The sequence below is a fragment of the Sphaeramia orbicularis genome, chromosome 7 (genome assembly GCF_902148855.1).
Source record: "Sphaeramia orbicularis chromosome 7, fSphaOr1.1, whole genome shotgun sequence".
Lineage (NCBI taxonomy): Eukaryota > Metazoa > Chordata > Actinopteri > Kurtiformes > Apogonidae > Sphaeramia > Sphaeramia orbicularis.
Genome location: NC_043963.1, coordinates 39,449,286 through 39,593,464, shown reverse-complemented (window position 1 = coordinate 39,593,464; position 144,179 = coordinate 39,449,286). Strand labels below are relative to the sequence as shown.

Here is a 144,179-nt window from a genome sequence, read left to right as displayed (position 1 = left end):
TTGCAATTGATATGTTCTGTTGACACCTCACACTGGCACTGCAGATAAATCAGCACAAATGGAGAAAAGCTCTTCCTTCCACCACCTGTTCCTGACAGCAACTCCTCCACGACCAGTTATCAAAGCCGAGTGAATACTCCTGAATTATATAATGGCATGATTGGCAGAAAATTGACCACAGAAAATCTTAGTCAAACAATTGTTCCAGTCTAATTCTCTCCTCAAACATTATGTTATGAAAGGCAACCTCTACAGAAGTATACCGAATATGGGCAAAAATAAGCCTGTTCACCACCTTTTCAGAGGTAATTTTCTGTTCTGATGACGTCTTTTTACCAAGTCCTGTCAGTAGTTTAGCTCTGGTATAAGGTATTAGTTAATTGGACTCCAAATCTTATGCAAGCGTTATCATATTTTATAACAGGAACTGCTCTCTTACAGGTTTTTTTGCTAAAACTTCTCAATAAATACTCTATTATTAGTATGAATAATGGGGTGAGTGAGAAAGGCACAAGCAAGGAAGTAAAGTTTTATTACAGGGTGGGGAAGCAAAATTTACAATATTTTGAGGCAGGGATTGAAAGACAGTGTATGACCAATTAGTTTATTGAAAGTCATGAGAATTTATTTGCCACAAGAAAATTGACATAATAGAAAATGTTTTTATTCTATGTGTCCTCCTTCTTTCTCAATAACTGCCTTCACACGCTTCCTGAAACTTGCGCAAGTGTTCCTCAAATATTCGGGTGACAACTTCTCCCATTCTTCTTTAATAGTATCTTCCAGACCTTCTCGTAATAGTTTTGCTCATAGTCATTCTGTTCTTTCCATTATAAACAGTCTTTATGGACACTCCAACTATTTTTGAAATCTCCTTTGGTGTGACGAGTGCATTCAGCAAATCACACACTCTTTGACGTTTGCTTTCCTGATTACTCATATGGGCAAAAGTTTCTGAAAAGGTATGGATAATAGTGTTAGGTATGATTATGACAACAATATATGTTTGGTTTCAAAACAATTGATGTAGTACCTGCTGAGAAAAAACAACTAAATGTTCATTGTAAATTTTGCTTCCCCACCCTGTATGCGTCTTTTTTTAAACTTTCTCATTGTGAATTCTACCTGACACTTTTCTTTTTGGGCCAAGCTGTTTGACTGAAGGGAAGGTGCTTAATTTCTTTTAGACTGACCAAACCCCCAAGCGACTAATCGAATGTAATGTCTATAAAAGACAGGACTCCTTGCAGCCAAGAAAATGCTGGCATTGAGATGGCATCCGCCTCATTCTTTATCACAGCAACAATGGATCAATTATTTTCTAGCTATAGTTATGATGGAGAGGTCAGTGGCCTGGATGCATGCAGCCAATTGAAAAACCCTCAGTCCAGTGGTTCCCAACCTTTTTTGGCTCATGACCCCATTAACCCCTTGACATCACAAATTTCTGGAGACCCCAGACATTTAAAACAGAGACATGTTTTTGCTAAAATTAATTTGTTTTTGATCATGTCATAGTTTGCTATACTGTGTTGCAAATAAACGTTAATTTTAGACGACATTTAGTCTATATAATGTATATTATTATGGACGGAGGCAGAAAAGCCAGGTGCAGATTACTGCACAAAGTGAGAATGTTATTTTCCTTGGTCAGGATATGTACAGTCAGTCCAGCTTGTGTTTACAAGGCTGACAATTAATACTGAACAAACAAGAACTCAAACTATGAATTATGAAAGAGCTGCAGCATCTGAAACTGACCACAATGAACATTTGACAGATAAACAGTACCACAGTGCTTCAGTTTCAGCTTCAGTTTGTCATGACTTTTATGTATTGGGATTGTCTCTGTCAACTCACCATATATTTTTTATTAATAGGTTTTTCTTGTTTTGTTTTGTTTTTTATCAATTTCTAGAAATTTTTTAGTCTGTGGGATGTTGTTTACATTATGGTTAAAGAAAGAGTGCAACATAATTGTCTATAACTATCCTGACCATCTATCTGTTTATATCTGTAAATTATATTAATTTTCAACTATATATGTGTATTTGTTTTCATTAGTGGTTTTCGCATTTTGAGATTCAGTTTGGGTTGGTATGGGAGTCGCCATTGGTTCTGTGTGGGGAATTTTACTTTCTGTGTCACAAAATCTTATTTCATAATTGTGAATTTCTTTCTGTTTTTTGGATTAGACTTTTGGAGATGCACAATGAAAATAAATTTAAAAAATGGTTAAAAAAAAAAAAAAAAAAGATAGGGCTTCTCTGTCTTTGTCAGCCAATCTTCTTTTATTCCTTCAGCTATCACACTTTTGAACTCTGACTGCAGCCATTTTAGTCATTTTAGTTGTTTTATATGAGATTTTTTGTTGGTTTTTTTTAATGTTAGCAGAACCAATAGGGTCTTTTAGTCTTTTAATCTGCATTGGTATTTATTGATTATTTATTGTTGATTATTTAAATGCATTTATTTATAGTTGCTTTCAGTGATCTTGTATTCATGCACTGATTTATTTATGTTTGTCACATTTGCACTTTGGATGTGTGCTGATGTCTGTGGTAAGCTGCAAATGAATTGTATCTGTATGCAATAAATAAAGTTTTCTGAATCTGAATCTGAGTCTGAATCTTTTTTGTGATGTGCTACAAAACAAAAATAGAAATAACAAAACCTTGTTCTGAGTAGGATTTATTTGTGGATCAAGCTACTATTTGAAAAGTAAAGTATATAAGAACGTTTTCTCAACATATGTTAGAAACCCACTTATGGGTTTCTTCCATAAAACGGCTGTACGACTATAAGCTAAAATACCTCTGTTAATCTGGACAGGATAAGCTCGCTGTATCTTACGCTCCTCTGCTTCCTAAAAGCTCTGGGGAAATGATGAGTTGTATAATGTCTCTCTAAACCTCTCATGTCAGGGTTTATTCTACACAGGAGAGGCAGGAGAATGAGGAAATAGCCAAAGACATTCCCTTTCATTACATCTGTATGGCCTGTCTGTTCCAGTATGACCACTATAGACAACTAACCAGGTGACCATGACCGAGTGAACGTCCCTCTTAGACCAGAGCTGGAGTTTTAAAATCCTTGGAGATCCAACACGTTCACTTCCTGCTACCGTAGACGAAAAACTGCCTGCTCTTAAGTGGGCTGATAAACCTTTCCCATATGTCAGTGTATGATATATTGAATGTCCTTATCATTTTCACAACCACTTTATGTCTTTGAAGAGATGCAGCCGACACAGGGGGGTGTTTAATGCCATCCAACTGTTTACTGAAGGGAAAGTTATTATGAGGACAGATCTGCTCAGGCTCAAAGAGGAAATGTGTTTGTTCATGTTAAGTGGGCTGAAGTTGTTTTTTTTTTTTTAAATAAATTGTACCATGTACAAATTTGTCCTTGCATTTAGGGTGGTTTTGATGGACATGCGAGATGCTTTTAACTTTTAATTTTCCTTTTTCTTTAAAAATGTATTATTTATTTATTTATTTATTTTCTTTTTTATGGGCTCAGCTGGCTGACAGGCAGCTGTCTGTACCAACAAGGCAGCAGCCGACACCAACTCTACTCCCAGTCATCATTGCCCATTTTTCTGACACCTTTGCTTGTGTATCCTCTTTTATTTGGACATTTTACTAGGGAGTATCTCACACTAATTTTTTATTTTTTTTTTCCTACTTGTCTTGTCCAGCATCCTAACAACAGAATGGTAGTCTGGTTCCTCCCGGTGCTGAACAAATTTGCTTTGCCAAGGGTAACTTCATAAAGTATATGAAGCGCCCTTTGATATTCTACTGTGTCTATTATGAGTTTTGTTGAACCACATTTCGATGCCGGACCTGACATGGGGGGTAGGGGGGGTAGAAGAAGGGGAGAGAACAAGAGAGAAGAAGGTGGCGAAGACCCTCACAAGAAAGTATCAACAATACAAACAGCAACAACCATGGAGACAATTATAATGGTGGCAATAACTACAACCAGAACTGAGTAAACTGGGCAGAAGAGAGAGAAAAAAACAAAACAAAAAAAAACATGACAATGAGATACATATGACCTATGAAATGAAGAATATAAGCAAGCATGAACAAAATGTTGTATACCACATTCGCACAAATAATACCCATAACAAATAATACCAGAAACAAATCCATACAACATCAGTTGTTCACATTCATCTGCTGTGACAGAGTGAACCAGGCAAACAGACTGAGGTGAAGAACACAGACATGCAACCACAACTGCACTCCCTCCAAGGATCAGGGACCGACCAAGAGGGCCCCAAGACCCGGCCATCCAGCAGACACCACAGAGAGGTAATTTTCCAGTGAGTTTTTCAGTTTGCTGTTTTGTAAGAGGTCAGCAGCTTATTTGTTTGAACAAAATAAAAGAAAAAAAGTGATGCACTACAATACTACCTATAGCAAAAGTCGCAAACATGCCAAATCTGGCCCAAAAAAGGGTCCAGTCTGGCCTGTGGAATAAATCTGTAAAATGTGTAGTGGAAAGTTACATGTGTTCTATATATCTTTGCATGCATTCCATATGTCACATAGGCTTTTACATCTATTTCATATATCTTTGCACAGATCACATAAGATTGGATGACTTTGTTTGTAGTTTATGGCACCTGTAAACTTCTTAACCTTTTCTGACCTTTCCTGTCTGTTGTGTTGAAAGTCGAAGGCCAGCTGGCACTTGGAGGGAATAAAATTGAGTTCTCACAGACTCTCAGAGAGCCTTTATCTCTGGGTTCTGGGACTCTCTGGCTCTAGCGTGACAAGTCACACAACATAATTCTTTTCTTTCTCACCCTATAAGACACAGTAAACTCAGTTGATTCTTTGTATTCTCACACAGACAGCGTCAGCTCTCTATTTGATTTTGTATCTTTGTTGGAGCTCCAATAAACTTATAAAGACACTGATCGCCTGAAAAGACCTTTTATTATTTTAAGGACGAATAAGGAGAGTATTATTTTTTTCCATAACAAATGCAAAAATTACACTAAAGATATTAATCATTTAAGTTCAGGTTCCACATACAAATCAATTCAATCTCAAGTGGGTCAGTAAAATACTATCATAATAATCTATAAATACTTACAACTCCAATTTTTTCTCTTTGTAGATGTACACATCTTCATGTCATTTTATTGTATTTACACTAAAACAAACTATCATTTCACAAAAACATGGATAACCTGAACAAATATGAATATTTTGAAATGTCTGAAGTGCAAGTTTACCAATATTCTGCCTGTTATTAAACGTTTTGTGTATTTGTTGATCCTCTGTGATCTGTAAGTTGTAATTTACATGTGCAAATGATAAACTGAGGCAAAATATTGTTAAAATTGCACTTAGTTTTCTTAAATATCAGTTTGTTCATGTTATTCACATTGTTTAAAAAGGATAGTTGGTAGATGTAAACATTTTCATCACATAATTTTACTTTTTTCACTCTGAAACATAGAAGAAAGTTTAGAGCTGACATTATTTATATATTATTATGTTATTATTTCTCTGGCCTGGCCCACTTCAGATCAAATTTGGCTTCATGTGGCCCCTGAGCTAAAATGAATTTGACACCCCTGACCTAGAGTCTAAAGAAGGTGCTTGTTTGGGTTGTAATTACCTTGTTTTCAGTGCTTTGAAAAACTACTGGATATATTTTTAGCAAGCATGACTAAAGAGCATGGTCCATTTAAAGGCTATGTGCTAATGCTAATTGCAAATGCTATGCACTTTGTGTGTATTAGATAGATAGATAGATAGATAGATAGATAGATAGATAGATAGATAGATAGATAGATAGATAGATAGATAGATAGATAGATAGATAGATAGATAGATTTTTTATTCAAATTCTTTATTAATATAAATATTTCTATAAATACATTTTTTTCTATTATATTTTTAATTTTCACTCATGTGATTTTTCTACCTATCTTTTGTCTCAGTGATTGCCTGTTATATGTTGCTGCTGTTAGCTGTGAAATTTCCCCATGGAGGGATAAATAAAGTCTTATCTTATCTTATCTTATCTTATCTTATCTTATCTTATCTTATCTTATCTTATCTTATCTTATCTTATCTTATCTTATCTTATCTTATCTTATCCAGACAGGCAGACAGACAGACAGACAGGCAGGCAGACAGGCAGATAGATAGATAGACTTTATTGATCCCAAAGTGGGTAATTGTAGAAGGATGGATAAAATGCCAAGACTGAATTTCCCTAGGGGGATAACACAAGTTCATCTAACCTTTACTTAACCTTTAAGTCAAATGGAAAAGTCATCATTGAACTTAATCATTAATTACAATTGTTCTACTCATATCTATGATTTGTGAACATTATATTGACATAGATTATTTGCTAAACTGATTAACTGGTCTGTGTCTAGTTTTTACAGAGTGAAGCTGTTTTAGGAGACAGCCTGCATGAGCAGACTGAAAATTATTGCACTGATATAAAATTCTAAAATTGCATATTTAATAGTGGTGTCACATTTAAAAGTCTTAGAGGTGTCATATAAATCAATCTGGCTCTTGATAAAATGACCTTTTGTGCTGTCTGTATCTACTATAATGCAGAAAGAAAAAAAAAAAAGACGTTTCAGATCAGGTCAGTAGAAAGTACCATTCTTTCACAAGTCGATTTCAATTACTGTACCCTGCCTTATGCTCCTGCCTCACAGAAACCTGCTATTGAACCTGCAAACGCAGGGTGACAGGTTGAAAATATCATTCAAGCTCAAAGTTTTATGGATTGTTACTTGAATAGATGGGTCTGTCTAAGCCACAGGTGTCAAACATGCAGCCCGGGGGCCAAATCTGGCCCGCCAAAGGTTCCAATCTGGCCCGTGGGATGAATTTGTGAAATGCAAAAATTACACTGAAGATATTAACACTCAAGCATGTTAGAATCATTTTAGATCAATTCAATCTAAAGTGGGTCAGACCAGTAAAATACTAACATAATAACCTATAAATAATGAAAACTACAATTTTTTCTCTTTGTTATAGTGTAAAAAAAAGGAAAATTACACAAAAATGTTTACATTTACAGACTAGTCTTTTACAAAAAATGTGAATAACCTGAAATTTCATAAGAGACGCATGTGGAATTGTACCAATATTCTGTGTGTATTTGTAGCTCCACTGTGATCTGTAAGTTGTGATGCACATGTATAAATGATAAACTAAGGCGTAATATTGTTCAAATTGCACTTATTTTTCTTAAGAATTTTCAGGTTCATATTTGCTCATGTTATGTTCAAGTACGGTTCGTATGGTGGCCCAGAGGTGCAACAGGCCAAAAAATTATCCACTAGATGAAAAAAATTATCTACTACAAGAAAAAAAAGAGAACAGCCCAAAAAAATTATCCACTAAAAGGAAAAAAAAAAGAGAGAACAGCCTAAAAAAATTATGCACTAGACAAAAAAATTATCTACTGCAAGAAAAAAAGAGAACAGCCTACAAAAATTATCCACTAGATGAAAAAAAAAAATCCCCTATAAGAAAGAAAAGAGACCAGCCAAAAAAAATTATCCACTAAAAAAAAAAAAGAGAACAGGCAAAAAAAATATCTACTAGCCCAAAAAATTATTCACTATAAGAAAAAAAAAGAACAGGTGAAAAAAATTATCTACTATGAGAAAAAAAAAGAGAGCAGCCCAAAAAAATATCCACTATAAGAAAAAAAAAACATCATCCACCTTTTCAATTACGGGGGCGCTGTTTACTCGAAAGGTGCCTTGCTTTAAAATTAAGACCACCACAAAAAATAAAAGGATAGGCTGAAAAATTTTAAGGCTTTCGGCTAATGTGGCTAATGCTAAGGAAGTACCCCACCGGAAGTGGAGGTCGTGCGCTAAAAAATAAAGTTATTTTAAAATATAGATATTTACATTAATATAGTTTGCAAAGCAGTTAAATGATTAAATACGGTTCCAGTGTCTGCTCAAGGTTAGGCATGGGCGTTAAATGGTTAAGGTTAGGGTTAGGGTATGGTTGGGGTTAGTTTTCAGTGGTAAATGGCCCTTGTGTGCACTGTGTGAAGGTTCGTTGCTAAGCTAATGCTAACGCGAAAAGTTGACGCAACTTTGTGAACTACCAGTGCGAGTAAACAATTGTGTGATTACGGTGTTGAATTGTTCAACTGCCTGACATTCAATATCATTTTTGATGAATATTCGCTACGAGAAGTTCTAAAATTATTTTATTTTGAGAGGAGGAGAAGAGGAGCTTCCTGTGGAGCTCCACTATCATGGCATCGCCCATTTGTTGAGAGACAGCGAGTGCATATTGCGGCACCAACACCTGGTGCCGTGGCACCTTGGCTGGTGCCGCGACGTACCGCGGTACCACGGCTCGGTGCCAACCACTTGCCGTGGCACCGCGGTGCCGCAGCTCGGTGCCAGGTACCCCAGCACGGCACCGCGTACCATGGCTCGGTACCACAGCTCAGCTCGTTGCCAGGTGCCAAGGCACTGCGGTACCACGGCACACATCTTTATCTCCACAAAATGTCCTTCTTGATCTAGTGTTAGTGAAGACACTCCGTTTGAGTTGAGGAGGAGAGGTCTACCTGCAAACAAATGGGCAATGCCATGATAGTGGAGCTCCACAGGAAGCTCCTCTTCTCCTCCTCTCAAAATAAAATAACACAAAGTTGCCGTCAACTTTTCGCTTTAGCATTAGCTTAGCAACGAACCTTCACACAGTGCACACAAGGGCCATTTACCACTGAAAACTAACCCCAACCATACCCTAACCCTAACCTTAACCATTTAACGCCCATGCCTAACCTTGAGCAGACACTGGAACCGTATTTAATCATTTAACTGCTTTGCAAACTATATTAATGTAAATATCTATATTTTAAAATAACTTTATTTTTTAGCGCACGACCTCCACTTCCGGTGGGGTACTTCCTTAGCATTAGCCACATTAGCTGAAAGCCTTAAAATTTTTCAGCCTATCCTTTTATTTTTTGTGGTGGTCTTAATTTTAAAGCAAGGCACCTTTCGGGTAAACAGCGCCCCCGTAATTGAAAAGGTGGATGATGTTTTTTTTTTCTTATAGTGGATATTTTTTTGGGCTGCTCTCTTTTTTTTCTCATAGTAGATAATTTTTTCACCTGTTCTTTTTTTTTTTTTCTTATGTTGAATAATTTTTTGGGCTAGTAGATAATTTTTTTTGCCTGTTCTCTTTTTTTTCTTTCAGTGGATAATTTTTTTGGCTGGTCTCTTTTTTTCTTATAGGGGATTTTTTTTCATCTAGTGGATAATTTTTTTTTAGGCTGTTCTCTTTTTTTTCTTACAGTGGATAATTTTTTTTGGGCTGTTCTCTTTTTTTTCTTACAGTGGATAATTTTTTTAGGCTGTCCTCTTTTTTTTTCTTGTAGTAGATAATTTTTTTCATCTAGTGGATAATTTTTTTTAGGCTGTTCTCTTTTTTTTTCTTATAGTGGATAATTTTTTTGGGCTGTTCTCTTTTTTTTCTTGTAGTAGATAATTTTTTTCATCTAGTGGATAATTTTTTTAGGCTGTTCTCTTTTTTTTTCTTGTAGTAGATAATTTTTTTTGTCTAGTGGATAATTTTTTGGCCTGTTGCACCTCTGGGCCACCGTAGGTTCGTAGATGTAAACATTTTTGTGACGGAATTTGACTTTTTTTCACTCAAAAACATAGAAAAAAACTTTGGAGTTGACATTATTTATAGGTTCTTATCCTATTATTTATATTATTTCACTGCTCCGGCCCACTTTAGATCATATTAGGCTGAATGCGGCCCCTGAACTGAAATGAGTTTGACACCCCTGGTCTAAGCTATAGGAATGTAATCCATTATTATTATTATTATTATTATTATTATTATTATTATTATTATTATTATTATTATTATTATTATTATTAATTCAAAGTTTTGCAAGGTTATTTATTTCTAAACACGGACAAATGATAGTTTTTAACTTGTAAAGTGTTTAGATTTGGTGACTGCATGACTGTGGTGAATTTTTATGAGCTGAACTTGGACAGAAGTAAGCGTTATTTCTTTCAACACTCCTCACCTGTGGACATTGAGATTCAAGGCTGGTCTCAGAGCTTTGTGCAAAACTCATTAAGTTGCTCTGTTTTACAGGTACCAAGAAGGCTATAGCGAGTCAGTGTGAGCTCACTCTGCTCCTTGAACATGTAGTAGGTGCATGTTGTACTTCATAAATCCATTTTATAGGATTTGCATGACATTATCCTGTTGAGAAGTGACTTTATTCAGTATTTTTATTCAATATTCCTGACGTGACCTTCTATAATACAACACTGAGCTGCAGAGGGTAACAAGGATTATATTATTCATTATTCCTCAGGTCTGAAAAATGTGAACTATATCGTTTTTAATTTTGAAAATGCTTATCTACTATCAACTGCAAAATGATCTCAATTATTTTAGAACACTGGGTACAAATAATTGATATATGTCATAAAGTGTCAGAGCTGCTGTTGAAAGTCCTCTGTATCACTCGCTCACTAAATCCAAAAGTTCAACCTTCAGACTTTCAGACTTCCATCATACCCTTGACTGGACAGACATGAGTCATATACACTCTCTGGTGTTCATTGTTATTGTGTCGGTGTGTCTGCCTTGGCTCTGAATGCACACCATCAGATGGTACCTGACTGACCCACTTACTTTCAAAGTGATGAAGAGAAACCATCACACACTACTTTTCTGAGATGTTACAAGGGGTAGTGATTGTATTTTATGCAGATAAACTCAACATCTGAATACTTACATTACCCATAAAGACCCAAACATCCACCACTGACCAAAATATCTACTGATCTAAACTGTTTAATACCTGTTGATCCACTTATTATGTCAATATATGCAAATAATTGGTGTAAAATAAAGTTTGTCGTCTTTTTATGGTCATCAGATATGAATCATTTGGACATTCAGAGGCTCCGTAGTGAACGTGGAAACACAGTCATCTTCTACAACACTGATTCATCAGTAAAACCAATAGAGTTGGATCAATGACAGTGGATGGACACACTTGTTTTTATGTTAAGTTATTAATATAGTTGCTGAAAATGTCACTTTTTATTCAGTTTATTCTATTTCTGATTTAATAACCCTCAACTTTACTCAATTTAATCTTTAATCATCAATGAATTCAATATATTTTGACTGAAAAAATGCAAAATAAAGAAGACAATATTACAATAAATGGTAATAAATCAATTAAGAAAGGTTAAATTGAGAGAAAAGTTCATTTGTGAACTGCCACAAAAGTAACACTGGGTCTTTATGGGATAAAATACAAAAGCACTAAAATAAGTATATGATTGTACTTTTAGTTTTTATTATTCATTTCTTTCTCATCTTCTCATACTGCTATGAACTATGGGTACTAGACTGGATTCAACCATAGTCACAGAATGCATCAGGATGTTTTTGTCAGACTTGCAGGATGCTGTCTGTTCTTATGGACTCTGATCTGCAGCTGCAGGGCACCCTTAGGCTGTGAGCAGCTGCTTCAGTGGCAGACTGTTACACCCACAGAGTAGGAGAGAATGTTACTGCACGTTTGCTGTGTCCTCATTTATGCCATACAATGTTTGTGTAATGTCATAATAAACATCCCAGCATTGATTAAAATTGACAGTTGCATTGATGTCAGGCCAAGAGAGTCAGACCACTGCTTTAAGTCTTCTCCATCAATCCCAAAGATTCTCCATGGGGTTCAGGTCTGGACTCTGTGGAGGTCAGTCCATGTGTGAAAGTCCTGTCTTAAACAACCTGAACCACTCGTTCACAATCTGTGCCTGATGAATTCTGATGTTGTCGTCTTTAAAAAACCAACCCCAGATCAGAACACTGCCCCCACAGACTTGTACTATAGGCACTAGGCATGATGGGTAATGTCTTCATCTGCCTCTCTTCTCTGGTCTGGACTCATCAGACCACAGGACCTCTTTCCATTGAAACAGTCCAGTCTTTTTGGTCTTTATCAAACTGATGGTTGTTTAAGTAATGAGAAGCTAGTCACTGCATCAGTTAAAGGGCTAAAGAACTTGTTGCAGCTTATTCCATAAAGACCCAGTGCTACTTTTGTATCAGTACCCAAATGAATTTCTTTCCATTAACTTTTCTTAAGGGATTTATAATCATTTATTATAATATCATCATCTGTATGCTTTTTTTTTTTTAGCTCAGATTAAAGTTGAGGGTTATTATATGAGAAACACAGAAAACTGAAGAAAAAATGTCTTTTCCAGCAAAGATATGAACAAGTGGTTCCAGGCATAACAAACCCCGCCCCTCACATGTATTGTAGCTTATTTTGGCATTGATCCAGCTGATGTTATCATGTCTATGCATGTGCTGATGTCAGCATATCAATTGCCTCTATATATGTGCCAAGTTTGAAGTAAATTGAAATAAAATTGGTGTTTTTATAGACATGTGAAATTTCAGCCATCACAAGTAAATTACAGGTGGGAGAAAAAAAAGATTGATTAAAGAAACTTTGACCTACTTTTCCCAAAATGTAATGACAGCTTTTCCAGGTCACTGGCAATCTGTAAACTCAGTTTTGTATGAGTTCAGCCAACAGTTTTGCTGCTAGAGTGTTAACAAACAAATCAAACCAAAAACAATATCCCTTGCCTCCCTTTTGAGGGGTGGAGTAATAAAAGTCACAGGAAAAAACATAACTATAATTTTCTGGTCATGACATAAATTATCCAAGAGGGATTATACCAGTCTGTTAAATTGAATCCAGGTAAGGACTTTTTTAAAGGGGTCATATTTTGTTAAACCCACTTTTATTTGTCTCTGGTTCATTTATTTGTGTATTTGGACCCTAGTAGTTCATAAAGTTTGAATTTGAACCCTCCAGGTGTTGCAAAGCTATCTTTGTATTCATTTTATATTAAAAAATCAAGTGGATTTCTACAACCTGTTTTAATTCCTGCTTAATTTGTTACATCTATAACTAGTAAACAACATGACATTTGCACACATAAGGTCAAGACTTCCAATGAATATTTCTGAGAGTACGACATAATTGTTCGTCAGCAGCAGCGGTTGTAGTCCATACTGAAAATATGTCCAAACTTCGAGCTGATTACCTAAAATGTTCAGTTGTTGGTTGAATGGAACAGAGCAGCAGAGCCAACAACTTGAAGGGGGTGGGGCCTGAAGTGGCTCATTTGCATTTAAAGGGCCAGCGCTCAAAATGACCTTTCTGGTGTCATTACTCAGAAATAAGGTTGAAGATGGACCTGTGGAGTTGAATTAGGGAAGGATTCAGACCCAAGCAGAGCATTTACAGTTTATGTAGACCACAGGGAAATGTTTTAAATGCAGAATCCCATTTAAAAATCACTCCTTTAAAATTTGTATAATTTTACACTGGGGCCACAACTTTCTCAGGTGATCTGTCCAGTGAGGCTGGTACCTCCCTAAAATAAGGCAATTATCTTGTTTATCCTTCGTGGCTGACAGGAGACACTTTCCAAACAATGATTTTTAACATTTATTATGCATGTAGTGCTGTTGTTGAAGCTATAGTGTATCAATGTACTTAAGAGAAATATGCATTTAATTTCATTTGGAGGGATTTTTTTTAAACAGTTTGTTATCAAATGATTGAAACCCTGTGAGCAAAACAGAATGCAATTAAAAAGTGTCACACAATCAAAGGAAAAGAAATAGAAACAGACAGTTAGGAATGAGTGTTTTTTGTGACCTGATTATTCTGTCCGACTGCTTTCGTTCCTCTGTCCAACTGCAACTAATGAGAGCGACGGCTCCCCTGTGAAAACCTGTGGGAAAACCATCGCTAAGCTCCTGTTTTGGCTCCGAAAACAATTTAGTGCGCAGATTCCCGGAGATTGGATTTGGATACCTCCTGTGTTGGTTTGCCTTCGTCTGGTGAGTGGTCAGTAGCATGATGTTCATACACCTGAACAAATCCCTCTCTCTCACTGTGTCTGTCTTGTTATTTTCTGTCTGGTTTCCTTCTTTTTCTTATTCTCCCTTTGATTTTCTGCAGACATTCCATTATTTAAGTCAGCCATCAGTGTTTATCCAACTACCGTGCACATGCTTTCTGTTTTTCTGCATGAATTATCGTCTCTTTCCGATGATGGAGGAAGCAAGAGAACCATGGTTTGTTCACCCAGCTATGAAGGAACAAGAAAATGTGGCTGGCTTAGACCCATAATTATGCTGTTCTAAGTAATTTACTGGGGTCGTTTATATACCCTCGGCTGTGCTGCATCCTGCATTGTAAATAAAGCCTTTAAATTCTTTGTTTTGTTCTGATCCTGAGACCAAAAATGCATTATTTAACCCATAAAGACCCAGTGCTACTTTTGTGTCAGTTCCCAAATGATTTTCTCTCAATATTTCAAGGTCAAGGTTACTTTATTTATACTCGTAGGTAGATTTGTTTTGCAGTCTAGGTGATTGCCTTGGCGTTACAACAACACATACATTGAACATTCAAGACAGGCACTTGATCAAGCCTACAGACAGGACAAAAAGACAGGACAAAAAGTGCTCAGTGTTCCACCATTCATCTGTATAGCAGCATGGATAAGTAAAAGAATAAAACAAGATCAAATAAATAAAAACAAGATGCAGTGAAACACAATAAAAACCAGAAAAGATAAAATAAAAACAATCTGGGATAAAAACCAGGATAAGAACATAAAATTTAAAAAATTAAAAATTTGAAGTCACAATAATAATAAATAGAGCAAAGAAATGGAATAAATAACTAAAAAAGTTTGTAAAGTACAATGTCACTGTTTCTTATTGAGCTCAGTGACGGTGACAGGAACAAAGCTATTTAAAGCTATTTAAAGCTAGCTATTTAAAATTTCCTAAGCGATTTGTCATCATTTATTATAAAATAATCCTCTGTATTTTGCTTTTTTTCTGGAAAAATCCAGTCTTTTCCTGTATTTAATTTACTGATCATATAGATGTTCATAAAAGCTCAGATTAAAATTGGGGGTTATTATATCAAATAATAACAAAACATATATTGGAGGTGCTTTTCAGTGCACTATGTTAATAAATTCCATTTTACTTTGGAATTGCTATCCTACACTTAACCCATAAAGACTCAGTGCTACTTTTGTGGCAGTTTCCAAATGAATTTTTCCTCTATATTTAACCTTTCTGAAGTGATTTATCACCATTTATTAAATATTATCCTCTGTATTTTGCTTGCTTTTCAGTGAAAATCATGTAGTTTCCTGTATTTAATTCACTGATCATGTGCATGTTCATAAAACCTCAGATTAAAGTTGTGGGTTATATCAGAAACTGGTAACTTTTTCAGTAAAATATATTATTAATAATATGAAAGAAGTGTCTCCATCCACTGTCGCTGGTCCAACTCCATGGATTTTACTGGTGAATCAATGCTGTAGAAGATGACGGTGTTTCCACGTTCACTACAGAGCCTCTGAACGTCCAAATGGATCATATCTGATGACCATGAAAAGATAAATAACTGTATTTTACACCAATTATTAACATGGATTGTTAGGATTAGTGGATCAGAAGTTATTAAACAGTTTAGATCAGTAGATGGTTTTGGTCGCCGGTGGATGTTTTGGTTTTTATGGGTTAATAGCAATAAGAACATTTAAATAATAAGATATCATAGTCATTTTCTTTCATCTTATTGTCACCTTCTTCTTTGTTGTACTTGTCTCTTCCTCCATCGTAGACTGGGAACTGCCAACCTGTCCTGGAATGTTCTGTCCCTGTAAATAGACAGGTTCAAGTGCAATAGAGCAGAATAGTGGGTTTTATAATAAACTCTGGTGAATAATAAATTATCATTGCATGTTGCTGCTCCTGTGAATGGGTTGTGTGACATGATTAATAATGATTAACAATGTTATCGCAGGTGGAGCCCGTGGGTATAAAAAAGAGATGGATGTGGTGTCCTGTACTGACAGACGGAGACAGTTTCTATTCCTGCCCAGGGCTCTTGACAAGATGTCAAAGTGCTTTTATGTTTTTTCCCTTTGGTTATTTTTTCTGTATTCAGATGGTTTTGTTTCTTTTGAGGTATTTTTTTTTCCCTCTCTTTTGTAAATGTTAACGCAGGACTCCGCTGTGGCATAAATAAATCCACTTGGACTCCTCAGCATTGCGTGCAGCTCCTCCTTCTCTGCAGTTATTCACCTCTATTACCTCCTTCTAACTTATTATTTCATGCAGTCGGTGTGCCAGTCTTCCTGTTGATCTCATCATTTGGAAAACAATCAATTATTTCCACCCAAACTGGCTCCACTTTCTCAGATACAGTATGTGTTGAAGTGATTCCTTTTGCTCTTCTGCCTGTTGTCTATCTGCCATCATTTGATCTTCAGCTGTCATGGCATGTACGCTTTCTGTATATGTTATTGATTGATTCTGAAATATTTAAGTCCTCTGCAGTCAGTGTGAAAAGTTCAAGGAACTAAGCTAACACCAGTAACAACTCTCAACAACTTTTTAAAATTTTGTTGGTGCCAGAGGGTTTTGACATTCTCCGACAGCTCTGGTTATAGACAGTGTTTATTATTTATTGTCTGATCTGGGCTTTTTAGTTAAAGGAGTCATATTCTGCAAAACCCACTTTTATCAGTCTTTGGTACATTTATATGTGTATTTGGACCCTAATAGTTCAAAAAGTTTGAATTTGAACCCTCTAGGTGCTGCAAAGCTATCTATATCCTCCTGAGACCCAGCAATGCATTTTTGTCCTCTGCAGGGGACAAGAGTTTCAGAGCTTTACTCAGAAAAAAAAAAAAAAAAAAAAAAAAAAAAAAAAAGTCCACTGCAAAGGACTTTCCATTAAAAAAAATTTTTTTTTTAAAATTTAAAAAAAATTTTTAAAAAATTAAAACTAAAAAGAGGTATCTGACAAACTGTTGCCTCATGTTTTTTTTTTTCCAACCAAGACAATTATTTGATGTAAAAAAAAAAAAAAAAAAAAAAAAAAAAAAAAAAAAAAAAAAGCCAAAACATTTACTTTCCTGGGTCTCTGGAGGTTATATTCATTTTGGCAAAAATCTTGTGAATTTCTACAACCTGTTTTAATTCCTTTTTAATTTGTTACGTCTATAACTAGTTATGTCACGACATTTGCACATATAAAGTCAAGACTTCTGATGAACATTTCTCCGAGTACAACATGATTGTTTGTCAGCAACAGCGTTTGTACTAAAAACTGAAAATAAATCCAAACTTCAAGCTGATTACCTAAAATGTTCAGTGGTTGGTTGAACAGGACAGAGCAGCACAGCCAACAACCTGGAGGGGGTGGGGCATGAAGTGGCTCATTTGCATTTAAAGGGCCAGCGCTCAAAACCACCTTTCTGGTGTCATTACTCAGAAATAGGGTTGAAGATGGACCTGTGGAGTTTAATTAATGAAGAATTCAGACCCAAGCATAACATTTACAGTTTATGTAGACCACAGGGAAATGGTTTGAAATATATAATTCCATTTAAAAAAGCAAAATATCACTCCTTTAAGAGGATATTAACTCTGGCCCAGAGTTAAACACAGTAGATTGTAGAAATGCACCCCGCTGCTGGATGCCACACATTATATGGCAGAAAATGTACTCATATAGTGGATTTTCTGCACTACATACAGTATATCATAGAGAATGGCTCATTCTAAGGCATTCTAATTTAGATATTCATGTGAATGTATGTTAATAGCAACATAATTATGAATATTATGTCACCTCTCTATTGTTAGATCATATTAAATCTAACATATTTGACTTTTAATGGGATAGTTACCAAATAGAGGAACAAATCAAAGACAGGTGAACACCAGTTTAATGTTGTTTTGAACTATCCCATGTGTTTTCAAACTCCACCTTCTTCTCTTTAGGCTGTGTTTTGATGCTGCAGGACATCTAGCCTGCTCATAAAAAGAAGTCACCAAATAATGCATGGTGTAATGATTTATAAAAGAAGAAGAATGCTGAATCGACAGGTACCAACTGAGAAGAAGCTCAGCAAAGGCTTTGATTACATTATGAAATCAATCTTGATGTTGGAGAGAAACAAAGCATTCAATCTGTAAGCATTTTTGTGTATAAATATTTTAGGAATTACAAAAACAGTGTTTAAAAAGAATAAAAGGAACCCTATTGATCAACAGCCAAAATTGAATTAAAGTAGAGGAGTGACCACCTCTGCTCCAGTTTTCTTTTAATGTGAATACTGTGCGGCACATAGATTAGTTTCTCAGTGCGTCACACTGCCCTGCAGGCTGCGATCCTTCATCATGAGCATGCCTCAGCGTCCGCAGGACTACAAATGGCAGCACATCACTGATCCCTGTTGGCAAAGCTGATTTGTAAACGGTTGTGACATTCAGTCTGAACAACAGGCCTGTTCTGAGCAGGAATGTGCTACGGTGTTCCCCATGTTCAGGAATAAAGGGATTATGGTTTGTCTGAGCTAAGGGCACAGCTGAGGAGAATATTATTGGAGGATTTCTTCAGTTTCCATTTCATGGGCTGAAAACAATACAAAAGAATAATGAAACTGTCGATGTGTGTGGATTTTATGCAGGCTTTTACACCTAGACCTGTGAGTGGGTGAATGGAAGGGGGGACAGCTGTAGTCCCGTGTGTGTTACCATGGTAATGCTACGTGACACTTGTAATATACACATTCTACACATCCATGTAACCTGTGGAACATTAGCAAAAAGCAAAGTAATTTTTGGAAAACAGAGTATGATTAAAACAAGAAGCATTTGTAATGGCAAAAACAAGTGAACAGTCTGAGACCAGCGTTGTCATGAAGAATTTCATCAAACAACAAACCATTGAGACAAATGTTGTGTCATTAAGATAATGCTAAACATATTCAGCAGTACAAGTGTTATTTCACTACAGCTAAAACTCACTGAATGAGACAAAAAAAAAAAGAGCAAAAATAAAAGTTGCATTATGAAGCAGTAATTAAAAATTTTGTTTCACCTTTTGGTTTTTCTGATCAGAAATTGGCTTTATAGATTTATATATTAGTTTAGATTAGATTAGACTATAGATTAGATTAGTTTAGATTAGATTAGACTCGATTAATTTACTTTAGATTAGATTAGATTAGTTTATATTAGATTAAATTAGTTTATCTTAAATTAGACTAGATTAATTTAGATTCGATTAAATTAGTTTAGATTAGTTTAGATTGGATTCGACTAGATTAGATTTGTTTTGATTAGTTTAGATTAGATTAGACTTTATTGGTCCAATAACTGGGAAATTCAATGGTCAAGGCAGCAGCAGAATAAAGTGCAGAAAAAAAGTGTGCATGCATAGGGATAGTGCAAAGAAAAAAACCCCATAAACCTATACAGACGATACACATATTTACAAATTACAATTTACAAGAGTTAATTGCAAAATATCAGATAGTACAGATGAGGGATGAAGCCTCTGGTATCAGACAGACCATTGTTTTGTGTTACATTGAAAGGATTCAGACTAAAAACAAATGGCCAAGGGTTTAACAGATTAACACAGCATGTAAGTATTTGTGGTAGATATGCTTTTCTTTTTTCTTTTTTTTTTTTTTTTTTTTAACAGAATAACTTTTCTGCCTTCTTTAAATTTTGTTTGATGAATAATAAGAATTTATGTTACAAAAAAGGCCAAACCTATTACAGAAACTAATAAAAACTAACGAATACTAAAACAGAAATAACCTGGAAAATCTGCTTTTCAACCTGATGTGAAATATAAAAATATTTGTGAAAAAAAAAAAAATCTGAAATAAACTTAAGAACTATGTAAAATGAAAAATGATTACACCCTTGTTTTGAGCTGTTGTTTATAAAGACCCAAGAGACATTTGTTGAGAAGGTCAAAAGCTGGTTAGTATGAGTGCCAGGGGATTGTCAAACAAATGTTATGAATCTAAATCCTACTTGGCCATCGCGTTGAACTACTCTGTAGATGCTTGTGAAACCAAGCGTTTTATATTCAGAAGGACAGAGATGAACACAGGCTCTTGTGGTGAATATTTCTGCAGAGTGAGATTCATGTTGAATGTAAAACAAACCCACAGGACACAATTAACTCAGTGGTATCCAGTCTGTTTATGAAAAAAGTGGTAATGAAGGAATGGGTGGCCTGTAGTTGGAAAGCAAAAGACAGAGATAAAATGAGTGAAAGGTGGACCAAATGGATAAATGACTATTCCTGTCTGGATGCATCAATATGAAAGCTTCCAAAGATGTATTATACAGGGGTGTGAGTATGAAATGGAGCAGGTCAGTGCAGTCATTTACACCAGAGGTGACAAACTCATTTAGTTCAGGGGCCACATTCAGCCCAGTTTGATCTCAAGTGACACGGACCAGTAAAATATTAGCATAAATAAAACTATAAATAACGACAATATCGTTATCAGGTATCGTCGTCAACATGTCTGTCTGTCTTTCTGTCCATCCGTCCGTCCATCTGTCCGTCTGTCTGTCCGTCCGTCTGTCTCAAAACTCTGGGAAAAAAACAGCTGAAACCTTAAAATTTGTCCCATACATAAATTATGTATAGAGTTTGGACAAGTTCCGAAATGGGTGACCTAGACTCTGGGGCACCGTAAAGGGGGGTAAACATGACAAATTCATAGGGCCTAACATTTTTGGGGGGTCTATAGACCAGTGGAGGGGGTCCAGTGGATATAGTTTAGAAGTTGTGAAAATGTTGTGTAAGATCCGCTGTATAATAGAGGCATGGAAGTCAGGAGTCGGACGTTGAAAGCATGCTAAGCTTCACTTTCGTTTCACGCTCATGTAAGTTACGTTAGTTGTGGACCCCCCCCCCCCCCCCCCCCCCCCAATGCTCTGACAGGTTGCAGGAGAATTTTATGAAGGGTCTATAACGTTTGCCTTTCATAGGGTCCACAATTGGTTGCCGCACCCCAGCCTACACCTATTTTGTGACCAACTTTTACGAGGTCAAATGTCTGAAAACAACATAACTCCTGTTATGTCCTCCTGTGCAGGAGGGGGCGCTCCACTGTGCGATCCAGCAGTCTACCCAGAGGTTAGGTGTGGATTTTGAGAAATAGGAGAATCTTGTCTCCTGGCGTTCAGGTAGTCCTGGCTCAGCAAATCACATCACAACAAGACCCTGTCAGTAAGTGGGTTTGGGACCCTGATCCATCTGGACCAGTCACCTGAAACCAGCGAGAAAAGCTGAGGAGGAGGGGGATGCTTTTTAGTGATGGGTCGGTCATGAACGATCCGGCTCTTTGAAGTGAACGATGAGAGCCGGCTCTTTTTCCTGTTAGAGCAACACGTGATTAGTCAAGATGTGTGGTGGTGTTTGTGTGTCCGACCCAAAGGAACCAGCTCTCCAAAAAGAGCTGGGATTCCCATCACTAATGCTTTTATGTCGGTGACAGGTCTTGAAAACTGTAAAGAGAGAAAGAATCTGCGCTGCAATTTCAAGATTTTTTCAGGCTGAGGGGGATCTGGCTTTGCTCTGGTTTCTTTTTGTTTCAATGCAATAAAATGAAATTACATTATGAAAATGTTTATATTTACAAACTATCTTTTCACAAAAAATGTGAGTAACTTGAACAACCAAGAACAACCTGAGATTTCTTAAGAAAAATAAATATATTTTAACAATAGTATGCCTCAGGTTTCAGGCCCTATGCTCCACATGTAGGGATGAGGACTAAACAAGTAAGCACGCCTCAGTTTATCATTTAACTCACAGATCACAGTGGATCTACAAAGGCAAAACCATCTAGTAACAGGCAGAATATTGGTAAAATGTAACAAATTTTCTTTAAAAATTTCAGGTTGTTTATGTGTGTTCAGTTTGGTTCAGAAATGTAAACATTTTCATTGTTTTTTTCCCCTTTTTTGCACCAAAACAAAGAAGAATCTGGCTATGTTAATATTAATAAGTTTTTTTTATTTTACTGGTTCAACCCACTTGAGATCCACTTGGGCTTTATGTGGCGCCTGAAGTGAAATTAATTTGATTGTTAATATCTTCAGTGTAATTTTTGCACTTTGTAAATTCAACCCTGTGGATATGGAGAAGAATGGAAAAGATCAGTTGGATGGAGAGAGTGAGAAATGAAGAAGTGTTGAGAAAGAAGAGTAGGAGAAAGAAGAACATTACTAGACACCATCTGGAACAGAAAAGCCCGTTGGATTGGACATATTTTCACCGCAATCACCGCTGAGAATGATGACTGAAGGAAGGGCAGAAGGGAAGAGATCAAGAGGGAGGAAGAGAATGATGATGCAGGATGACATCAGGCAGGGACAAATGTACCACGCAATGAAAGACACTGCGCTGGACAGAAATGAATGGAAACCATTAGCATGTGTAGGACCTGCCCAAGGACAGACCACCTAGAGAGAGAGAGAGAGAGAGAAATTCAACCTATGGGCCGGATTGGACCCTTTGACAGGCTGGTGTAACAGGATAACTTAGGCAGATATTACATCGAAATTATATTATACTGATTACAACGTATATTACAAACATAAAGATATGTACCCCCTAAAGCAGTGTTTTTCCACCTTTGCTGTCGGGACCCCACGTGGGGTCACCTGAAATTTCTAGTAATTGATTAAAAAAAGACAAAAAAAAAAAGAAACTTACTAAAGTGGCAAGGTTTCCCTGTAAAAGAATCAGATGTTTGTGGTGCAAGATTTTATCAGTTTGAGAAAGAACAGACTGTACCACACAACCTACAAAGGGGATTGGGCGCAGTGAATGCAGTGTTTTTTAACCTTAGGGTCGGGACCCCACGTAGGATTGCCTAGAATTCAAATGGGATCACTTGAAATTTCTAGTAATTGATAAAAAAAAATTAAAAATTAAAACTTACTAATGAACATTTACATTATATAACCTAAATGTTGTGTAAAATTAATGTTTATTTGCAACATATTATATTATTACATGATCAAAAACAAATTAATTTTAGCAAAAAAAAGATGTCTCCATTTTGAATGTGTGGGGTTGCCTGAAATTTGTGACGTTAAAATGGGGTCAGGAGCCAAAAAAGGTTGGGAACCACTGCCCTAAAGAAATAATAAATAAAAGGCGCTTTTGGTCCATTGGCGTATGATTCTGACGACAAGCAGTTGTGTACTTCCTGAATCTTCTCAGAGAAAGACAGTGCACTACGGCACAGCACCATGGTGGTGGTGGGGGGGACTTGTCCAGGGGGGGGGGGAGTTATTCTGTTACACCCGTTTTGGCCCACGGGCCATATGTTTAACACCCCTGACTTACACTCTGCATATATATTCTCTCATGGTATTGTGTACTTAATTTGTATTTTGGATAGAAAAAACACAATTTATTTTTACATTTTTGGAGCAAAAATGTCTTTGAAACAGAAGATGTGTTTACATTATGATAGTATTCATACTGTGTCCTACATTTAATGTAATTATTTACTGGAGTTGTTTTTAACTGTATTTAGTTCATTTCTGTATGAATATGTTCCTTTCCTGGTCACAGGCCACCAGACATATAAGTGTGTATTCAGAGGTTTTTGGAAACACATACACATACACTTAAAGCTTCATCCAGGGTGTCTGTAGGTTCTCGTTTGCCCAGGTCACCATTCTTCTTGGTAGTTCTTCTAGGTTCAACTGGACTGGGTCAGCTCTTTTGAAAACCTTTCGTCTCTCATCCAAGAGACTTCTTGTCAGAACTGAAGAAGTCTCTTGGATGAGAGACGAAACATTTTCAAAAGAGCTAAACTAGTCCAGTTAAACCAAGAACTACCAAGAATCCCAGGGTGTAATTTCTGTGCCTTGTATCCAGAAGCAGATGGTGAAGCTTTTCCAAATGTCACACTGTTCAGACCATTTCAGCTCACTTAAGTCTCCACCACCTCAGTTTAGCAGAATATGAGGCCAAACACCACTTGGCTATTTGACTCCATAGGTAGTAAAGGACTGTGTAATAGCAGCACACTGGGAGTCAAGTCGTTAGGTTAGTTTTATTTCTCAAAAAAAAAAGAAAGAAGAAAAAAACACTCAAATGGTGGCAGATTTCAGTCAAGCATTAAAATCAGAGGCTTAAAACAGTCTTGACTCTGCACATGAACCTTGTTTAGCATCATCTATCTCTGAATTAAATAGTGGTTTATATGTTCTCAATGTAAACACAGCCTTTTACAGACCCTCTCAATTGGACACTTTAATGTTTTTGAGGTAAATTCCATATCTAACTGCCAAATGAACTTAAAAGTTTTATGGTTTTAGTTCAGCTCATTTAGGAGAAATAAAAGTTATGACAAATAAGAGTGGGAGCACTGGAAAACTCCCAACAAGGACCTAAACAAAAGCTACATATTAATCACATTAAATGGGATGGGTGTGAAAACGACTGCAGGTATTATTTCTTTGCTGTGACTTTCTGGAGTTTGGATCAGGTACTCAGTTGCCAGGAATCCCCCAGAAACTTTCAGGAAGTTACTCAGGAAGTTTGTTTTCATTCTTGTATTGTCCCAAATGTCAGCGTTTCCATGGAATTATCTAAATATTGTGGATTCCTCCAAAGCCAGCCTACGAGTCAACTGTGGTTGAAATAAACAAAGTTATAATAATTTACTTTTAGCTCTGACGTAGCCTGTAATGGATGTTTCATTGTTAATAAAAGTGTAGCTGCAGCTGACCAGACTGAGGCAGTTTTGGAGTTTTAGTTTATCAAAAATAAACACTGCAAGGAGGCTATAGTTTTTTGTTGGTCTACAAAAGTCAACATAAAGGCCTGGCATTCTTTACTGTCCCATCATCTTTTCATGTAAAAACACACAGCTGGCTTTCTAAGACCTCTGCCTTGTGGGGAATGCATGTTTTTTTTTTTGAGTGACATTTCTTTTTTCAGCTCGACAGCTATTAATTGTCATGAGTGTACCTTAGAAAAGGTCAAACACTCCTCTGCAAAGTGCTGTGTGTGTGTGTGTGTGTGTGTGTGTGTGTGTGTGTGTGTGTGTGTGTGTGTGTGTGAGCACCACATGCTGTTTACTCTGATATATACTTGTATACCTGAGAGGCCATCATCACAGTGTGAAGAAGAAAAGAGGCACATTTCTAAAAGCATGGTCACTACAGCACTGTTTAATATAGCTTTACTCTTTTCTTTATTTCATAATGAAATAGAATGACATTCTGCTGGATAAATGTGTGATATACAGGTAAACATGATCTGGAAAGATGAGATCTGGAGCACATGGCAGTCGTGAGAGCCTTCAATAAAGTGCAGCACAACTGTCACAACTATTGTAACAGCTGCTCCAGTTTACAAACCTAATTTTGACCCATTTGGAGCATTTCGTCCAGAAATAAATTGGTTTGGAAACCAGAACATTGGTTCCCAGCTGGAACTAAAAAAAAAAGGAGTTTTTGCCTTAACCTGAAGAGCAAACCATTGTAAACTGTGGATGAGGATGACAACGTTTTTACAAAGAATGTGCTGCTGTCCTGTTGGCTAAACCAAGACCATGAGGTAATTTAATATCTACTAATACTGAGAGAGGTGGATTCACTTGACCATGATAATAATTTAGAGGTGAGGTCCCGCTCCTTTCCATTGTGCCTAATGAGACCTTGAAAAATTGTTCTATTGTGCGAAGAGACAATTTCTTAATCCATTTTGATTCATGCCATCATTTTTACTTATGGAGTTTGTCAAGAAAGTTACAGTTTGCTGTAAAACAGAAGTTCAAGTATCGGACTTTGAAAACATGTAATTAGATTACATACCCAAAAGTATGTGCAGACGTAGTGAATATTACTTCTTTAATATTTCTTCACATCCTTTTCTAAAACCAAGGTAATATAAGCTGAGGTAACAGCTGTTTTGGTGTTGGTGACTTGTATCATGTACAGTGGCAGATGCTTTAACTCCAATAGGTATTACATTATATCTGTATCTTTACCATAAACTCGACTTGTAAAATTAAATTGACAAATTTCATACATGAAAATGATGGCACAATTCAATCAAGATTGAAAAAATTATATGTGTATCACTGTTGATCACTGTTAACATTTCTTAAGTCAGGTTCCATGGAAGCGTCTGGAAGGGGCGGGGCTTCAAATCTACTGTATTAACAAACTAAAAGAAGAACACCTGAGGATTACCAAGACTGAAGTGGAGCTTCAGTGGACCTATGACCCACTGTGGATTGTGCAGTGAACTGTTACTGATGCACCCTTGATTAATCCATAAAGACCCAAACAGCTACTATTGACCAAAACCATCTACAGATCAAAACTGTTTAATACCTGTTGATCCACTGATTCTATCAATACATGTAAATATTCAATGGAAAATACAGTTTGTCATCTTTTCATGGTCATCAGATATGACCCATTTGGACGTTCAGAGGCTCCGTAGTGAACGTGGAAACACCGTCATCTTCTACAACATTGATTCACCAGTAAAGCCAATGGAGTTGGATCAGTGACAGTGGATGGACACCCTTCTTTTATGTTGTTAATGATATGTTTTGCTGAAAAAAAATCACTTTTTCTTCAGTTTTCTCTGTTTCTGATATAATAACCCTCAATTTTAATATGAGCTTTTATGAATATCTATATGATCAGTAAATTAAATATGGGAAAAGACCGAATTTTCCCTGGAAATAGCAAAATACAGAGGATTATTTTATAATAAATAGTGACAAATCACTTAGGAAATTTTAAATATAGAGAGAAAATCATTTGGGACACTTGGTTTATGTTCAGTTATTTATATTTTTGAAGAAAAAGTTACTTTTTCTTCATTTTTTCTATTTCTAATATAACAAACCTCAATTTTAATCTGAGATTTTGTAAACACCTACATGATCAGTGAAGTAAATACAGGAAAATACATGATTTTCACTGGAAAAACACAAAATAAGAGGATAATATTTCAATAAAGGGCCATAAATCACATCAGAAAGGATAAATATGAATACAATTCATTTGGGAATTGCCAGAAAAATAGCACTGGGTCTTTATGAGTTAAAATGGATCCACTCATAACTTATGGAAACATGGGCTCCTGAACGAAACAGCTACAAAAACTAGACCTAATGTAATGGAAAAGACTTATGTGAGCTCCAAATCCCATCCTTCCAAAACCTGCCTCATTTTTCTCATCTGCTGATTCATTTTTGTGAGTCTAGGTTGACTGATGAGTAAAACCTCCTTCATATTTAATGTATTTAAACATGTATGAATCAATAAAATAAACAAAATATTCTCTTGGTTTAAATACAGTGAATGACATTCATATTATGATACACATATGTACAGGATGTCCTGCAAAGTTCAGAGTCACAGGTTTGAGTGTAAAAAGTTTAACATTAAAGGGTCATACAGTCTATTTCATATATTCATTCATAATGGCTGTCTGGTGAATGGTATTTGGTTGAATTCAATCAAATCAAGTCGACAATTTTCAGCGACAACACAGGCACCTCAACGTTATCAACGAGAACAGAAACCAGTACGAAGCACAGCAAGGAACTGTCACCAAATAACAAGTAAGGTCCTATTAAAAATGAAATACATGACAGTTAAAAGCAAAACACGCATGTTGAGTTTCCTGTGATAAGCGGTGTCAAGTATGACTTACAGTACAATGGTGGTGTAGCACAGTGAAGGTTTCTGCAGCAGTACTAACAAATCAAACATGTACAACGAAGACTGGCAAACTGCCTATATCACTAAAAAGATCAAAATAAAGTTAACATTCGCAGTGCATTAAGTGAATGATTAATGATTCACTTCCTGTAACTGTAGTTGTGTATCATTACTACTAAACAGTGTCTTTTAATGAATGGTTTAAAATCTCAGTTTCAACACCTGATTTAATATCGTTTAGTTTTTGTTTTTGTTTTTTTTTACCAAACACTTAAAAACAGTAAACATTACAGCAGAGGCACATTACATTTACAGCTAATATTTTATGTACATGCAAGGTGTGTTCATCATCATCATCATCATCATCATCATCATCATCACTCTGTACTAGGGATGTAACGATGACCGGTATAACGATAAACCACGGTAAAACTGCAGACAGTTAGTATTACTGTTTTAATTCTAATTATCATAATAACCGTGTTTGATTGCCACACTTTTCCGGAGAAAACGCCTATGTAAAGATATTGTTTTATGTCAAATATTTGAGTATAGTTGTAATTTATTCCAATTTTAATTTTATATACCTAATATTTGGAACCAATATTCACTTTTAAAGTCTTTGAAAATGTTCATTAAGCATCTTTGTGTTATTTATGCAATAAATTATATACATTTTTCAAATCGGATTTTATATATTTTTGTATTTTCTGGCCTTTTATTTTAATATCGTTGATTAAAGTGAAAAAAATAATAGGCAGATGATATAGATGAAGTTGTGCTGAAAAAACAGATCCCAAACATGGGTATAGTAAACATTTGTTTATATAGTATATAAAGGCAAAATCAAAAGTACTGAAAAATAGGCCAAATAGGCTCAGACCACTAAAGGTTTATACTTGAATGTTTATGCCACGAGAAAGTGCATTTTGCCAAATATTATTATTATTTTTTTATTTATTTATTTTTTTCAAAATACTACTTGGTTAAACTATTTCAGTGTGTGTTTAGGTACTTTTTGAACATTTTGAGCACAATTTCAACAATACCGCAAAAATAATGATAACCGTGATAATTTTGGTCCCAATAACCGTGATATGAAATTTTCATATCGTTACATCCCTACTCTGTACAAACTCTGAAAGTAGTCATTTCCCACGAATGTAATATATTTAGCTACTCAGGACTTTTATTTCAGAAAATACCTGAAATGTTCTCCTGGGATTGGTAACTATAATATTTCAAAAATTAGTTTTTTTAAAGAATACAATTACCTTGATAAGTCCATGATGCTTTGATATAAGAGATATTTTGTTTGACTCTTAAACAATCATTCCACCTCAGTAAAAAAGAGTAGCTTGTAATAGAAGTGAAAGAGGTGAAATGATGCAAATATACTATTATTATACAGCTTTCCGTGCTTGGATTCCTTCCCTTTCATATCAAATACACAAAAATGCTCACGTCCAACAACATAACATGTTGTTACATCAGAATCAGTGTAGTGGTAAAAGTACTGTCAGAGGCTTTGTTTTTAGAGAAAGAACGTAAAGGTTTTTGAAACACTAAAACACAAAACAGCAATACACTCTGAGCACCAGGCATGGTTGTACACTTATAAACTTATACAGGATTATATATTGATTTCCATTTTAGAAAACCTCCATTTTTTCCTCTTTCCTTAATTTATTCTTCCATCATCTAATTTCATTGTATTTTGAATCCACAAACTCACATTATACCAAACTACACATAACACATAATAATCTTAAAAGCACATTCAGTGGAGAGCACATCCCCAGAGCCTCACAGTCTCCTAATTCAATTGCTCTTTCTCCTTGCAATAATAGAAAAAAAAAAAAAAAAAAAATCCAAGTTCTGACTCTTCTTACTGGATTCCAGAAATGAATGGATTTGTCCTTGGCCCATGTTCAACTTCCATGAAAAGCAGTGCAGTAGTTTTCTTTGTATTTCTGCTGACAGACAAAAACAAAACAAAAAACACAAACACACTTGAGCGAAAGCATAACTGTTGGCAGAAGTAAAGTGAAATGAAGTCACAGTGGTCTCTCCCTGGCTATGATGGTGTCCCCTATCCCCCAGCCTGTGCCAAATGGACCCCAGCCTCTGATCCAATAACTCATGTCCTTGATGAAGTACGCAGTGGATGATTTCACGACTTCATTCTGATCCGGTCCGGTCAGTACGCCGTCTCTTTGATGATGTGGGAGGACAGGGTGTGGTTGCTGGAAATGGAGATGGAGTGGCGGGTCAGGGCGTGGGGCAGCCGCTTTGGACTTCGACGGCAGGGCATGAAGAAGTAGGTCAGGGTAGAGAAGAAGATCTGGCGGTAGTTGGCCGACACCAGGTTGTAGAGGATGGGGTTGATGGCTGAACTCACGTAAAACAGGACGTTGGTCACCATGTAGAAATAGTGGTAGAAGTCATACAGGCCGCTGTGGAGAGGCAAAGGACAGAAGTGTTTATGAGTGGAAGAGTCACACTCCAGCCACGTTACATTCACACTAAAAATGTGATCGTTATCTGATTTATGAAGTTAAAGGATTGTTCAAGTGATCATGGAAACAGAAGAATGTGACTTCGTTCATGTCAGGCATTTATCTGATTACACTGCTCTACAATCCGTGCGTTTACATGACAACTTTTATTCCTCGTTTAAATTGATTAAAGGTTAGATCCTATTTCAGATGCCCATGTAAACACCTTATTCCAGTTGAAAAAGAAAAGTTCAGATTAAATTTAAACCCGATTAAAGTCACTGGTTTAATCCACTTTTTATTCCGAACTAAATTATTCCTCGGACATGTAAACCCTTTATTCTGTTTGGACTTTATTCCTGCCATTCTGCACATGCTCGTTGTCTTGTCCTGTCACGATGACGCACACGTTCTGCGCTGGCGGAAGAATATGCAATGCAGTCTAGTCAACCCAAACCGTTCCAGTGGGCTATTCTGATGGGATCTACCAGCCTGGAAAACCCAGAGGGAAGAGTTCATCACCTGTTTTTTATTCATTCATTTGTCATGCACTAATGAGTTCGATAATTGGGCAAATCAGTTTGCACTGCAGTGCACCGATTGCCTTGTTCTCGCAGCCCTTCCATTAGCTTAGCTTAGCCTAGCTTAGCATAAAAGCTTCATTCCTATGGTCAGACATAGCCAGACTTTTATAGGTGATTTGTAGTATTTTATGAGTGATTTTGTGAAATTCAGTTCTCCCTAATCATTACTTTAGTCCGGTGGGGTCAATATGATCACAAATTGAGGCTCAAATCATGGCCATGTGACTTACTGCAGTAAGAAAATCTTGGGAAATAAAAACTAATGCAAAGCTAAAACGGTAAAGCAAAGCTAATTTAGCGCATGCATCCCTTTCAACAAAAAGATTTTCCAACAACACAATAGTCCCAAGATTGTATGAGTGCAGTAAGTCACAGATCTAAAGAAATAATTAGGGAGAATCGGATTTCACAAAATCACTTACAAAAGACAACAAATCACCTTTAAAAAAACTGGCTATGTGTGACCATGGAAATGCAGTGACTATGCTAAGCTAAGCTAACAGAAGGGCTGCGAAAACCGAATAAATGTTTCTCATGTAAACGTTTATTCGGGTTTAACATTTCCATGTAAACAGAAGAGAAAGTACTTTAGTTCCAATTAATTTCTTCTGGAAAAATAAATCAAATTTAAAAAAACATCATGTAACTGTACTCAATGTCTTAGAAAATATCTGTTTTGGACATTAAATGTGCTAAATCTGGTGATAAGGGGGGGTAAATGTGACAAATTCATGGGGCCCAGTATTTGTAGGGGGCCCAGTGGATATAGAAGTGGTGAAATTTTTGTGTAAGAGAGGTGTAGAAGTTGGGAGGTGAACGTTGAAAGTATGTTAAGTTTTGTTTTTGTTTTCATGGTTTTATAAGTGACATTGTTTATGGACCACACTTGGACCCCCGACACACACACACACACACACACACACACACACACACACACACAGTCTGACAGATTGAGAAGACAGTAAATTTTTGTAGGGTCAACAACGATGATGCTTTCATGTGGCCCATAACTGGTAGCGCTGCCCCTGGCTAAATCTTACATACTTTAATAAAATGAATCAGAAAACAAATGACAAAAGTGCTGGTTAACTCATGTTTTCAATATATATGATGGTGTGTTATTACTAGAGGTCGACCGATATGGGTTTTTCTAAGGCCGATACTGATTTTTAAAAATTTGGTGAGTTGATGGCTGATATCTACAGCTGATTTTTGAAGCCGATATTTAAGGCTGTTTTTTTTCTTTCTTAAAGCACATTGACTGTTAAATACAATTGAAACACTCAGATAATTGAGATTTTTATGCAGCACTATGAATGAAATAAGTAATACATGTACACATAGTATTCTTTTAACATTTATTGAATTTCAAGTGCTGCCCGCACAGGTGCCTGATCAAATGAGCTATAACATTTTTTACTACTGATCAAATATCATCTTGCAAAAAAAAAAAATAAAAAAAAAAATAAGGCCAATGGCTGATATTGGAAAAAATCTATATATCGGCCCAATATATCAGTCTACCTTTAGTTTTTACACATATATGTTGGTTTATGTACATTTATACATTGGATTTATAAATATTCCACTAGAAAGAACCTGTAAAGTGAATGTATTGTGATGCGCAGACACTATTTTGAGGTAGATCTGGTAGCTCTGAGACAAACATTCCTTTTGAATAAAACCCATTCTCCTATTAATTCTCAGTATTTCACATTTTGGTCCAAGACTGTATCTTAGAAACTACAACCCACTAGCACTTTTGACAGTTTTTCTTTATTAGTGACTCAAATTTGGTGAAGTTTAACTTTTTTATTCTGGAAGCATTTTACTTGTAGATCAGTGTTATGAGAAGTGGGATCAACACACCTGTATTTCTCTTTTTTAGCTTGTTCTTGTCACAAAGGGGAAATGAGAGGACTCAAATGCACAGTACTGAAGGGAAAAAATAACAAGTTTATTTAACAAAATATGAAAACAACGCAACGAAAACCTAACACAAAAGCTAAATCAGTAACAGAGTCCAAAAAAACCCCACACAAAACCTGGGTCAGAGTCCGTAGATGAGCTGAATAAATGTCCGGGTTATGGAGAGGATATGGAGAAATGGACCAGCGCTGCATGGCTGCAAACCAAAGCCTTAAATAGGCTGAAGGTAATTGGCTGCAGCCATGCAGCGCCAGCAGGTGAATCTGATGATGATAATGAAAAGGTGGAGCTGAGGGTCGCACAGGCACAGGTCCATGACCAAAAGGGAGGAGCAAAGAGTCACAAGCACAGATCCTGACAGGACCCCCCCCTCAAGGGACGGCATCCTGACGTCCCCAGAGAAGCGAAAAAGCCCCCACGAAGACCAGGGCATCCTGGAATATAGAAGGGATCCTGGCAAAGGGGCACGAAGAACCACAGGGCAGACGGGCTGAAGCACCTCCCGGTGGGATGGCGTGAAGAGCCTCCGGGCAGACTGGCTGAAGAACCTCAGGGCGAACAGGCTGACGCACCTCCCGGTGAAACGGCGTGAAGAGCCTCCGGGCGAAGAGGGTGAAGCACCTCCCAGTGAAACGGCGTGAAGAGCCTCCGGGCGGACTGGCTGCAGAACCTCAGGGCGAACAGGCTGAAGCACCTCCCGGTGAAGCGGCATGAAGCGCCTCCGGGAAGACTGCTGAAGCACCTCAGGGCAGACCTCCGGACCAGGACGTGGAAAACCTCCAGACCAGGACGTGAGAAACCCTCCGAAACAGGTCAGAAAAATCCCCTGGTTCGTGGATCTCCAGGGCTGTGGCAGACAGGACTCTAGCTGGATTTAGGACATTGACTGGAACTGAATATGACTGGACTAGGGACTCTAACAGAGACAAGACTGACCGGACAAAGACTGGACTACAGACATCGACTGGAATTGGACTATGGCTGGACCCATGACTCTGGCTGACTGAGACTGGACAGACAGGACTATGGACTCTGAGACTGGACTGACAGGACTATGGACTCTGAGACTGGACAGACAGGACTATGGACTCTGAGACTGGACAGACAGGACTATGGACTCTGAGACTGGACTGACAGGGGAACGAAGAGGGAGACCGAGACGGGGAGACACAAAGAGCGAGGCCGAGACGGGGAAACAGGAACGCTGCGCGGACGGACGGAACCGGACTTCAGGAACAGACTTTAAAAAACGCTGCGCAAACAGACAGAAACAGATTGCAGGAACGCTGCATGGACAAACTGAATCAGGCTTCAAAAAACGCTGCGCGGCCGGGACCGGACTTCAAGGAGGGGAAACTACCAGACGGCGTACTAGCCTCCAGGTAGTACTGAGGAAAAGGGAACTGGGCCAAGCAGAGAGACACGGACAGACAGACACAAAAACACGGACAGGCAGAAGGACAATCTACAGAACTGAACTGATGAGAACGATAAAATGGAACTGAAGAACATGAGCTGCAAGAAACAGACCTAAAGGACAAACAGGGAAAGAACTGAACTAAGGAGAAACTGATGAAACTGCAGATAGAAAATAAAAAGACTAAAGACAGACTGAAAAAAAGAACAAAACACGGGGAACATATAACGCACATGGACTGCAGTAACACACATTGACAAAAAAAAAATTCACACCCACTGAGAAATACACACACACAGAAACTAGGAAATTCACACAGACTAAGAAACAGACTGAAAAATACACAGAAAGACAAACACACAGAAACACGCACACAGAAATATACAGAAAACGGCACACACGGACAAAGAGAAACAGGGAGGAACGAACAAACCAACATGGACAGATAGATCAAAACTAATGAACTTCACTGAAACCATTAGACACACGAAGGAAAAGACACAAGAGAAGAACCGAGACCCCACGAAGACCCAGGTCCCCACATGGAACAGGACACCGGAAATACGAGGCAGAAAACAGACGAGAGATAGAAACGCACCGGAAAAAAACAACACGGGAGGACAGAATAAAAAATTCAAACACGGAGAAACGAGAAAAAAAAAAAAAAACGGGTCCCTTCAATACCGGCTGAGTCAAGGTATGGCTGGTCCATTCTCTGTCACAAAGGGGAAATGAGAGGACTCAAATGCTTGGTACTGAAGGGAAAAAATAACAAGTTTATTTAACAAAATATGAAAACAACGCAACGAAAACCTAACACAAAAGCTAAATCAGTAACAGAGTCCAAAAAAAAACCACACAAAACCTGGGTCAGAGTCCGTAGATGAGCTGAATAAATGTCCGGGTTATGGAGAGGATATGGAGAAATGGACCAGCGCTGCATGGCTGCAAACCAAAGCCTTAAATAGGCTGAAGGTAATTGGCTGCAGCCATGCAGCGCCAGCAGGTGAATCTGATGATGATAATGAAAAGGTGGAGCTGAGGGTCGCACAGGCACAGGTCCATGACCAAAAGGGAGGAGCAAAGAGTCACAAGCACAGATCCTGACAGTTCTTTTATATCTGTGTGCATGTGTGTAAAAAAATAAAAATAAATAAGGCCGTTTGAGTCTACCATGACTATGTACATACTCTGAAAAAAAGTGCAGTGAACAGTTTCATTTTGTTGCCACTGTACTATTATTTTTATTTCATCGCTTCCTTCAGAGGTGACTTCTGTGGAATAATATCAAACTGGTGGCAATATTTGACAATGGGATGTGACATTATTCAGGTGGCATTGCTTTCCTGTCCCCTCATATCTCCTCTCAGTAAAAAGCATTAAACATTGACAGGCTGACATTTTAGTTTTATAACTTGCTATTGCTTTGTTGGACTCCATTTCTATAAACAATTTCTCCTCTTTGTCTCCTCCTCATGTTTTTCTAATTCTTTTATTTGCTGGCAGACGACATCCTGCGATGACTTCCTGTAATCTGTCTAAGCCATTGTTCACTTTGATCTGGCCACACACTAGTACTAGGATGAACTCTGATGAGGTTCCAAATGAGCCAAAATAATATTTTAGTCATGCAAATCCCAGTCAGATCCATCCAGAATCATTGTTACCTCATTACGTGTATTTGTCGTCCTGTGGCACAACAAACTAAACAAATACTGGAGGTGCTTTTTAATGTATTATGTTGATAAATTCCATTTTACTTTGGAATTGGTATCCTACACTTGACCCATGAAGACCCAGTGTTACTTTTGTGGCAGTTCCCAAATTAATTTTTCTCTATATTTAACATTTCTTAAGTGATTTATCACCATTTATTAAATATTATGCTCTGTATTTTGCTTGTTTTTGAATGAAAATCATGTATTTTCCTGTATTTAATTCACTGATCATGTACATGTTCATAAAAGCTCAGATTAAAGTTGAGGGCTATTATATCAGAAACTGATAACTTTTTCAGTAAAATATATCAATAACTGAACATGAACCAAGTATCTCCATCCACTGTCATTGATCAAACTCCATGGGTTTTACTGGTGAATCAATGTTATAGATGACAGTGTTTCCATGGTAACTACAGAATGTCTGTCTCTGAATGTCCAAATGGGTCATATCTGATGACCATGAAAAGATGACAAACTGCATTTTACACCAATTATTTACCTGTATTTATAGGATTAGTGGATCAACAGGTATTAAACAGTTTGGATCTGTAGGTGATTTTGGTCGACACACTGCAAAAATCAAAATCATACCAACTGTATTTTTCTCGTTTCTAGTCAAAATATCTCATCCCACTTAAAATAAGACATAATCACCTAAAGATGTCAGGATCTGTGCTTGTGACTCTTTGCTCCTCCCTTTTGGTCATGGACCTGTGCCTGTGCGACCCTCAGCTCCACCTTTTCATTATCATTATCATCATCAGATTCACCTGCTGGCGCTGCATGGCTGCAGCCAATTACCTTCAGCCTATTTAAGGCTTTGGTTTGCTGCCATGCAGCGCTGGTCCATTTCTCCTCATTCCTTTCCATAGCCCGGACAATTATCCATATTCATCCACGGACTCTGACCCAGGTGTTGTATGTTTTTTATGGACTCTGTTTCTGATTTAGCTTTTGTGTTAGGTTTTCGTTGCGTTGTTTTCATATTTTGTTAAATAAATTTGTTATTTTTTTTCCCTTCAGTACCGAGCATTTGAGTCCTCTCTTTTCCCCTTGTGACAGAATGGACCAGCCATACCTTGACTCAGCCGGTATTGAAGGGACCCGTTTTTTTTTTTTTTTTTCTCGTTTCTCCGTGTTTGAATTTTTTATTCCTGGTTTCGTTCGTCTTGCCTAATTCTCCCTCTGTACCGTCGCTCCGCGCTTCCCTGCCCTATATCCGGCTTTTCTGAGACTTACCCTTGTCCTCAGCTCCGGCGGTTCGGTCTCCTCCGTGCCGGTTGGTTCGGGAGGTCCCGGATCCGTCGGGTGCTCACCCCGGTTTGTTCTCCCGGTGTATCTGCCCCCTGTCTGATTCCTGTCTTGTATTACCGGCGTTCCCATGTCATGTGGGGTCCCGGTCCATGTTGAGTCCGGGCTCTCCTCCCGTGTTGTTTTTTTCCGGTGCGTTTCTATCTCTGGTCTGTTTTCTGCCTCGTATTTCCGGTGTCCTGTTCCATGTGGGGACCTGGGTCTTCGTGGGGTCCGGGTTCTTCTCTTGTGTCTTTTCCTTCGTGTGTCTAATGGTTTCAGTGAAGTTCATTAGTTTTGATCTATCTGTCCATGTTGGTTTGTTCGTTCCTCCCTGTTTCTCTTTGTCCGTGTGTGCCGTTTTCTGTATATTTCTGTGTGCGTGTTTCTGTGTGTTTGTCTTTCTGTGTATTTTTCAGTCTGTTTCTTAGTCTGTGTGAATTTCCTAGTTTCTGTGTGTGTGTATTTCTCAGTGGGTGTGAATTTTTTTTTTGTCAATGTGTGTTACTGCAGTCCATGTGCGTTATATGTTCCCCGTGTTTTGTTCTTTTTTTCAGTCTGTCTTTAGTCTTTTTATTTTCTATCTGCAGTTTCATCAGTTTCTCCTTAGTTCAGTTCTTTCCCTGTTTGTCCTTTAGGTCTGTTTCTTGCAGCTCATGTTCTTCAGTTCCATTTTATCGTTCTCATCAGTTCAGTTCTGTAGATTGTCCTTCTGCCTGTCCGTGTTTTTGTGTCTGTCTGTCCGTGTCTCTCTGCTTGGCCCAGTTCCCTTTTCCTCAGTACTACCTGGAGGCTAGTACGCTGTCTGGTAGTTTCTCCTCCTTGAAGTCCGGTTCCGGCCGCGCAGCGTTTTTTGAAGCCTGATTCAGTTTGTCCATGCAGCGTTCCTGCAATCTGTTTCTGTCTGTTCGCGCAGCGTTTTTTAAAGCCTGTTCCTGAAGTCCGGTTCCGTCCGGCAGCGTTCCTGAAGTCCGATTCCATCCGTCCGCGCAGCGTTCCTGTTTCCCCGTCTCAGCCTCGCTCTTTGTGTCTCCCCGTCTCGGTCTCCCTCTTAGTTCCCCTGTCAGTCCAGTCTCAGAGTCCATAGTCCTGTCAGTCCAGTCTCAGAGTCCATAGTCCTGTCAGTCCAGTCACAGAGTCCATAGTCCTGTCAGTCCAGTCTCAGAGTCCATAGTCCTGGGTCCAGCCATAGTCCAATTCCAGTCGATGTCTGTAGTCCAGTCTTTGTCCGGTCAGTCTTGTCTCTGTTAGAGTCACTACTCCAGTCATATTCAGTTCCAGTCAATGTCCTAAATCCAGCTAGAGTCCTGTCTGCCACAGCCCTGGAGATCCACGAACCAGGGGATTTTTCTGACCTGTTTCGGAGGGTTTCTCACGTCCTGGTCTGGAGGTTTTCCACATCCTGGTCCGGAGGTCTGCCCTGAGGTGCTTCGGCAGTCTTCCCGGAGGCTCTTCACGCCGTTTCACCGGGAGGTGCTTCACCCTCTTCGCCCGGAGGCTCTTCACGCCGTTTCACCGGGAGGTGCGTCAGCCTGTTCGCCCTGAGGTTCTTCAGCCAGTCTGCCCGGAGGCTCTTCACGCCATCCCACCGGGAGGTGCTTCAGCCCGTCTGCCCTGTGGTTCTTCGTGCCCCTTTGCCAGGATCCCTTCTATATTCCAGGATGCCCTGGTCTTCGTGGGGGCTTTTTCGCTTCTCTGGGGACGTCAGGATGCCGTCCCTTGAGGGGGGGTCCTGTCAGGATCTGTGCTTGTGACTCTTTGCTCCTCCCTTTTGGTCATGGACCTGTGCCTGTGCGACCCTCAGCTCCACCTTTTCATTATCATTATCATCATCAGATTCACCTGCTGGCGCTGCATGGCTGCAGCCAATTACCTTCAGCCTATTTAAGGCTTTGGTTTGCTGCCATGCAGCGCTGGTCCATTTCTCCTCATTCCTTTCCATAGCCCGGACAATTATCCATATTCATCCACGGACTCTGACCCAGGTGTTGTATGTTTTTTATGGACTCTGTTTCTGATTTAGCTTTTGTGTTAGGTTTTCGTTGCGTTGTTTTCATATTTTGTTAAATAAATTTGTTATTTTTTTTCCCTTCAGTACCGAGCATTTGAGTCCTTTCTTTTCCCCTTGTGACAAAAGAGTAACTCTTCAGTGAGATATAAGAACTTATTTTTAGACAGTAAATCTCTAAAAATCTTATTTCAAGAAATCTTACCAAGATAATTTTCACTTGTTCCATTGGCAGATTTTTTTTGCTTGAATTAAGCAAAAAAAAAATCTTGAATTGAGCAAAAAACAAAATCTGCCAATGGAGCAAGTGAAAATTATCTTGGTAAGATTTCTTGAAATAAGATTTTCAGAGACTTACTGTCTAAAAATAAGTTCTTATATCTCACTGAAGAGTTACTCTTTAGGTCTTATTTTAAGTGCGATGAGATATTTTGACTAGAAATAAGAAAAATACACTTGGTAAGATTTAAATTTTTGCAGTGCAGTAGCTGTTTGGGTCTTTCTGGGTGAAGTTACTCTTCTGCCACTGTTACTTTGCTTGTAAGTGAAGATGACAATATGAGTACAACATCTGCAGTGGCAATGTATCATGCTGATGCAAAAACTGAGTGGAGTTGAGTAAAGGTGTGTTGAGCCAATACTGTCAGTGGAGGTGAAGTTATAACGACACAAAAGGTGCAGCAACAGCTACTGAAGTCCTGTGTGTCTGTGGTGATTCACCTTGTGTGCATAAAAACAGATGAAACCTGACCTTGACGCCTAAATTTATTCTTTGAATTGTGCTTTAAACTAGTTTTTACTATCATGTTGTCATCCATTTTCAGAACCGCTTAGTTGTAGTGAGGGTCACTGGGGTGCAGAGCCTGAGCCTGTCCTGGCCACCAGTGAGTGAAGGTGGGGTACACCCTGGACGTGTCATGTCCTCACAGGGCTGACACACACACATAAACAGATGTACGACCACTCACTCATACTCACGTCCATGGGTGATTTAAATTGACCAGTTAGCATATTATATTGCATGTATTTGGACGGTGGGAGGAAGCTGAAGTACCCAAACCACCTTTATAATAGATTCAAGACCTTTATTTGTCCCCAGGGGTCAACTGTTCTTGTTTCAGTAACAAATAAAACAACAGAATATCAATGATTGTCACTTTATTTGCACTGTGCACTTTAACTAGGTATGAATGTGTGAATATGTGACTTGACAGAATGGGAGAGAGGCAGAGTGTAGGTATGGGAATCGAGAACCGGTTCTTTCAGAGAACCGATTCCCAGTAGCTCAATTCCTTGGAATCGTTTGCCTGCCTGCTTAACGATTCTGCTTATGGATTCTGCCTTAGTTGTGCATGCGTGATGACATCACACGTATGCTGCATGGCGTCGAGGCAGAAATGCTCGAAAGTATGGCTATATTTCAAGCGAAAAGATGACACCAGGGCCACTGGTAACACTTGCAAAGCTTCCATTCCTTCAAAGGGGAAAATCCCTCCAATATGCTAAAACATTTGTCCGCACAGCATGAAATTCATTTGCAGGAATGTTACGGGTTTGATACACTATTTAGCAACACTAGTGAATCTAGTGGCAGAGCAACACCAGGGCATCATCTGGGCCTGGTTCTACGGGGGGTGGGTAACAAACATCCTCCTGCCCCTTATAATATAAAGTTTCTCAAGGTAGCTGAACCAAGTCCGGCGTCATCTGTTATTATTATTTGTGCATACTGTATGTGTTATATTTTCTGTGCAGAGATGGAAATATAAAAGACAGTTAATGCAGAATTGATAAGGAATCGGACTGATAAGCAAAATTGAGAATGGACTTGGAATCGTTAAATTAAATCGTTAAATATCAATTCCCATCCCTAGTAGAGTGTGTGTCTTTTTTGTACTGTTTTTACTGCTTTCACTATTTTTTTTTTTTTTATCACTGTATATTTTCTTTTTTTTTGTTTTACTGAAGAAGTACCATTTTTTACAAGCGCATCAAGATTTCGTTGTGTATGCTTTGTGTATACAATGACAATAAAAGGAGTCTTGAACCCTGAATCTTGAATGATTTTACTGCTGACTTTAATTATTCTGGTAAATAAGTTTTTTTTCGTTTCAGATTGATAGATGCAAACCAGCAAATGAAAGAGAGCGTGATAATGGACTTAATAGACATAGAGAAACCTTGTCATTATAAAAATAAAAATAAATCCTTACTGAAGTCACTACGGACCATTACATAGTTTCAAGTCTTTGGCAGCCAAGCCTAGAAAACCATTAGAAACACTTAGATGTAATGTGGCCTACACTAATAAACTTTTGTACAAATGCAACTGCTGGGCCTTAAAGTAAAATGTCAAGTAAGCCTCCAATTAGGACCAACCAGCCCATTTTATGTTTAAAGAATGAACAGTACAAGAAGAGTAGACTTAATGTCTTGTTTATTCTAAAGGGCAGATGCTTTAAGAGTTTATATGTTGAAAAAGGACAAACTAAGCAGATTTGTCCAGCAGACCACAGTGAGTGACGCCTGGTGTTTACCAATGACTGCCAAGCATGTATTACACCAAACCACTAATCCACTCTTTGGATGTCATTGCTCATTTTAGGCCTAGTCCTCTTCCCAAAATCTCTCCAACATCATTAACAGGTCAGCTGCTGGGGAAGTGTCTCCCTGTTTGGACTTCAGGATCCTCGCCAGCTTCGCTTTATATTAATGTCGTCACATAATAAGATCAGTTTATGAAATACACTATAGCAGCTCAACGTAAAGCTTTTATAATAGGAGCACATTACATTTACTTTGCAAATCAGTCAAAGTTAATTTAATATGCTATATATATTTATATGATATGTGGGTTTTTAACTGATGCTTTTAAAACCGTTCCGATATCACTGGGGTGAAGATGAAGGAAAGGGGAGATTAAGCCACACAGCAGGAGAGGGACACGACTGGCATAAAGATTATATAAGGCAGAGCAGGACATCAGCCAGTAATGAACGGCATTAAAGAAGAAAAAGACGATGACATAAGATAAGAAGATTGAGCAAAACTTGGAAGTCATGCAGAAGTTGCTTGGAAACCAGCATGCAGGCCTATCCTACAGTTACGTAGGCTATAGAAAGGCTACAGTCGTGGAAAAAAATATTAGACCACCAAAAGTCATCAAAAACAATGGTTATGCAATCAAGTACTAACTCCTGTGTGTATCATGTGACTAAAACAGACAGAAAAATAGAACATGGAATACCTAAAAGCACTGTTTTTGGCAGTAGTAGTAGCAGTAGTAGTTTATTCGGTTGTTAATTACATTAAACAAACAAAAACAACATACCCTTTGTTCCATATACAATGCGACCAAAAGGGCTCAGGCTGAAGTTAAGTCTTATTTTGCCCAACATTATTTACAATCAACACAATATTTACATATGAAAACAAACAAACAAACCAAAAAATGTTCAATGTAATCATTGCTAAATATACAACAGAAGAGAACACATATTTAATTTAATTCAGGTAAATCATGTCCTTATCTCAATTATCAGTGGTGAACCTAGTCTTTTAAACAAGTATTTTCTTTAGTCAATCCTAAACTCTATTTTTGAATAATAGTTCATTTGTGCATCTTTTTAAAAGTTTTAATTGTTTTAGACTGTTTGAATCGATCTTCCAGGCCATTCCAAAGACTAACCCCTCTAACGGAAATGTATACAATGCCATAGCTATTGATATAAGAACTTAAGTGATTTTGGTTATTACCAAGAAAACATGGAAAATGGATAGATATCAGCTCTTAAATTAAACTCTTATGAGCTATTTTTGTTGTTATCATTATATTTGTCCAAACGAATGTACCTTTAGTTGTACCAGGCATTAAAATGAACACGAAATTGAAGAAAACAAGGGGTGGTCTAATAATTTTTTTCCACAACTATATGTGCAAAAATATGCACTCAGTCAAACTAACAGAACTTACTCAAAAATGTTTGTTTTTTTTTCTTTTTTTTGGAATGACTGGTAAATGTGTGAGTCTGTGTAATAGTGACACTGTAGATACTGAATGGGAATCAGTGCTAATATTAGCAAGTTTGCTGGCATCTACATTCCCAGTGTAATTTGTAGAGCAGTAATTCGAATGAGATGACTGCGAATGTTTTTAAGAAAAAATGCAGAAAAATGATCATAAGAGAAACAACTATCTATAACTAAAAAACTCTACCTGTAGTGCTTAATTTCTACAGAAAAACCGTCGAACACAATAATAACAAATGCATAAATGGATTTGCTATTTGCTCCATTATGGTCCCCAAAATCTGGACATTGGCATTTTTTTATGTGTGTGTTAATAAAAGTAGTGAATTGCTTAGAATGATTTAAGTCTCGTGCAGCATAGACTTAAAGCCTGTAAAATCTGACCCATGAAAAACCAGCCACAATTTTTTTTTTTTTTTTGAATTTAAATATTTCTGAGCCTTTTTAACATATTCCAAAGAAAAATTTTTGTCTTATCATTTTGTTTATTATATATTTTTTGTATCATATTTGATACATTGGGCATTTTTGGCAACTTTTTGTTCATAACAACATTAACTTTATTAGTAACATTTTGAAAATATAGAACATTACAGATATACAGGGTGGGGAAGCAAAATTTACAATGAACATTTAGTTGTTTTTTCTCAGCAGGCACTACGTCAATTGTTTTGAAACCAAACATATATTGATGTCATAATCATACCTAACACTATTATCCATACCTTTTCAGAAACTTCTGCCCATATGAGTAATCAGGAAAGCAAACGTCAAAGAGTGTGTGATTTGCTGAATGCACTCGTCACACCAAAGGAGATTTTAAAAATAGTTGGAGTGTCCATAAAGACTGTTTATAATGGAAAGAAGAGAATGACTATGAGCAAAACTATTACGAGAAAGTCTGGAAGATACTATTAAAGAAGAATGGGAGAAGTTGTCACCCGAATATTTGAGGAACACTTGCGCAAGTTTCAGGAAGCGTGTGAAGGCAGTTATTGAGAAAGAAGGAGGACACATAGAATAAAAACATTTTCTATCATGTCAATTTTCTTGTGGCAAATAAATTCTCATGACTTTCAATAAACTAATTAGTCATACACTGTCTTTCAATCCCTGCCTCAAAATATTGTAAATTTTGCTTCCCCACCCTGTATATATATATATATATATATATATATATATATATATATATATATATATAGGTTTGTTTTTCTTTTTTTACATAAACGTTTTACAGCCTCTTAATGTCCCTTGAATTTCCCCACATTTTCAATATTTTTCAATTTTTAACTAAATAGCAATATAAATATTTTGCTTAATGTAACTTTTTGAAAATTACTAAATACTTTTCTACAAAATATGTGTTGGATGATTTATCATTAGTGGCCATATTGAAAAGGCCCCCCAAAATAAACCTTTCTACTGGCTGTAGTGGGATGATAATCCACCAGGGGACAGAAAGCACGTATCAGGTATTATACACCAAGTTTTTAAGGAAAGTATTGATCTTTTTGATAAAATAAAGGTGACATGTGACATGAATGGTTTTATAGGGTTAATACCAAGATCACATGCATTTCCCTGCGGTGCCCATACGTACATGTGTGTCCATCTACATTAATGTTGCTAGATCATAACTGTGTTCTGCAATGGACTCTATGCACAGCCCCACTACTTCCTGAACTTCAGGTGGGTCCTTTACTTTCTATCTTTTATTACTGGACAAACTGATAAATCCAGGTGTGTCTGCGACATATTGTTGTGGCTACTGATTAATTTGGCTCATCTGGATTAATCAGTGTGTCCAATAATGAAAGACAGGAAATAAAGGACCCATCTGAAGTTCAGGAAGTAGTGGGGCTGTGCATAGAGCCCATTCCGTGTGTTGTCAGGCAGGACACATTTTCATTCAACTCAATCTGTTGTAGAATTTTTCTCCCACCATCCAATCAACTCACCCTCACTCCGACAGAATGATGGACAAGGTCTTTTGTGACTCCCCAAATGACATAATTGTGTTTGCATATTTACTGGTTGGGTCTGGGATGTTGGGGTGGTACCCTGACAACAAAACAAATTTCACACAATGATGGATGACAGGCATGGAGGACAAAAGACATAAAATACCACAGATATTTGAAATGTGGAAAAATATCTGCTGCATTCAGGCTGTGATGATTTAGATTTTGGTGCAAAGATAATTTGGTTAGGGCTAAAATAGGAATGTTATATATTCACTTTATTGTGTATATTTTTATTTAATTCTATGTTTTTAATTCCAGTTTTTGTGTTCTTAATAAAGGTTGAATGAATGAACTGTTGTCATGGTATTGATGAACACATGGACACAGCTTAAATGTGACAAGTTATAAATTTGGTTTTAAATAAGACACAAATACTGGTTTCCAGTCTGGTTTGGTATCATCCACATAAATTACTTTATTTTGCTGCAAAAAGACTGACTGTCTCGAAGATGCATTAAAAACATTTATTTTAACCAATAAAGACCCAGTGCTACTTTTGTGGCATATTGTTTTTTGTATATTTCACTTTTTTAAAGTGATTTATCGCCATTTATTTTAACATTATCCTCTGTATTTTGTCTTTTTTCAGTGTAAATCATGTATTTTCCTATATTTAATTCAGTGATAATATAGATGTTCGTAAAAGCTTAGATTAAAGTTGAGGGTTATTATATCAAAAACAGAGAAAACTGAAGAAAAAGCATCTTTTTCAGTAACATATATCATTAACAGACCATAAACCAAGTGTGTCCATCCACTGTCACTGATCAAACTCCATAGGTTTTACTGGTGGTAGATTAACTCACAAAGACCCAGTGTGACTTTTGTGTCAGTTTCCAAATGAATTTTTCTCTAAATTCAACCTTTAAGTGATTTATTATCATTTATTACCTCCGCCAAGGAGGTTATGTTTTTGCCAGGGTTTGTTTGTTTGTCTGTCCGTTAGTGTGCAACATAACTCAAAAAGTTATGGACAGATTTGAATGAAATTTTCAGGGTTTGTTGGAAATGGGATAAGGAAGAAATGATTAAATTCTGGTGGTGATCGGGGGTGGGGGGGCCCATGGGGGGGGCCACTGATCAGCCTTGGCGAAGGTCTGCGCTCTCCGAGTGCTTCTAGTTCTAATATTATCCTCTGTCTTTTATGGGGGGGGGTTTCTGTGAAAATCGTGTATTTTCTTATATTTAATTTACTGATCATGTACATGTTCATAAAAGCTCACATTAAAGTTGAAAGTTATTATACCAGAAAGAGAAAACTGAAGAAAAGATGACTTTTTCAGTAAAATATATCATTAACTGAACATAAACCAAGTGTGTCCATCCACTATCATTGATCCAACTCCATGGGTTTTATTGGTGAATCAATGCTGTAGAGGATCACAGTGTTTCCATGGTAACTACAGAGCCTCTGAATGTCCAAATGGGTCATATCTGATGACCATGAAAATACGACAAACTACATTTTACACCAATTATTTACATGTATTGATAGAATTAGTGGATCAACAGGTATTACACAGTTTAGATCAGTAGATGGCTTTGGTTGCCAGTGGATGTTTGGGTTTTTATGACTTAAAATACTTCAGTACTAATAACTGAATGCAATGCTGCTGCCAAAAAGAACACTCCTGTATTGTATTTGGAAAATGAATTCATGTATCATACCATTATTATTATGTATTTTACCAAGACAGTAAAAACAGAGTCACTATTCATTTTGGATCATCACCTACAACTTTGGTAAAGGCAACACTAAGACTGAACAAAAATATATTGTTAAAGGGGTCATATTTTGCTAAACCCACTTTTATTAGTCTGTGGTTCATTGATTTGTGTATTTGGACCCTAATAGTTCATGAAGTTTGACTTTGAACCCTCCAGGTGCTGCAAAACTATCTTCATATTAATTCCAGGCAAAAACCAAGTGGACTTCTACCACCTGTTTTAATTCCTTTTTAATTTGTTACGTTTTATATCTAGTTAAGTCACGACATTTGCACATATAAGGTCAAGACTTCCAACGAACATTTCTCCGAGTACGACATAATTGTTTGTCAGCAACAGCGGTTGTAGTCCATACTGAAAATATGTCCAAACTTCAAGCCGATTACCTAAAATGTTCAGCTGATGGTTGAACAGGACAGAGCAGCACAGTCAACAACCTGGAGGGGGTGGGGCATGAAGTGGCTCATTTGCATTTAAAGGGCAAAACGACCTTTCTGGTGTCATTACTCAGAAATAAGGTTGAAGATGGACCTGTGGAGTTGAATTAATGAAGAGTTCAGACCCAAGCATAACATTTACAGTTTATGTAGACCACAGGGAAATATTTTAAAATGCATAATTCCATTTAAAAAAGCAAAATTTTACTCCTTTAACCCTTTATCAGGCAAGTGACTATTTTTTGGTAATTTTCTCAAACATTAAACATGGGGCCAATCTTGTGCTTCAGTGAGGTCCAGAAGCATATTGGTTTTTATAAAAATGTATAGTGATTCATAGAGATTTTACAGACATTTTGAAGCTGTAAATAGTGAATATGAGTGATTTTTGTCAGTTTATGACCTTATAACAGTTGTTTTATTGCATGTGTTTACTTTTTATCAACTGCAGCTTGAATGTTTTATGGCAAGAGGAGATAGATAACGATGTCCACTAACATACTAAGGTTGACATTTTGACTTTAAGAGTGTTTCACTGAGAACAGATGTAGCAGAAAGTAGAAACCTAGATAACACATCTGTAATTAAACAGGTAACACTGAAGTAGAAAGTAAAAGCTTATGCTGCAGATCATTACAGACAGCATCCATCACTGCTGCGCTGTGTAGATACTTCTGTAGATACTCCCAAGTGCCATCTCAGTTATCAGAATCTGGCGTATTGATCTGTCCCCGCTCTTTGAATTTAAACCAATGGACAAGGGTCCCTGAAGTGGGCAGGCGGTCAATGCTGTGTGTCTGAGTCTGCATACGAGGACACCATTATAGATGAAGGAAAACGGGATCGAAAAGGACAACACGCATCGTACTGAACGTGACCTTTTCATTATATATACTGAAGTCATTCTGTGGACCACGTTTATGTCAGGGTGGATGGCACATGATCCATGAACCAGTGGCTGAAGTGGTTGAATTTTGACATTGATAGAAATCCCTAAAGGAGAACAGATCGTTGCTTGTAATTACACATGATGTCTGGGAAACTCTGGACCAAAGATGCAGCCTCTTCCATCCAGCACAAGGACATCAGTCAGTCTCCTCTTGGGGCAAATTCATTCAGGACCAATCTCCCTGGCATCAAGTCTGAGGTTTGAGAAAAATATGAAGAAAAAGGAGCAAAATATTTGACTGGTTGTGAGTGAAGCCAGCATCCTTTTTGTATTCCCAACCCACATCTACCTGCACTGGATTCATGAAACTGGCAAAATTCAGTAAACATGTTCTGAGTAAACACAAAGTGCATCGTTTCTGCGGTTTTCTTATTGTGCCACTGATTCAGGAAAGTTTAAGTCAGTGTTTTTCAACCCTGGGGTCAGGACCCCAAGTTGTCACCTGGAATTTAAATGGGGTCACCTCAAATTTGTAGCAATTGATAAAAATAAAAACTTACAAATAAAAAATATATAGTGAGTTGACAGAGACAATCCCAATCCATAAAAGTCATGACAAACTGTGAGGCTGAAACTGAAGCACTGTGGTTCTGTTTATCTGTCAAATGTTCATTGTGGTCGGTTTCAGATGCTGCAGCTCTTTCATAATTCATAGTTTGAGTTCTTGTTTGTTCAGTATTAATTGTCAGCCTTGTAAATCCAGGCTGGACTGACTGTACATATCCTGACCAAGGAAAATAAAATTCTCACTTTGTGCAGTAATCTACACCTGGCTTTTCTGCCTCTGTCCATAATACTATACATTTCATAGACTAATGTTTAAAGTCTGTTTAAAGACTAAAGTGTTTCCTCGCCACTGTCACCAGTTACAAGTGGTTGCTCCTGTAGGATTCTGTTAGGTTTCTGTAAATTTGATTTGATTTTGATTTGATAAAGCACTTTGTGACTGTCTGTGAAAAGTGCTCTATAAATAAACTTACTTACTTACTTAATGTCGTCTAAAATTAAATTTTAATTGTAACATAGTGTAGCAAACTATTACATGATCAGAAAACAAATGAATTTTAGCAAAAAAAAAAAAGTCTCCGTTTTGAATGTCTGAGGTCGCCAGAAATTTGTGATGTTAAAATGGGGTCATGAGTCAAAAAAGGTTGGGAACCACTGGTTTAAGTGCTTTGTGTGCCTATAGAAATAGAAATCTAATCCATTATTATTATTATTATTATTATTATTATTATTATTATTGTTATTAATATTATTATTATTATTATTATTATTATTATTATTATTATTATTATTATTATTATTATTATTATTATTATCTTTGGTTTGTCATTGTCTCACATACGCCTGCATATTCGTCTAATATCCGCCAGCTCATACATACATGTGCACAATGGATGATAAATGAGCCTGCAGTTGAGCTTCAGTCAGACTTATCTGTCAGTATCCAGAAATCAGGGTGACACTGTGTACTTTTTAGTAGGTTTTCCCTAGCATACAAAATAAATATGAGAAAAGAATGAGTGGAAGAAAATAGAAATCTTAAGAATTTCCAAGTGACTTTGACTGATTGACCTCATTTTACGGAAGCCTTCTTTCTGCCAAACAGAGCAAAATATTACAAAAATAATTTTCTTTTCCATCTGAAATGCAGCAGAACCAAAGATGATCCTTTTATAATGCCTGAGAAGTGACTCATGCTGTTTTTATAACTGACGTACTGATGCTGTACCCTGTGGTCTTTTAGGTGCCCATGCCAAATCCCACTGAGAGAGTAATAACAGTCGCAGCTTCTCAATCAATCCTCCTCTGCAGGCATGAAAATACACAATAGTGTCCAAACTCATAATTTGCAGAATGAATACTTCACACACAAATGGACGCTCACACATTTATAATCAGTGGCAACTAGATGCTTTGAGATGTGATACAACTGTAACACAAATGTCCCATGCTTTGCTATAATAATTTTGTGTAAGTAATAATACGGTTTTATTGCTGCGCTGTTAAGTTGTTAATCAAAGCCCAAAGTAAGAGTTTTTTTCTAGCCTGTGGAAGTATTTACAGGCTCTGCTTCGCATAGTAAAAACATGATGTTTGATGTACATGGGTAAATAGAGACATGGAAAGCAAATCACAAACAGATTTAATCTAGCAGGCAGATAACAGGACGCAGTATCTATTTTCCCAACGGAGGCTGATAGAATAAACACTGAAAATAAGAACCAGAGCATGAACAGATGTGAGTGAGATGAAACAACCTGTAACGGTGTTCAGATGTCTTTGATCAATAAAGTAAATAAATGTGAATGACAGTTTTATTCGACTTAATACCTCTGCAACTGGGCAGTGCATCTCTCGGTCTGTCTGTGACTTACTTTGTGGACTATGTGAGAAACTCAGAGTGGAATACAACTATTTTTTAAGTGTGATAAATGACAACAAGCTGCAGAGTCAGTGTGGGCAGCTTCAGGGCAGGTAGGCGGGCCCTTCAGCAGTGTTTTGCTTCAGGAGGTGAAGACTCTGCTCACAGCACAAATCCATTTTGGAGTTATTTTTGAGGCAAGTTATTTTTTTTTTTTTCTGTACTACAGCGCTACACCTGATCTAATGGGGGTCTTCCACCTGCCGAATCCCCTGTGTGTGTCTTGAGTACATCTGGGGAAGATACTTTTACAAGTTCTCTTATATCATTTCAGTTAAAGCTTAAAATGACATTTGCCAAGAAAAAAAAAACATTTGCAGTCATTTAGTACTTTGAACACTGTTAATCCTCTGTTGCTCATCTGTAATGGAACTTTTGTCTACTTTAGTTTCCCAAAAGTAACAGTAAAAGCCAAAATGAAATTGTGAGTATGAGAAAACTTGTGATAAATCACCTCTTCTACTGCATTATGAACATAACGTGCTGTTCACTTTTAATAAAACCCTGGCCAAATATAGTGGAAGATTCTGTTGAAAGTTACTCCCTATAATTTAGATGAGATTGTCTTTGTATAAAACTGATTACATGCATATTTAGATTTGAAAGTACTCAGATATTATAACTGGACAAGGCCATTTGACCTTGAAAAAGTAGGTCAAGGTCAACTATTTTCAATGGGCTTCTGCTCCATGCCAAGATGCATCCACAGTATAAATGTGGTGCAGATATGTCAATGCATTCTTCAGATAATGTGATTATGTTGTTGAATGGACAGACAGACAGACAGACAGACAGGCCGACAGACAGACGGACAGAAGACAAAATGATTACCATACCCTGCGGGTGAGGGGTAAAAACTCTGTATTTACACTGCAAAAAAGTGTGTCTAAAAGCAAGATAAAAACACTAAATCTGAGGAAAAAGGTACTCAAAACAAGTGAAATTATCTGTCCATGCAGCAAGATAATTTCACTTGACAAGATTTCTTGAATTTAGATAATAAAATCTAGAAATAAGCATGTCTATGGATGCATTTAGAGGGCTTAAAATAAGCATAAAATGCTGGTTTTAAGATGAAATCACTTAAAATGTTACTTTTTACAGCCTCAAAATAAATGAACCATACTAAATATAAGATGACTGAGCTGGCTATAAGAATTTAAGTCTTAAAATAAAAGTAAGAAGGAGAAAAAATTCTTAAAATAAGCATTTGATTCAGCTGAAAATAACCATTTTAACCAGAAATTGAACCTAGGTCTACCACAATTGGATTCTAATACCTTCCCTACTGAGCTAAACAGCCACTGTACTGTCAGGGAACCAATTAGCTCCACCTTATGGAGGAGACATGGGTGTCCATGTTAAAATAAATAAAAACAAACTCTGAAACAAACTACTATTAATCCATAACTGTATATCCCATCTCAAAAATTCTCACAGGTGAGACTTGTAGTGAGTCTTCTGAACGCATCGATGTATAATATGTGGAAAAAGGTCAGAAGTGAATAAGCAGTGATTGTGGGAGCGAGGAGTTTGCCAAATATGTTAGTGACAGAAATTTAACATGGAAGTGAATGAGAGAAAAAATGTGGCTTTGGTTTCATGTCTATGACATTCCTACTAGCCGTAGGAATTTCTGAGCCATTTTTTAACTTAGTCAAGGGTCATGCTGAACTGTGACATCATTTTTGTCATGTTTAAAGCCTGTAAATAACAATAAAATGGTTAAAAAAAAGTTAGTTGCTGTCATTTCTTCAGATTCATTTCTTGCAGTGCATGTTGGAAGTCAGAACGATAATAAACTCTGTTTCCTTCAGATGCTTTTTGTGTGATTTGAATCTAGCAACTTGACTTTGTTACTGAATCTTAAAACAAGATATATATTGATGAGACTTTGGGAGAGAGATGTAATATGTCTTATTTTAACAGTTATTTGCCTCATTTTAAGATTTCCCTCCTACTTGAGACAAAAAAGACAAGGCTGTGCTTGATTTCAGATTATAGTGTAAAGCTGAACACTTAAAATAAGAAATTAACCCTTAAAACAAGATAAATTAATTAACACTTCTAAATCTAAATTGTTTTTTTTTTTTTATATGTTTTTCTTTTTCTTTGCAAGAACAAAATAATTTTCAGTGTGGGGCAAGGAAAGACAAATGACTGTCTTTAATGTTTAATTTTAAGCCTTACACAAACCAAATGTGTTAAAGTCAGGGTGGGACATTGTGTCAGACTGTGTACACACACACACACACATCATGTGGTTTGTGTGTTTGATTTGCTTTTACACAGCGGGTTTGCTGAGGTTGATGATACTCAACATGTGTGACCATCTTTCAGTGAGCAGCAGAAGCTTTCTCAGCGGTAACATCCATTTTACTGAAACTGTGTCGGTTTGATTTAATTAGGGAAAGAATATATAGTTTGAAAGAGATGATCATTAGAGGAGAGAGAGCGAGAGAATAAGAGATAGAGTGAGCATGTGAATCTTCAATGAAGTCAATCTAATCAGGAAGATGTATCTGCATGGCTCCTCTTTGTCAGAGCCTCTTAACTGATGACCTAATAAACGATGGCTGTGGCCAACAGTTGTGTGTGTTTGCGTATGTGCATTAAAATGTGTGTAAATGATCACGCATGTGCGATCTGGAGTCTGGTCCACACATGCTACATCAGTGTCTGTATGTGATCTTGTGTGCAGCCAACTCTTCCCTTGCAGGAAAAGGCGAATAGAATTGGTACTTACTCAGGCCAGTCAGATATGTAGCAGAACATGAGGCGGCGAGTGTGATAGGGCAGCCAGCAGACCACGAAGGCAATGACCACCGCTCCTACACAGCAGGGATAAAACACACAGCAACACAAGCACTGAGTACAGACAGAATAGAATAGAATAGAATAGAATAGAATAGAATAGAATAGAATAGAATAGAATAGAATAGAATAGATCTTTATTGTCACTGTCACAGGAACAATGAAAATTCATTTATCAGCAAAAACAATTAGTGCAAAAAAAGACTGTGCAAAACACAGGTGTCAAACATGCGGCCTGGGGTCCAAAACCGGCCTGCCAAACTGTCCAATCTGGCCCTTGGGATGAATTTGTGAAATGCAAAAATTACACTGAACAAATTAACAGTCAAGGATTTGTTTTAGTTTTTAAAAAAAAGTAAAATTACACCAAAATGTTTACATTTACAGACTAGCCTTTTACAAAAAATGTGAATAACCTGAAGTGTCATATGAGAAGTATGTGGAATTGCGCCAATATTCTGCCTGTTGTTAAATGTTGTGTGCATTTTTAGATCCACTGTGATCTGTAAGTTGTGATGCACATGTATAAATGATAAAGTAAGGTGTAATATTGTTAAAACTGCCCTTATTTTTTAAAAGAATTTTCAAGTTGTTCATATTTGTTCATGTTATGTTCAAGTACAGTTCGTAGATGTAAATATTTTCATTATGAAATGTTAGTTTTTTTACTCAAAAACATAGAGAAAACTTTGGCGTTGACATTATTTATCAGTTCTTATCCTATTATTTATATTATTTTACTGGTCCGGCCCACTTTAGATCATATTAGGCTGAATGTGGCCCCTGAACTAAAATGAGTTTGACACCCCGGTGTAAAAAATATCACACAAAGTACTGAAAAATGTAAGCAATGTACGAAGGCTACAAAATACAATGTTAAATACACATATACTACTAAAGTACTACACAAACTACTGAAATATACAAAAAAACAAACTCTATACTACAGATGGGAAATATGTAGAACAAATTAGAATACATAAAGACAATATGGGATATTTACAAGGTAAGATTAAGAAAAAAGGTGCATGGGTTGTGAGTACTGCACTGAGGTAGGGTAAGTATTACACTGTCTATTAGACTGGGGATGATGGTTCTTCAGTCAGTGTATGTGTGTATGTGTGTGTATGTGTGTATGTGTGTGTGTGTGTGTGGGGGGGGGCACATTGTACATTACTACATTACTACAAAACTTTTGACAGTTTCAAGTTAACACACTAATAACAATAGCACCTGTTTTCATTGTTTCAGAGTGGAACTGGTCATGGTAAACCGACCACAGGCTTAAGATATAAATCAATAATCCATTCAAGAGTTTAATTCAGTTTTTTTCTCTTTCTCAGTCTTTCTTTTGAAACTACATGTAATCTAACAAACTGACTGTAAGGGTGAACAGTTAAATAAATGATATAACATCAATGGCTTTTACTCTCAAAGCTCAACCCTAGAATGGCTTTATAGTGTTTGTCTTTTAAGTTTGTCTCTTGAGCAATGTCTCTAACTTCTATAGAAGAAGCACAGAGTGGAGCAGGAACAGGCAGGAAGACTAAGAAGAAACAGTGCTGCACACTTAATCCTCCACGCCCGAATATAGTGTAAAATTCTGTTGAAAGTTACAGCCCTATTATTTACATTAGATCAGTGGTTCCCAACCTTTTTTGGCTCGTGACCCGATTTTAACATCACACATTTCTGGCGACCCCAGACATTAAAAACTGAGAAATTTTTTTGCTAAAATTTATTTGTTTTTGATCATGTAATAGTTTGCTATACTATGTTGCAAATAAACGTTAATTTTAGATGACATTTAGTCTATATAATGTATATTATTATGGACGGAGGCAGAAAAGCCAGGTGTAGATTACTGCACAAAGTGAGAATTTTATTTTCTTTGGTCAGAGTATGTACAGTCAGTCCATCTTGGATTTACAAGGCTGACAATTAATACTGAACAAACAAGAACTCAAACTATGAATTATGAAAGAGCTGCAGCATCTGAAACCGACCACAATGAACATTTGAAAGGTAAACAGTACCACAGTGCTTCAGTTTCAGCTTCACAGTTTGTCATGTCTTTTATGGTTTGGGATTGTCTCTGTCAACTCACCATATATTTTTCATTAGTAATTTTATTTTTATCAATTACTAGAAATTTCAGGTGACCCCATTTAAATTCCAGGTGACCCCACGTGGGGTCCTGACCCCAAGGTTGAAAAACACTGCATTAGATTGTCTTTGGTGCGGAAATCTCAATGCGTTCTTCAGATAATGCGATGACGTCGTTGAAAAGACATGTTGCCATTTGACCTTGAAAATTATGTCAAGGTCATCAATTTTCAATAGGCTTCTGCTCCATGCCAAGATGCATCCATGGTATAAATTTGCTGCAGATATATCAATGCATTCTTCACATAATGCGATTACGTTGTTGAATGGACAGACAGACGGACAGATGAACGGATGGACGAACAGACAACAAAACGATATCTTACCCCTTTGGTCCAAAGTTGGCCGAGGGGTAAAAACTGTAAAACATATCTTTCTGCAAAAGTAAATAAGTCCAGGTTGCCTGCTGTTTAGGATTAAATCTGACACTTGTCAAATTTAATGAAGACTAACAGAAGTTTGAATTAATAAACTGCTTCCTGGCCAAAGCCATGCTGCCGGGAGGAACGTTTCTACAGGCGATCAATGATTTTGAGAACGAAATCTGTCTTCGTCAAAGGTCTAATCAATGTAAGTTTAAATAAGAGATTTAAGTTTAGTTCGGAGGGAATTCTCCACGGCACAGAGGTGGAGGGAGACGGAGACAGCGCTAATTACATCATGATCGAACATCTGTTTCTTCTGTTTGTAGTGTGACATCCTGTACAGGTGGTAAATTAGTACTTAATTAATCTATAAGGAAGTATTTGTGTCCAGAGAAGAACAGCATTACAAACAATTAGCTTAGATTCTTAAGAGTAGCCATATTAATTTGTGCTGTTTGTAGAAATGACAGCAAAGGAAAACTGTCAGATTTCTTTCATTCTTTTCTTTTCTTTTTTTTTTTTTTTTTTTAAATTTTTAAATTTTTAAATTTTAAATTTTATCACTATCATTCTTTTTACCTTTTTCACTACAAAAAATAGAAAATACAGTTGCATGTATTGAACAAAACATGTCAAAACAAGCCCCAACCTCCAATTTATTACAGTTCAAGGCTGGTAATTGGTTGGAGATCAATTTTAGTCTATTTTGTAGATAAAAAAGAACATTTTTGTTGAACTGGTCACCACAAAGGGCTATTGTTTACAGCTGGTCTTGATGTGTTTTCCCATTTGATTTCTACTGTGATCTCTTGAAGTACATTGTCAGGTACAGTACACAAAGAAATAAAATAAAATAAAATAAAATAAGTGGCAGCATGGATCCTTTATCTGTTGACTGCATTATATGAGGACCACCCTCCGTCCACCAGTGGGTCCATTTCAGACAGGGTTTCTGTCCTCAGCTCTCTATCAATCACTCTTTGTCACAACCGATCAGTCCCAGTTGGCTCCCTGAGTGTCGTCTCACACACATACACACACTCAAACTCATCCACTTAGAAGACAGAGTCATTATGGGGGTATCCCACAGTAGTCTGGGGGCGGTGATCATCAGCTGCAGCGTTATGGCCATGATTCACACTTGGCTGACATTTGTTTCGTGATGTTCCCTTTGTTCTCTGCTCCTGTTTCCTGTCTCCTGTTTCCATTCCAGTTTAATAAAGACACAAAAATGTTCAGAAATAGGGTTTTCACACTGGAAATAGTCATTCTGTCAATATTAACCCTCCCTCTACTGTTAAAGCATTGAAAATATACAGCAGTTTTGCACATCTTACAGTATTTGGTTTGCGATTTCACTGTAATGTACACAACTACACATAAATTGTACATTCTACATATCATAACTGGTAAGAAAAATAAATTTAATGGAGTGATATTTTGCTTTTTTCAAAATGGAATTATGTATTTTAAAATATTTCCCTGTGGTCTACATAAACTGTAAATGCTATGTTTGGGTCTGAATTCTTCATTAATTCAACTCCACAGGTCCATCTTCAACCCTATTCCTGAGTAATGACACCAGAAAGGTCGTTTTGAGCGCTGGCCCTTTAAATGCAAATGAGCCACTTCACGCCCCACCCCCTCCAGGTTATTGACCATGCTTTCTGTCCCATTCAGCCACTTGTGTTCGTTAATACAACCAACAGCTGAACATTTTAGGTAATTGGCTCAAAGTTTGAACATATTTTCAGTATGGACTACAACCACTGCTGCTGACAAACAATTATGTCGCACTCTGAGAAATGTTCGTCGGAAGTCTTGACCTTATACAGTATGTGCAAATGTTGTGACGTAACTAGTTATAAAATGTAACAAATTAAGCAGGAATTAAAACGGGTTGTAGAAATCCACTCAATTTTTGCCAAAATGAATTTAAAGATAGCTTTGCAGCACCTGGAGGATTCAAATTCAAACTTTTTGAACTATTAGGGTCCAAATACACAAATAAATGTACCAAAGACTAATAAAAGTGGGTTTAGAAAAATATGACCCCTTTTAAACAAATGCAACTACAATACAGTGTACCATAGCACGTGCTAAGGATAGAAATGTTGAAGAATGTTGAAAAAAAATGTGGAGATTGTTGTGAAATGGACAGAGTGTATTTAAATGTGAAATGCTGCTGCAAAACGGACAGTCTATCCTTGATATGTACAGCAATTTTGCGTTTTGTGCATAGTCAGAATTCAGTCTGATATGTGTAGGATTTTTGAGTTACTTATGGAATCTGACATAGGAATTTAAGGTAGGCGAAGGATGGTGTAAGGGGGTGGGAGATTATAAATTAAACTTCATCCTGCTCCTTTTGTTGTTTGATTTGAATGCAATATTTGCAGTAAATAAATAAAAAAACCAACAAATTATCAAAAGCTTATTCTGATCACCATCTACTCAGCATCAGCATCACTAATAAACCCTTTAAGGGAGAAATTTCCCGTAAAATTCCATGTTTATATACTATTTATTCATCCCTCCAATCATTCTGCGACACATCCAGACACCTCACCCACTGGTACCTGGGATAGGCTCCAGCACTCCCATGAGCCTTTAAAGGACTAAGTGGTTCAGAAAATGAATGAGTGAATGAACGAATTAACCCTGTAACACTAAACATATCATATTTGATACATGAGTTTTGAAGTCCTCTACATGATCAATGTGATATTTTTTTTTCTTGAAAAACCTGATGTATACAGTACAATAAGATACATGCAATACACAGATAATCCACTAGGGGGGAGGAATTCGTTCACCAGAGGCCTTTCCAGTGACACTCCAAGACTGTCATTAATGTGGAAGGAGGCAGAACTTTGCCAATTTTGAAAAGGAATTACCAATTCGTTAGACATGTTGGTGTTACATACCAGTCAAAAGTTTGGACTCACCTGGTTTTTAGCTTACTGGCCGACAGACTGTAAGCTATTGTCATCATGCGGCGTCCGTCGTCGTCGTCTGTCGTCAGTTACAAAAATTTCAATCGTCGTCTTCTCCGAAATTACAACTCCAATTGACTTCAAACTTGGTATACAGCTTCTTTATGATGATGTCAACAAAAGTTAGTGAAATTATTTCAATCCGGATCTGATTCTGGATTTGGTGCGACTTTGACAAATTTTCCCATTATAAGAGATAGGAAGTGGATTGATACAATAAATCAGTATCAATGATATCAAGTAGGAATTTGAATTTTTTACATATCTGATTGGAATATGACCAAAACTTGGGCTATTTCTGTAATATCATAAATACACATAACTGGGTGATAATAAATGGCATCTGGATACATTTCCCAAAGCTTTTAATTTGGCCGGTAAGCTACAGGGGCATTGGTCCTATTTTTCTTTATTTTCATGACTATTTACATTGTAGATTCTCACTGAAGGCCTGAAAACTATGAATGAGCACACATGGAATTGTGTAGTTAAAAAAGTGTGACCTAACTCAAAGCATGTTTTATATTTTAGATTCTTCAAAATAGCCACATTTTGCTTCTATTACTGCTTTGCACATTCTTGGCATTCTCTCGGTGAGCTTCATGAGGTAGTCACCTGAAATGTTTTCCAACAGTCTTGAAGGAGTTCCCAGTGATGCTGAGCACTTGTTGGGCATCTGCTGTCCGTCTCATGCCATTTAAATGAGAAAGTGAGTCCAAACTTTTGACTGGTAGTCTATATTATGTTTTTGTTTGTTCAAACATAATGATATTTGAGCATTGAGACGCGATGTATTAAATGCGATACAAAATTGAAACTCACGCATGGAAATTGATTGAAAAAAAAAATAATTGGGTTGTTCAGAAGGACCAATAAAGGCTCCAGTTTCAAAGAACTGGGATTTTCTGTCAATGATTTAATGGTTCAGGATTTACAGAGTTAATATACTATTTAAAACTCTTGCTCAACAGCTCAAAAACTCGTATGAGACATTTGTGATATAAAAATAGATTCCAAACAATGATCAAATGATTAAATTTCAGCTCAATGAATGAATGAATTAATGAAAACGTAAGTGAGCGAAACAGGTCTTATAAGAGACAGAAACAGGGACGATATGAAGAACAGCAGGCATTAATCTGTGCTCTATTCTGGTCAGCGTCTCAGTTTGCTTTCATAATTGATGAGTATAGAGCGCGAGGGCACATTACAGCCAGGATTAGTCTGCCCCTATATTACATCAGTGTGATAAAGATGGCAATAACAGTCAGAGAAATCATTATAAAATCCTATTTCATAATTGAAACTGCCTGACACTATCAAAGCAATTGAATTGCCACTAAACTGCAACATTAGGTGAGACTATAATTGATAGTATTGAAGACAAAACCGGACTCACATGGACACTACGCTCACTTTGGTTGAATACAGAATTAATTTCATTCAGTCTGTGATATGATGACACAAGTCTGACTGATGAAAGCTGAATCCCCATATTTAGATGCTGCGAATATTATGAAGCCAGTAATGAAAAACATAATGTACAGACTGGTTGGATGATAAGTGTCTCCGAGATTAAATGAGACTCTTTATTGTCATAATTATGGTTTAGCTGTAAAATAATTCTAAACTGAAGTTGGTGAATGATAATCTATGTTGTGAAATAGCATCTTATGATCGAATACTGCAAGTTGTTTTTGATCCTTGTTTGAGGTTCCTCTAAATCACTGACTAGATAACAGTGATGGATACTGTGGGTTTAGAGCATTTGTTTTGTTGGATTGAATGAACTGCACTTTGACAGTTTGATGGATAAAGAAAATGGATGTGTAAAGTTTGCACCATGTTCATACCACAACTTTACTGCTGCACTCTTTATATAGTCTAGATGAGACCACCTCTTCCAAATAGTCTTGTACTGACACAATGTCAAGGGGATAAAATAGCTATCTAAAGTAGCCGAATAGGAAAAAAAAAAACAAAAGCACTTGTTAAAACGACAGCCATCACCGACCAAAACCATCTACTGATCTAAACTGTTTAATACCTGTTAATACATTAATCCTATCAATGCATGTAAATAATTTACCATAGTTACCGTGGAAACACCATTCCCTTCTACAACATTGATTCACTGGTAAAACCCATGGAGTTGGATCAATGACAGTGGATGGAGACACTGGGTTTATGCTCAGTTAATGATAGATTTGACTAAAAAAGTCACTTTTTCTTCAGTTTCCTCTATTTTTGATATAATAACTTTCAACTTTTATCTGAGCTTTTATGAACATCTGCATGATCAGTGAATTAAATATAGGAAATGCATGATGTTCACTGAAAAAATACAAAAAAACAGAGGATAATGTTAGAATAAACGGTGATGAATCACTTCTGAAAGGTTAAATAGAGAGAAAAATTAATTTGGGAAGTGCCATAAAAGCAGCACTGGGTGTTTAGGGGTTAAAAACCAAATGAAATAACAGGCAGGTTGTGACTGAGTTGTCTTACATGTATAGCCTACACTGCTGGCACTAACTTCCACCTGAACCGAACTATCGGCAGTCTCAGAATTCGCAAACATCCCCATGCACATAAATACATTGTATACCTTACCTATCTCTCTGTGTGTCAAAACACAGTATTTGAAATCTCTTTGGCGGGACATTTTAGAGACAATTTGACAGCTTAGTGTTGCTAAATGACCCACATTTTTACTTTTAAATTCCTTTTTGCTTTAGTTGGACCATAAGGGATTATCCAAAATAAGGAGCAACTCTATTTACTGAAATAAATGTTGGAATGGCAATCAATTAAAGTTCACTCTCTGTGTTTTGACCCCTCTGTCTCAGTGTCTCTCTCTCTCTCTCTCAAATGTCACTCAGTATGCGTGAGTTACACACAACAGACCCTGTAAACTACTGTTTACTTAGTCTAATTAGCTGAATTATTTTGACATGATGAGAAATCTTAATTGATTAGGTTTTGTGTTACGTTTTACAGTCTGATTGAGTTGCTCGTTCGCCATAAATCCTCTACCATGTTGGTGTGATCAGCCCTTATCCATGGTCCTGAAACTTAATTAGACCATATCGCAGCTGTGGCTGTTGCAGAAAATTAAATATGTCATGTATTTTTAGTTTGTATTAAAGATGAATGTTCAACTGTTCCACATGTACTGTTAACATAAAAAATAATTAGGCCTGTTGATTACTTGTTTTTTCATGATTAAAAATAAATAAATAAAAAAACATCCCCCTCTCTGTTTTTTTGGCAAATCACACCCTGAAATGGCCATCTTTGTTCAAGGAGAATGAACACATGGAGAGTGAGCACAGTGGCTCAACACTCAGGTTGAACTGAGAAAATAATAAGTAAATTCTAACAGCACTACGACTCTAAATGACCTGCTGTGTGTAGAAAAGGAAGGTGTCCACTTACTGAGAACAAGGACTCCGTGGCGAAGTGATTGAGCGCGGTTGGGCTCCACAGTGACATTCAGCGTGGTGGGATTGCCTCCAACGATGCAGACACGGTTGTCTTGCTCAGCCTCTCGGAACATTCGCAGCAGCTGATTGGCTATGACCCCATTCAGCACCGATATGGCCACCATGGGCACCACAAAGGACAGGAATGCATTAACCTGTTCAGGGACAAAAGAGAGAAGTTGAGTGAACAGAGATCAGCTGTCAGAGCTGCCAATCCGGTGAAGGTCAGAGGTCAACATACAGTGCAGTGAGGTAAGCTTCTCATTTCTGAAACAACCATCAGTTTGATAAAGACTGGACTGGGTTTCAATTGAAAAAAAAAGTCATGTGGTGTGAGGAGTCCAGATTGACCCTGTTCCAGAGTGATGGGTGCATCAGGGTGAGAAGAGATAGCGATGAAGTGATTACCCATCATGCCCAGTAGCAACAGTTCAAGCCTCTGGGGGCAGTGATGTGGGGTTGGTTCAGTCGGTCTGGTCTGGGTTCAGTAAATGTACGTGTCCATGAAATAAGCTCAGCTGAACCTGGATATACTGAATGACCAGGTCGGAATGTCAGTGAATTATTTTTTCCCTTATGACACAGGCACGTTCTAAGATTCTTTATTTTTTTCTTCTGCCAAGGAGGTTATGTTTTTGCCGGCATTGGTTTGTCTGTCTGTGTGCAAGATAACTCAAAAAGTTATAGATGGATTTGGATGAAAACTTCAGGAAATGTTGATACTGGCACAAGGAACAAATGATTAAATTTTGGTGGTGATTAGGGCGGGGTGGGGGTGGGGGGGCGACACTGATCTGCCTTGGCAGAGGTCTGTGCTCTCCGAGTGCTTCTAGTTACCTCCGCCAAGGAGGTTTTGTTTTTGCCAGGGTTTGTTTGTTTGTTTGTCTGTCTGTTTGTTTGTCTGTCTGTTTGTCTGTCCGTTAGTGTGCAACATAACTCAAAAAGTTATGGACAGATTTTGATGAAATTTTCAGGGTTTGTTGGAAATGGGATAAGGAAGAAATGATTAAATTTTGGTGGTGATCGGGGGTGGGGGGGCCCATTTCCAGCAAACCCTGAAAATTTCAGCAAAATCTGTCCATAACTTTTTGAGTTATGTTGCACACTAACGGACAGACAAACAGGCAGACAAACAAACAAACAAACAAACAAACAAACAAACCCTGGCAAAAACATAACCTCCTTGGCGTGGGGGGGGCCCACTGGGGGGGCCACTGATCAGCCTTGGCGGAGGTCTGTGCTCTCTGAGTGCTTGTAGTTATTACTATTATTTTTTATTTTAGATTGTTTGCTTTTGCACTATCTTTTTTTGTGCTATCCTTATGCATGTACACTTTTATTCTTGCACTTTATTTTGTTGCTTCCTTGACCATTGAATTTCCCCATTGTGGGATCAATAAAGTTTAATCTAATCCAATCTAATCCAATCCAATCTAATCTAATCTAATCTAATCTAATCTAATCTAATACGACAACATTGGGATTCATCAGGATCAGATTGTTAGAGAGTGGTTTAGGAACATGACACATCATTTTCACTCATTGATTGGCCACCACAGAATCCAGACCTGAACCGCGTGGAGAATCTTTGGGGTGTGACTTTACACAGTGGTCGGACTTTCCAAAATCAATACAAGATCTTGGCCAAAAATCAACGTCACTCTCAACTTAAATCAATGCTGTGATCTTCATTGTGATCTGACTCTCCCATCATTAATATGAGATCTTGGCTAGAAAGAAATGCATTCTGGACAGAAGCAGAAGATGCAACATTTTTTGTGGCATTACATAAGCATTATGTAACATAAATGATGCCCAGACAATGTGTCCTGTAATCTAAAGTAAAGGTGAAAACATAAAATATTGTGTGGTGTGCAACTTTCTTTGGCCCAGACAGTGTATTACCACTTTTAACTTCAAAGAATTCTTTCTACAAATAAACCTCAACAAGCTGTAATAGTAAGGAGGCTTTTTTTGAACAGGGAATATAGAATATGTCATAATATATATGACACAGAGTTAAAGCTATTTACATCCAAACGTAAAGGATAAATGCAAAAAAAAAATGACACTCTTGCTCTAAGCCATTCCAAAATTAATGAATTTATACTAAAGTACTGGAGCCAAAAACAGGACCAAAATTAGGACATGAAAATCTACTTAGGTATACTGCTATAAATAAAGATACTGTGTTAAATTTGACAATCCTAGTGGTTTTTCTAATCCAGACATGTGAGGTTTCATGAACTGGCAGTCTCATTCCATGTTTCGTGCATAACTCATCGTGTCCACTGACGTTACATGCAGAACCTGCCCATTTAAACACATATAAATTGTGACTGATTTAGCAACAGCGATCATTTTTGTCAAACACTCTGCCTTACATAAGTAGTCTGAGTTCCAAAATGTACCTATGAGAGAATAAAAAGATATTTAAAAAAAAAAAAAATAGTAGTGCATAATTTTCGTGTCCTTTTGACGTGACCCAAAGTGCTTCCAAACTTGCTTCATAACATTAGTCTACATCTAGTTTGAATTTTTAGCCCCTCAGTCCTGTTTTTAGGGACCAGTTTCATAGAAGCACCCATATATACATATATATATATATATATATATACACACACACACACACACACACACACACACATATATATATATATATATATATATATATATATATATATATATATATATATATATATATATACACACACACACACACACATATATATATATATATATATATATATATATATATATATATATATGGTTTGATGTAAATCTATTGGCTTAGTTGCTCCATGGGTGAATAGATCTGTTGCTGGAGTGTCATGCAGGAAACCAGGGTTGGATTTCACCAGATAGTAGAGCTTAGAATCTTTCAGTTGCCTTTTTTTGGCACCAAAAGTATTTTACCTCAGGGTATAAAAGTAAGATTTCAAAGAATTCAAAGAACCTTCAATCACATGTTAGAAACCCTTCCAGCTAAAAGGCTTTTCACCTGCACTGTTTTGTGTTGTTCAAACATCATACAACGATAGACATATGGAAATAGTATGTTTGGCAGGTTGAAGCAGCTTTTATCAGTGGTGGCTCGTTTACCCAGATGGAAAACAAAATCCCAATACTTTTAAAAATCTGTTTGAGTTTTGAAGTTCTTCCTGTCTTTCACATCCTAAAAGCGTGCGATGAATCATAGAGAATCACACGTAGGGCAAAAGTAGACAACTAGGAGACAGAGTTAAGAAGTTGAGGTGAAAAATGTAGAGAGAAGGGCTGAGGCTGTTCAAGTGAAGGTGAACTGGGATAAGATGAATTGAATGACAGGAGGATGAATCACCTGCACACACTGAAGAGGAAAAAACACAGGAGCATGAACCTTTTTAAAAACCCATCTGCTGCAGTCCTTTCATTTAATTCATTTATCAAGCATACAGAATGAAGCCATGGTTTTGGGTTTCTCCATTTATTTCCCTTGGAATGATGAAAATATATCGACATGTCAGTTATTTTTAAGCAATTCAAAAGTCCCATAGAGAAACACTCAGAAGAAGTCAATAAAATGACATTTTAGGAGTGCCAACTCTGATCATATTCAAAGTAGAAAGTTATTTTCTTCACACTGTGGTGCCTCTCTGTTGATCACTTAAATGAGGAAAATAAAGTGAGCAGAAAAGCTTAATGACAGAGATGAAAGGGGGTGTGAACGGAAAAGAAACCAGCAAAGGAGAGGAGGTGGTGTGAGTCGTCAGCTATGACAGCTCATGATTGTACCAGAGAGCGACTGGATGCTTCATGAATGAATATGTGAAGCCTGTTTGTGAACTATAAGAAGCTTGTGCAGAAAGGAAATGAATGCTGTTCATTTGTTGAGATGTTTGTTTTATTTATGTAACTGTACTGTAGCAGCGTTCCCTTCCCACTTTCTTCTTCAACGCACGAATGCAGCACTGTTGTTTTTCTAGGGGATAATCATGGATGAAAAATGTTAATGGGTTTAATGAACAGGCTGGCTGACTTCTCAGGGTCCCCTGCCTTCTAGACATTGATGACTGATTAAAGCTGAAAAGGAAAGCAGCAAAGGCAAACCTCTGCTTTGGTGTGTGATGAAACACAAGCTAAGGTGGAAAACAGAAATAACGAAAAGCAGCCAAAATACTGACAGCGTTAATGTGGATGATTAGGAGTGAAGTGCAAGGAAATTAAGATATTACACAAAAATGATTGGGGGGCGGAAAGGATGACACGGCCAGCCATGTTGACATTAGATGCATAAAGAAGGGAGATGTGCATCAGAGGCAGGTCCAGAGAAAATGGAGGAGGGGTGAACAGGAGAATGGTGGGGTCCAGAGTCAGAGCCCTGGTGGGGGAAGAAAATTAACATTATAAATGTTTCAAATCACATAAAACTGTATTTTTTTAATCATCATACACTAAAATAACTACAGTTCAATCTCACTAATGGGACCACTTCTGGAACCAGAACAAAGAGGTGTCTTTTATAAGGTTGTCCTCAGTTGTAGCATTGAATTCCATTGTATTCCAAATACTTTAAAATTAGAAACAACAACAAACAGTAGAGCTATAGGTCTATGCTTGACAACTTTGTTTGATTCACTCAATCACTGGCTGTGTTCCACGGCAACTCACAGATATTTAATATTCAGCCCATGCAGTTCTATAGCTCCCACTGTGTACTAACAGATTATATACCTTCTGTGGCTGCCTGTTTGTTTTTCATGCAGACCCAAATGCTACTTGAATAGACAGTTGTCTCTTCATGATTAAACTTTAGTTTACATGTCACTCCATTTATCATATAGAATCACATCATAAATGTACACACACTGGAAAAAATCAAAATCTTATCAAGTGTATTTTTGTCTTTTCCAGTCAAAATATCTTATCACACTTAAAATAAGACATAATCACCTAGAGCACAGGTGTCAAACATGCAGCCCGGGGTCCAAAACCAGCCCACCGAAGTTTCCAATCCTGGGATGAAATGGCAAAGAGCAAGTTAGGGCATCAAACTCAAAAATAATATCATAATAACCTATAAATAATGACAACACCATTTTTTCCTCTTTGATTTAGTGCAAAAAAAATTAAATTATGAAAATGTTTACATTAACAAACTATCCTGTAACAATAAAATGTGAATAACCTGAACAAATATGAACAAACCTGAAATTTCTAAAGAAAATGAAGTGCAATTTTAACAATATTCTGTCTGTTACTAAATGTTTTGTGCCTTCATAGATCTGATCTGTACTGCACATGTAGCCTATAAATGATAAGTCGAGGCATAATATTGATAAAATTGTACTTACATTCCTTAACAAATGTAATTTTTTTCAGGTTATTCACATCCTTTTGTTTGGATAGTTTGTAAATGTAAATGCTGGAATAATTGCATGTTATTTTTAGCACTAAAACAATTTGGAGTTGTCATTATTTTTTGGCTATCATGCTATTATTTTACTGGTCCGGCCCACTTCGGATTAAATTGGGCCAAATGTGGCCCCCGGAAGAAAATGAGTTTGACACCCCTGACCTAAAGTAACTTTTCAGTGAGATATAAGAGCTTATTTTTAGACAATAGATCTTGAAAATCTTATTTCGAGAAATCTTACCAAGATAATTTTCACGTGCTCCATTGGCAGATTTTTTTTTGCTTGAATTAAGCAAAACAAATCTTGAATTAAGCAAAAAATCTGCCAATGGAACAAATAAAAATGGTCTTGGAAAGATTTCTTGAAATAATATTTTTAAGATCTATTGTCTAAAAATAAGCTCTTGTATCTCATTGAAAAGTTACTCTTTAGGTGATTATGTCTTATTTTAAGTGTGATGAGATATTTTGACTAGAAATGAGAAAAATACACTTGGTAAGATTTAGATTTTTGCAGTGCAGTAGACCCTCTCCAATACAGGAGATGGAGAGGCTTTGGGTGCCTACATTCACCCAGATTTACATGTGGACGGATAGTTCAGTTAATGACAATACAGACGAAGATGTAGGAGACTGTGGTGAATCCTGACAAGAACACTTACATTACTTTCAACATTTTACACGTTCAAATGCGGGGGGGCACCGGTAGGTAAATCTGCCGTTATATATGTAAGGTTTCTTAGACATAGTACAAGTCTCCAATGTATCCGTTGTCTGCCCAGACTTTAACTGCCTACAATATATAACTCTTATCAAAAGAAGCGTTTTTTCTAATTTACCATCTTGTCACAGAAGATTTACGAGTAACTGCTGTAGCACTTGTTTTTCCACCAGACATGACTAGAAGTGCATCCTGAGTCCATTTTCTAGCGGCTTCCCACTTTGATAAGAGAGCCAATATATTCTGACTTAAACTTTCATTTGCAAGTTTAGTTGAAAATGAAAAAAGAAAGAAAAGAGCATGACAAATGAATGAATCTTGTGTTTGTTGGACAGAGCTGCTGTAGAACATGGGGGGTGGGGGTGGGGGTCACAGCACATGCTGGGAATGTTGATGTGTGTATGGACATGCTGAGCCTGGTGTGGGGATACCGGTGTGTTTACAGGATGTATTTATTTCATTCCATTCCATTCCATGTATTTTCAGATGGTAAGAGAAACAGAAATTGCCATGTGGAAAGAAATGGAAGAGAATAATGGTGTAAAATCACTGGAGTGAGCTACATTTGTGGAACTATTATTTTTTTCTGCAATGAAATTACTATCTTGTGATGATTACCAGGAAATATATTGCACTAAAGAGCTTGTTTTTGGAGAAGGACTTAATTAACCCATAAAGACCCAGTGCTACTTCCAAAATAATTGTTCTCTCTGTTTAACCTTTCTTAAGCAATTTATCACTATTTATTATTATATTATCCTCTGAATTTTTGTGCACTTTTTCAGTGAAAATCTGGTATTTTCCTATATTTATTTCACTGATCATGTAGATGTTCATAAAAGCTCAGATTAAAATTGAGGGTTATTACCCCGCCCCCAAAGGAGAGGCTAGAGGTATTGTTTTTGGTTCAGTTTGTTCATTTCAAAGTCAACACGACAAGAGACTGCAGTTATAAAAGGTATAAAATACAGGTTGGAATATCTTTATTTTTTAGAACACATTTTTCAAATACATGTAATGTAGTCTAAATATTTAATATAACTAAAGATGAATGAAGATTTATTACCCCGCCCCCCAAAAGGGGAAGCAAGGGGTATTGTTTTTGGTTCGGTTTGTTTGTTTCTTTGTATAAGTTAACACTTTAGCAGCAAAACTATTGGTTGAATTCATACCAAATTGGGGTTATAGATTGTCAGTGACCCAGAATATATGTCATTACATTTTGAGAAAGGTAGGTCGAAGTTCAAATTTTGTCAAATTTTTTCAATCTTCCTATTTACTAATAATGAGCCAAATATGTGTGAGGGCGGGGTTTGTTGTGCCTGGCACCACTTGTTATATCGAAAATAGAGAAATCTGAAGAAAATGTGATTTTTTTCAGCAAAGATATCAAAAACTGATCATAAACCAAGTGTTTCCATCCAGTGTCATTGCAGAAATGTAGACTATACGTGTAAGAAAACTCAGTCACAATCTGCCTGTTATTAGGGACCGAGCCGAAAGGTAAGGCCCTCTCACACAGTGAGAGGCCTTGCCTGCAAGCAAGGCCCTATTGTTATTCGTTCGTTTTTTTTTTTTTTTCCTGACGTCACTTTGAACTGGATTTTGACCCCCTAAACGTGCTCAAAAACTCACCAAATTTGGCACACATGTCAGGCCTGGCGAAAAATTTGATAAAATGAAAAAATTAACCCCATAGGTGCCAAAATGAGCTCTCTAGCGCCCCCTATAAACACAAAATCGGCCCTAGCGCCCAGTAGGAATGTCGTAGAAACATGAAACCAACGCCAAAATTTTCGTCTCATCGAGCCCGACAAATTTCGTGCGGGTACTCATGACCTAACTCCAACAGGAAGTTCAGAATTTGCCTTTCAAAATAAAATGCTCAAATTGCTAACTTCCAGTAGGAATGTCGTAGACACACGAACCCAACGCCAAAACCTTCGTTTAATCGAGCCCAACAAATCACGTGCTGACACCTATAAGCTATCTCCAACAGGAAGTTCGCAATATGCCTTTCAAAATAAAATTTTTAAAACTAACTCCGATTACACCGTTTGTCGTATTGACTTCTGAATAGCACCAAAACATAGAGTGAACCCTCCTCAAAAAAGTTACTTTGCACACTTTTTCCATAACTGTCTTAGTTGTTTTTTTAGAAGCCCGCAAAGTTGCGATGTTTGGAACTCATTTTTCACTTTGGAGTTTTTCCTCACATGTGACATATCTACATGTTCACGGGACTCAGCGCAATGCTCACATGCAAAAAATTTTTAGATACGATGTACGGTTATTGATTTATAACAATTTGTTTCTTTTCATACTTTTTCCACTTTAGACTGCCATTTGACCCCCTTAACATGCTCCAAAACTCACCAAATTTACCATGTATGTCATGGCTGGTGAACACTTTGATTCAATATCAAAATTAACCCCTTGGGTGCCAAAATGGACTCTGTAGCGCCACCTTTGTACTAAAAAACACACAAAATCTGCTCTAGCGGCCAGTAGGAATGTCACAGAAACATGAAACAAATGCCAAAATGTTGGTCTGATTGAGCCCGACAAATCATACACTGACACTCATGAGCTAACTCCAACAGGAAGTTGGCAATCTGCCTTTGAAAGTTACTCTACGTTTCTGCAATTACTGCTTATTCATTTCAGGCCTTTGACACAAAAGTTATAGCTCATTAAATTCCCACAAGTCTGCAGAATCCAAAAGTGAAAGAATTTTTCACATACGACCAACGGTTATGGAATTTTGGCGATTTTTTGAAGACTATGTTTAGTTTCACTTTTCACAATGACAAAATCCCTATATAACACATTGTAGCAAAAGTGAGTTTGTGTCTGAGAATGGCCCTGTGGCAAGGGCTGTGGCCTATGGGCCAGGAGTCATGGGTTCAAACCCTATATGAAACATAAATTTTATTTTATTTTTTTCTTCCTTCTTCCCCCTCACATTTTAAAACGGGTTTTGCTGCATTATATTGTGGATATTGGACATTTTGCACACATTACATGTATGTTTAGTTTCACTTTTCACAATGACAAAATCCCTATAAAATTCTTCCTGGTGCACACTGTCACATGTCTGTCTATAGTGCAGTGGTTGGTATTGCTGTCTATTGAACAAAAGGACCCTGGTTCAAGTCCCAGACAATCCAAGATTTTATTTATTTTTTTTTTAAATTTTAAAACAGGTTTTACTGCATTGTATTGTGGATATTGGAAATTTGGCATGCATTCAAAGTACACGGAGTACATTTTTTCAAAATAAAACCCCAATTAAGAATAATACATAATGTCTATTACATAACTTCTTTTCATTTTTAGGACCAAACGCTCAACTGTTTGTACAATGTTTCTTCATTCAAAAGTACTCTTTCTCACAGACACACATGCTCACACAATAGGGTTTTTCCAAAATAAAAGCCTTAAATGTGACAAATCATCACTTTCATGCTCTATTATTCATACAATTTCAATTCATTTTTCAAACTGATTCTTTCTCTCACATACAAAATAAATGCACATACACACAGTAGGGTTTCCAAAATAAAAGTCTCATTTAAAGGTGATGGTGGTTTCAGCAGAGGGTCGCTGGTGTTCTGTACAGATGTAAGGAGGACAGACACTAAAGGGTGGGAACTGGTATCGGGACGGAGAGGTGTGAGTGGAGCTGAGGTGTTGACGGTCACGGGAGGCGGATCGCGGGGGAGGCGGATCGCGGGGGAGGTGGAACGCCCGGTGCGAGGTCCCGCCCAATGCTGCTTGCAGCTTTAATTTCAATTGGTTTTTAACCCATAAAGACCCAGTGCTACTTCTATTGCACCTCCCAAATGAATTTTTGAATGAATGACTGAATGAATGAATGAATGTTTATTTCAGTTAAATACAAAATACAAAACATATACATATTAAAAAAAAACAACAACAAAACAAAACACATACATATTAAAAAACAAGCAAACATAAAATTAACACATTTTGTAACTGAAAAAGGCAGAAGCTGAAGCCGGAGGCTTATTTCTGCTTCTCCTATTCACATCCTTAATTCACGTCTACACCCGTAATTGCAGCAGGTAAATACTTATACACAAATTATACTACATTCAGTGTTATAAATCATTTTATAATCATATTACTTTCATAGCCCTTCAGAATTTGACAAATTAAATTCTTTTTGAAACTCAACAGTGAGCTACACAATTTCACTTCATCCTTCAGTTCGTTCCATAGCTTGACACCAATAACTGAAACACTGTGATATTTAACGTTTGTTCTTACTTTACCTTTTTCAAACACAAACATCCCTCTTAAATTATAATGTCCTTCTCTTAACTTAAAAATTTTCTGAATAGAAAAAGGAAGGTTTTTACTTTTAACGCGAAACATAAATTCCATTGTTTTTAAATATACAATATCAAAAAATTTTAGTAAACCAGATTCTACAAAAAGTGGATTACTTGACTGGAGATAACCAGCTTTGTTTATGACTCTAATAGCTTTTTTTTGGAGTTTAATTATTGGGTCTAAATTAGTTTTATACACATTGCCCCATATTTCCACACAGTATGACATATATGGCATTACAAGTGAACAGTACAACATATGCAAACATTTTTTGCTTAACAAGTTGCAAGTTTTATAAAGAATCGCAACAGCCTTGGACATTTTGCGTTTCCAACAGAGTTTATGGTCAATAATCACTCCCAAAAATTTTGTTTCATACACCCTTTCAATTTCAATTTCATTAATTTTCAGTTTTATATCATAATTTCCCCTAGTACCACCAAAAACCATAAATTTTGTTTTATCTTCATTAAGTGATAACTTATTTACATCAAACCATTTTTTTTAACTTCATCAATTCCTTTTCCACAGTTTCTAATATTTGTTTCATATTTGCTCCCGAATAAAGCAAATTAGTATCATCTGCAAATATTGTAAATTTTAACTCACTAGATGCCATAAAAATATAATTTAAATAAAGTATAAATAAGTTGGGTCCCAGAATTGAACCTTTTAATTTTTCTCTCTATTTAACCTTTCATAAGTGATTCATCACCATTTATTCTAACATTATCCTCTTTATTTTGTGTTTTTTCAGTGAACATCATGTATTTTCCTATATTTAATTTACTGATCATGTAGTTGTTCATAAAAGCTCAGATTAAAGTTGAGGGTTATTAAATCAAAAATAGAGGAATCTGAAGAAAAATTGACTTTTTTAGTCAACTCTATCATTAACTGAAGATAAAACAAGTGTCTCCATCTACTGTTACTGATCAAATTCCATGGGTTTTACTGGTGAACCAATGTTGTATAAGATGACGGTGTTTCAACGTTCACCTCGGAACCTCTGCACATCCAAATGGGTCATATCTGATGACCATGAAAAGATGACAAACTGTATTTTACACCAGTTATTTACATGTATTGATAGGATTAATGGATCAGCAGGTATTAAACATTTTAGATCAGTAGATGGTTTTGGTCATCAGTGGCTGTTTGGGTCTATATGGCTTAAGAGTGTAGTGTCAGAGAGTATGCTGCTAGAGAAACCATTAGCATTAGCATTAGCTTCTTAATGCACGAGGTGCAGTTGACTGTGCTGTCTATAACGACCCAAGAAGCCGCAGCTCCCTTGAGTTTTACAACATTTACTGTTTTACAAGGATCTACTTCCCTAAGCCTGCAGTCTCCAGCCACTTCAGTTCCAGTGCACTCCTTTAACAGCCAACAACTTCTTCAATATTTATATATTCATATATATACACACACTGAAGATGTAAAAATATGTAGGCCACAGGGTGACATTTATTAAAAGCTATGTCAGTGTTGCATCGACAGTGGCTGGATGTGTGGGCACGGTGGAAGTTATTTCTAGATTATTCTCCCCTCCTTTGTGTGGTATTTTGGCAAAAAAAAAAAAAAACAAAAAAAATCACATTTGCTTTCTTGTCAGTTGAGTTTTTGGCCCAATATGTCCAACTAAATAAAGCAGTACTTTGTACACATAGAAAAGTAATATTAGAAAAGGCACTATTGGTTTTTACAATCTTACTCCCAAACCCAGACTGTCAGATTGTAACTCACTGTTTAGATACCAACCCACAGGCTTCTGCCTCAAAGAGTGGAGTGACAGTGGAACAGTTTAAGTTACACAGACAGCAGTCAAAGACGGGCTGAATGATACAATTATATAATATGATTATTGTGGTATTTATGTTGCAAATAAATAAAAGAATAAATATTATTCATGGTGTTCATATTTCTTTTGTCCTTAGGTTTTGAATAGCTTATTTTGACATCTAAAACATAAAAAAAATTACATTTTTGTTGCTTGGGTTATTATTATTATTTTTATTATTATTATTTTTAATATATGGCTACTGTAGTGTATTTTATCATGATAGTTATTTTGAATGTTCTACAATAGAGAGTTGAAACCACAAATAACCCATGTCATTCTACATCTATTTGTTCTGTCATTGACTAAGAACTGAGTATGCACTAATCTTAAAAAAACAAAGTCAATAAAATATCACTCAGTCATGAAATCACACTACAGCAAAATCTTCAAAATCCAATCAAGAAAGGGTTGAGTCTCAAACATTAATTGAAAACCACAAATTGCTCTTAAGTTTCAGTCAGGATCAGCCTTTAAACCTGAAATAATAAGATACTAATTTGACTCGTCAACTGATACGAAAAGTTCTATTGACTATAAAATGATGAATGAATATAAAACAGCTGAGTAGTGTTTACAAAAATATGAAAATACACATCTTCTTTTCCAATTTTCTTCTTTCTTTCCAAATCAGACGACGGAGCATAAATTTAGATGAACATAATGTTGTTTCATGCTGTTATGGAAAAGTGGAGCCATTTTTTCCCCCGAAGTATCCATGGTGAGATATGGATGAGAGCAGTAGTCACATCCAGGTCGAGTTTCTGTCAGTCATGTATTTAACCCTCCAACCCTGTCTGAAAACACCTGTGATTGGACAAACTCTGTGTCCTGGAGTAGACTTTCTACAGCAGAAGAAAACAAATAATACCCTGCAGTACCCTGATGTCCTCGTCGACAACATTTTCTCTGACAAAACTACCGGTCAGATTCTTTTCAAATTTTATATGGAGCTTCCTTAGGACAGTGTCTACAAAGTATGTCCACAGTTTTGAAATATTTAGATTGTTTAATATTTGACATTTGCCTTTACTTATAATGGACCAAATTTTAATGGTTTATAACATGGAAATGGTTATAGATATAAATATAGTTACTATTGAGCACTGATAGGAAGTCATATATGGACTTCCATTTGGGTCCATGACCTTTGACCTCAAGTGACCTTGAAGGGTCAAACTCAGCGTCACCAATGTCTACATTTCAACAATCTTCTCCAAAACTATTGATCAGATGAATTTCACATTTTTTTTATGTAGCTTCTTTGGGACAGTGTCTACAAAGTTTGCTCACAGTTTTGAAAAATTACAATTCTTGAATTTTTGACCAATTTTTGAAATACTAATGCTACTTTCCAGGCCACCCATAACTTGTGTTTTTCCAGCCTTCTACTGGTGAAAATGCACTGGAATGGCAGTTAAACCCTTGACTTCCCACCTGTGAACTCGTACTAGATCGATGTACTCCCAGTTCCGACCTCTGATGTCACGTAGCCTGTGAAACAACAATGGCGGCCCCCATGGAGGCAGTGTTTATGCAAATTGTCTATTAAAACAAGGTATTGCTCTAACATAATTTATCCGCAAATGTTCTGCATCATCAGAAGCTACTGTAGCATTAACTAGTTTTCATTCCATTGAGGACAAGAATAAATGAATTCCAAATACGTATCCAAAAGTACAAATAACACAAGAAAAGCACTCAGAGAGTGCAGACCTCCGCCAAGATAGATATCCCCCCCCGATCACCACCAAAATTTAATCATTTCTTCCTTGTGCCAGTATCAACATTTCCTGAAAATTTCATGAAAATCCGTCCATAACTTTTTGACTTATCTTGCTAACAAACAAACACGCAAACAAACAAACATGCACGCAAACACACAAAGCAAAGCAATCACAATACCTCCTGGTGGAGGTAATAAATAAACAATAAAAGAATTATATAAAAGAAAGTCCAATATTCAAAAAGGAGCAGGATGAAGTTTAATTTATAATCTCCCACCCCCTTACCCCATCCTTCTACCTACCCTAAATTCCTACACAAAGCACAATATTACTATGCATATCAAGGATAGATTTTCCATTTTGCAGCAGCATTTCACATTAAAATAAACTCTGTCCTTTTTGTAGAAGTAATAGTGCACATATCAAAACAAGAAAAGCACTCGGAGAGCACAGACTTCCGCCAAAACAGATCTGCCCCCTCCCGATCACCACCAAAATGTAATAATTTCTTCCTTGTACCAGTATCAACATTTCCTGAAAATTTCATGAAAATACGTCCATAACTTTTGGAGCTATCCTGCTAACAAACAACCACGCAAACACACAAAGCAAAGCGATCACAATACCACCTGGCGGAGGTAATAATATAAAAGGTATAACAGTTTCTCTGGCCTTATGCACCATTTTTCCTCTGTTTCCCTCAAATAAGCAAAGACCAAGCATCTCTGGGATAGAAATGATTGTAAATGAGCATAAGCCCCGTGTCACAATTCCTTGCGCTCAGGCAGTTTGGCGTGACTTGCCTGGAACAATACAAAGTCATGGTTTGAAGTCGTGACTTACAGTCTCAACACCCTGCCTGGAACACAACATAAAATATGTCTTCACTTATAATGGGCCATTTAATGGTTTATAACATGGGAATGGTTAGAGATATCAATACAGTTACTACTGAGCAATTGATTCAATTCATTTTATTTCAGTTTTATTTGTAGAGCCCTATATCACAACAACGTTGCCTCACAGGTCTTTACAGAATTAGTTGGACATGAAAATAAACAACAGTCAAATAAACAGTAGATGAAGGAAATGGATTAAACTGATAGGAAGTCATATATGGACTTTCATTTAATTAGTTGAGTTCTCCAGTGAAAGTACCACCCACGTCTATTGGGAGATTGATCTAATGCATCAAGACCACAGGACTCTAACATAGCGCCAGAACCTGACACCCTCGCACATTCAACTTGTTATTGATTCTTGGTAGAACATGCTGGTGAAAAACCTTTCAAACACTACTGAAACCAAACACTGTAAAAAAACAAAAAAGTCAGAAAATATGAAGTATAGGATTACATGATTGTTATTCACGTTTATACTGAAGCATGTACATGGAGCAATACCCACATATGAATACATATCTCCCTAAAAGTAAAATAAGTGAAACCAAAAACAGTCTTTTATACAGACACTGTGGGCTAAGCAGACAGGAGGAAATGTGATTTAGCTGTATTCTTCTCCAACCGTCCCTGATTGTTTCACAGCGGTAACCTGTGAAACAATCATGTCATTTCTCGATTTCACAGCTTTTTTCTCACCAATGTCGCTCGCTTGACTGCTCTCTCCATCTTCTGTGAGTGGAGAGGAGGGGTGAAGTTGTGATGTGAAGTGTGTTTACAAGCAGGAAATGTTGCATATTTTACTTTAAAGGAGAGACTGGATGGCAAACAGCAGGACACTCCTGTGGCAGCTCTGAAGCACATCTCCACTGTGAGTTCACAGAAAGGCAGTCGCTCAAACTGATTAATGGATGCCAGAGGGAGTGGAACGTACCAGAGGAAAAGTAGATTTTTTCCCCCCCAATTTGTAGAGCACATTAGATAACTAACAATTAGATGGTGAGGGTACTACAGGTAGGATTTTAGTGACAGCTGCATATCATTTAGAGGGTGAAGGATATTACATTGGTTTCAGTATTTATTGTGATGTTGTCGTGTACTGATATTCGAAACAGTGGTGGCTGCTCGTCTTTCAGACAGGGGAAGCTCATTGTCGGCTTACATTAAAAAAAAATGGTCAAGTTATTTAAACATAAATTCAGCCCTCCGTTCCTTTTTAAGAAAATGGTCAGTGACCTTATCGTACCAAGTCGGCGTCTTTTCCAGGGACTGGACCAGTGTCCTTCTCAGTGGCCAGCAGAGCTAGGCTGCTCAGATTGCCTTGGCCCATTGTGTTGTGGGTGTAAGACTTCAGCCTTTTTAAACAAGAGATGCTCCTTTCACTCCGACCTAGCCGACAGTTTGATTGATTTAACTATCTACAAAACGAAATTAAACTCAAACAAGAAATGATTAAATTATGTAACTGAAACAAGAAAACGCTGAAATTATGTTAAATTGAAACAACGAAGTACAATGAGTGTGTTTTATTTACAGTGCAAGAAATGAACGAGTAATTTCGTAGTGGTTTCTCTCTTGATTTCACAGCAGAATGCGCGACGGTATTAAACTGAACTGTGTCAGTGAAGGAGTAGATCTCAAAGTAGCTGTCAATCAAACGGGATTCAGCCTTTCGACTGATCCTCCAATCAGCATGTGGAATTCTGGCGTCCAGTCCGACCGAGCTCCGCCCACAGCTCCATTCACCCCCAGAGACGCCCGGTGTCCGGGGGCGGGACAACATCGTGGCATTTATCCAATTACCGTCCAGTTTTGAGGCAATGAAAAAAACTGTTCCACTCAGTCCCATTGAAGCCCAGAGACGCCTGGCGTTTACGGGCAAACGCACTGAGCAGAGATCGAATGAGGAAACAGAGACACGGGAATGGATGAGAAGTGAACAACATCGAGTCCATTGATTTGTGATAAAGCTGATTCTGAACGAACTCATCTGTGAGATGAACGTGTTCTAACACATTTGTAGTCAATGAAATGTCAACACAACCGTACATATTTAACCATTTAATTTTCGTAATTTTAGGGGAAGCCGGGCTTCCCTTGCAGTCTATGAGGAATCGCCACTGATTCTAAAATACTTATGTGAGGAAACAGTGGCATTTGTATCTGCATAACTTAAAGCTGTGTATGACTTTCTTCACCAATTTTTCATCAAATCTGTAAAACCCGAGTCATAGCCTAAGTATCACGAATCTCTCTAAGTCTCTCTGTGATTACGCACCTGAATCTCTTCCCTCATGGTGACCAATTTCGAAGTGTACTCCACAGAAAACAATGCATTTGTTTACAGAGCCGGTAGGTATTTTCTGAAATTCGTCACAACTTGCACTGTGGGAAGCAGAGCTCCACACAGCTGCAGTAGCAAGAGGCAATGAAGCCATTTTCATGTTGGTTCCCACTGCGGCCATAATGTGGCTGCATGGCAGACTATCATGAGGCCTAACATGGTCAGAACACTTATTGGTCCTCAAGAACGTGACATGATAAAATCATGTCAAAGGGAGGAACTGAAATATTATTAGGGACCGAGCCGAAAGGTAAGGCCCTCTCACACAGTGAGAGGCCTTGCCTGCAAGCAAGGCCCTATTGTTATTCGTTCGTTTTTATATTATTATTCACACACCACTTTGACCTGGATTTTGACCCCTAAACATGCTCAAAAACTCACCAAATTTGGCACACATGTCAGGTCTGGCGAAAAATTTGATAAAATGTAAAAATTAACCCCACAGGTGCCAAAACGAGCTCTCTAGCACCCCCTAGAAATATAAAAACGGCCCTAGCGGCCAGTAGGAATGTCGTAGAAACATGAAACCAACACCAAAATTTTCGTCTCATCGAGCCCGACAAATCACGTGCGGGTACTCATGACCTAACTTCAACAGGAAGTTCAGAAATTGCCTTTCAAAATAAAATGCTCAAATTGCTAACTTCCAGTAGGAATGTCGTAGACACACGAAACCAACGCCAAAACCTTAGTTTAATCGAGCCCAACAAATCATGTGCTGACACCTATGAGCTATCTCCAACAGGAAGTTCGCAATATGCCTTTCAAAATAAAATTTTTAAAACTAACTCAGATTACACCGTTTGTCGTATTGACTTCTAAATAGCACCAAAACATAGAGTGAACCCTCCTCAAAAAAGTTACTTCACACTTTTTCCATAACTGTCTTAGTTTTTTTTTTTTAGAAGCCCACAAATTTGCGATGTTTGGAACTCATTTTTCACTTTGGAGTTTTTCCCCACATGTGACATATCTACGCGTTCAGGGGACTCAGCACAACGCTCACATGCAAAAAAATTTTGAGATAGGATGTACGGTTATTGATTTATATCAATTTGTTTATTTTCATACTTTTTCCACTTTAGACTGCCATTTGACCCCTTTAACATGCTCCAAAACTCACCAAATTTACCATGTATGTCATGGCTGGTGAACACTTTGATTCAATATAAAAAAAAAAAAAACCCTTGGGTGCCAAAATGGACTCTGTAGTGCCACCTTTGTACTAAAAAACACACAAAATCTGCCCTAGCGGCCAGTAGGAATGTCACAGAAACATGAAACAAATGCCAAAATGTTGGTCTGATTGAGCCGACAAATCATACACTGACACTCATGAGCTAACTCCAACAGGAAGTTGGCAATCTACCTTTGAAAGTTTCTCTACGTTTCTGCAATTACTGCTTATTCATTTCAGACTTTTGAATAAAAAGTTATACCTCATTAAATTTCCACAAGTCTGCAGAATCCAAAAGTGAAAGAATTTTTCAGATACGACCTACGGTTATGGAATAATGGCGATTTTTTGAAGAGTATGTTTACTTTCATGTTTCACAATGACAAAATCCCTATTAAACTCTTGCTGGTACACACTTGTAAGTGTCTGTCTATAGTGCAGTGGTTAGTGTGGCTACCTAGTGAACAAGAGTGCCCTGGTTCAAACCCCAGGCAATCCAATTTTTTTTTTTTTTTTTTAATTTTAAAACAGGTTTTACTGCATTGTATTGTGGATATTGGAAATTTTGCACACATTCAAAAGTACACGGAGTACATTTTTTCAAAATAAAACCCCAATTAAGAATAATACAAAATGTCTATTACATAACTTCTTTTCATTTTTAGGACCAAATGCTCAACTGTTTGTACAATGTTTCTTAATTCAAAAGTACTCTTTCTCACAGACACACATGCTCACACAATAGGGTTTTTCCAAAATAAAAGCCTTAAATGTGATAAATCATCACTTTAATTCTCAATTATTCATACAATTTCAATTCATTTTTCAAACTGATTCTTTCTCTCACATACAAAACAAATGCACATACACACAGTAGGGTTTCCAAAATAAAAGTCTCATTTTAAAGGTGATGGTGGTTTCAGCAGAGGGTTGCTGGTGTTCTGTACAGATGTAAGGAGGATAGACACTAAAGGGTGTGAACTGGTATGGGGACGGAGAGGTGTGAGTGGAGCTGAGGCATCGACGGTCACGGGAGGCAGATCGCAGGGGAGGCGGAACGCCCGGTGCGAGGTCCCGCCCAATGCTGTTTGCAGCTTTAATTTTAATTGGGATGGTTGAATTCTTGGGTTTAATCACATGCTAGTCAGTATTGGTCAGGATTCTTTTGTGTCACTTGATTTTCTTTGTTTCACTGGTCAGTTGTAAAGTTTTTAGGATAGGTCACATCTTGGTCACATACTAAACTGACAGATATATGATCACAGGACTTTACCGTAGGTACACTTTTAAATACGCATGCCCACAGATGATCGTAAACAACAAGAGATAAGAGGTAAACACGGTCGTCATGGGGTTTTGCATTGAGTTGAGGAATTTCATCTGCTTGACTTTAGAGTAAGATGACTCCAGTCCATTTTCTGTGATCCAACCCACCTAGCACAGGGGTTCAGCCCATAGTTTGAAGATCAGTTTACAAGGATTATAAAAGTGATGTGCATTGCAATGTTCGGGGTCCATTTCCCTGTTTGGGGTGTGGATCCTCAGCTGAGTTATATTTTGTTTGTGATCAGATCAAGACAATAATAAATTTATAAAAATAAGACCAAAAAGAATCCGGACTTATTCTTGGAGCTGCCAACAAAAGAACAGACTAACAAACGCCTTCTACAAGACCATCCTATAAGGCCAGTTCCATATGCATAAACTAAATAAACTTGACCTTGTGTTTGTTTGTTGACAGTAAAGCTAGAGCCGTACTAGTGATTACTTTCCATTCTGCTGTTTATTGACTTCCCTTGATGCAGCTTTTCATATAAACTGATTCATCTGGACATTATATTTTCTATTTTGAGGTCAGACAACATTCTCTTCTTGGCTCCATGAGGCAGGAGCATAATAAAAAGGGATGTGAAATATTAATGACAATTGTTTTCAGCTGCTACATTTTTCACCTCCAGATGATTCGTTTCATGTGAGTGTTGTAAAATCATTTCTAGTCATGAATAGGCCTATACAGTGAGCCTGTTTACATGACCACTAAAGTTGGATAACTGGGAGTAATCAGATTTTACTTAAAATTACTTGGAGAAGATGAGCTGTTTAAAAGTAATATTAAACATGTTAAACTTAGCAAAAAATGTCTTTGAAGTAAAATATGTCTAAATTATTATAATACTTGTCCTGTGTCTTCATTTAATTAGGTGATTTCTGTATTCTGTGTTAGGGTGGCCATTGCTGAGGTTGAAGAGTGGCTCGTCCAATAACCGAAGGGTTGGTGGTTCGAATCCCACTCTGTCCTAGTCAATTCGTAGTGTCCTTGGGCAAGATATTTCACCCACCTTGCCCCCAGTGTCACTCACACTGGTGTATGAATACATATGAATGTTCAGTGGTGGTTGGAGGGGCCTTTTGGCATTAATTGGCAGCCATGTTTCCATCAGCCTTCCCCAGTGCAGCTGTGGCTACAAATGTAGTTTACCACCACTAGAGTGTGAATGTGTGAACGAATGAATAATGCATCAATAATGTAAAGCGCTGTGGGTGCCTTGATAAGCACTATAGAAATATAATCCATCATTATTATTATTATTATTATTATTATAATTATTATTATTATTATTATTATTATTATTATTATTATTATTATTAATATTATTATCACTAGATAAATGAGTGTCCATGTGGCTCCTAAAATGAGGCTGTGCTCTCAAATGAAATACGATTATGTGATTGACTATTTTTTTCTGTGTTGCTTCGTGGCCTTGAGTGAAATACAGATGCTTTAAGAAGCCCAGAATGAACTTAATGTAGATATTTGGCTACATACAGTCAAAACAGTAAATAGATTTTTTTATATGAAGGTTAACTCACTTTATTATCCCTGTAGGAAAATTCAGTTTCTTGATTTAACCCATAATACACATAGGACCTAGCATTAGCATGAGCATGAGCACATTAGGAGCAGTGAGCAGCCATTGAAGGTTTTTGGGAACCATTTCCAGATCTTCATCAGTACATTGGTTAAGGACACTGACAGGAAAAAGAACCTATGTGTTCCTATTGTTCATGGTATCTGAAGGAAACCCACAAATTCAGCACAGAGAGGCCTCAAATAGCACAGCGAGCTAACCTCTGTGCTACTGTACCATCCATTACAGACAATGCACCTGAAAAACTAATATGAAATTATATAATGACCCAAGTGAAACTAGACAAAATCTCAAAAATAATAATAAAAAACTTACTAATTAAATTAACAACTAAATAGAATTTTTGTTTAAAAATGACGGAGCTCATTTATAAATCTTGTGAGGTACATGAAGCCTACATGTCTTTTTCTTTCTGCCACTAAATGCAGGCAGACTGTAGTCATACATTAAAGTCAGAGGCTTACGACAGCCCACCCCACACATTATCAGCTGACTGACACAGTAGAAATTTGGCTTCCCACAAATCCACAACTGCTGTGTTCATATTCTCCTTTTTTTTTCCCCTGAATCCCTTTTTATACAATTTCCACCCACTATGCCCTGTGGAGAGTGAAATATGAGGTTAACTGAATGAAACAGTTGCAGTGAGTTACTGGAGTGCACCTTGAATACCGAGGTATCTCACTGGATCTTACCATATGAACATTAGCACTACTTGTCTCCATCATCATTACCCATAATGATTGCGGTTGTCTTTCACAGTGGTGTGCATCTGAATGAGCACACCTCCATCCAGCCCTAGAAAAGCTATTCTGATAATACAAGAGAAATATCAATTCTAATCATCAGCATTAATAAATGAGGCACAAAAAAAACAGGCTGTTTATGTTTCCTGTTTTGAGAGTCATTAACAGTCATTTTCTGTTGGTGTTCAGGATTACAGCTGTTCATCATCATACACTGAACAATACAGACGGTTGTTTTTTCCAGAGCGCCGTCCATCTCTGAACAGCTGAAGGTCATAAATAACTGAAGAGATACTTGACAACAATGCAGTGTCACTGGCTGTGTTAAAGGTTGAGTCCACACACACACACACCGTAAATAACAAATATATACATGAAAAAAAATAAAACAATCTCTCCACTGTTGAACAAACACCCATTTAAGAAGATAAAAAAAACAAGTTAAAAAGGGACCATGAAACATTTGGCATTGCAGTGATGCATTTTGGGAACATAGTTTCTGGACATATTCTACATTTTTGGATACTGTTATAACTTACACCTGATTTTGAATTTCTTAGTGACTTGCTCAGTTGTATTTAAGTTCTTTTCTGTCAGCTGTTAGAAGTGAAAAATATTGAATTAATACATAAAATTAATAAATCCAGTATATACTGAAATAGACAAAATAGTTTCACAAAATACTGCAATGAACTGAATATTTGAATATGTATATGATATTTATATGATATATGATTTATGTCAAATATATCTTATTAATCTGAAAGGTACTCATTTCAGTCATTTAGAATTTCCCACCTGTTTCTTCAATATTTGGGAAGAAATTTTGCTGTGATAATGCACTGATGATTAAATTGTGGTTACTGTAAAAAAAAAAAAAAAGTCTAGCATTTGTGCCACCTCAACTATGTGCATCTTGTGAACAGTGAAGGATGTTATTGAATGGAGTTGAAATGAAGGAACTGTGGCAACAAAATGCCATCTAATATTACAATGAATATTATAAAATGTCTTCAAAAATAACTGAGTAAAATAATAGATAATAATAATACAAATATTAAAATATTTCTGTACTATAGATATGTCAATTTTACCTATAGTATTGGTACATCTATAGTCTCAATTATTTTGTGAAATATTTTGATAAATTTATCAAAATTATATAAAACCAGGAACAACAAACCCCGCCCCTCGCACATATTGTAGCTTATTTTGGCATCGATCCGGCTGATGTCATCATGTCTATGCATGTGCTGACGTCAGATGATGTGCCAAATTTGAAGTAAATTGAAATAAAATTGATGCTTTTATAGATATTTGGAATTCTGCCTATTGTAAGTACATGGGAAAAAAAAAAAAAATTAAAATTCATAAAAAAATTTAAACTTTGACCCACTTTTCCCAAAATGTAATCAGATCTGTTCTGAGTCACTGGCAATCTATAAATCCAAGTTGGTAAGAATTCAACCAATAGTTTTGCTGCTAACGTGTTAAATTACATAGAAACAAACCAACCGAACCAAAAACAATAGCCCTTGCCTCTTCTTTGGGGGGCGGGGTAATAAATCTTCATTCATCTTTAATTAAATTAAATATTTAAACTCCATTACATGTATCTGAATGACATGTTCTAAAAAATAAAGATATTCCAACCTGTATTTTGTACCTCATCATATCTTTTATAACTGCAGCTCTTGTCATGTTGACTCTTCTGTGTTAACACCATGAATACAGAATCCTTGAGACATTGTGTGTTGTTCATAAACTGTATTAAAATGCAGCCTTCACAGATAGCACACGATCTAGGACGAGAACAGCATGTGATGATAAAAATTATAATTCAGATGTGTAGGATTTGATAAGAAATTAGACTGTTCAGTTCCAAATCGAAGATGATTACCTATGCAAAGGTGAAACACTACTGTCCATTTCAGCCAACAGCTGTCCAGTTCACAGCTCTGGGATGTTTTAACACAATGTGAACAGTCACTCACATGTCACTATAGCAACCAAAGCACCATGTGTTTATTGTGTAAAATGTGGCATGATTCTTCTGATTTCATTATTGTTACATAAACCGACCAAGTTGGAGTTTGTATTATTAAGAAGTCAATGAAATATAAACTATATGTACAGTGCTTAAAACATGTATTAGACCACCACCCAATGTAAGGTTTCTGCCACAGATGACAGAGAGCAGTAGACATTTACTGTCTCTGCTCAGTGGGACTGTACACTTCTGTGGTGCAATATTGTCGTTATACTTTCTAATATACAACTTCCCATTTTTTAATATTTTTTTTTTTACAAAATTTTATAGCTATTGTTCCTATTTTCTTTCCTTTTTGTCTTGTAATATATATATTTGTAACTTAGTATATTATAATAAGTTACATACTTCTGTTTTTACTTTATTATCTATCTATCTATCTATCTATCTATCTATCTATCTATCTATCTATCTATCTATCTATCTATCTATCTATCTATCTATCTATCTATCTATCTATCTATCTATCTATCTATCTAATACACACAAAGTGCCTAGCATTAGCAATTAGCATTAGCACATAGCCTTCAAATGGACCATGCCCTTTTGTCGCGCTTAATAAAAATCTATCCAGTAGTCTTCTATCTATCTGTGTGTGTGTGTGTGTGTGTGTGTAATAAATTACAATTTTTTTAAAGTAAATTTTGTGTGAAGAAAAATGAATAAATTGGTCATTAATTAATAAATGAACCTTTCATCAACAAAAAATAATCACTTAGCAACTCAAACAAACTCATTTTGAATAATATAAAAAAGAAATCTGTCTGTCTGTCTGTCTGTCTGTCTGTGTCTGTCTGTCTGTCTGTCTGTCTGTCTGTCTATCTATCTATCTATCTATCTATCTATCTATCTATCTATCTATCTATCTATCTATCTATCTATCTATCTATCTATCTATCTATCTATCCTAATTTGTATACATTCAGTGTTGTGCTGCTATTACAACATTAATTTCCTGAAGGGTCTTCCCAGGGGATCAATAAAGTTCTATCAATCAAATCTAAGTTACTAGCACTGGTAATTACCAACATCATTTTTTAATGTTTTTGTAATGGTTAATACACCACTATGTAGAAGGTCTTCAACCAAAATGGCGTTTAATGCTAAAATATAACAATTATTATTGCTAACCATGTTTAGAAAATAGTAAAACATATTATTAATTCTTGATTAAAATGTCAAATTATAGTTATTTACTCTCATTCCCCTGGAGACAAATTAGTTTTAGTGGTTGAATGTTATGCTTGGTTAATTCGTGTCTTCTCAGAGAACCCCAGTGAGCTCAAATTTGGGAATAAAAAAGTAAATTTTGCCTGAAATTCCTCATTCTTGTTCAAAATGGTAAAACGCAGAGATCTCACTGGAAATGACAGCGTTCATTATAAAGCACTTCATGATGCTGGATAGACTCAAGTTGTCAAGTACTCGAATAGGGAAAGGTGGTCTAATAAATTCACTAAGCATCGTATGTCAGGATGATGTTCAGATGTAAAAAATCACAAATATGTGTAAACAGTGTCATTTAGCAGCAGATGGGATATATTGTACCCTACCTCAGTGCAATACTCACAACCCACACATCTTTTTCCTAATCTTACCTTGTATATCTCCTATATTGCCTGTATATATTCTTAGTTGTTGTACATATTTCCCATCTGTAGTATACACTTACTTTTTTGTATATATTAGTAGTTTGTGTAGTACTTTAGTAGTATATGTGTATTTAATATTTTACTGTGTAGCTTTCATATATTGCTTACATTTTTCAGTATTTGTGTTATTTTTTTATACAGTCCTTTTTTGCATTAATTGTTTTTGCAGCTAAATTAATTTTCACTGTTCCTGTGACAGTGACAATAAAGATCTATTCTATTCTATTCTATTCTATTCTGCTCTATTCTCTTTTCTTCTATTCTATTCTATTCTATTCTCTTTTCTTCTTTTCCTTTCTATTCTATTGTATTCGGTTTTATTCTCTTCTATTCTATTCCGTTCAGTTCTATTCTGTTCTATTCTATTCTATTCCGTTCGGTTCTATTCTATTCTATTCTGCTCTGTTCTATTCTGTTCTATTCTACTTGGTTCTATTCTGTTCCATTCTATTCTATTCTGCTCTATTCTCTTTTCTTCTATTCTATTCTGTTCTATTCTATTCTGCTCTATTCTATTCTGTTTGGTTCTATTCTATTCTATTCTATTCTATTCTATTCTATTCTGCTCTGTTCTATTCTATTCTATTCTATTCTATTCTATTCTATTCTCTTCTCTTCTATTCTATTCTGCTCTGTTCTCTTCTCTTCTATTCGGTTCTATTCTATTCTGTTCTATTCTATTCTATTCTATTCTGCTCTCTCCTCTCCTCTCCTCTCCCCCCTCTCCCCCCCCCCCCCCCCCCCTTCCTCTCCTCTCCTCTCCTCTCCTCTCCTCTCCCCTCCTCTCCCCTCCTCTCCTCTTCTGTATACTTCCACTCTGATATATGTGTGTTTAATTCAGACTTGCTGCTGCTCCACTCTCACATCAGTGCTGAGGTGGTGGGAGGGAGATGAGGTCAGGGACAGACTAACAACCACATCCTACTCTGTATGCATTTTTGTAAAAATGTTCACTTGGAGTCATTCTTCCATTAAACTGTGTAATTGGAAAAGCTTTTATTCCATATATATAGAGTAACACTGTTCAGCCAATTCAAACGCTGACACTGGTGAAATGTCCTCATATCCTGTTTTGTTTTTGTTTAGCAACCTGGACGACCCTGAACTCAACACAAATATGCACATATACACAAATAACCACACGGCTAACGGCTACGGTATTCTGACTAACCTTTTAACATCCTATCTTTTCATGAGTCCCTGACACTAAAGGTAAACCTATAAAGACCCAAACAGCCACTGACGACCAAAACCATCCACAGAAATAAACTGTTTAATTCCTGTCGATCCATTAATCATATTAATATATGTCAATTATTGGTGTAAAATACAGTTTGTCATCTTTTTATGGTCATCAGATATGACCCATCTGGATGTTCAGAGACTCCGTAGTTACCATGGAAACACCGTCATCTTCAACAACATTGATTCACCAGTAAAATCCATGGAGTTGGATCAATGACAGTGGATGGACACACTGGGTTTGATAGATTTGACTGAAAAAGTCACTTTTTCTTCAGTTTTTCTCTGAGCTTTGATAAACATCTACATGATCAGTAAATTAAATATGGGAAAATACATGATTTACACTGAAAAACCACAAAATACAGAGAATAATATTATATTAAACTTCAGTTAAAAACCTCAGACCAGGCCAGGAATCTGGGAGTTGTCATGGATTCAGACCTGAATTTTAAAAACCACATACAAACAATTACAAAGTCAGCTTACTGTCACCTCAAGAATATTTCTAGGATTAAAGGACTGATGTCGCAGCAGGACCTTGAAAAACTTGTCCATGCATTTATCTTTAGTCGAGTTGACTACTGTAACAGTATCTTCTCTGGCCTGCCTAATATCAGAGGACTGCAGCTGATCCAGAATGCTGCTGCTCGAGTCCTCCCTAAGACCAAGAGAGTGGACCACATCAGTCCAGTTCTGAGGTCTCGACACTGGCTCCCTGTCTCTCAGAGAATAGACATTTATAATTCTCTTGCTAGCATATAAAGCACTGAATGGTTTAGGCCCAAAATCCATCAGAGACCTTCTAGTCCAGTATGAACCATCCAGACCACTCAGGTGGTCTGGTGCAGGTCTGCTCTGTGTTCCAAAAGTCAGAACTAAACATGGAGAATCAGCGTTCAGTTTCTATGCTCTGTATATCTGGAACAAACTACCAGAAAATATCAGGTCTGCTGAGAGTCTGAGTTCTTTTAAGTCAAGGTTAAAGACTCACCTGTTCACTGCTGCCTTTGACTAAAAGGCTTTTGACTTTTTAAATTTTATATTCTTTTTCGAAACTCTGCTCTGCAACTCTTACTTTAACATGTGTGTTTTTATATTTTTGGATTTTATGTGTTGTTTTCTTACTTGCTGTTTTTAATCACCTTTTACATGTTTCTTTCATAATGTTTTAAATGTGTTTCTTCTTCCCTGTTGTTGTATTTCAATGTCCTGTGTGAAGTACCTTGAATTGCCTTGTTGCTGAAATGTGCTATATAAATAAATTTGCCTTGCCTTGCCTAATAAATGGTGATGAATAACATAAGAATGATTAGATAGATAGAAAAAATTATTTGGGAAACACCACAGAAACAGCACTGGGTCTTTCTGGGTTAAGGTAACTCTGTTAGTACAAAGTACATTTATGAGGCTGCATCTGCACACATATGTATCTGTTCAGTTTAACATCCACCATGGACCAAAAGCATCGACTGATCTAAAATGTTTAATACCTGTTGATCCACTATCAATACATGTAAATAATTGGTGTAAAATACAGTTTGTCATCTTTTCATGGTCATCAGACATGACCTATTTGGACATTCAGAGGCTCTGAAGTGAACATGGAACCACTGTTATCTTCTACAACATTGATTCACCAGTAAAACCCATGGAGTTGGATAAATGACAGTGGATGGAGACATTTGGTTTATGTTCAGTTAATGATATATCTGCTGAAAAAGTCATTTTTCTCTGTTTCTGATATAATAAGCTTTAGATTTACAGTGAGTTTTCATGAACATTTAAATTAAATATAGGAAATTAAATATAGGGACATACATGATTTATAGCAACATACAGAGGGTAATATTATAATAAATGGTGATAAATCACCTAGGAAAGGTTAAATAGAGACAAAAATTCATTTGGGAACGGCCAAAAAAGTAGCATTGGGTCTTTATGGATTAAAGTGAAAACAATCTCTGACTACATTAGTATTTTAACAAATGTAAAACACATATCACATGATCAGGGGAGATGATAACATCGCAGGAGAAAGGAACTGTTTCTCACCTAACAGCGTTCCTGCTGTGAATGACATTAGTAGAATTGTAATAAAAGAAGAGTATAACCGCAGAAATAGACAAAACCAAACAGAGAATCACATGTAATTCAGAGTCTGAGCCAGTGATGTGTTATTTTCTTGTGAAACAAATCATCTTAACCCTTTCATGCATAAGTCACTCCAGTGGACAGTCATTCTCCAGCTGTTCTTTTATATATTAATGGGTTTAGTTGTTTTAGTTCCATATCAGCCAACACAGTGGACACTTACGCATCATCTCATATCCTGACATTCATACAATTAGTGTAACTTTGTTGTTCTTGATAAACCTGATCTGCACTAACATGTTTGAGTATAAATCAATTGTTATTTGTTAGACAAGAAAGGGTTTTTTTTGCACATTATCTCGATGAAGTGAGGAATTAATAGCATTAGAATATGTTAAAATGTGAGAAGACATCAGATTAGTAGCATTAAACATGTTTTTATTTCATTGTTTTCATATCCCTCTCTGATACTGGGTTTTAAACACGTTTCTTTACTTCAAAAATTAAATGCATGGATATTTTTGTAACTCCACAGAAAAAAAAAAAAACTCGATTGCATTGTTTGTTTGTTTTTCATGCCTAAGGAGGAATAAAAACACTGAAGAAAAAAATCTTGACTAAGGTTCTCACAATTAATGCATGAAAGGGTTAAAGGCAGCAAATCAGGTTAAGGATACACAGTAACTGATGAGACCCAATCAGACGCCCAGTGTGGGTGTCTGGAGCACTGGCTCTGAAAGTTTCCCTGATTCATTATAACACAGCATCAGAGTTTCCAAACTAAAACAAGGTTCAATGCATTGGCAAAAGTTGTGGTTTCTGTAGTTGGTAGTTAAAGACCATATTTAGGAAGCTCAGGTTTGTGCTTTAGCCACATACACACAGACACTAGTAGATGTTCCCGCTCAAATCAAAGCTAGTTCAACACTAATGGGCAGATTTTTCTAAACGTTTTCTAAGGTCTGTTCACATGAGCCATTGTTTTTGTTGGACTTTAAAGTGTGGATCCTGTGGACCTTCGAATGATACCGGATCCATCAGATTCTATAGACTCAGATCTGTCATAAAGTGAAGCAGAAATGACATGTTACAAAACCAAAAATGAGTTGGTTTGGATTTTTGAAGTGCATTATTTATATCAACGCAATGGCTACTGTTCTAAATACTCTATATCAGGGGTGTCAAACTCATTATAGTTCAGGGGCCACATTCAGCTAAATTTGATCAGAAGTGGGCCAAACCAGTAAAATAATAACATAATAATATATAAATAATGTCAACTCCAAACTTTCCTCTATGTGTTACTGTAAAAAGTAAACTTACATTATGAAAATGTTTACATCTACAAACTATCCTTTAAAACAATGTGAATAACATGAACAAACTGAAAAAAATAAGTGTAATTTTAACAATATTATGCCTCAGTTTATCATTTTCACATGTACATTATAACTTACAGATTGTAGTGGATCTACAAATACACAAAACACTTAGTAACAGGCAGAATTTTGTTAAAATTGTATTTACTTCTCTTAAGACATTCCAAGTTGTTCATATTTGTTTCAGGTTATTCACATTTTTTGCGAAATTGTACTTTGTTTTAGTGTAAATACATGAAAATATTTACATTTACAAAAGAGAAAAATTCGGAGTTTATGATAGTATTTTACTGGTCCTGCCCACTTGAGATTGAATTAGTCTGAATGTGGAACCTGAACTAAAATGACTGTTAATATCTTAGTGTAATTTTTGCATTTCACAAATTCATCCAAAGGGCCGGACTGGACTCTTTGGCAGGCTGGATTTGGTTGGCTTTGGAGGCTGGAGAAGGTGGGCGGAGCTACAGTATGTGTTAGACGAGGCAGTATGTTGTGTGATTTCTCAGTTCAGTGTCAGTTAAATGTGTTGAGTGCTGTGGTCCAACGTCTGCACTCTGAGTGTTGTCCCAGTGGCTGATTTACATCAGTGTGCTGCCCCCCCACCCCCACCCCCCGCGCTTGAAAATCTTCCGGAAAAAAAAAACACTGCTTGAACCAGGAATTGAGCCTAAGTCCTCCACATTGCACTCTGATACATGACTGAGTGAGCTAAATCTCTGCTGATTCTAAATTACACCTGTTTGCTGTCTGATTGCCTTGGTATTTTTCGGGACTTAACAAGTTACCAGTCTAGACATGATATAACGAGGGCGCTGATTGGCCCTGTGGTAATAGACAAACCAATATTTCATACCATAGTAGCCACTTCGTTATAGGAAATAGATTTCATCACACCACTGTTACATGTGTCAGTAATGGCCATGATCTCCTACAGGTAAAATATACTGACTTATACAGTTATATGAAGTTTTTTTTTATCACTGATCAGCTTTGATTAAGCAATTATACGAATAGGCAAAAAATAATAATAAAAATGTGAAAAAGACATGCTGAAACAACAAAAACAAAAAGTATAAAAGTAAAAGGATATATAATATCTATATAGAAACAACAACAATATAACAACCATATAAAAGTATATAAAATATCTACATATAAATAACAACAAACAAGTCAAGTAACATTTACAAACAATATATTCACTACAGTTTTCAACAAATTTGTATCCAACTTACTAACTTATTAACAGCTTAAGATGGAACTAACATACAACTGAAAAAAATAAAGTCATATATTTTTAATGTTTGTGTGAAAGGTTAAACATCTAAAGGAGTAAATGATGGTTTCAATGAAGGACAGTGAGCATACAGACATTTTCTGCCTTTTTGTCCTCGTCTCCTCTGAGCTGATGTTGTTTGTGGTGATCATGGCGTCATGTGTGCCACTATAAGTGGAATTAAAATTCAGTGGCAAATTAAGTAAACAAAGCTTCGATTCAGGAAAATAGTAAAATAATTTTTTTAAATCAATTTGAGTCTTGAAATATATATATATATATATATATATATATATATATATATATATATATATATATGTATACACACAGGGTGGGGAAGCAAAATTTACAATATTTTGAGGCAGGGATTGAAAGACAGTGTATGACCAATTAGTTTATTGAAAGTCATGAAAATTTATTTGCCACAAGAAAATTTACATAATAGAAAATGTTTTTATTCTATGTGTCCTCCTTCTTTCTCAATAACTGCCTTCACACGCTTCCTGAAACTTGCGCAAGTGTTCCTCAAATATTCGGGTGACAACTTCTCCCATTCTTCTTTAATAGTATCTTCCAGACTTTCTCGTAATAGTTTTGCTCATAGTCATTCTCTTCTTTCCATTATAAACAGTCTTTATGGACACTCCAACTATTTTTGAAATCTCCTTTGGTGTGACGAGTGCATTCAGCAAATCACACACTCTTTGACGTTTGCTTTCCTGATTACTCATATGGGCAAAAGTTTCTGAAAAGGTATGGATAATAGTGTTAGGTATGATTATGACATCAATATATGTTTGGTTTCAAAACAATTGACGTAGTGCCTGCTGAGAAAAAACAACTAAATGTTCATTGTAAATTTTGCTTCCCCACCCTGTATATATATTTCTTTTTTTTTCAATGAATTGTTTCAGCTCTAATTTGATGTTTCAGGTGTATGTTCGTTACAATAAATAAAAAAAACAGAGGCATGTGCAAAATGAATTCTAATATCTTCGTTTTCTAAGTGAATACATACAGACTGGAATTGACAAAAATTTGCACTTTGGGAAGAAGTTTTTGAAGCATGTCTGTTTTACCGATCCATTTAATTGCCATTTAAGTGTGACTGAGAGGTGAAAACAGACATAAATATTGCAAAATCCCTGCATAAATGTGGACAGGGCATAAGTTCTGTTTTAAAACACAAGTTTCGCTGTGTTCACACCTCAGGTCCACACTCCTCCAGCGTTTTAAATGAGTGGTGTGTCATTGATTGATCCTGTCCTGAATGATGTACCCTGTGGACAGAGCATTTAGACCGGCATGGGCTGTCTGATGAAAAGATGAGGCAAACAACCTTGAAACACATTTTTGCTTCAGGGACGCGGTGGTGAACAGTTTACCACCAAGAAGTGACTTTAAAGTTTGTTTACTTGTGTTCATGATTCAGATCTGCTGACATCCCAGTAAACCTGTCATCGAATATTCAGTAGATGTACATGTGGAACAAAATAGGCCCACAGCATGCACGCATCTCCTCTAAACAGATGAAGGTAAACACTTCATCTCCCGCTGCCTGCCTCCTCTACAGTACATTTGGATCGCTGTGCTTCTCACCTCCTTTCCTTAGACGTTGCATGTGCTCAGCCCAGCCTTCACCTTGGGTTGTTTGGAGGGTGGATGTGTGGTGTGAACAGTCTTGCTTTCATACCTGTGAGCTGACACCATTCATTTTCCTCTATCAGGTGGAGTTTGTCTGGAGTGATTTGTGAATCTCAGTGAAGTGTGAGGTTGAGAACAGAGCTTTACCAAACTCTTAAACCAAACCATGTAAAGGTATGGACTATTGAAAGAAAATGGTGTCTAAGCTCTCATTTTTTAACTTTAACTCCTTGACGTCAATTGTCACTAGTTTAGTTCAGACATATTTGATACATACCCAGTCAGGACACTGAAAATAATTTTGTGGCATCAACAAAACCAGCTCCATCTCCTGAGATGGGAAACTCTGTTTGATTACTTTTTCATTATTATTGACCATTATGCCTGTTGTCGCTAGTTTGCACCACATGCAAATTTCTATCTATTTAATGTGCTATAGTCAAATTAACAGACTCCACTTAATTCAGTGTTTTTCAACCTTGGGGTCAGGACCCCACATGGGGTCACCTGAAATTTCTAGTAATTGATAAAAATAAAAACTTAATAATAAAAAATTTATGGAGAGTTGACAGAGACAATCCCAATAAAAAAAGACATGACAAACTGTGAAGCTGAAACTGAAGCACTGTGGTACTGTTTATCTTTCAAATGTTCATTGTGGTCGGTTTCAGATGCTGCAGCTCTTTCATAATTCATAGTTTGAGTTATTGTTTGTTCAGTATTAATTGTCAGCCTTGTAAATCCAAGCTGGACTGACTGTACATATTCTGACCATGGAAAATAAAATTCTCACTTTGTGCAGTAATCTTCACCTGGCTTTTCTGCCTCCATCCATAATAATACATTATATAGACTAAATGTTGTCTAAAATTAATGTTTATTTGCAACATAGTATAGCAAACTATTTCATGATCAAAAACACATTAATTTTTAGCAAAAAAAAAAGTCTCTGTTTTGAATGTCTGGGGTCAACAGAAATTTTAATGTTAAAATGGGGTCATGAGTCAAAAAAGGTTGGGAACCACTGGCTTAATTTAACCATGGAGACCCAAACATCCGCCATCAACCAAAACCACCTACTGATCTAAACTGTTTAATACCTGTTGATCCATTAATCCTATCAATACATACAAATAATTGGTGTAAAATGCAGTTTGTCATCTTTTCATGGTCATCAGATATGATTCATTTGGATGTTCAGAGGCTCCATACTTAGCGTGGAAACACCGTCATCTTCTACAACATTGATTCACCAATAAAATCCATGGAGTTGGATCAATGACAGTGGATGGAGACATTGGATTTATGTTCAGTTAATGATATACCTTACTGAAAAAGCCACCTTCTCTTCAGTTTTCTCTGTTTCTGATCTAATAACCTTCAACTTTAATCTGAGGTTTTATGAACATCTACATTATCAGTTAATTAAATATATAAAAAAAAAAGACATTTTCACGAGAAAAAAACACAAAAGACAGAGGATAATATTAGAATAAATGATGATACATCACTTAAAGGTTGAATTTCGAGAAAAATTCACTTTGGAACTGACACAAAAGTCACACTGGGTCTTTGTGGGTTAATCTACTTAAAAGCTAACACACACATACATTTTTTTTACTACACTTGTATAGAAATTCAGGCATTGAGGGCTTAAAAACAACTCTGTCTTTGTCGGATCAATGATTTGAGGCTAATCATTGTGATTAAGCTGCCTGATCAGAAATGCCTATCAGCAACTTAATTGTAGCTTAAAGCAACATCATGGAACTTTTGCTTGTGGGTTAGTTTTAGTCAAGAAACCTTATTGTCTGTAACACATGGTTCCTACAGGTTTCTACAAGTTAAATTTAAGACTTTTGAAGACATTTTAAGACTACTTAGTACATAACTTAATGCCCATTTCACAGCCTATTTCACATCCAAACTGGCAAAAATTTGTCAGTCCTACAATTCAGGAAAATTTATTTATTTACTCCAATACCTTGATTCTCATCATTCAGTCACTCCTCACCGGGGGCTGCAAAGTTAGTGATAACTGGTTCCTCATTTCAATATAAATTGTTGGGTTGGAGCGTTACTAACGTTACTTTCTTTGCAGCTTGGACATTTAAACACAATACAGCAAACACGTTTATGGCAACACAACTTAAGACCTATCATATCAAATTTAGTACCTTTTACTGACTTTTTAAGGTATTCAGTGCAGATTTGTATATTCAAAACTTTTAAGACTTTTTAAGACCCTGGTAACAACTGTCATAAAATCTGTATCTCGGAAACACTCTCGCATTTGTTGACAAGCCATTGATGCTGGCAAACTTCCTAAGGCAAGACAGTTAAAGTACGTTCAACCATGTCTTCAGGCCAGGTAAAGCAGCCTTACAGCGTTTTATACAAAAAATTATTGTTTTATATTTAAAAATATCAGAAACCAAAAAAATGACAAATGAACAGATCTATATAACAGCCTATAACTGATTGGTCATTATGGGAACATAGTTTTACTGTAATACAATGCTGATGTATGGGCATAAACGGAAGTCTATGATTTCAGTAACATGACCTAAGACATAGTGACCTTAAATGCAGAAGATTTTATAAAATAATTACTAGTCAAACAGTACCAGGTCCAGGTCTCCATGGGTGGGACATCCCTCCTCTCCTCCTCTTTCAGCTCACACCAGCCAGTGAAAACTGGACCAGTATTCACCCTAGTCCAGCCTCTTATTGTATCACTCTCGCCCTTTCTTTTCTTTGTCTCTTGGAACAACACCCTTACCCTCTTTGCTTTTCTTGCTGCTTCAGCCATGACCGTTAGCCTATCTGTAGCTTTCCTTCACTCGTAACTTCATTTACCTGCCTCCTCTTCTGAAGATGGAGGGGTGATATGACGTATGAAGTAAAGCAGTCACATCTTGTAGTTCTTTTTGTGTAGGGGTTACAACCCCAATCCAGAAGTTGCATTGCACCGGTGCAGGTGATACAGACGCTCTGAAGCGATAACGAAAGTATAATTGAACCTATTGTCAGTTGATGTACCATCAAAATGACCTTGAAAGTATGATTTGAAGGCTGAAAAACTCCATAGTGTTACTTTAAATCACTTTTTTGATCTGATTTCTGAGCTACTGTCAAATAATTCTTCATGTAATGTGACGAACTTATCAGTGATTCAAGGGCTGTATGTTTTAATAAAGCTTCATCCAAAAATGTTCATATACTGATTTGGGACTTGTATCTTTTTATGATCAGGGTGAAGACCCCTCAGACTGCCTGGTTAACCAGTCCACACAATCTACAGTGTGAACATTTTTAGGCAGAAAAGTGATTAAAAAGTATGATGATTTATGTTTTCAATGCAACATAGTCAACAGAATGTGACTTATATTATTGCAGTCACAGTATATCTCCTCAAAATGTTGGACACATTCCCCATGAGATAAAACAGTTAACATGATGACCTGTACACAACAACAACAACAACAACAACAAAAACACGAAATGAGTGTGAAACGCACACTATGCAGTATTGGCACCAGAGTCTAAGGAATGGACAGCTGTACAATTACTTCACCATATTATCTAAATTTAACGCATAACCAATTTTGTGCTTGTACATGCACATACAGTTATTTATTCTTAACTTATGTGCACAGGCATAACTAAATCCACAAAGCCAGGAGTTCATTAAAATGCACTTTGGGAAATCAGTTAATTGCTCTGCATTACAGTACAAGAGGAAGTTCTGTAATGAATAAACCTATAATTATGCAACCTTAACAGACTACACTGCAAATTAAATGATAAACATCCTTTAAGCCACATCAACAACTGGCACATAATTACAACGGCACAACACAGAGACAGCCTCAATGAAAAAAGCACAAACAACACCACCATGTTTAGCCAGTGTAAGAAGAGAGGTACTTTCTCAGTGGATTCACTCGAAATCAATTTGTACAAGCTGAATCTGCTACTGTACGACACAGCACATCTGAGATCAGATAAATGTTGTTTAATGTAGATCACAGGTGTCAAACATGTGGCTCGGGTCCAAATCCGGCCCGCAAAAGGGTCCAGTCTGGCCCGTAGGATGAATTAGTATAATGCAAAAAGTACACTGAAGATATTAACTATCAGTGGTGTAAAAATCATTTTAATTCAGGTTCTACATACAGACCAATTAGATCTCAGTTAGGTCAGATGAGTAAAATAGTATCATAATAACTTATAAATAATGGCAACTGCAGATTTTATCTGTTTTAGTGGAAAAAAAGTAAAATTACATGAAAATGTTTACATTAACAAACTATCCTTTTACAACAAATATGAATAACCTGAACAAATATGAAAAACCTGAAATGTCTTAAGAGAAGTAAATGCAATTTTACCAATATTATACCTGGTACTATATGTTTTGTGTATTTGTAATTATAATTGAAGTTGTAACGCACATGTGTAAATGATAAACTGATAAACTGAGGCAGAATATTGTTCAAATTGCACTTGTTTTTCTTAAAATATTTCAAGTTGTTCAGGTTATTCAGATTTTTAAGGAAACATTGTAAATGTAAACATTATCATAATGTAATTTTACTTTTTTCTGCTGTTAATATTTTACTGGTCTGGCCCATTTGAGATCATATTGGGGTGAATGTGGCCCCTGAACTAATATGAGTTTCACACCCCTGATGTAGATGATGAGTTTTCGTGCATAGCAGCAGAGACACCAAATCTGACACACAGTTTAAGAGTCAACACCACACTTGGCATGGCCCTCTGTTCTGACAGAAGCCCTGTGAGCACGCTTGACTTTTATCATCTGTAAATTTGGAAATGTACTGCTGAGATCCAAAACATTCTCACTCCACAATTGCAGCTCTTCTCATTTGTGTAACCGCAATTCCAGAAAAGATGGAACGCTGTGCAAAGTATAAGTAAAAATAGGACCAATGGTTCAGTATCTCTTCGGCATGTTCTATCAAAAATCAGTGACATGCTGAGTTTGTGAGGTTGTCAGGTTCCGTCTCTATGTTAGAGTCCTGTGGTCTTGATGCAGGAGATCAATCTCTCATTAGAAGTGGGTGGTACTTTGACTGGAGGAGAACTCAACTAATTAAATGAAAGTCCATATATGACTTCCTATCTGTGCTCAATAGTAACTACACTGATATCTCTAATCATTTCCATGTTATAAGCCATTAAAATATAGACCATCACAAGTAACATATAAGCACGTATAAAATTTAAAATAAGTCCAACGAGTACTTTTGTCTGAAAAGATATTTGAAGAAATTGCTACTGAAGACAATGACGAAGGTTACGAGGATTATGAAGATGACGATGGCAAAAACAATGCCGCTGGACACAGCACCTTCACAATAGCTCAAGGCCTATTGAGCTAAAAACAGAATGCAATGACTGACAAACATTATAAAACTAACTTTTATTAATATATAATAACACAATAATAATATAATATAATATTGTTTTAACCCTAACCCAGAAAAATAATAAAAGTATATTGCTTAAATATTGTACCAAAATATTTGTATTTATTTCTCTCTCGTCCGTCCGTCCGTCCGTCCGTCCCTCCATCCATCCATCCATCCATCCATCCATCCATCCATCCATCCATCCATCTATCCATCTATCTATCTATCTATCTATCTATCTATCTATCTATCTATCTATCTATCTATCTATCTATCTATCTATCTATCTATCTATCTATCTATCTATCTATCTATCCCCTTCTCTGCTGGCCTAACCATAATCAGAAACACTGACCTACATATACAACCTAAGTTGTAAAATTTGTTCCATAAAATTATATCAGTTTATTCCCAATAGACTGTTCTTTACTTAGTGTTTCTCCTGGCTGCACTGCTTCCAGTTTGTGTATGTGGATGCAAGATATTTTGTCTGATCAGGTTTCAGTCTCTTTGTGTTGCCAGGGTTCATCTAATCTGCCCTGGGCCTTCAAAATGAGTAACTTAAATTCATGTAACTTAAATTGTATAGCATCAGGACTGCTTCTTTAACCAATCAGATTTCAGTTTCACCTCACAGGTCCAGCTAGCTGGGCCACAATGTCATCAGCATTTATCCTTCCTCTGATTGGATGGTAAGAGCAAAACTTAGAAGATATAGCTTTGTCAATATTCTTTTTGAGTCATACCAATAAACCTCATTTAACTGAATTGAACTATTAATACATTTGAGGGTGAATCTTTTACGTCCACAATGACTGACAGAGGAGAGGAAAATTATTTGGTCTCGGAGAGACTTAAAAATCCATTTTCAACTCTCACTATCACTTTTCAGAAAAGCCGGACATCATGAGGAGAGGTCGGCCAACCCTGACGCCAGCTATCTGGTCGAGTGGACATTCTCTGTCATCAAGAGAATAGAAACTTATGTCAGGAATACCAGTGGACAGAGAAGACTGTCAGCGTTGGCCTTCATGGACATAAAAAAGGACTTAATGATGGAACTGGAACACACAGATCACCTCTATAACAGTCACTGAAGTTTTCTGTGCAAAGAAAGGAAGTTGAATTTTGTATATAAATAATGAGCATCTCTGGTGAGTAGGCTATAATGTGTTTTTATTTACATTTTGTATGTGCTTGTCATGTTATTAGATGAATATTGATTGTGAACTGCTCCAGGTGATGTATATGGTACAGCTGTGGTTGTAGTGTAGAGGTTTGGACTTACCTTGACTGGGTTTCTTGCTTTAGTAATAATTGTATTAACCCTCAATGCGGGAAATGTCTCTCTCTCTCTGTAATACCATAATGCACAGGTGTCAAACATACGGCCCGGGGGCCAAATCCGGCCCGCCAAAGGGTCCAATCCAGCCCCAGGGATGAATTAGTGAAATACAAAAATTACACTGAAGATATTAACAGTCACAGATGTTAGAATCATTTTAGGTCAATTCAATCTAAAGTGAATCAGACTGGTGAAATACTATCATAATTACCTGTAAATAATGAAAACTGCAAATTTTCCTCTTTGTTTTAGTGTAAAAAAAAAAAAGTAAAATTACACAAAAATGTTTACATTTACAGACTAGCCTTTTACAAAAAATGTGAATAACCTGAACAAATATGAACAACCTGAAATGTCTTAAGTGAAGTCTGTGGAATTTTAACAATATTCTGCCTGTTACTAAATGTTATGTGTATTTGTAGATCCACTGTGATCTGTATGTTGTATTGTAGATGTGTAGATGATAAACTGAGGTAGAATATTGTTAACATTGCACTTATTTTTCTTCAGAATTTTCAGGTTGTTCATATTTGTTCATGTTATGTTCAAGTACAGTTCATAGACGTAAACATTTTCATTACGGAATTTTATTTTTTTTCACTCAAAAACACAAAGAAAACATGGGAGTTGACAATATTTTAAAGTTCTTATCCTATTATTTACATTATTAAACTGGTCTGGCCCACTTTATGTCATATTAGGCTGTATGTGGCCCCTGAACTAACATGAGTTTGACACCCTTGCCATAATGCAATGATGGTTTCTATAATTGTGACATCATAGTGCTGGTATTAAGAGGTGGATTAACTCGAGTAAGTCCCCACTAAAGGCTCAGGTACCAAATGCACTATCATTCGCATATCTAAAATGATCGTCCTCATGTAATTGGACGGTATAATTCTATTATGTATATTCATATTTCTATTACATAACATTTTTTGTATTGTTTGAAAAACACAAATTGTTGTAGCTTTAGTTATATCAGCTCTGAGATTCTTTTGGGAAACATAGAGAAAAGCTTTCGTAAACGTGGTCCAGAAACCTGTTGGCAGCAGAGGTAGCAGCGATGACAATATTTTGGTCTCCCTGGGGAAAGTCTGCCAATTTTCTAATTACGTTCAAGCCCATACAAGTATATTCCTCATTGTGTTTTCTTACTTTTTAGACAAAGAACTAATTTGCTGGCAGCCCAGTGTCGTTCATCATCCTTTGTACATCTGTGACAAAGACAAAGTGATATTAAGGACCAACATTTCTTGCACAGACACACACAAAAACGCCTCCTGCTCCTGTTGTTCGGACTGTTACAATGATTTGCTTTGTTGTTATTCTTCACAGATATGCCTTTTTCCAAAGCACAGAAAATCAAGTTTTATCTTCTTTTACATTCATATTCAATTAAAGTATCCTGTATATGATTTATGATGTTTACCTGAGCCAGTGCTGTGTTGTCTAACTGCACATTTTGTCATTCTGTCACATTGTTTCCAGTCTCAGTGTCAGTGCACAGTAATACAATTTTGGAAAAGGCAGCCATTTTGCCCAAAGGATATATTGTGCATTTTTCCGAGATGTTAAATGTCTTGCTTACACAACACTACCTGGACCTTTCTGTGGTTAAGTATTATCCATTACGTCTGCTCCCTTGGCCATTTGTTCTGCCATCTCCTTCTTCTCCCCCTCTATTCCTTGAACATATTCAGCTGCTGGAATGGCCTTGAAGCCGCAATGAAACAGACGTAGTCGAGAACACTAACACAAAGCTCATTTACCCCTACTGTCAGAGGAATAGAATTACACTAATTGCCTCTGAAATGTTCAGTCAGAACCTTTTCAGTCTGACAATTTTCCAGTGTTGTTCTTAAGGACATCTGTTCTCAGTTTTTCACATTGATTACCTCCCACTCCCAAGTCGATTTAACAGCGGGGTATCCCACTCTGTCTGGCGGTGTTAGTTAAGCTGATAACATTTGGTTACACGTCTCCCATAAATAATTAAGTGGATCAGTTTTTGGATTTTTGGAAAAATGTATTTGAATGGAGCCATCATTCATATAATGCAGGGGTGTCAAACTCATTTTCTTCCGGGGGCCACATTCAGCCCAATTTAATCTGAGGTGGGCCGGACCAGTAAAATAATAGCATGATAGCCAATAAATAATGACAACTCCAAATTGTTTTAGTGCAAAAAATAACATTCAATTATGCCAGTGTTTCTCAAAAAGTGGGGCGGGCGCCCCCAGGGGGGCACGAAGGCTTGCCGGGGGGGCATGGGATCATTCCTAGGTGTTTATTTTTTCTTCAGGTTCAAACATGTAGCAGGTGGAACTAATGTTTTAGTGTTGGAGCAACCTGGACTCATTTTAGGGACGTACAACAAACAAATCTACTGCCATGGTGATCTGTCACTAGACTAGACAAAGAGTTTAGGTTTGGACAATGGACAAGGATTGGACTGGAAAAGAAAAATGTGCAATGTTTCTGTTTTTGCACAGTTTGTAAATAGGCTCATTGCAGCCTCTGATATTGTTAAAATCTTCATCTTTGTTACCAAAATGTGTTTGTTGTTCTAGAAAAAAAAAACTACCTTATTGTCATAGTTGTAAGATAATTACACATTTCCTATTTTTATTTTGAAAAATAATGTCTCAGGGAGCAGTCTTGTTGAGTTCATTTGTATTGTTCAATCAAAAATGTACGTTATTTTTAATTTGCACACCAAATTATTCAAGGAAAAGCAAAAAGTATTCTTACAATATTGATGTTTCTTTCAATAAAAGTAATAATTGCACCACAGGTACAATGTTGTTGGGGTTGAGGGGGGCTTGGAGATTTTTCGTGCTCCAAAGGGGGGCCCGACAGAAAAAGATTGAGAACCACTGAATTATGCCAATATTTACATTTACAAAACTATCCAAACAAAAAGGATGTGAATAACCTGAAAAAACAGATATTTGTTAAGAAATGTGAGTACAATTTTATCAATATTATGCCTCGACTTACCATTTATAGGCTACATGTGCATTACAGATCAGATCTATGAAGGCACAAAACATTTAGTAACAGGCAAAATATTGTTAAAATTGCACTTCATTTTCTTTAAACATTTCAGGTAGTTCATATTTGTTCAGGTTATTCACATTTTATTGTTAAGGAATAGTTTTTTAATGTAAATATTTTCATAATTTAATGTTTTTGCACTAAATCAAAGAGAAAAAATTGGTGTTGTCATTATTTATAGGTTATTATGATATTATTTTTGAGTTCGATGCCCTATCTTGCACTTTGTAAAATCATCCCGCGGGCCGGATTGGAAACTTTGGTGGGCCGGTTTTGGCCCCCGGGCCACATGTTTGACACCTGTGATGTAATGAATGAAACTGTCCTTCACTATCACCAAACAATGAAACAGTGGGATATAAGAAGTCAAAGAAGCTACAGAGCAGAAAAAGCTTATCATTGAACTTTAAAGTATTCCTGTACTAGTCCTGTTTACAACATTAATTGTGCTTTGTGTATTACTTATTAGCAAGAGAGGCGCAAATTCGATAAAAAACAAAATGGGCAAAAATGCACCACACTGGATTTTTTAGGATGTGAATTACAGGCGTGGGCAGACCAAGGGTGTGATTTGTCCAAAAAATAGAGGTGGGGATGTTTGTTTTGGTTTTTTTTGTCGCCGCGAGGTTGGGGGGGCAGCCGTTATATACACGGGGGTGCAGTCCTTAACTAACATAACTAACGCTGGCGTGAAACGACAGCGAAACTTTACATATTTTCAACGTCCAACTCCTGGGTTCTATTCCTCTAATTATACAGTGGATCTTACACAAACTTCTAACCTGTATCCACTGGACACACAAATGCTGGGCCCCATGAATTTGTCACATTTAACACCCCCCCTTTTATGGCGCCCCAGTGCACGGGGATGTTCGCGAATTCTGAGACTTCCAACAGTTCAGTTCAGATGAACGTTAATGCCAGTAATGTAGGATGTAGGTGTAAGAAATCTGTCACAACCTGCCTGTTATTTCAGTTGGTTGGTTTTCCCCCCTAGGATGAAATTCACTGAGCAGAAGTAGGGATGTAGAAACCAGAGGGGGGATTGATCCCCACCCACAACCAAAAGCACCCTGGGCAGAACCTATGGGGAGCAGCCATTGTTGCCTAGAAGTGACGCACCATCTTTGATCCCAGGTGATGAGTGCAAGTAAACAGGCAGCAGTCAGTGAGCCAGATTGAGTGGAAAGTACGCTTATTCTTTGTGCTTCTTGTTTGTGCAGCCGTAACCTTTACACTCCGCCATTGTCCTAGAGATGCGACCCAGCGCTGGACAATCATGTGTCATCTTAGACTGGACAGTGGCCAGTCCATCACAGCCCAGGTAATCAGACAAACCAATTTGTCTGCGTCACTGCTGGTGTTAGAACAGTTTATGAAGGAGGCAATATGTCTCTGACCAAGTCTGACTGATGGAGCAGTGACTTAGTACTCGCATGTACTTGACAACGGGATATGACATAAGTTACCTGATGGGGCTACTAGTATTATATGTGATCTTTTGAAATAGCTAGCAATGAAAATTCACTACAGCTACCCTTTAATTCAAAAGGAAGCCTGACCTCACAATGAAAACGACAATATGGTTTAATAGGGCACAGGATTAAAATGATCCCTGTTAATATACCTTGTGGTTATCTGATGAATTAATGTGGAAAATACAAAAACTGTTGACAACCAGCCTAGAAAGAGGTGGTTCAGGATGGATGTAGAAGAATAGAAAGCCATGTGACGTGTACATTTGTTTTTGTGTCTTCTTCTTATTTTAACTCTTTGCCACTGGGGTGGGTCTGCTTTGAAAATGTTCAGACCAGTTTGATATGAAGTGAAACACTGGACCAGAGTAACACACTGAATTTACCTCCAGCTGTTGCACCTGACTCAGCAGACCTTCTAGGTGAAATGTAATGAGACTTCCAGAGTCCATAAATGAGAATACAGCCACTCTTGTTCAGTAATACACCTCTGGCCTTGTTTTCCCAATGGCAATAAATACTAAATAAAGAGATAAGGAACCAGGAGCAAAGCAGTTCTGCAGTCCATTCTGCTATGATATTTTTCATCTCTTCTCTTTTATCAGCTGCTGTTGCCATTTAGTTTTCCTTGAGACTAAGTCTGGCATCTTTACCCTTATTCTGACCCTTCAAACATACATGATTTTTCTTATGCATGAAACACAATGTGTGCGTCTCCCCCCTTGCTCTGCTGTAATTCAGTCTCTTTCGTATTGTTGGCCTCATCTCAGCAGAAGACTTTGCACGGTTTGTCAGACATTAGTGACACTGTCTGTTTCTGCAAAGATATAGGATGATGTTATTTGTGCTGCTATGTTACTAAGCCAGTTGGATTAACATTAATGCCATCAGTGCAGGTTGCCAGAACCTGTCTTAATGAAACATGTCACTTCAGCGGTTGCATCAATCAAACTGATTTAAGTATTTTCACCAAACCAGACTGGTACCTAAACATAACCAATCCTGCATTAAGTGACCCTTCTGAGGTAGGCCACAGGTTGTAGAAGAAACATGTCAAAGTAAAAATCTACTTTTTCTATCTGTCTGGCAAAAAAAGAAAAAAGAAAATCTTTATCCTTTCAGTTGACAGTATAAACCTAATCAGACGACAACCAAGCTTCGTTTACCACACACTGCAAAAATCTAAAACTTACCAAGTGTGTTTTTCTCATTTCAAGTAAACATATCTCATCACACTTAAAATAAGACATAATCACCTAAAGAGTAACTTTTCAGTGAGATATAAGAACTTATTTTAGACAACAGATCTTGAAAATTGTATTTCAAGAAATCTTACCAAGATAATTTTCACTTGTTCCATTGACAGATTTTTTTTGCTTGAATTGAGCAAAAAAATCTGGTAAGCTTGGTAAGATTTATTGAACTAAGATTTGCAAGAGATTTATCACAATTTATTGTAATATAATCTTTTGTATTTTGTATTTTATCAGTACAAATTAGGTATTTTCCTGTGTATAATTCACTGATAATGCAGATGTTCATAAAAGCTCAGATTAAAGTTGAGGGTTATTATATCAGAAACAGATCAAACTGAAGAAAAAGTGACTTTTTCAGTAAAATATATCATTAACTGGACATAAAATAAGCATTTCCACCCACTGTCGTTGATCCAGCTCCATGGGTTTTACTGGTGAATCAATGTTGTAGAAGATGACGGTGTTTCCATGGTAACTACGAAGCCTCTAAATGTCCAAATGGGTCATATCTGATGACTATAAAATGATGACGAACTGCATTTTAAACAAATTATTTATATGTATTGATAGGATTAGTGGATCAACAGGTATTAAACAGTTTAGATCAGTCGATGCTTTTGGTTGGTGATGGATGTTTGGGTTTTTATGGGTTAAGTTTTGTGCACATACGTTGTTTCAGAAGTGAGTGAAAAAGGAGCCATGTTGGCGTTCAGATGTATGGACATGTTGTATAAGGGTACGTTTCAATTACCCCCTTCCTCACAGCGTGTTCCTGGATTTCTTTCTCTGGTATGGGGCTCAATGAGAAGATGGAGAAGAAACCAACGTGGACATTGGAGAAATTAGACAGAACCGGAAAAACAAGTCAGGATCGGAAAGCCCAAAGTACTGCACGCAGGCTGAGTCATCAACTATGTATCCAGGTCTGGAGGCAGCGAAGAACAGGTGTACAGGAGAGGAAGGAGGCGCCTCGCAGACAGGTGCACTATCATTAATGCACAGACCACACACACACACACACACACACACACACACACACACACACACACACAAACACTCACACACACACACACACAAGAGGAGACAGATACTATCATTTTCTCAAGTTAAACTTTCTGAAATTATTCTGCCCTTCACCTTTATAGTCCCAGATTAATCAAATGTATTTAAAAGGATAAATCATCCCTAGTAATAGCGTAGAGATGAACTTCTGAGCCCCTGAACACTCCACAGGTGTTCATGTTCGCTGAAAAATCTAATTCGGTGTGATTTTTATCCGTCTTTTGTGATGTTCTTTTCTTTAAGTATGTTAATCATATATTTTTAGGTTTAATCTCTCTGCCTTGAAACTACATTAAGTCCAGTACATTTAACCCCTTGAAGACATTCATTTATTTGTTATCTGAACCTGCTTTATCCCCACTAGGGTCACGGGGGTCGCTTGGAGCCTATCCCAGCTACTTATGGGCGAAGGCGGGGTACACCCTGGACATTTTGCCAGTTCATTGCAGGGCTGACATATAGAGACAAAAAACCACTCTCACATTCACACCTATGGGCAATTTAGATTAACCTATTAACCTATCAGTGCATGTCTTTGGATTGTGGGAGGAGGTTGGAGTACCCGGAGAGAACCCACGCAGACACAGGGAGAACATGCAAACTCCACACAGAAAGGTCCCACCCCACGTCAACTGGTGTTGGAATCGAACCCAGGACTTTCTTGCTGTGAGGCACGAGTGTTAACCACTGCACCACTGTGTCTGAGTGCTTTTCTAGAAAAGACAGCGCAGACCTCCGCCAAGGCAGATCATTGCCCTCCCCCCACCCAATCATGACCAAAATTTAATCATTTGTTCCTTGTGCCAGTATCAGCATTACCTGAAATTTTCATCCAAATCCGTCCATAACTTTTTGAGTTATCTTGCACACGGACAGACAGACAAACAAACAGACAGACAAACATGGGGGGGGCACTGATCTGCCTTGGTGGAGGTCTGCGCTCTCCGAGTGCTTCTAGTTAGTTTTATGACACTACTAATTTTAGGATTTTTTTTGTTTTGTTTTGTTTGCATTGTTGACTGGAGGAACTGATCCATAGAAGCATCAATAAAATAATCTACATACCTGAGACTGGGAAATGTATTTAATTACTAGTATGCCAATTATGCCTGATGTCACTAATTTGCATCATAGTGTAATTTATATCTATTGTATGTGTTACATCCGCATGAACCATCATCAGCTAATTAATTTACCATCTGCTCGACAGCAAAACCACATATAATTTATGCTTTCACATAAAATGAATATTAATTATTTATTTGCTGTTTACAGTGAGTGAAGAGCCTAAATATTTTCCTTGTGTACACTGCTCTGATAATTGCCGTGACCTGGCTTTAAATTTCAGAGCAGATTTCTATCTTACTTGAAGCAGGAAACAATCCAAATATTTTGCATGGTTTGACATTGTTTGGATGAAGCTCTCTGCACACGCTGCATGCCATGTGTCATGCAGTGTTTTATAATCGCATAGTCACAGACAAACGATTACCATTGTTGACACATCTGTTTCTTGTCTCGTGTCATTTTTAACGTCCACAGAGGAGAGAAAATCCAAACATGCAGTGAGCAGCAGTGTGTATATATTGTGGAAAATGTGAACAGTTCTCCACCAGATCATTTTTGCTTCAAATAAACAAGCAAGTAACATGTTCTGTGACACTAATGTAACAGCTCTATTCTGCAAATAGCCTTCAACTGTGTGAACTTTATCTTTCAATGATTCTCTATCAAGAAAACTCAATGTTAGAATAAATGTACCCTGTCTGTCCTCCATCTGGCTGGACGTATTTTTGTTTTTGCCAAAACTCCATTTGTCACTATGTTCAGCTACTGCTGTTACAAGGATGTAAACACATCACAAGATCTTTTCTGCCTGGTTTCCAGCCTGGTTTCTCTGAAGAAGAAGAAAACAAAACAAAACAGAAGTGGACCAGATCTACTGTAGCTGTGGAGGATGTCTCGTTCTGGCTGTCACTCCTCACTGCTTTGATTTTCTTAAATTTATATTCAAGCTCAGAGTGTTTTCTTTCATTTTCAAGAAGTAGAGTGTTTTCTTTGGCCTGATGAATAGTCATGGAATAAAATATTGTGCAAGGTCATTTTAGATGTCATTTTGAATAGAGAAGATGTAGAATGAAGGTCAAGCCTGTTTATCTGCTACTTGTAGAGTTTTCACATAAATAAATAATAATAATCCACTTTTGGACATTTCAGCTGTTTGATTATCCTACCCACTATTCTGCATTGAATAGTATGGGTACCACTCAAAGTTATGTTTTTTTAATAATCATTGGTGCAAAGAAGACAAAGTCACATGGAAAATGTGTTAGCCTCAACAAAACACACAAAATTAAGCAAACAGAAAAGCCTAACTCAAAGTTAGAGCTTTGTCCTGCTGTGATGATTGGATAAAATGCTTTTCAGGCTAGCACTCCACACAACCACAGCTTCATGGCAAATTTTAGGAAATGTCAAAAAGTGCATCTATGTTTGAAAGTGACTGGAAATTCTGGCCAACAGATGGATTCTGTCCCCTACCTGTTGACACCATGATCAGCTGCAGTAGAATTCTACAGAGTGTATATAGAATTAATAGAAGATGCAGAAGTCTCACTTATGTCACACCCTTGTGTGTGTGTCACTTATCCAGTGACACACACACGCACACACACACATACACAATTGCCTAAAATTATCATTCAAATGTTTACAATAAAGGGCTGAAGTTCTGCCTAAGACACCCGGCTGCTTTATTGTAGAGAAGTACTGACTCTGTTCATAGTGATGGATGGACTTATGTGACCACTAGAGGCAGCAGTGAGTCACTATGATGGTCTCCCATGGTGAGAAAAGCTAATCCCACAGGGCCATCGTCCAAAATATCGTAAAAGGATGAGAAACAACTTTTAGAGGAAAGCTAAAGGAACTGGGTTTTTTGTTTTTTTAATGACTGGACACAGCTCTAAATGAACAGAATGGAGTTTAATGCTGTTTGTTGTACACAGGTGATAATGAGGATTATGAAGGTATAAAGTTATTATGTGGCATTATTATCTTTGCTAAATTCAGTGGTTGATCCACGGATCAGACTAAACTGTGACAGTTCTGACCCTGCTGACCAACTGTTAAAAAAACCATCTATGAGTTTTAGTTTGAAGAAGAAAACCTGTTGTTACTATAATACAGATACATGTAAATAATGAGCTTTATTCAGTGAATGATACAGTCGGTGGATGCAAAGTGTTTATATGTTGGTGGTTTTGGTAGTCCCAGTATAACAGGCCAAAGTATAGCCAGACTATACCCGGGGTTAAAGCAGCCTAAACCAGATTATATCCCCCGGGTATATAACCCTTCAGGACAGAATATACCCATTTTGTGTAAAGAGGATTTGATTGTATTTACTGACTTTTATTTACAAAGAGATAAACCATTTGGCATTTGGGATATATTCTGGCCTGGAGGGGTACAGTCTGGCCTGGGCTATTTTAGACCCCAGGTTGGCCTAGGACAGTTATTCTATTCTATTCTATTCTATTCTATTCTATTACAGTCTACTCTCGTTATACCGCCAACTTCCGTTCACGGCCAAATTGGCGGTATAGCGAAAATGGCGTTACAACGGGTTGCGTCCATAATGTGCATGTCTTTACTATATGATGTCTATGCTGCCTCCGTTAACCCGTTCTAATTGCGTTTCTAAATAAATCTTGATTCTGTTATGTTGTAAGGGATCATTTAAAGTGGGGAAACATTTTAAGCATTATTATACCGTGTCAGGAAATGACACCCCATCATCTTGAGGCTTTGGCTTAATCCCACGTCCTCTTCCCGACATCCTGACCTACTGAGTGTTCTGCGATAAATGAACGGTGGCCATTCCGTAGACCTACTCGTAGCTTGTCGCGATCAGCGTCTGGCGCGTTTGTTTCAGTGCATTGTTAAAATTTATGTGTACTCGATGGCAATCACGCTGGCGGTATAACGGTCGGGAAATCAATGGTATAAGTGTTGTTTGTGCATGGAACTGGGCTGGCGGATGGCGATAGGCGGAAATGGTGGTAGCTAATGGAATAATGCATTGGGGATTTTTGTGCAATGGTTTTGGTCGGCGGTGAGCGAAAATGGCGGTATAACGGCAGGCGGTTTAACGAGAGTAGACTGCATATTCTATGTTTAACTTGTTGTGTTCAACTGAACATTTATATTGTAGTGAGGACTAGTCTGAGAACTTGAATTCTCAGGATTTTTATTATGTAATGAACAGTCAAATTAATTAAACATGTTCCAATTGCATTAAAATGTTTTGTTTTTGACATGCTTTTATTTTAATGTGTAACCATTATTAAGAAGTGTGGTAGTAATCTTTGATCTTTGTGGAAGTCTAATAGTTTCTATTGATTAAGGTTTTTCTGGTTGAAACAATTAAAGCAATTTAGAATTTTAAGATTTAAGTCAGTTTTCTCACGTAACTTACCTGATGAAGCTGAACCCCCCCAAAAATGTTGAAAAATTTAGTAATTCTTGTGTATATCACTCAATACTACAAATATCATGGGGGTATATTCTGGCCTAGGCCACTTTAACTCTGGGTATAGTCTGGACAGGGGTATACTTTGGCTTGTTACACCTGTACGTGACTTCTGCCTGCCAGTGAGAGTTTGGATTGTCAATACTACATGGAACCCCTTTAAGTCTAAAATAAAAAATATAAATAAAATTCCTGACTATAATGACACAAATGACTTCAGTGACTCATTCTCAGCCACAAAAATGCCATCTTCACATGGAGATTTTGTTTTACAGAGCAATGAAAGGAGTGAAACAATTTGGCATCACCATTTTACCAAACTACACATTTACAGGGGTTGGACAAAATAATGGAAACACCTTCACCTCAAGATGATAATGCCACAATCCATACAGCTAGAATTGTTAAAGAATGGCATGAGGAACATTCTAATGAAGTTGAGCATCTCGTATGGCCGGCACGGTCCCCAGACCTCAACATTATTGAGCATTTATGGTCAGTTTTAGAGATTCAAGTAAGACGTCGATTTCCACCGCCATCGTCTCTAAAAGAGTTGGAGGGTATTCTAACTGAAGAATGGCTTAAAATTCCTTTGGAAACAATTCACAAGTTGTATGAATCAATACCTCGGAGAATTGAGGCTGTAATTGCCGCAAAAGGCGGACCTACACCATTTTAAATTATATTTTGTTGATTTTTTAAGGTGTTTCCATTATTTTGTCCAACGTGTGTGATCATTTTGGTCAAACATGTTTTGTAAGGTTATTGACCTTTGACCACCCAGTTCCAATTAGTGGACATCTGTGCCACACAGGGGAAGTTAATGGAGATGTTTCTGAGATATCACACTCACAGGAATGGGATCGATGCAGCTGTGGTCGACACATAGGAATAAAAAAAAACAAAAACAGAGGGCTGTAATTTCACCTGCTGAGAAACTGCATCTGTTGAAACCTTCAGGCTGAGCTGTGTATTTCTGAGGAGAATATTTTACATTACTAGAATATGTTTGCTTACTTGAGTCATTGTGAATTCAGGCTCATGCACTTAAGGTACCTTAATGAATACATACTATAGATGCAGCTGAATGGCTGTTTTTCTTAAAGTGTTACAGTAGAGGATGGGTTTACAGTTTGAGTTTTCTTCAGTGAATAATAATAATAATAATAATAATAATAATAATAATAATAATACATTTTATTTATAGGCGAGTGTGCATTTGTGACTCTGGTCATTATTACCTGAGAACTCCAGATTCTCGTAAAAAAATTACAGAAAAATAATCTCTGGAAAAGAACAGGATTTCCTATTGTTGTTGAGTACTGTTGCATGTCCCTGTGGTCTCTCTTAATCCTTTAAACCCTCAGACGTTATTTCAGGTAAGCATGCTGCTGTGAATTTGCATCTGTTTCAGTGTCATAAAAGCTGCTGTGAGTATGTGTTTGTGTTCCTTTTGTTCAGTGGTTTTATTTTACTGTGTGTTTTAAGTTCAAAACTGGGTGGAATAACAGAAAAAGACAAAGAGAGGAATTGAAGTTTGACAGATTTTTACTAAATAAGGCACTCAGAATGTACATCACTAAGAGATTTAGGATGTTGAACATGAACTGTGAACTGGAACAAACTGAACAACAACAAGGATTTGAATTTTGGACTTTGGATTTTGGATTGAACTTTTTTTTTTTTTTTTTTTTGAATCGGTCCAGCTGCTTTTTAGCACCTGGTTGAACTCCAAAAAGCATTTACATCATAACTCAGGAAAAACACAGTAAAAAAAAAAAAAAAAAAAGAACAATCACAACAACACTGCAAACAACAGTAAAAACAAAAAAAATGACAAGGAAAACGGTATAATTAAAAAAAAAAAGCCCAAAGCCATCTATTTTTATAGCGAGTCTGTCTCACTCACTGTTCTGTGTTTTGCCCCCTCATTTCATAGGCAGCAGGGGGTGAACTGAGCATGCTCAGATGTCTATGGCAAGCCTAAAGTCTATTCTATCCGTGCATTTTGAAATGTTTCCTGTTGAGCAAACAGTTGAATTTTTATGAAGCTTGATTATGGTGATCTACTGTACAGACATGCAGCTACCTCCATTTTGAGGAGCCTCGTTTCAGTATATCATGCTTCTTTACATTTTATTTCTAATGCAAAATCTCTCACTCACCACTGCATTCTCTATGACTTAGTGGGCTGGACATCATTAACCATCCATGGACAAAAACACTGGTTTGTGTTCATCTATAAAGCTCTGCTGGGGAAACTCCCAAAATACCTCAGTAATCTTCTGTCTGTTAGCTCTAGTAGTTTTCATTTATGTTCCTCCAAGTGGTTGCTTTTGACTGTTCCCCGAGTTCTGACAGACTTCGGAAAAACAGCATTTTCCTTCCATGCACTATGGTCATGGAATTATCTTCAAAAAAAACTGTAAAACTACATACATTCATTTCTATTAATGATTTTAAAACTATCATGAAGAATGCAGTGAAGGAGGAATGTCACTGTTTTTCTTGATGCCATTATGGTTGAATAGTTGTTATTGTGTTTTATTGTTCATTGTGTATCATGTTTTATGTTGTTTGGACTTCAGCTACTACCTTGGCCAGGTCTCCCTTACAAAAGAGATTCCTAATCTCAATGGGACTTCCTGATTAAATAAAGGTAAAATGAAAAAAATAAAAATAAATCATACATACAGAACGCTCACCACAGACACTTCACGGGCTAAAGCAGGGGTCACCAATCCTGTTCCTCGAAGGCCGGTATCCTGCATGTTTTAGATATTTCCCTCTTCCCGCACACCTGACAGTCATTATCAGGCTTCTGCAGAGCTTGATGATAGGCTTATGGTTTGAATCAGGTGTGTTGGAAGAGGGATACATCTAAAACAAGCAGGATACCGGCCCTCGAGGACCAGGATTGATGACCCCTGGGCTAAAGGGTTAAGCGACAAAACTTTAATATATTATAATAGTAGGGATGCACCAATTCGATACCAGTATCGGGCATCGGCTCCGTGTGTGTACTCGTATTCGTACTTATAAAAGTAATCCGATACAAATGCACTGATACCACTTACGGCCGTGTGACATTCACAGTTCAGTGCAGCAGGTACACGGCGGTGGAATAATGTGTGGGGAGTGTGAAGAGTGTGGAGATTTTTCAAAATAAATGACAGAGAAAAAAGTAACGCTGACTGCAAGTAAGGTTAAAGACACAGACGAAACAGTTCAGTCGTACATTCCACCTGTTTTCCAGGTGCTCACGGATGCGTACCCAGATGGAGAATACCAGCGGGAATCGTGGAGGTAGAGGATCTGTTCAAAGAGCGACTGTGTGAGTTAGTGAAAAACTACTGATAGATTTATGACAACTACCCAGGGCTAGGCCAGGAGGTATGGAGCAGTGCGGACCGCCGCCAGTGGAAGTTAAAATGAAACTTATCACTCATTTCTCTTTTCTCTACCTGCTGAAGCTTCACTTTTACACCTTACTAGTGAAAACGCTACAATATTAGTATCACATTAGTGTTACCTCTGTCATCTCCATGTTTGTTATTACTGACTTTCTTCTTCTCAAAAAACTTTACTCTTCTTAGTGGTACTTGTCCAGTATGATTAATTAAGAGCGGCGCCCCCTGGGGGATTAATTGAGAAACGCTCATTCCAACATATTAAATGTCAGTAGCAGCACCTTTTTCCAGTCAGACTAATGACAACGACAATAAAGGACACTTACAAATGGAACTAAGAACTGGAATGGGATTATTAAGTACTCATATCGGTACTCGGTATCAACAATACTCATACTCGTACTCGTACTCAATCTGGAAAAAAGTGGTATTGGTGCATCCCTATATAATAGCAACTAAAATTAAATTGAACTCATTTTACAAATAATGCATTGTTGTGCTCAGTCTATCAGATTGCAGAGTTTAAAGTTGTGAGTCGGTCCATGTACAGACAATGATCCTGTGTGCGGTCTATCAAATGGACAAAATGACAAAATGATATATGAGTTAGAAACTGGCCAAACCTCATGATGGTAAAGTCTGTGTGCCATCATGACGGGGCAGACAATTTCAACCCACAATGAAAGTACATTTCTGTAAGTCTTCCTCTGCTGGAGCAATCTTGCTTCTTTGCAGTACAAATTTTTCCTGCTGCACAAACAACATGACCCTGTGGAACCTCAGCAGAGACTCCTGAACAGCGGGGGACTAAGTGCAATGACAGCAAACAAGCCCACAGGTAGACATGCCAAGGAAAGTGCACACAAGAGCACTGGCTAAACGCAAACCATGCAAAATGTAAATTCACTGGAAATATCTCAGAAGTCTGGGAGTGCACAGAGTTAACTTTGCTTTCAGTTTGCCTGCATCATACAGCCTTGACAACGACAAAACAGCTCTTCAGCTCAATATGTTAATTCGTCTTCTCCCTCACTCATACATTGTCCCTATTCTTTCACACTGAAACTCTGTCTTTGGAAATCTTACAATGCATCATACTAACACTAAAAGGAAAAGCTCGATTTATTGATGAACAAGCTCATACTAATGGTGCAGTCTTACAGTGTAGTTACCCATGCTAACTAGCCTGTGGTGGCTAATACATCAGCCAACCAGAACAGAAGGATGATTCATTTTTGAAAGGGCTGAAAATATCATGTGTTTTTATGTCTCTCATTTTTGTACACCTCTAGTGATTGCATGAATAACATACACCAGGTAAGGTTAAATCAGGACAATCATTAAAAGCAGGGATAGATATGGCACAGTGTTTTTGTGTCATATCTATGTATTGAGCCATAACTCTGGACTTGCTCACAGGAGACCAGTGTTCGTGTTTGTTTCAGACCAACATGGTGGTAAATGCTAAGATTTTTTTTTTGTAAATGTTTGTCATTTAAGTGTCTTATTGTAGCCCTGACCAAGGTGTTTTTTGTGCTTAGTCAGCCTTCTCACAGCTTAAATACAACAGTTCTGTATGAATTTTAATGATATCTGTTATAATTTTTTGCATCTAAAGCTGGGGCGGCAATAAGAGGGGGGTAAACACGACAAATTCATGGGGCCTAGCATTTGTAGGGGGCCCATAGTTCAGAGGAGGGGGTCCAGTGGATACAGGCTAAACATTGTGAAAATTTTGTGTAAAATCTGCTGTATAAGAGAGGCATAGAAGTCGGGAATCGGACGTTAAAAGCATGTTAAGTTTCAGTTTTGTTTTTACGCTAGCGCAAGTGACGTTATGTATGGACTGCCCCCCACCCCCGCTCCAACAGATCGACAAGATACTGAATTGTATGAAAGGAACCACAATGTTTAACTTTCATGGGGCCCAGAATTGGTAGCGACACCCCTGATCTAAAGTACAAGGTGTCCACAAAGTCTCTTTACAATTAAAAAGATTTAACAGCAAAACAAAAGCAATTGATGAGATATGTTAATCAGATTTATTCAATATACTTTATTCACATTGTAGGATCATGTACAATCAAATCATTGGTCCATTTTTCTTCAATGAGAGATCAATTACGGCAAATGTTGACCTTTGACCTTTAAACTGAATGTGTCACCACAACTGGGTGACCTTCAACCAAACATCCTTTTCCAGGTAGATGGTGCACCACCACATTAGGGACTGCATGTTGGTGGGTTCCTAAATCTAACATTTCCAGACCAGTGGATTGGAAGGGATGGTTCAATTCCCTGGACACCTCGTTCACCAGATATCACTGCCATGGATTTCCTTCAGTGAGGTTATGCTAAAGATATCGTGTATCAAACAAAGACACAGGACATCAACGGCCTGAAGATAAAGATCACTGATGTCACTGACCAGTGATGCTACATCTGTCACTCAAGCCCTGAAGCCTGTATTGAGTAAAGGGGGCATTTCCAAATAAAGCCTGTCTCTAGGTCTGTATCGTTTTTCAGAATATCACATGACAAAATACAAACGAGGCTGAAATCATGTGACTGCCTCATTATGCGATTCAATTTGCTTTATCGGTCCCCTTTAAGAGAATGTTTTCTAATTCTAAAGCTGGGGAAGTTATATCAAAAAGATGGAATTGCCTGAGCCCCAACGCTGTCAATTTTTTTTTTAAATTCCTGAATAAAAATCAATAAAGCACCCCCAATTGTCCACCCAACTTGCCAAATCTCAAATATATCCCAGTCACACAAGCACTTTCTGTAACTGTTTATCCACATATACAGCCACATATTATACACAATACCTTATTGATATAGCCCACCACAGCTGATCTATTGACACTGTGATATACCACCAATATTACTTCATTGATTACCATGATATGGACAGATTTATTTCATCTGGCTTTACAAAACCTCAAATAGAGATTTTGGCATAATACTTGAATAATTATATGAAGAGTTCCACAAGCCCACATATCACATACCAGGAGATATCAGTATTCCCAAATGAGCTGTTAAACGGGGCTTTGTCTGATCAGGCTTTTGGTGAAGCAGTTGGCCAGAAAGATTTGACACATTCATGGGGCCTCATCACACCATCACTACAACTGACACCACTGATGAGGTTATGATACAGCCAACATGGAAACAAATCCAGTACCATCTGGATGTCCTTCATGTAACTAATAGTGCCCTTATAGAGGTGGATTAAATGAGACAAAAAAAAAACAAAAAACAACTTCAATATCTGTTTTTGATTTTGTAATAATTTCCATAGATTTGTCTATTCATTTGCTTTTATAAATAAATTTGTTCAGTTGTAAAGAAACTTTATGGATACACTGTAAAATTTGGAAGGAATTGGTAATCAACCTGTTTAGATATAGGGAAGACAAAAAAAAATAGCCAACAATTAAAATTTTTTGCAAGAGACTGATTTAGTAAACACATTTTATTCCATCTTGTATGCATTTATCATTCAGTGCAGTGCTCAGTAGAACCTATAGGTCTTATATTTTCATCATCAATGATGCTTTATAATGATGCAACAATTGAAAAACAGGCAAATTTCACCCATAAAGACCCAGTGCTACTTTTGTGGTAGTTCCCAAATGTATTTTTCTCTCTATTTTAACCTTTCTTAAGCGACTTATCACCATTTATTCTAATATTATCCTCTGTATTTTGGTTTCTTTCAGTGAAAATCAGGTGTTTTACTATTTTTAATTTACTGATCATAAAAAGCTCAAATCAAAGTTGAAGGTTATTATATGAAAAACAGTGAAAACTGAAGAAAGAGGTCCTTTTTCATTAAAATATATAATTAACTGAACATAAACCAAATGTGTCCATCCACTGTCATTGATCCAACTCCATGGGTTTTACTGGTGAATTACTGGTGGTGGTTGTAGAAGATGACGGTGTTTCCATGTTCACTGCGGAGCCCCTGAATGTCCAAATGGGTCATATCTGATGACCATGAAAAGATGACAAACTGTATTTTACATCAATTATTTACATGTATTGATGGGATTAATGGATCAACAGGTATTAAACATTTTAGATCAGTAGATAGTTTTGGTCGCCGGTGGAGGTTTGGGTCTTAACGGTTTAGTACAGTGGTTCCCAACCTTTTTTGACTCAAGACTCCATTTAACATCATAAATTTCTGGCAACCCCAGACATTCAAAACGGAGGCTTTTTTTTCCTCCTAAAATTAATTTGTTTTTGATCATGTAATAGTTTTCTATACTATGTTGCAAATAAACATTAATTTTAGATGACATTTAGTCTATATAATGTATATTATTATGGACGGAGGCAGAAAAGCCAGGTGTAGATTACTGCACAAAGTGAGAATTTTATTTTCCTTGGTCAGGATATGTACAGTCAGTCCAGCTTGGATTTACAAGGTTGACAATTAATACTGAACAAACAATAACTCAAACTATGAATTATGAAAGAGTTGCAGCATCTGAAACCGACCACAATGAACATTTGAAAGATAAACAGTACCACAGTGCTTCAGTTTCAGCTTCAGAGTTTGTCATGTCTTTTATGTATTGAGATTGTCACTCTCAACTCACCATATATATTTTATTAGTTTTTTTTTTTTTTTTTATCAATTATTAGAAATTTCAGGTGACCCCATTTGAATTCCAGGTGACCCCATGTGGGGTTCCGACCCCAAGGTTGAAAAACACTGGTTTAGTAAACAAGATGAACCAGCAGATGTTTGAGTGCAATAGAAACAGTGATTGTTTTGTAGATGTTTTTTTTGCACAGAGCACGGTAGTTTGGGGCTCCGGCTAACTGAGCTGAGGCAGTGTTAGTTTCGAAAAGTTCATCCACCTGTACAAAGGTACACCACAGCCTCTCCTCCATTACTTGAACCTACATGTCATTTAATCCCTTTAACTCCAGTTTCCCACACAAATGCACACCCCGTCTTTCCCCTTGGTGCCACTCTCTGCTGTGAGTGTTTAGGGACTCTCCATAGCAGCACGAGAACAAAGGTCAGAGCATCTTATACACACACACACACACACACTATAGAATGTCATCACAGAAATTTTATCCTTCACCAGAACAGTGTTGAGATTCCTCCAATAATGTCCCCTGACTCAACTTATTTATTGTTCTTGTCTTCACATCATGTGAAAAGATCAACACAGACTAAACTAGACTAAAGGGATTTCTTGTATAGGGTGTGGGAAAAATGTTTCTTTATGGTCTCGGTATGTACTGGAGCCTTGATCATGAATGCCAATAGCTTCAGTGAAAGCGTAGGAAGACAGGAAATGTTCGCCTTGGTGCCGCTTCAGCTACTTAATATCAGGATGGGGTGATGAGAAGAAAGAGAGAGAGATGGAGAAGAAAAAACAAAAACATGACATGAAGCAGATATAGGAAAAAGATGAGGGTAATGGATGGGAACAAATGGGTCCGATGTTGGGGAAAAAAACAGAAGAGGCACATGAGAAACTGAAGCAGATGACAGTAATGATGACCATGATGACTATGATGTCACAAAAGATGAAAACTAACAGACACATGGCCTCATGTGGTTTTCCAATTTCCTTTTAAGTGGAGCCAAATGCCTGCATTGTTATGACCGAGCATTCACACACAGTCCTCCAGCTTGAAGCAAACCATGTCACTTAACTATTTCATGTTTTAATGCAGCTCCAACACCCAAATCTGCTGGGCATCTGAATGGAAGCCAGTGCGCTTTGTAAAAAAGCAACGCCAGGGGTAAGAGTTACAGATTGGCATAATCTCCCACTTGCACAGTCACACTATTTGTCATGAGGAGCAGAGGGGGCTGTGCAGAGGCATAAGCACGTCTGTAGCTCTATAGTTCTGCCTCCTTGTTTTTCTCTCTGACTCTTACTCTTAACCCATAAAGACCCAGTGCTACTTTTGGACTGTTCCCAAATGGTTTTTCTGTAGATTTAACCTTTCTTACATGATTTATCAGCATTTATTGTAATATTATTCTCTGTATTTTGCATTTTCTCAGTGAAAATCATGTATATTCTGATATTTAATTTATTGATCATGTAGATGTTCATAAAAGTTCAGAGCCAATTAACCCTCCTATTATCTTCAAATATTATTAACACATTTTACAATGATTTTGACACATTTTGACAATGATTTGCGTAAAATTGTTGACCACATTTTTGTCAGGCAATTTGTTAATTATTAATATTAGTAATAATAATAATAATAATAATAATAATAATAATAATAACAATAATAATAATAATATTAATAATAATAATAATAATAATAATAATAATAATAATAATACTTGAGATGATCATTTTAGATGGGAGGCATGTGTAGTTCAAATTTGATTGATTGAGTGATTTAATTGGTTTTCCCCTGTAAGTCGCTTTGGAAAAAAGCGTCTGCCAAATGCGTAAACATAAACATAAACATAGTTGGAAAGACTTGGGTGTGATCAACTCCAAGCCTACACTGACTTCCTCATTTTGGCAGGAGTTCATAAGTTAAGTTGTTTCCCACATGCCCACACCACCAGAAGTATCAAAGTTCTGGTGGGAGTAGTTGTTTTTTCCATCCCCCTGGTGTGGATCAACTGAAAAGTATCACCTCTGCACCTGCAGGTGTGGGTTTGTTAGGTCACAGACACACTAGTTTTACACAGCTAAAACAGCCTGGGGTCAAACTGACCTCAGAGGAACACCAATACGTGCAATGTGTGTTCAGCACAGTGAAAAAATAGGATCATGATAATTTTATGCTAATCACTTGTCCCCATTAAATTAGGAAAAGTCATAAAATATGAAGCCAAAAAAAAAAAAAAAAAAAAATCACATATTACATAAACATTGAATGGGGTCAAATTGACCCCAAGGATAAAACAAGTGTTTTTATCAGAAACACAGAAAACTGAAGAAAAAGTGACTTTTTAAGCCAAGATATCAATAACTGAATGCACAAATAAGCATCTCCATCCACCGTCATTGATCCAACTCCGTGGGTTTTACTGGTGAATCAATGTTGTAGAAGATGACAATGATTCCATGTTCGCCTCTGAACGTCCAAATGGGTCATATCTGATGACCATGAACAGATGACAAACTGTATTTTACACCAATTCTTTACCTGTATTGATAGGATTAATGGATCACAAATCATTAAACATTTTAGATCAGAATGCTTTTGGTCACCAGTGGATGTTTGAGTCTTAAAGCCAGAAAGTTCATGTTTCTGACTGTTATTTTCCTTGGACTTGAGAATCATTGCCCAGTTCATCTGATCTCTTTATTTAAGCCTCTCCTGAGGGTCACCAGTCCACAATTCCTCTTGAGTTCATCAGTATGTCATGTTTTAACCCATACAGACCCAAACATTCACTGTTGACAAAAGGCATCTACTGATCTAAATGGCTGATCCACTAATTCTATCAATCCATGTTAATAATTGGTGTAAAATAGTTTGTCATCTTTTCATGGTCATCAGGTATGACCCATCTGGATGTTCAGAGGCTCCATAGTGAACATGGAAACATCGTCATCTTCTACAACATTGATTCATCAGTAAAACCCATGGAGTTGGATCAATGACAGTGGATGGACACACTTGGTTTACATTCATATTTTACTGAGAAAGTCACTTTCTCTTCTTGATACAATAACTTTTGACTTTACTCTGAGCTTTTATGAACATCTACATGATGAGTCAATTAAACAGGAAATTAGATCATTTTCACCTGAAAAAATGCAAAATTCAGAGGATAATTTTATCATAAATGGTGATAAATCACTTAGGAAAGATTAAATAGAGAGAAGGGTCAGGGGCAGGGTTAGGGTTACAGTTTACTTGCAATACATACGAATTAATGACATTCTTGTGGTTCAAACACGTTCTATACATGAAATCTCCTGGTATTACCCCTGGTATTATTCAAATTTTACGACAAAAGTCACTTCTTAGTTGTTGTTTTTTTTTTTTTGATAGAATAACTTCTGACTTTACTCTGAGCTTTTATGAACATCTACATGATCAGTCAATTAAACAGGACAATAGATGACTTCCACCAGAAAAAATGCAGAATTCATTAGATTATTATGTAATAAATGGTGATAAATCACTTAGGAAAGGTTAAATGGAGGGAAAAATTCACTTGGGAACCGTCACAAGTCACACTTATGGGTTAATTTTGCATCCTGGCTGTTGTCGATGTCAGTGGCAGGGCAACTCTTTGTTCATTTCCTGAAATTAATGTTAGTGCAATCAAGAGTCATTACAGCCAACCCGCTGGTTACATGTTTTTAATATCCTTATAATGACTTATTAGAAAGGGCTTATTTAGATCCGCAGTCAAAGCGGTGCTTCCGTTTCTCAGCATAAATTCAAGTCAAAGTCAACAGGTGCTTATAAGTGTTTGTTTTAGACTCAGATGTTCTGGAATTAACAGATAGAACATCCCAGAAATTACCCCTCTGTGAGATGGTGACTGTAATGACCGGTGCGTAAAGAGATCCACCTACACGCGCGTTACGCAGACGCATACCAGAGAACAGACCCCTTTTTTTTTTTTCTGGCACCCACCTGGAGGACCGTCTTCATGGTGACAGGAGAGACAGTAGTGGTGCATATCTTCTCTCCGTTCCGCATCGCCTGGCCCATGATGAAGAGCATGGGGACGGCCAGCGCAAAAGACAGCAGCCACATGGCGCTGATCAGCTTCTTGGTGCGGCTGCGGGACATGATGCTCTTGGCTTTGAACGGGTGGCAGATGGCCATGTAGCGCTCCACGCTCAGACTGGCGATGTTAAGAGCCGTGGCATAGGAACAGCTGTCCCGGAGAAAGTAGTAACCTCTGCACACCGCGTCTCCGAACACCCACGGGTGATGGAACCAGATGAAGTTGTAGAGCTCGATAGGCATGGACAGGATGAGGATAAGCAGGTCCGAGATGGCGAGGCTGGCCAGGTGATAGTGCACGGTGCTCTGGAGGTTCTGCAGGGTCTTCTTGGTCAGCAGGGTGTACAGGGTGATGGAGTTCCCCAGTGAACCCACGGCGAACAGAGCCACGTAGATAACAGTGACTATCACCTTAGAGTAGATGTCCGTGTTGACTTCCAAGTCCTCCTCATCCGATTTCTCAGAGCTGGTGCCGTTAGGAAAAGACAGCAGAGAGTTATTCCCAAACAGTCTCTGAGCCAGGGCGCCCAGGCCGACCCAGTCCCCCCCCAACAGCGTGGAATTTATTTCCATAGTGGCTTTTTGTTGTTGTTGTTGTTGTTGTTGTTGTTTTACTCCTGATCACATGGGAGTGAGGACCGTGTAAAGTTCGTGGACACTGGTTGCAGAGCGCAGAGGACTGATCCAGTATCTGACAGTGTGGAGGAGACCAGCTTTTATATTTGGCACGTCAGAAGGCGTGCGTCCTATTGGATCCACGGCGATGACGCACGGTCATTCACAGCAAGGACCACTTGCTTTTTTATCCGTTCACCTTGAAGAACAAAAAAAAAAAATAAAAAATCACATAACACATGTTGAAAGACGCTTCTAATTTTAACTGCACTTTCTCAAAGCCGTTAATTTGCCACAGTCGGTTCCTATTTTGACTCTTTTTTTTTTTTTTTTTTTTCTCTCAACTCCCAGAACTCCGTGTGCGCGTTCGTGTTTGTGCGCATCTAGTGTCTCTCCCACATACAGGCAGCGAACTGCAAAGAAATAATGTTAAGCGACAGCTGGAGCCCCACTACAATGGAGCAGAGTGTTTTAGAGGCTGCCGCAGAAGTAGTGTCTTCAGCTTAAATGACCCAGTCTTGGTGTGAAGAAATATTATCACCGGACATCCAGAGGGAACATTTCACTGTAATGGTTACTTTATGCAGCTGCTACTGCTGGGACCAATGTTGCAAAACAGGTCCTCCTCCTCCTCTCTGACACACAGTGTTTTCAGACCATGCCTAATACCCATCAGTACAGCTTGAGAAGTGAATACACTGTAAAAAAAAAAAAAAAAAAAAAAAAAAAATCCTGTTGTTTCTACGGAAAAAAACTGGCAGCTGTGGTTTCCAGAACAATACTGTAAAAAACACATCCAACTGTAAACATATTTATGGAGTAACATGTAGATTTAACATTTTAAGCATGTAGATTTAACACTGGATTTATATGGTAAACGGACTGCACTTATTTAGCACATTTTCTACACCTTCATGGCGTCCAAAGAACTTTCCAAATCCACCAGGTCTGACTGGGAGCAATTCAGAGTTCAGTGTCTTCCATGGACACTTTGACATATGGACAGTCAGAGCCAGGATTCGAACCACCAACCCTTTGGTTATTGGATGATCTACTCTACCAACTCTACCAACCCATGAATTTACAAATTTAAAATGTTACATTTTTTTTAAATGTTTACTTTTTTTAATAACTTTTTATATCTATCTATCTATCTATCTATCTATCTATCTATCTATCTATCTATCTATCTATATATATATATATATATATATATGTATGTATGTATGTATGTATATAAAAAAGCAAATATGCCGTTATTTCAACATTATGGTCTTGCAATTTAAACGGCACCACATTGTATTTCAATTTACAGTTTTACTTTCTAAAAACAATAGAAATACATAATTTCTTCATACTCTTCCTGTAAAAACGACAGCTATATTTGATTCAATCGTTAACACAAAAATCTCTTCAAATAAACAACTTTGCATTGTATTGTCACTTACAGTTTTTTTATGTTGCAATTTTACAACTTTTTGGTGTTAATTCTACAATCATTTTTTATAGTGTACACGTACAGGGGTTGGACAAAATAATGGAAACACCTTCACCTCAAGATGATAATGCCCCAATCCATACAGCTAGAATTGTTAAAGAATGGCATGAGGAACATTCTAATGAAGTTGAGCATTTCGTATGGCCGGCACAGTCCCCAGACCTCAACATTATTGAGCATTTAGGGTCAGTTTTAGAGATTCAAGTAAGACGTCGATTTCCACCGCCATCATCTCTAGAAGAGTTGGAGGGTATTCTAACTGAAGAATGGCTTAAAATTCCTTTGGAAACAATTCACAAGTTGTATGAATCAATACCTCGGAGAATTGAGGCTGTAATTGCCGCAAAAGGCGGACCTACACCATATTAAATTATATTTTGTTGATTTTTTAAGGTGTTTCCATTATTTTGTCCAACCCATGTACATTATATATTTTAACTCCGTTGTTGTACATGTTCTCAGCATTGAACATTTATAATCATATGCATTTGTTGCCTGCATGTAGGCTCCAGCTTAAGCCTTTGCCTCCATTTCTCTTTCTGTACATGCTGCAGTGGACCCTATCATTTATCTTTCCACTGAGGGATTTTGCTTTCTACAAAGTACCCGCTGGTCATATTCTTCAGACAGACAAAATGCCCTTCTTCTTAAATAGGAAATCTAATTTTTCTGGCCCCGGGGGCAATGTCACTTACATAGTTTAATGTATTTGGCTGACAGGATGTCACAAAGGAATAAAATATATACCATTACTTGTAATGACTGTCAGCTGGACACTGTTTGGCCTATCTCCAGCCATCACAGAAGAATAAGTGGATGCTATACTATCGCTGCAGTACTCTACATGGTGTTTACTGGGCTACAGGATGTCTTTTGGCTAATGGTTTTTCCTTATCTCATCCACTTCCCAAAAGGGGTCAATGGGGTGGTTAGGTTAAAAATGAAAAGACAACAACACTCACATGTCATTTATTTTACTGTCCTGCAGTTCAAGGGTTTTATTTTGAAGTGTGTATCCAGGGTGTTGGCTTTTTGTTCACATTTCCTTTTCACTGTGCATCAGCAGAAGCATTCAACTAAACGTCCAACATAGAACAAAAAAAAAACATGTTTCACAGATGAGTCTGTCTCTTCTGTGTGCCTCAAGTGGCAAAATTAAATGTGTTGCATGACTGAGAATATACTTGCCTCTGGGCAGTTAAAGGCATATTTCCTAAAATCCAGTTTTTCTGAAATTAAAAAAAAAAAGAAAAAGAAAAAAAAAAAAGAAAAGAAAAGCTGGTGCACTTAGACTGTCTTGTCTGGGTTTTTGAGGAGATATAAGGGAGTGGCTGCTAGAAAAAATAACAGACCACACACCAAATTAAACCCCACGGTCAACGTAAACTGACCGTGTGACAAACTGTTCACATAATTTCTTTACCTGACAGCAGCAATGGAACTTAATTATTGTTTGGCTGAAGCACTGACGATCTGCTATCTAATCTGAATTCCACATTTGCAGCCATTTCCTTTGGAACTTAAAGCAAACATGCCCGGCCCAGTCTATGCATTAAATATAGCCATGCACCCCAGTGTCAAGACCTCAATGTGAGGGAAACTTAATGAGCCAGGAGGAAACAAAGGAGGACAGTTTAAGTCATTAACAGATACAGTAATTATGTCACTGCTGGACTTAAGAAGAGTGTGTGAATAAAGGATGGAGTTCAGTTTTGACATTTGTGACAGTAACAGCCATGAATTAAACCAAGGTCAAATGACCACACCAAGCACCATCAACACATCAGGTAAAACATATGTTCATTTATAACCCCACAACGGGGAGGCGAGGGGGATTGTCTTTGGTTTGTTTGTATGTTTCTTTCTTTGTTTGCTAACACTTTAGCAACAAAAATATTGGTTGAATTCATACCAAATTGGGTTTATAGATTGTCAGTGACCCAGAATAGATGTCATTACATTGTGGGAAACGTAGGTCAAAGTTAACTTTTTATTTATGTTATTTTATTTGATTTGATTTGATTATTTAGCAGGGACACACATCAATCAACATTTCTGTAAATGTGCCAGTATTTGCTAAAAAGCAATTTTTCAACTGTTGTCCCTGGGTAAGATGTAAAGTGCCAGCATTCATAAAATAAGAAACATTTTAAAAGTTAAGGCTACCCCCACACATTTCATAGCATTAGTTCACATACCCAGTTAACCTTTAAGTACTAATACAAACACCTGGAGAGACATTGGTGCATGGGCAGGTGGTCATTGCAGCGCAAAACAGAGGAAATATGATTCCAGTGATGATGAATATGAACAGTTTACCTGGTTGTGAGCAGCTCTTGTTAGTGAGGTGCAGTAGTGCAGATTATCTGGGCACATGAGAGAAAACATGTAACGTGCATCAGCAGACCTGCAGGGCTCTAGTGTGTACAATGGTGATCTGATTTCAGCCAGTTTTTAAGTTCGCTCTTGAAGGTGTTATATGAATTTTTAAATTTTTTTTTTTTTTCCCATTTACCAATAATGGGCAACATTTCACATGTCTATAAAAACATCAATTTTGTTTCAATTTACTTCAAACTTGGCACATATATAGAGGCAATTGACATGCTGACATCAGCACATGCATAGACATGATGACATCAGCTGGATCGATGCCAGAATAAGCTACAATATGTGCGAGGGGCGGGGTTTGTTGTGCCTGGCACCACTTATTTTTTTTATATTTTAGTGAAACTCACTAAATGCTTTGTACTAAACTAGGTTTCTCATTAACTTTTTTTTTATCCCAGTGTCTCTACTGTGTACACGTCATATTGTATCAACATTGGAGCTCCTGTGAGCACCAGATTTTAGCTTCAGTTTTACATCGTGAGAGAAAACACAATTGCAGTGTCTGTCTTTACATGCAGTCTATAGACAAAACAGAAGTTAACACCAGTGTGTGTCCTGTTGGGCTGATTGTTCATTTCTGTTGCTGCATCACAAGCGCCCAGGGGAGAGGGAGGTGAGAAGTGTTTAGATGGTAGCGTTCTGCAGCCTCATCTCTAGATACAAATGTCTACTAAGAACTAAACATCACACACAGAACCTTTGAATGATGACAATAAGGCAAGGCAGGTTTATTTCTATACCACATTTCATGTACAAGACAATTCAAAGTGCTTTACATAAAATATTGAAAGAATTACAGCATGGAAGCAATAAAAAGTAAATCCATGAGAAAACAAACAAACAAGCAAAAAAACAGATAAACAGATAAAAGTTTAAGCTTAAAAGAAACAGTGCAGATCTGAATGGATGAATAAAAACGCTATTCAAATGCAGCTGAGAACAGGTGGGTCTTTAACCTGGATTTAACCCTTTGATGAGAACCTTTGTCAAGATTTTTTTTCCTGAGTGATTTTATATCTCTTTAGGCATGGAAAAAACAATGTGATTGAAATTTCTTTAATGAACCTATTTTTTATGGAATTGCAAAAATGTGCACTCACCTTGACACCGTGTGTTTAATTTTTGAACCAAAGAAGCATGTATTTAAAACGCAACAACATAAAGTGATATACTGTGTGAAAACTATGAAATAAAAACACTTTAATGCAGCTAATCTGATATGTTCTCACATTTTAACATACACTAATACTAGTTTTTACTCACGTCATGGAAATAATACGCAAAAAAAAACAAAACTAGTAAGTGTCTGCTGTGTCGGATGATAAGCAAATATAACAACAAAACCCATGAATATACAAGAGAACACCTGGAGAATAACTGTCCACTGTAGTGACCAGTATGCATGAAGGGGTTAAATAAACTGAGCGTATAAATAACACTAATGATAATAAGAATAACACCAATGGCATACAGAATAGAGAATAATAATTATGTTAGAGTCTCAGAAGGTTGACTGACTTTTGTAGAATTCATCAGCTGGTTTGTAAATGACCAAACGTACTTTAATCTCATTTTACCAATTAGTATTGTGAGTTAACAAGTTATTATCTCATGCTAACAAGATGAAAAGATATTATTTTTGGGCTCTGAATTCAATCTCTGAAACCATCTAATTTCTAATAAACCTCATGAGAGCCTGTGAGGAAATACAAGACATGTTTTTTTCATCTGTAGTGACTATTGTTGCCACCTTAAATATATGGGAGGCACTGAAGGGGTGTGTTTAAGAGGAGCTTCAGTGTGATGTGATCAGTAATTAAGTTTTTAGTGTAGACAGAAAGACCTGGTCTAGTAAAAACAGATGAATATGTGGTCGGCGGTTGGTAAATTCACCCTAGATGTAAACATTTCATAACATTCATCTGTTCCCATGTCTATTATTATTACACCTTGTTTTTTTTTTATCATGATATACGTCTGCATTCTCTTTAACCCATAAGGACCAAGTGTGGCTTCTCTGACACTTCCTAAATGAATATTTCTCTCCATTTAACCTTTCCTGTGTGATTTATCACCATTTATTATAATGCTATTCTCTGAATTTTGCATTTTCCCAGTGAAAATCTCTTATTTTCTTATGTTTAATTGACTGATCACAAAGATGTTCATAAAAGCTCAGAACATCAAAACAGAAAAAAACTGAAGAAAAGGTGACTTTTACAGTGAAATATATCATTAACTGAACATAAACCAAGTGTGTCCATCCACTGTCATTGATCCAACTCCATGGTTTTTACTGGTGAATTAATGTTGTAGAAGATGACGGTGTTTCCACATTCACTACGGAGCCTCTGAACATCCAAATGGGTCATATCTGATGAATATGAAAAGATGACAAACTGTCATTTACACCAATAATTTACATGTATTAATAGAATTGGCAGATCAACAGTTTAGATCAGTAGGTTCTTTAGGGTCTTTATGGTTTAATTATGATTTTATTTTCTCTATACTTTCTTTTCTCAAAGTTTCTCTCTTTTTTTTAAACACTTTGACTTTGTTTTTCTCTGAATGTTCCAGTTATTCATGTGTAAGAATATCTAAATTTCTTTATGTGTGAAATGCATTATAAATAACCATAATGCATATCACACCAGCAAAGAGGTCAGTTCTTTTTCCATTTGCAAATCACAAATAGGATTGTGGTTGCTTAAGAGTGCTGAGGATTACAGAGAATCCATAGAAACAACCTTGAAAATTCTCCCCAAACAGTGAACTTATTCTTGGAACAGACTTTAGGGAGAATTTGATAATGTAGCATTATGTAAATGAAACCTTTAAGTATTCTTTGTGACTTTGAGAAACCCCCTCCCAGTAAACCTTCAGTATTGAGCTGTCCCTGCTGTCCTCTCCCTTATGTCTATTGATTTGATCAGTCAAGTACATATGTTCCCTCTTTTTCTTTGGTTAGATCAGTCAGTTAGGTTGACATTTTGTTTTTTTCAGTCCTGTTTCATATCAGAGTTGTATTTTGTTGGCTTCATTTCGATGCCCCTGTAGCTCTATACTTTCAGTTATCTTCAGCAGAATGTGGATGAATACATTTATGAAAGGAAATAGACCCACTTCTTTTAAAACCCAGTGTTTTGTGCCTAGAGAACAAACAAACAAGCCCAAAAAAATAGTACAAAGCCACTGGGGAGTGAAGTGAGTGGCACAGAATTATTACCAATCTACAACCTCACCACTAGATGCCACATATAAATGCTGATAATAAAATTAACCCTTTCATGCATAGTGGTCACTACAGTAGACAGCTATTCTACAGCTGTTCTCTTGTATATTCATGGATTTTGTTCGTTTAGTTTCGTATCAGCCAACACAGTGGACGCTCATTCACCACCCCATAAAATGACATTCACTCAAAAAACCAGACCCATCCATCAGATTGCCAGATGGAGAAGCGCGATTGGTCACTCCAGAGAATGCTCCTCCGGTGCTCTAGAGTTCAGTGGTGGCGTGCTTTACACCACTGCATCCGGCGCTTTGCATTGCACTTGGTGATGTATGGCTTGGATGCAGCTGCTCGGCCATGGAAACCCATTCCATGAAGCTCTCTGTGCACTGTTCTTGAGCTAATCTGAAGGCCACATGAAGTTTGGAGGTCTGTAGCGATTGATTCTGCAGAAAGTTGGCGACCTCTTCGCACTATGCGCCTCAGCATCCGCTGACCCCGCTCCGTCAGTTTACGTGGCCTACCACTTCGTGGCTGAGTTGCTGTCGTTCCCAAACACTTCCACTTTCTTATAATACAGCTGACAGTTGACTGTGGAATATTTAGGAGTGAGGAAATTTCACGACTGGATTTGTTGCACAGGTGGCATCCTATCACAGTTCCACGCTGGAATTCACTGAGCTCCTGAGAGCGACCCATTCTTTCACAAATGTTTGTAAAAGCAGTCTGCATGCCTAGGTGCTGGATTTTATACACCTGTGGCCATGGAAGTGATTGGAACACCTGATTCTGATTATTTGGATGGGTGAGCCAATACTTTTGGCGATATAGTGTATGTTGAAACAACTTTTACAAATTAAGTTGGACCCATATATTGTAAATAAGTAATAGTAACTCCAATACTTCATGTTCACTCAACATATTTACAGTTAGTTGGTTTAACAAAATTGTGTCTCGCTAAATGAACACATTTTTATTAGGTACAAATCCTTTCCATAATTTTATTACATTCATCCAACAGATAATTTTTTTGAGTGTACCATTACTGTAACTTTGCTGTTCTTGATCAACCTGATCTGCAGGAACTTGTTTGAGTAGAAATCAATTGCAAATTGCTATTAGACTCTAATTTACAGTTTTCTTAAACAAAAAGGTTTTTTTATTTATGATATCCATGAAGTAAGTAAAAACTAGTTTTAGAGTATGATAAAATATGATAAAACATCAGATTAGCTGCATTAAAAATGTTCTATTTCGTAGTTTTCACATCACTTTCTGATGATGGGTTTTAAATGCATGTCTTTGCGTCAAAAATTAAACACACGGTGATCAGCCGAGTGTACATTTTTGTAACTCCATAAATTGCATCCATTGTTTTTTTCATGCCTAAAGAGGAATAAAAATCTTGAATAAGGTTCTCATAATTCATGCATAAAGGGTTAATAATGAATGCAAAAGCTTTGTCATTTTGCAGGAATCTTAAAGATATGATGTCTCAGGGAGTTCAGTCAGCTGGAATGTAACCATAAACAGACAAAAATGTCAGAAATGCAGCCTCTGAAATCACCCAGTTTATTTTAAAGCTCAACGGAAACATGTGATATGGATTTTTTTCTTTTTTATGTACAGTTATTTATTTATTGCTTTTTATAATTTTCCATTGACATGTCCATCTTAGGCACATACAGATATTCACATACACACTGTACATTCATTTATATTTACATGTGTATGGACTCATTTTCTCACTGCATTCTGTATCTCTAATATGTCCTTTTCTCAACTGTCAGTGGAAGAAACAGTTGAAATAAAGTATTAGAAAGAACATTTAAAAAAAAACAGGTCTTGAACAATAAACATTTGGGAGTGATCATGTAGCTGTGATATGGATTTTTCAACAGTAATAAATGCTGCTGCCTTCAAAAGATGTATCTTTCTTTCTTTAATCTAAAACATGGAAAGAAACAAAATAAAACAAAAACAAAATAACTTTTAAAGGGGTCATATTTTGCTAAACCCACTTTTATTAGTCTTTGGTTCATTTATTTGTGTATTTGGACCCTAATAGTTCAAGAGGTTTGAATTTGAATCCTCCAGGTGCTGCAAAGCTATCTTCAAATTAATTTTGGCAAAAATCGAGTGGATTTCTACAACCTGTTTTAATTCCTGCTTAATTTGTTACGTCTATAACTAGTTATGCCACAACATTTGCACATATAAGGTCAAGACTTCCGATGAATATTTCTCAGAGTACGACATAATTGTTTGTCAGCAGCAGCGGTTGTAGTCCATACTGAAAATATGTCCAAACTTCAAGCTGATTACCTAAAATGTTCAGTTGTTAGTTGAACGGGACAGAGCAGCACAGCCAACAACCTGGAGGGGGCGGGGCATGAAATGACTCATTTGCATTTAAAGGGCCAGCGCTCAAAATGACCTTTTGGTGTCATTACTCAGAAATAGGGTTGAAGATGGACCTGTGGAGTTGAATTAATGAAGAATTCAGACCCAAGCAGAGCATTTACAGTTTATGTTGACCACAGGGAAATGTTTTAAAATACATAATTCCATTTAAAAAAGCAAAATATCACTGCTTTAAATGAAAATATGGTGTAAAGTAGTGAATTTGCATGGTTGAAAAGGAGTAGGAAGAAGTATAAACTTATTTAGTCCTACACCTCAAGTAGTTTTACATCTTTATCAATAACTTAACCCATAAAGATCCAAACATCCACTGGCAACCAAAATCATTGACTGATATGAAAGGATAAAAAACTGTTGATCCATTTTATATATATATATATATATATATATATATATATATATATATATATATATATATATATATATATACATATATATATATATATATATATATATATATATATATGTATATATATATTAGGGCTGCACAATTAATCGATTTTAAATCGAAATCAGATTTTTTAATAAGGACGATTTTTAAAAACGGGAAATCGTCAAATCGATTTCATCTTACTTGCTAAATTTTTCATTCACAAATGTACGTTCTGGAACACAAAACCAAATATTATTTATTTTTTAAAAGATGTTGAACTTTATTTAAAGCTGTTAGATAAATCTGGAAACAAAAAGGCACTAAAAAACCATCACTATTTGCTCTGATGACATTTTATTGTAGTGTATTCCCCCTGGCAAACTTATGTTATTTTCTTGTTGTATACATTGTTTGTATACTCTACTTCATTCAATATAGATTTAATGAAGAAAAAAAAAACTTCTGTGGGTTCATCATGTGATGCCATCACAGATTTGAGGTTGGAGCAGTGGCTTGCATTGTGGGCTGCTCAAAAAAACGACATGCTGACTTCTGTTGTCTTTTGTAGTTTTACCCAAAAATCGAAAATCGAGTTTTTAGGGGAAAAAAATCGGGATTTTATTTTTTGCCAAAATCGTGCAGCCCTAATATATATATATATATATATATATATATATATATATATATATATATATATATATATATATATATATATATATATATATATATGTATGTATATCCATTATATCAATCCATTTAAATAGTTAGTGTAAAATACAGTGTGTCATCTTTTCATGGATCATCAGATTTGACCCATTTGGATGTTCACAGGCTCCGTAGTTACCATGTAAACACCATCATCTTCTACAACATTGATTCACCAGTAAAACCCATGAAGTTGGATCAATGACAGTGGATGGACACACTGAGTTTATGTTCAGTTAAGGATTTTTTTTTTTTTCTGAAAAAGTCACTTTTTCCTCCATTTTCTCTATTTTTGATATATTAAGCTTCAACTTTGATTTGAGCTTTTATGAACATCAATCATGATCAGTAAAATAATGTAGGAAAATACCTGATTTTCACTTAAGAATGTAAAATGCTGAGCATAAAATTAGAATAAATGGTGATAAATCACTTAAAAAAAAAAAGTTAAAAATAGAGAAAAAATTAATTGGGAACTGCCACAAAAGTAGCGCTGGGTCTTTATGGGTTAATTCATGAATCTAACAATAAGTTTTTCTTAATTTTGCATTCAACCCACACGACATCAACAGTTCAACAATTTTCTTCAATAGTTATTAGTTAGTAAATTTGTTAATACATTATCCATAAACAAATAGCCCTCAGTCATTATCAGATACTTTACCTCTCAAGATTTAATTCTTTATATATTTTTCAAACTGACTTATGTTTGATATTTGTTTTATCTCAACACACAATTTGTTCCACAGTTTATACGGGAGGCATTATTATTATTATTATTATTATTATTATTATTATTATTATTATTATTATTATTATTATTATAATATAAGAATTTAAAGTTTTGTAGACCAGAAAACCTGGGCTCAGATAATCATAGATATATTTCCAAGTGAAAAGCACACAGTCCACCAGTTTTTTTCTTTCTTTAGCTTTACCAATAATATTAAATACAGGCAAACATGCTCAGACAGGACAGTGCTGCTCAACGCTCAGAAAATCAAAAGCTCCGCAGGATTTAAACAGAAAATACAGGATGTGAAAATTTAACAGGAAACATGCAAGTAGAACTGTTAAACATCTTGTTTTTGCTGACCTCTAGTGGTCTGACTTCTCACTTTACTGCAGTGAGTATAGATTTACCCTGGGGTTTGTGCCCTCACTCTGTGTTGGGTGTTGTTACAAAGCAGAAACAGTACACAGGTGAGTTATTCTCAGCCACAGCTCCTGTTGAGATCTTAGTTGAGCTTGTATTATGATGTCTACTTTCTTCTTTTTCTTGGAGTAAAATATTTGTACCCCTTCTCATGAAATGATTGCGATGTGATTTATTACCGTCCCCTGAAGAGACGCATGCACACATACATACACACACATACATACACACTTTTCTTTAAAAATGTTTATACCCCCGATATTATCAAATAATTGACAAACTGCATTTTACACCAACTATTTACATGTATTGATAGGATTAGGGGATCAACAGATATTAAACAGTTTAGATCAGTAGATGGTTTTGGTCGTCGGTGGCTGTTTGGGTCTTTATGGGTTAATTGTGCTTTGTGTTTTACTTATAAACAAGAGAGGCTTGAATTCAGTAAAAAAAAAAAAAAAAAAATCACCATAAATGCATCACACTGGACCTGTTTATAATGTGAATTACACATGTGGGCAGAACCTATAGGGAGCAGCCAATGCTGGTTCGAAGTGACGTACCTGTCGTTGATTCCGGGTGATTGACTACAGGTAAACAAGTAGCGGTCAGTGAGCAGATTAAGAGGAAAGTACGTGTTCACACTTGTTGTTTAGCATCTTAGCATTCCATCAGTATCCTAGAGACACAACCCAGCACTGGCCGATCACAACCCAGTATCCCATTCCTCTCAGCCCAGGTCATGGACTCTATTCACAGCCCCACTACTACCTGACCTTCAGGTGCCTCCTTTATTTCCTGTCTTTCATTACTGGACACACTGATTCATCCAGGTGCATCTGATACTTCTGGTTGTGACTACTGATAAATCCAGACACACCTGGATTAATCAGCATATCCAATAATGAAAGACAGGAAATAAAGGAAGAGGAAATAAATAAAGGTGCAGGTAGTAGTGAGGCTGTGCATTGAACCCATTGGACAATACTACGAGCTTTCATCACTACCGGTGCTGGAACAGCCCATGAAGGAGGCAACATGTCTATGACCACGTCTGACTGATGGAGCAGCGACTGAGTACTGGCTTACACTTGACAACGGGCTATAACATAAGTTACCGGATGGAACTGCAAGTATTATAGGTGATCTTTTGAAATAGCAAGCAATGAAAATTTCCTACAGGGTGAAGTCAAGGGAAGATTAACATCTGATCAAAAAAATGTAATTTTAATACTCTAGACCAAACTTGGGTAGGAAATTACTTATATTTTCAGGAAAATGTATTTTGAAATTAGAAACAAATTGTGTGTGTGGGGGGGGGGGGATAGATAGATAGATAGATAGATAGATAGATAGATAGATAGATAGATAGATAGATAGATAGATAGATAGATAGATAGATAGATAGATAGATAGATAGATAGATAGATAGATAGATAGATAGATAGATAGATAGATAGATAGATAGATAGATAGATAGATAGATATTATGAGTGTGACTGTTTGGAAAGTGACAAAGTTTTCTGCCATCATTCTGGGTTCATTTTTATAAACACTCATAAATAAACTAAATGTACTCCAAATACACTGATATTTGACCATTATATTATTTATGTCAATTTCTAAACACACAGTGTTTAAAATTAATAAATGCATATATCTATGCAAAATACATTTGAATATGATGTTAATATTATTTTTATGCTGTAAATATTGTAAAAAAAAAAAAAAAAAGACAAACAAAAAAAAGTATATGATACTGATAATTGAAATAGAAAATGTTTAATTTGATATTTACTTTTGTTGTCCATCCGTGACGCTGCCACTTTTCAAAACTCTTGCTATTTAGGTGTGACAAAATATTTTTTTCCTCTAACCAATTATTAGGTTGTAAAATGGAGGGTTTTACTGTATACACTGAATACATTTAGAATGAAAATGTCATAGGAAATTCACTTTTGAGAACTTTGTAATTCTTGCAAAAAATAGACGTTCATTTTTTGTCCATCTGTGACGCAGTAATTTTTGATATTTTTCATTTAAAAATTTTTAAAACTAAATATTGCCCTTTGAGTATATTTAAGATGGCATTTAGACCTTTCCAATTATGTGTAATATTAGTCTTAAACTTGTCTGGTTCAAAAGTTATGAATCATAAAGTAGTGGGCTGTCCATCCGTGACACTCCTGACTTCGTCCTACAGGTACCCTTTAATTCCAAACTAAATACACACCAATGGAGAGGCGTTTTAATAATTACAGATAACATCAGCCTGTTTCTTATTATGTATGCAACAGACGCACAAAAGCCAGTGAGGGACGGTCCAAACACAAAGCGTCCTCCCTCTGGGGACGGTGACCTTCAAGCCTCTTCGAAATGCCAGGAGTGGAAGCCCAATAATAACCCATTCATCCAAGTGTAACTGTCCACCAGGAGGCTGTGACACTGAAGCTGCACCTATCAACTCATCTATTGATCAGCGAGCAGGGGTTGAATATCAGAGCATATGGCAGTGCCCATAAGATTAAAGATGTAGTTCTGTAAAATAATGATATTTGGACATCCACATGGTCTCTTTTTGTGGCGTGGCGGGGGAAACTGTTGGCTCTCAGCTCCTTCAATAACTCCCTCAGTTACATCCACTTGACATTTAAGCATTCTGAAAGGTTTCGCTGCTACATGAATGATTAACCAGGGACTGTACGGTGGGTCCACTCTTTTTTAGGGATTGACAGGAGAGTTTTATGAGAGCCCCAACTGAGAGACTGCTCCAATTTACTCCTCATGAGAACAGTCCTCTGCTCCCCACAGAGCTTTTCTGCCTTCACAGTATTGATTGGACCATCACTATAGCCGTGTGTGTTCCAAATAGGTTGTTTTCTATTTCACATGTGGTGTTAAGGGAACGCCCTGAGGTTGCCGGTTATTGATTCAAATATAATGTGAAATTGGATGAGATAGAGATGTTGAAGGAATTTAAGGAAATGTCAAAGTTGGAGTGATGCACACGGGAAGGTCGGGGTTGAGAGTCAGATTTTAGGGTCAGTGGTTAATAACTGACACTATGGTTTATGTCATGGTTGTATTTGGATGTTTGTTATAGTGACACAACTGGATGTTAATGTGACTGAACAGATTCAGGGAACATTAGGACATTTGAAAAGGGGTAAATATACAGAGACTATCACTGAATACACTCACATTTATTAATAATAATAATAATAATAATAATAATAATAATAATAATAATAGTAATAGCTTTATTTATGTAGCACCTTTTAAAAACAAAGTATACAAAGTGCTTTTGACAGACAAGTAAAGGGCACAACAGCAGGATACAAGATGCAAGTAAAAACACTAAAACAGAAGCAACACAATAGGAGAGATGTGTACAGCAATGCAATCTTCACTGTCTTCAAATTTATACAACGTGCTCTGCTAAAATCCTGGAAATTAATTATTTTTTTTAGAATGTGAAGCAACAGGTTGCATCTGCAGCCCTGACCATGTAAAAATTTGACATACACTGCAAAAATCAAAATCTTACCAAGTGTATTTTTTCTCATTTCTAGTCAAAATAGCTCATCACACTTCAAACAGATTCAGGGAACATTAGGACATTTAAAAGGGGTAAATATACAGAGACTACCACTGAAAACACACACATTTAATCTTCACTGCCTTCAAATGTATACCATGTGCTCTGTTACATTCCTGGAAATTTATTATTTTTTTAGAATGTGAAGCAACAGGTTGCATCTGCAGTCCTGACCATGTAAAAATTTGACATACACAGCAAAAACCAAAATCTTACCAAGTGTATTTTTCTCATTTCTAGTCAAAACAGCTCATCACACTTAAAATAAGACATAATCACCTAAAGCAGGGGTGTCAAACATGCGGCCAGGGGCCAAAACTGGCCCATGGGATGAATTTGCAAAGTGCAAAAATTACACTGAATGTATAAACAATCAAGGGTGTCGAACTCATTTTAGTTCAGGTTCCACATACAGACCTAAATGATCTGAAGTAAAATAATAACATAATAAACTATAAACAGTGACAACTCTATTTTTCTAGGTTCTAGGATCAACTGTTGAACCTTAAAGAACAATGAGCTGGGCAAATGAGAAATTGTTGTTATTTTAGCTCCAAACTCCAAATTTTTAACAATATTCTGCCTGTTACCTAATGTTTGTGTAACATTGTGTGTAGCGCATATGTATAAATTGAGGCATAATTTAGTTAAAACTGCACTTATTTTTCTTACAAATTTCAGTTTTTTTTCCAGATTATTCACATTTTTTGTTAAAGGATAGTTTGTAAATGTAAATATTTTCATAATTTAATACTTTTTATTGCACTAAAACAGAGAGAAAAAGTTGTAATTATTCATAGGTTATGATTACTTTACTGACATCCAATTGGGCTGAATGCGGCCCCTGGAAGAAATGAGTTTGACACCCCTGATCTAAAGAGTAACTTTTCAGTAAAATATAAAGACTTATTTTTAGACAATAGATCTTGAAAATCTTATTTCAAGAAATCTTACCAAGATAATTTTCTTTTGTTCCATTGGCAGATTTTTTGCTTGAAATAAATAATAATAAATAAATAATAATAAATAATAAATAAATAATAATTTAAAAAATCTTGAATTAAGCAAAAAAAAAAAAAAATCAGCCAATGGAACAAGTGAAAATTATCTTGGTAAAATTTCTTGAAATAAGATTTTCTAGATCTATTGTCTAAAAATAAGTTCTTATACTGAAAAGTTACTCTTTAGGTGATTATGTCTTATTTAAAGTGTGATGAGATATTTTGACTAGAAATGAGAAAAATACACTTGGTAAGATTTAGATTTTTGCAGTATATTAGGTCCATCTCTGAACCATGAAGTCACTCAATGTGCTTATGATGTTTTCTAAAATGCTCTTAACCAAATGGTTTATTCCACATTTTCATAATTACACTATAACCTGTAACATAGAGGGAAATGTCTTATATACCAATAATCTGAATGTTATGGGTAAAACCATCATACAAGGCTATGATACACACAAATAAATACTGTGTCTATAGTTAGCATTCATATTCTTCTATATTTTCTCTTTTACTTACTTTTATAAATGGATTGTTTTTTCACAAGCCTTCTGTAACTTCACACAGAACCAGCAGGACCTGATAGTTATTGGACTGCAGCCAAATACTCTGGACATTTTTTTTTATTCTGCTGTAAGGACAATATTAGTCTACAGTGAAAAGCTCAAATAAATGCACCTTCTCATTTGTATACTGCACCTTGGTTATTTATACTTTGGATTTTATATTTTGCATTTTATACTTTCTTTACAGATTATATACTTTTCTTCTTTTACAACTCTGCAATGATTTGTGTTCTTTATACTGTGAATTTATTTTACCTTGTTAACTCTTTCAGTGCCATGGG

At 36.8% G+C, this 144,179-nt stretch overlaps 1 protein-coding gene and 1 long non-coding RNA gene across 2 annotated transcripts; one reads left to right on the top strand and one right to left on the bottom strand.

The window, feature by feature from the left end:
* Positions 1-28,961: 28,961 nt before the first annotated feature.
* ntsr1 (neurotensin receptor 1 (high affinity)) lies at positions 28,962-127,004 on the bottom strand. The gene is made up of 4 exons (XM_030137778.1): positions 126,238-127,004; positions 62,520-62,721; positions 53,487-53,571; positions 28,962-30,154 (listed from the first exon to the last, which is right to left on the bottom strand). The coding sequence occupies exons 1-4, from the start codon at positions 126,904-126,906 to the stop codon at positions 29,899-29,901; spliced, it is 1,212 nt and encodes a 403-aa protein (XP_029993638.1). The 5' UTR covers positions 126,907-127,004; the 3' UTR covers positions 28,962-29,898.
* On the top strand, positions 117,795-135,804 carry LOC115421833 (uncharacterized). Its single transcript, XR_003935755.1, has 3 exons — positions 117,795-117,806; positions 132,318-132,329; positions 135,702-135,804. It is a non-coding gene; the product is annotated as an uncharacterized LOC115421833 (long non-coding RNA).
* Positions 135,805-144,179: the final 8,375 nt, after the last annotated feature.

What these genes read in the sequence shown, in the direction of transcription:
- ntsr1 (XM_030137778.1), bottom strand. Translation starts at nt 126,906, where the DNA reads ATGGAAATAAATTCCACGCTGTTGGGGGGGGACTGGGTCGGCCTGGGC. An exon ending in CCATGAAGACGGTCCTCCAG is followed by an intron (nt 62,722 to 126,237) that starts GTGGGTGCCAGA and finishes GTCCCTGAACAG; the next exon opens with GTTAATGCATTCCTGTCCTT. An exon ending in CCACGGAGTCCTTGTTCTCA is followed by an intron (nt 53,572 to 62,519) that starts GTAAGTGGACAC and finishes CCTGCTGTGTAG; the next exon opens with GAGCGGTGGTCATTGCCTTC.